Source organism: Bufo bufo, chromosome 3, assembly GCF_905171765.1.
Source record: "Bufo bufo chromosome 3, aBufBuf1.1, whole genome shotgun sequence".
Classification (NCBI taxonomy): Eukaryota; Metazoa; Chordata; class Amphibia; order Anura; family Bufonidae; genus Bufo; species Bufo bufo.
In genome coordinates, this window is record NC_053391.1 from 131,554,009 (window position 1) to 131,698,187 (window position 144,179).

The following is a 144,179-nucleotide window of genomic DNA, read 5'->3' on the forward strand; positions in this document are numbered from 1 at the left end:
TGCGCTGTTTCAGTTTTCACCTCAGGCAGCAGAAAGGCTAGGTGCACCCCTGATCGGCCCACTGGGAAATTTCCCTGTAGGGTCTATGGCCAATCCGCCCCTGGTTTCTCTAGACTCTCAAAAGATCCCACATTATACCGCAGACTCTTACCTGGCTGGCATGATGGCAACACGGCTGCTTACACCTGTCCATGGGTTCTGCCGGTTATTGCAGCTCAGCTCCACTGAAGTGAATGGTGCTGAGCTGCAATACTGTACACGCTCCGAGGGCAGGTGTTTAGAAGAAAGTTATGTTATCCTTATCTTGAACAACCCTTTTGGGTGACAGATTCCCTTTAACCCCTTTAGGACTGGGCCACTTTCCATTTTTCACTCCCAGCCTTCCCAGAGCCATAACGTTTTTATTTTTCCATTAACATAGCCGTATGAGGGCTTGTTTTTTGCGGGACATGTACTTTCTAATGGCACCAAGGCTGCATAAAATATAGTGGGAAGCGGGAAAAAAATTTCAAATGGGGAGGAATTATAAAAAAGGACAATTCTGCCTCATTCTGTTTTGTTTTTACAACTGACCTGTTACTTTTATTCTCCGGGTCAGTATGATTACGACACTGCCACATTGATATAGTGTTTCTTGTGCATTAATACTAAAAAATAAATAAAAAAAGTTTGGTAAAAAGTACCGTAATTTTTTTCTTTAATAATAATCATATTAAGACCCCCATAACTTTTTATTATAATGTTTATGGAGTGGTGTGAGGGCTCATTTTTTGTGGGACAATCTGTAGTTTTTTGTGATACAATTTTAGGGTGTGTACAACTTTTTGTTCAATTTTTTTGGGGCGGTGAAGTAACAAAAAAAGTCAAATTGGCGATTTTGATGATGCCATATGGCAGGGATGGCAAACCTGCGGCTCTCCAGATGTTGCAAAACTACAACTCCCAGCATGCAAAGACTGCCTACAGCTATCAGCCTACAGCAGGGCATTGTGGGAATTGTAGTTTTACAACAGCTGGAGAGCCGCAGGTTGACCAGCCCTGCCATATGGGATAAATATTTTTATATTTTAATAGTACGGGCGTTTTCACACGTGGTGATGCCTATGAACTTTATTTTTTTATTGTTTATTTTAATTTTGGGAAAAGGGGTGGTGATTTGAATATATATATACCGTATATATTATTTTTTTACATTTTTTTCTTTTACACTTTTTAATAGTTCCCCTAGGGAACTTGAACAAGCAATCATTAGATTTCTTCTCTTACAGACTCCAATGCATTAGTATTGGAGTCAATGAGAATTTCGCTATTGGGGTCATTTATCAAACTGGTATAAAGTAGAACTGGTTTAGTTGCCCATAGCAACCAATCAGATTCCTCCTTTCATTTTGTCAGCTCCTTTGGAAAATGAAAGGTGGAATCTCATTGGTTGCTATGGGCAACTAAGCCAGTTCTACTTTACACCAGTTTGATAAATGACCCTATATGTTCCTATGGAGCCCTGTCACAGCAGGGTCTTCATAGGTAGATAGCTGCAGTGACATTATTCAGGACTGAGACTGCCACACACACCATGCGGCTCCCCTGATCCCTACTAGGGTGAGCTATTGCACAGCTGGGAGCATGCACTCCCGCTTTTTGAGCTCACAGATGCCGTGGTCACATTTGACCACAGCATTTGAAGGGTTAAATGTGTTGCTATCGACATTATCATCAATTGCATGCATTAGCCCCGGGTCTCTGCTGTCTAAAGCAGCAGGCACCTGGCGGCTATGGCGCCTGCTGGGCTTGTAAACGGGCTTCATCTTTAAATACCCGACTCCCGAAGTGTATTTACGCTGGGTGGCCGGGAAAGGGTTAAAGGTAACTGTACAGGTTGCAGATTACACAAGTTTCTTCTCCAGGAAAATAAGTTGTGGTCAGGAGACGTGATCTGTGCAGGACTCCATCCAGAGGAGACATCACCTGTACATCACTGAGTGGGGGCCTAAACAGGATTGTTAATGACAATGTTGGCCATATTGTATTTTATGTGCGTGATTGACCTCCAGCGGGTCTGCAGTATACGGGCACCGGCTGTGTGCGCACAGTATCATGGATGCGGACCCATTCACTTGAATAGGTCAGCAATCCAAAATATAGCGTGCAGAACGGAGGCACGGATTGCATGCACTACTTTTTTGTGGTGCAGACCGTCACATGCAGATCGCGGACCCCAAATTGCAGTCTGCAGCACGGGCACCACTGGGTCGTGTGCATGAGGCCTTATGGTTGAATTTTCTCCCTCACTTGGAGGCCTAATTTAAAAGGGGTCTAATCCGGCTCATGCACATGAACATTTTTTTTTTATGTGTCCATTCTGTATTTAAATTTTTTTATGGGGGGGGGGGGGGGGCGTATGCAGAACCATTCACTTCAATGGGGCCCCAAAAAAACGGAAATGAATGTGTCCGTTCCGCCAAAAAAATAGAACATGTCCTATTATTGTCCACATTACGGACAGGAATAGGACTGTTCTATTAGGGGCCAGCTGTTCCGTTCTGCAAAATACGGAATGTACACGGCTATCCATGTTTTGCGGATCCGCAATTTACGGACCACAAAACATCCAACAGTCGTGTGCATGAGCCCAAATGGAAAATAATTTGGCTCGGGCATTAGTTTTCCTCCTTTACATTATTTAAATTGGGAGGTATGCCTGTGATAGGTGACCACTATAGGGTTCTGTCTCATTACCACGTGATATTAAGCAAACATAATTTTATATTATAGTTTTATCTATAAAACGGCCGCTAAACTGCGCCCTGTGGAGCTCCCGCCATTAGAACCCCTACACATAAGAAGAACTCCTCGGGAGTCCTCGGCCTGACTGACACATCACCTTCCTCAGATCCACAAGGCACGAAGACCCTCCTCCTGATTGGCTAAGCAGTTGCCAGCGCTGATTGGCTGATACTATACACTGACGCACTAGAGAACGCTGGCTCGCCTACCCGGGGGCCTTAGTGAAGTCACGTGGTGGCGGGAAAGCTGTGATGGACGCTGAAGCCGAAGGAAGCTCTCCCAAAGTAATGCAGAGTCATGCTGGCGCTCCGCGGGGCCGATGCGGCCGTGGGCTGGTGAGAGCAGTGCGCATGGGCGTCAGCTCATTAGTCTTCCTCTGCTAAGCGTCACAAGATGGCAGCCATTGCTCTCCACTGCTGGACTCGCAGCACCCGACATGCTCCTGGAGTCATTGCTATTTTAAGGGAGAGCCACAGCTGAGGGGGATAGTTGCTATAGCAACCAGTAAAAGTTTGCAATATTACTATATTCTGGTAGCTATGGCGAATGACCCTGCTCGGCTTGCACTAGTTTTCCTAGACTGGCTCTCAGCATGGCAGCCAGATACCGTGGCGGCTTTTATTTTTTAAATATTATTGGACCTCTGTGCCCCAGATTTAAAAACACAGGGGGGAATTATAACAGCCGTGTAAGGGCTCTTTCACACTTGCGTTATTGTCTTCCGGCATAGAGTTCCGTCGTCGGGACTCTATGCCGGAAGAATCCTGATCAGGATTATCCTAATGCATTCTGAATGGAGAGTAATCCGTTCAGGATGCATCAGGATGTCTTCAGTTCCGGTACGGAACGTTTTTTGGCCGGAGAAAATACCGCAGCATGCTGCGCTTTTTGCTCCGGCCAAAAATCCTGAAGACTTGCCGCAAGGCCGGATCCGGGATCAATGCCCATTGAAAGGCATTGATCCGGATCCGGCCTTAAGCTAAACGTCGTTTCGGCGCATTGCCGCATCCGACGTTTAGCTTTTTCTGAATAGTTACCATGGCTGCCGGGACGCTAAAGTCCTGACAGCCATGGTAAGTGTAGCGGGGAGCAGGGGAGCAGCATACTTACCGTCCGTGCGGCTCCCCGGGCGCTCCAGAGTGACGTCAGGGCGCCCCAAGCGCATGGATCACGTGATCACATGGATCACGTCATCCATGCGCATGGGGCGCTCTGACGTCATTCTGGAGCGCCCGGGGAGCCGCACGGACTGTAAGTATACTGCTCCCCCGCTCCCCGCTCCTACTATGGCAACCAGGACTTTAATAGCGTCCTGGGTGCCATAGTAACACTGAAAGCATTTGGAAGACGGTTCCGTCTTCAAATGCTTTCAGTACACTTGCGTTGTTACGGATCCGGCAGGCACCTCCGGCAACGGAAGTGCATGCCGGATCCCAACAACGCAAGTGTGAAAGAGGCCTTAGGGTACTTTCACACTAGCGTTTTTCTTTTCCGGCGTTGAGTTCCGTCCTAGGGGCTCAAATCCGGAAAAGAACTGATCAGTTTTATCCCCATGCATTCTGAATGGAGAGTCAGTCCTTCAGGATGCATCAGGATGTCTTCAGTTCAGTCTTTTTGACTGATCAGGCTTTTCAGAAAAACGTAGCATGCAGTATTTTTACCTCCGGCCAAAAAGCCTGAACACTTTGACTGAACGCCGGATCAGGCCTTTTTCCCATTGACTTGCATTAACGCCGGATCTGGCACTGTGTGTTCAGTCAAAACGGATCAGGCTTTTGCATGTTAAACCCGAAAAATGTGAAAAAAAAGTTAAAGTCCATAAATGGCGGATCCGTTTTTTCCAATGCATTTTTTCATTGTGATCAAAATCCTGATCAGGATTCAAATGTAATCCGTTTTCACACGTTTTTCCGGATCCGGCGGGCAGTTCCGGTGTCGGAATTGAACGCCGGATTAAAACAACGCTAGTGTGAAAGTAGCCTAAGGCTACTTTTACACATGCGGCAGTGTGATCCGGCGGGAAGTTCCGTCGTCGGAACTGCCCGCCGATCTGCCGCTGACTGAAAGCATTTGTGAGACGGATCCGGGTGCGGATCAGTCTCACAAATGCATTGCAAGGACGGATCCGTCTCTCCGCTTGTCATGCGGACAGACGGATCCGTCTTGTACATTTTTTCACATTTTTACAGGTCTGCGCAGGCCGAAAGGACGAATCCGGCATTCCGGTATTTTGAATGCCGGATCCGGTGCTAATACATTCCTATGGGAAAAAATGCCGGATCCGGCATTCAGGCAAGTCTTCAGTTTTTTTCGCCGAAGAGAACCGTAGCATGCTGCGGTTTTCTCTTTTGCCTGATCAGTCAAAACGACTGAACTGAAGACATCCTGATGCATCCTGAACGGTCTCCATTCAGAATGCATGGGGATAAAACTGATCAGTTCTTTTCCGGTATAGAGCCCCTGTGACGGAACTCTATGCTGGAAAAGAAAAAACGCAAGTGTGAAAGTACCAAGGGTACTTTCACATTTTGGTTGACTGATCAGGCATTTTTCAGACTGATCAGGATCCTGATCAGTCTGAAAAATGTCTGATCAGTCAGAAAAATGCATTGCAATACCGGATCCGTTTTTCCGGTGTCATCGGGCAAAACGGATCCGGTATAACTTTTTTTCTCATTTTTAACCACCTCAGCTCCCCTAGCTTAAAGAGGACCTTTCACTAGTTTAAAAACTAACTATATCAGTGGGCAGAGCGGCGCCCAGGGGTCCCCCTGCACTTACTAGTATGTCTGGGCACCGCTCCGTTCGCCCGGTATAGGCTCCGGTGTCTGCAGCTCCCTCTTTTGTACTGGGTGGAGTTTTTGTATTAGGGTTGACCCTTGCTGCAGCGCTGGCCAATCGTAGCGCACAGCTCATAGCCTGGGAGTCCCAGACAGAGCGGCGCCCAGACATACTAGTAAGTGCAGGGGGACCCCTGGGCGCCGCTCTGCCCACTTATATAGTTAGTTTTTAAACTAGTGAAAGGTCCTCTTTAAACCCTCTTAATGACCAGACCACTTTTTACACTTCTGACCTACACTACTGTCACCATTTATTGCGCGGTCATACAACTTACCACCCAAATGAATTTTACCTCCTTTTCTTCTCACTAATAGAGCTTTCATTTGGTGGTATTTCATTGCTGCTGACATTTTTAATTTTTTTGTTATTAATTTTTCAAAAAAAATGACATTTTTCACTTTCAGTTGTAAAATTTTTCTAAAAAAACTACATTTCTATATAAAAAAATTTCAAAATTTATTGTTCTACATGTCTTTAATATAAAAAAAATGCAATAAGTGTATATTTATTGGTTTGGGTAAAAGTTATAGCGTTTACAAACTATGGTACAAAAATGTGAATTTCCGCATTTTGAAGCAGCTCTGACTTTCTGAGCACCTGTCATGTTTCTTGAGGTTCTACAATGCCCAGACAGTAGAAAAACCCCACAAATGACCCCATTTCGGAAAGTAGACACCCTAAGGTATTCGCTGATGGGCATAGTGAGTTCATAGAACTTTTTATTTTTTGTCACAAGTTAGTGGAAAATGATGATTTATTTATTTTTTCTTACAAAGTCTCATATTCCACTAACTTGTGACAAAAAATAAAAACTTCCATGAACTCACTATGCCCATCACGAAATACCTTGGGGTGTCTTCTTTCCAAAATGGGGTCACTTGTGGGGTAGTTATACTGCCCTGGCATTTTAGGGGCCCTAATGCGTGAGAAGTAGTTTGAAATTCAAATGTGTTAAAAATGCCCTGTGAAATCGTAAAGATGCTCTTTAGAATTTGGGCCCCTTTACGTACCTAGGCTGCAAAAAAGTGTCACACGTGGTATCGCCGTACTCAGGAGAAGTTGGGCAATGTGTTTTGGGGTGTCTTTTTACATATACCCATGCTGGGTGAGAGAAATATCTCTCTAAAAGACAACTTTTCCCATTTTTTTTATACAAAGTTGTCATTTTAGAGAGATATTTCTCTCACCCAGCATGGGTATATGAAAAAAAGACACCCCAAAACGCATTGCCCTACTTCTCCTGAGTACGACGATACCACATGTGTGACACTTTTTTGCAACCTAGGTGCGCAAAGGGGCCCAAATTCCTTTTAGGAGGGCATTTTTAGACATTTGGATTCCAGACTTCTTCTCACGCTTTAGGGCCCCTAAAATGCCAGGGCAGTATAAATACCCCACATGTGACCCCATTTTGGAAAGAAGACACCCCAAGGTATTCCGTGAGGGGCATGGCGAGTTCATAGAATTTTTTTATTTTTTTTTGGCACAAGTTAGCGGAAATTGATTATTTTTTTGTTTTTTCTCACAGTCTCCCTTTCCGCTAACTTGTGACAAAAAGTTCAATCTTTCATGGACTCAATATGCCCCTCAGCGAATACCTTGGGGTGTCTTCTTTCCGAAATGGGGTCACTTGTGGGGTATTTATATTGCCCTGGCATTTTAGGGGCCCTAAAGCGTGAGAAGAAGTCTGGAATATAAATGTCTAAACAATTTTCCGCATTTGGATTCCGTGAGGGGTGTTGTGAGTTCATGTGAGATTTTATTTTTTGTCACAAGTTAGTGGAATATGAGACTTTGTAAGAAAAAAAAAAAAAAAATTTCCGCTAACTTGTGACAAAAAAAAAACTTCTATGGACTCGCCATGCCCCTCAAAAGTGATCTTTTTATAGCGCCGCAGCGATTTTACGGTGTTTTTGCAGTGATCAGAATTTTTTTTTATGTCACTGCGGTGGGGCGGACTGAACGCAAGTGTGCGCACAAGATCAGGCCTGATCGGGCGAACACTGCGTTTTTTGTAGAGCCTATAGAACATGTCCTATTCTTGTCCGCAATTGCGGACAAGATAAGGCTTTTTCTATATAGTTCTGGCAATGTGCGGATCCGCAAAATGCGGAAAGCACATTGCCGGTGTCCGTGTTTTGCGGATCCGCAAAACACATACTGACGTCTGAATGGAGCCTTACAGGGGGGTGATCAGGGAGTCTATATGGAGTGATCAGGGGTTTATAAGGGGTTAATAAGTGACAGGGGGGGTGTAGTGTAGTGGTGTTTGGTGCTACTTTACAGAGCTGCCTGTGTCCTCTGGTGGTCAATCCAAGCAAAAGGGACCACCAGAGGACCAGGTAGCAGGTATATTAGATCAAAACAGCGTCTAATATACCTTTAAGGGGTTAAAAAAAAAATCGGATCTACAGCCTGCCAGCGAATGATCGCCGCTGGCAGGCTGCAGATCCACTCGATTACCTGCAGTTCCTGTGAACGCGCGCGCCTGTGTGGACGCGTTCACAGGAAATCTCGCCTCTCGCGAGATGACGCGTATATGTGTGACTGTGCCTAAGTGAGCCGCCTCCGGAACGCGATCCTGCGTTAGGCGGTCCGGAGGCGGTTAAAGGTCTGCACATGCGCAGACCAGAAGGACGGATCCGGCATTCCGGCATTCAGGCTAGTCTTCAATCTTTTTGGCCAGAGATAAAACTGTAGCATTCTGCGGTTTTCGCTTTTGCCTGATCAGTTAAAATGACTGAACTGAAGACATCCTGATGCATCCTGAACGGATTACTCTCCATTCAGAATGCATGGGGATATGCCTGATCAGTTCTTTTCCGGTATAGAGCCCTTGTGACGGAACTCAGTGCCGGAAAAGAAAAACGCTAATGTGAAAGTAGCCTAAACCAATCAGATTCCACTTTTTATTTTTCAGTGTTCCTTTTGAAAATGAAAGGATCAATCTGATTGGTTGCTCTGGCTAGTTCCCTTTACACGAGTTTTGATAAATCTCCTCCACAGTTTGAACCCTGTTTATTCCCCTGGATGATTAGCAGTACGTCGCCATCGCTGAATTACGGCAGGATGTAAACGCAAAAAACGGACGCTGTTTTGGAGATGGTGGGTGCATGGAAGTGCTTGTAACTGGGGATGAACTTGTGGTTTGCAATTTCGAGGTTCGGCTTTTATTACAATTCCATGATGGATTCCGTTACCACGGGCCATAACGGAATTCTATGACGGAAGACATAATGGAAAGCCTCTTTAAGGCATTCCGTTACTCATTCGGAATCCATCATGGAATTGTAATAAAACCCGAATCTCGAACTTGTAAAACACAAGTTCACTCATCCCTACTTGTAACCAGTCACCCTCCATAGCCAAGGACTAGCTGTAATACCGCCCAGTGTTCCATACCATTGTGTACTAAGGGTTCATACACACCACCATTGCCCATTTTGTGGATCTGCAAAACACAGATACTGGCCATGTGCGTTCTGCATTTCGCAGAACGAAACATCGGGGCCATAATAGAACAGTTTTATCCTTGTCCGTAATGAAGAGAATAATAGGACATGTATATTTTTGTGGATGGAACAGACGTATGGATGTGGACGGCACACAGTGTGTTGTTCGCATCCTTTGTGGCCCCATTGAATTGAATGGGTCCGCATCCCACCTGCAAAAAATGTGGATCAGGGCTTATGCACACAAAGTATTTTCTTTCCGCGCCCGTTCCGTTGTTTTGCGGACCGTATGTGGAACCATTCCTTTCGATGGGTCTGCAAAAAAACAAACAAACGGAAGTTACTATGTGTGCATTCAGTTTCCGTATGTCAGTTCCGCAAAGAGATAGAACATGTTATTGTCCGCATTACGGACAAGGATAGCACTGTTCTATTAGCGGCCAGCTGTTCCGTTCCTCAAAATGCAGAATGCACACAGACGTCATCCGTATTTTTTGCGGATCCGTTTTTTGCAGAGCGCAAACTACATACCGTTGTGTGCATGAGGTCTAACAGTGTGATGATCACCAGGATCCCAGACTGTGCGCTAGAGATGTTAGACCACTTTCAACCATTTTCTGCCATATGTTGGCACCTATTTCTAATGTGAAGGGAAGTGACAGACACCAATATTCACCCGAGGGTGTCCTTGATTAAAGGGGTTCTGCAGTTTGTTTAAACTGATGATTAGTGTTGAGCGAACTTGTGTTTTAAGTTCGGCGTCTAAAGTTCGGGTTATCGAAGAATCGCGTTATGGATTCTAAATTCCGTTATGGTCCGTGGTAGTGGGATCCATAACGCGATTCTTCGATAACCCGAACTTTAGACGCCAAACTTAAAACACAAGTTCGCTCAACACTACTGATGATCTATCCTCTGCATAGATCATTAGCATCTGACCGGCACCCGGGACCCCCGCCGATCAGCTGTTTAAGAAGGCAGCGGCGCTCCAGGAGTGCCGCGACCTTCTCACTGTTTACTGCTGGCCCAGTGACATCACAACTAATATCAAAGGCCTGGGCGCGGCTAAGCTCCATTCAAGTGAACAGAGCTTATTCGCGCCCAGGGAAGTTGATACTAGTCATGACGTCACTGGGCCTGCGGTAAATAGTGAGAAGGCCGCTGCGCTACTGCCAGCGCCGCTGCCTTCTCAAACAACTGTTCGGCAGGGGTCCCGGGTGTCAGATTCCCGCCGATCAGATGCTGATGATCTATCCAGAGGATAGATCATCAGTTTAAACTGCAGAACTTCTTTAAGTCTTTACGCATTTCAAGTCAGGGGTGGATTGGAAAGTAAAAGTGGCCCCATGCTGTGGGTAGGTCCAAACTGACAGAAGGTAGGGCCAACATAATTAGGCAAGGCCAGCAATAACCTAGTTCAGAGCAATATACTGCCCCATCTGAACCAAATACCACAGTGCAGCGCAGAATACTGCCACCTGTTGTACAGTATTCAACTGAATCACTTACCTGTAAGCTGTATGGCCAATCCGCCCCTGTTTGAAGTAGATTTAAAGGGGTTGTCCCATTAAACGTATTTCCTATGCGTGGGAGAGGGGATAAGTGTCTGATTGATGGGGGTCTGACTACTGGGGTCCCTGCTGATCACTGGGTCAGGAGCCCATGCTCCCGTTTGAAAAGAGCTGCATACACGTATTTGTGACTGCTGCTCCATCCAAAAAGTTGGACCCCTGTTGGTCAGACACTTATCAGGATAAGGGAATAAATGGTCTTAGGCCGCCTGCACACGTTGCGGAATCCACACGTTTTCATTGTACGAAAAACTTTAGTTTAGTACAGAACCAGCAAAGTGTATGAGATGACGCTGATCCCATGTACACTTTGTGGATTGTGCGGATTTCCAAATCTGCAGCATGTCAGCTATGTTTGTGGATTTCACCTTTCTTCGGTGAAGGGTGAGGTGAGATCAGCGGCAAAACCGCATCAAATCCGTACTGAAAACCGCAATTGCAAATTGCGGATTTTGGTGCAGATATGTTGCAGAAACGCACATAAATTCGCCCAAAATTTGGATCTTTGTGCGATCACCTGCATCGTGTGCAGGAAGCCTTAAAGGGGTTATCCCATGACTAAAGTAAAAAATGAAAATCAGACATGATATAGTACATGGCAATCTATTTCTAACAAAGCCAGAACCAGCCCTGTACCTCACATGGATCCAGAGATCTCCCATTCATTGCTCTGCTAGATTTATATCAAGCTGACAGCTCAAGGGGAGTGTCCTTTCTGCTGCAGCTCAGGGGGCGTGTCCATGCTCTCCCTATCACAGCTCAGGAGGGAGATGAAGGATGAAACTGAGCATGTGCGGCCTTCTCAGTGAGCAGGACAAAGAAATAAGAAAAAGCAAACAGCAGGTGGCGCTATACAGATACACTTTATTGAATAGCTCAGTGGCTATGGTACATATTTAATTACTCGCAATTACAAAATTATTCGGATGCAAGTGCTGGTTTGAAAACTGTAGAATATTTTTTTGTGGGACAACCCCTTTAAATCCATATCAGATGTGTCAAGATTTCATCAGTAGCAAAATCACCATATGTGCTGGCCTAATATTTGATTAAAGGGGTTTACGCATCGCGACATTGATGGCATATTGCTAGGATGTGCCATCAATGTCAGATGGGTGCAGCACCCACCTTTTGTGACCTGACTGCCTCCAGAATGGGCCCCCGAAAGTAAAGGAGAGCACATGCACAATGTGCTCTCCATTCTTTTATATGGGAGTGAGTGCGCAAAAGTCCCATAAAAATGAATGTACAGTGGCTGTGCATGTGCAGCCACTCGCTTTTAGGGATCTTGTTCTGCAGATAGGTGTGGGTCTCAGAGGCCGGACCTCCACCTGTCTGACACTGGTGGTATATCCTAGCGATATTCCACTAATGTCTCAGATGAGACAGCCCCATCAATCAGAAGTAAGGCAGAGCTGTACTGAAGGAAAGGCGACTCTGTTGTTTGAAAAGAACGCTCCTGACATATTTGTTCCAGGAAATTACGTTATGAAATTATGTTTTCTTACAAATCTGCTATGTGCTGTTACTCTGTTATTCCTCCTGGAAATGTATCAATAAATTGACAGCTGGGTATTCTGATTCCTTTTGCGTCCCCACACAAAATGAAAGTGTCAGCAGCACTGATGGCACAGCGTCAGAATATGTAGGGATCTGCTCAACTGAAAAAGGGAATGGCACCCAGTTGTTAAAGGGGTTGTCTGAGTTATTAAAAATAGTAAATGCAGCATTTGTGATACAAGAACATATACTGACCTATTTTATCCCCTGCCTCTTCCAGCACTGCCACTACGCCCTACCCACCGGGCTGACTTTTTTTTTTTTTTTTACTTTGACAACGCCTTTACTTTATTTATACCTTTCCAGGAGGAACAACAGAGACACAACGGAAAGCTCTTGCTGTGATATTTCAGTTTACTAAAGCAGACATGTCAGGAGAGCCGGGCTTCACATCTTCTGTTGTTAGTTTGGTGGTGTAAAGTGATTGCACCCTGACGTTCACCTTGGCATTGCTTTGCATGTCTTCCAGTCTGTATATGAGAAGCTGGCACAGACTATGCAGGATGTAACGGGAGACAGAGGCGTTTTAAAGGAGGTTATACGAGCCGGAGGCGGTGACAAGGTTGTTGCTGATGCTACAGTCATTTGTAAGTGCTTAAAACCTATTGAGGTGTCTGAAAGAATAAACATTCTGGCCCTGATTTATCATGCCTTCACTCCAGAATTCTGGCTTCAAAAAGCTGCAAAATAGGGTTTTTACGACTTTAAACATAGAATGTGTCGGCAGATAAGAACCATTCGGCCCATCTAGTCTGCCCAATATCTTTTGCACTCACTTGCTCAAAATTTAGCAACATTTTTACACCTGGCAGATTAGCAAGCACAGTTCCGTACATGGTATCGCCGCTCAGGCCCATTCACTTCTATGGGGCTGAGTGCGATACCAAGCACAGCCACTATATATTGTATAATAGTTCTGTACTTGGTAACCACAGAGAAGGCAGAGGCGCTCACAGGAACGCCAGTGCCTTCTTAAACAACTGATCGGCAGAGCCCCACCGATCAGATACTGATGATCTATCCTATTTTTATTTTTCTAATATAAATAGTGACATGGAAATTAAAAAAATGAATTACAAAATCTAAAAAATGGGGGAGATTTATTAACCACCTCCCGACCGCCTAACGCACGGATGCGTCCTGGAGGCGGTCGATTCATTCCTCCTGAACGCATCCGTGCGTCATCTCGCGAGACGCGAGATTTCCTGTGAACGCGCGCACGCAGGTGCACGCGTTCACAGGATCGGAATGTAAGCGGCGATCGTTCGCTGGCAGGCTGGAGATGCGATTTTTTTTTTTTTAACCCCTAACAGGTTTATTAGACGCTGTTTTGATAACAGCGTCTAATATACCTGGTCCTCTGGTGGTCCCTTTTGCTTGGATCGACCACCAGAGGACACAGGCAGCTCAGTAATAAGTAGCACCAAACACCACTACACTACACCCCCCCCCCCCCCCATGTCACTTATTAACCCCTGATCACTCCATATAGACTCCCTGATCACCCCCCTGTCATTGATCACCCCCTTGTAAGGCTCCATTCAGACGTCCGTATGTTTTTAACGGATCCACTGATACATGGATCGGATCCGCAAAACACATACGGACGTCTGAATAGAGCCTTACAGGGGGGTGATCAATGACGGGGGTGATCACCCCATATACACTCCCTGATCACCCCCGTCATTGATCACCCCCCTGTCATTGATCACCCCCCTGTAAGGCTCCATTCAGACGTCCGTATGTTTTTTATGGATCCACGGATACATGGATCGGATCCGCAAAACACATACAGACGTCTGACTGGAGCCTTACAGGGGGGTGATCACCCCATATAGACTCCCTGATCACCCCCCTGTCATTGATCACCCCCCTGTAAGGCTCCATTCAGACGTCCGTATGTTTTTTACGGATACATGGATCGGATCCGCAAAACACATACGGACGGGGGGGTGATCAATGACAGGGGGGTGATAACCCCATATACACTCCCTGATCACCCCCCTGTAAGGCTCCATTCAGACGTCCGTATGTTTTTAACGGATACATGGATCGGATCCGCAAAACACATACGGACGGGGGGGTGATCAATGACAGGGGGGTGATAACCCCATATACACTCCCTGATCACCCCCCTGTCATTGATCACCCCCCTGTAAGGCTCCATTCAGACATTTTTTTTGGCCCAAGTTAGCGGAAATTTGTTATTTTTATTTTTTCTTACAAAGTCTCATATTCCACTAACTTGTGTCAAAAAATAAAATCTCACATGAACTCACCATACCCCTCACGGAATCCAAATGCGTAAATTTTTTTAGACATTTATATTCCAGACTTCTTCTCACGCTTTAGGGCCCCTAAAATGCCAGGGCAGTATAAATACCCCACATGTGACCCCATTTCGGAAAGAAGACACCCCAAGGTATTCGTTGAGGGGCATATTGAGTCCATGAAAGATTGAAATTTTTGTCCCAAGTTAGCGGAAAGGGAGACTTTGTGAGAAAAAACAAAAAAAAATCAATTTCCGCTAACTTGTGGCAAAAAAAATAAAATCTATGAACTCGCCATGCCCCTCATTGAATACCTTGGGGTGTCTTCTTTCCAAAATGGGGTCACATGTGGGGTATTTATACTGCCCTGGCATTTTAGGGGCCATAAAGCGTGAGAAGAAGTCTGGGATCCAAATGTCAAAAAATGCCCTCCTAAAAGGAATGTGGGCCCCTTTGCGCATCTAGGCTGCAAAACAGTGTCATACATGTGGTATTGCCGTACTCAGGAGAAGTTGGGGAATGTGTTTTGGGGTGTCATTTTACATATACCCATGCTGGGTGAGAGAAATATCTTGGCAAAAGACAACTTTTCCCATTTTTTTTATACAAAGTTGGCAATTGACCAAGATATTTATCTCACCCAGCATGGGTATATGTAAAATGACACCCCAAAACACATTGCCCAACTTCTGCTGAGTACGGCAATACCACATGTGTGACACTTTTGCAGCCTAGGTGGGCAAAGGGGCCCACATTCCAAAGAGTACCTTTAGGATTTCACAGGTCATTTTTTACACATTTTGATTTCAAACTACTTACCACACATTAGGGCCCCTAGAATGCCAGGGCAGTATAACTACCCCACAAGTGACCCCATTTTGGAAAGAAGACTCCCCAAGGCATAGTGAGTTCATGGAAGTTTTTATTTTTTGTCACAAGTTAGTGGAATAGGAGACTTTGTAAGAAAAAGAAATCATCATTTTCCGCTAAGGGCTATTTCACACCTGCGTTCTTGTCTTCCGGCATAGAGTTCCGTCGTCGGGGCTCTATGCCGGAAGAATCCTGATCAGGATTATCCCAATGCATTCTGAATGGAGTGAAATCCGTTCAGGATGCATCAGGATGTCTTCAGTTCCGGAACGGAACGTTTTTTGGCCGGAGAAAATACTGCAGCATGCTGCGCTTTTTGCTCCGGCCAAAAATCCGGAACACTTGCCGCAAGGCCGGATCTGGAATTAATGCCCATTGAAAGGCATTGATCCGGATCCGGCCTTAAGCTAAACGTCGTTTCGGCGCATTGCCGGAGCCGACATTTAGCTTTTTCTGAATAGCGTCCCGGAAGCCATGGTAAAGGGGAGCGGGGGAGCAGCATACTTACCGTCCGTGCGGCTCCCGGGGCGCTCCAGAGTGACGTCAGGGCGCCCCAAGCGCATGGATCATGTGATCGCATTGGACACGTCATCCATGCGCATGGGGCGCTCTGACGTCACTCTGGAGCGCCCCGGGAGCCGCACGGACTGTAAGTATACCGCTCCCCGCTCCTACTATGGCAACCAGGACTTTAATAGCGTCCTGGGTGCCATAGTAACACTGAAAGCATTTTGAAGACGGTTCCGTCTTCAAATGCTTTCAGTACACTTGCGTTTTTCCGGATCCGGAGTGTAATTCCGGCAAGGGGAGTGCACGCCGGTTTCGGACAATGCAAGTGTGAAAGAGGCCTCACTTGTGACAAAAAATAAAAAATTCTAGGAACTCGCCATGCCCCTCACGGAATACCTTGGGGTGTCTTCTTTCCAAAATGGGGTCACTTGTGGGGTAGTTATACTGCCCTGGCATTCCATATCTCTAGCTGGTACCAAACTAGAGATATGAGCAGCTAAAGCAGCCCCCCCCCCCCTCCTCTTCCCTGTCAGTCTGGAGGAGAATGAGGGAGCAGCTGCAGAGCTGACAGCCTGCAGGAGGAAAGGAAAAATGGTAAAAATATATAGAAATATGTGGCATTATCATCAGCGTACTGATCCACATAATAAAATGATGTTATTTATACCACACAGTGAAAATTCCACAAAATAATGTAAAATTTGCTAAAAATAAAATAATAAAAGTCATTAAATACACAATACAACTAATCCTGCAAAATGAAAAAAAAAATAAAGAAGAAATAATTAAAAAGTTATAACTGCTAAAACACAGAGGGGGGAAAATATTGTTTGGTCCTTAAAGGGTTTCTGTCACCCCACAAAACTCATTTTTTTTTTTTTGGGATAGTTAGATTCCTTATAGGGCAATATAGGAGAATATAATAGTCTTACTTACTTTCATGCGGCCGATTCTTTATAAAACGAAGTTTTATAATATGTAAATGAGGGCTCTACCAGCAAGTAGGGCGTCTACTTGCTGGTAGCCGCAGCAGCAATCCGCCCCCTCGCCGTGTTGATTGACAGGGCCAGCCGTGATCTCCTCCTCCGGCCGGCCCTGTCAGTAATTCAAAAATCGCGCGCCTCTGGTCATTCGGCGCAGGCGCTCTGAGATGAGGAGGCTCGTCTCCTCAGTGCGCCTGCGCCGATGACATCACCGAAAGAGAAGACGTCATCGGCGCAGGCACACTGAGGGAGTGCTGAGGAGACGAGCCTCCTCATCTCAGAGCGCCTGCGCCGAATGACCAGAGGCGCGCTATTTTTGAATTACTGACAGGGCCGGCCGGAGGAGGAGATCCCGGCTGGCCCTGTCAATCAACACGGCGAGGGGGCGGATTGCTGCTGCGGCTACCAGCAAGTAGACGCCCTACTTGCTGGTAGAGCCCTCATTTACATATTATAAAACTTCGTTTCATAAAGAATCGGCCGCATGAAAGTAAGTAAGACTATTATATTCTCCTATATCGCCCTATAAGGAATCTAACTATCCCAAAAAAAAAATATGAGTTTTGTGGGGTGACAGAAACCCTTTAAGGCTAAAATGTATTATGTCACTAAGGGGTTAAAAATGCAATTGTGTCACCCTGAGTTGTACGCCAACAAGATTTACTGCAGACACACATTAAAAATCTACAATAAAAAAATTAATTGGCATTTCTCGCCCTTATTCATTGGGGGATACAGAGACCGTGGGTATAGCTATGTCCTCTAGGAGGCGTGGACACTAGTAAAAGCTGTTAGCTCCTCCCCTGGCAGCTATACCCCCTCTAGCCTGGAGAGAGCTTCAGGTTTTTTTTTTGCTCTGCAGGGATCTCCTGAAGATTTTTTTATTTTAGTTTATTTTTTTCCTTCTTTTTCAGTTGGGAAAACAGTGGATGCCTCACCTGCCTGTTCTCCCGGGGTCGAGTTGCGTTAGTGCCGGTTATCCGCACTGCTGCCTCCCCCACAGAAGACAAGGTGGACCAGGGCAGCCTCGCTCCCTTGCATCCCGCCAGCCAAGGGGTCACCTAGGTCCGCCAAAGAGAAGACCCTCCCGCCATACCAGACTCCTGCCACTCCGGTGCCAGCTGCTGAGGAGGTGACCCTGCTGGAGAAGGTACCATTATGGGCCCACGTAGGGAGGGTGAAAAGAAGAGGATGAGAGAGGTGAGTACACTGGACTAGGTAAGTATCCCTCCCTCCCCCTTGGTGACAATTGTCCTAGGATTTGGGCACCAGGAAACAGGCACCAGCCTTATTATGGTTCACCAGGATTTCCTCTCACTCCCCCCTAGGCAGAGCAGGCACTGGCTATCGCGGGCACTAGGGGGTTAATAACGCCAAGGCAGGTTCTGCTGCACTGCGGGAGGCCCTGCGCAGGAACCAGTGCTTCCCTTGCTGTCCGGGTGCTGGGGTCAGATGAGAGCGCTGTCCTCTCAGCCCCAGACCGGTCCAATTCCGCAGCCACCAGATTCCACTCTTTCGGGAGCGGGCACCTGTAGAGCCGCTCCGGAAGGGGTTAACCCCAGGATCAATGTCGGCCGCCGCAGCATTCCGGTCAGCGCGCACCCAGTCCGGGGTGAACTCCTCCGGCGGGGGGGGGGAATCGGTGACGGATTATATTTTTAGCGGCAGGAGAGCTCTTGCGCTCTAACTCACGTCCCTCTGCGCCCCGGCCGACCGACAGCTTCGGTCCGCCGTGCGCTACTGCATAGACCCGATCGCCCCCGCTGCAGACCGGGAACATGCACCGGCGGACACATAGGGAAGGGAGCGAAGGCGGCTCTCCCCTATCTGTGATCCGCTGGTGTCAGGGCTCTTAGTGGGTTAATGACTTCCCTGACAGGAGTGGGGGGTGCGCCCTCCCCCAGAAGCCGCTGGGCCCCGCCCTCTCCAGGACACCTTAACCCTTTCTGGCCAGCCACTGACGGCCAGCACCAGATATTCTGAGGATTCTATCTCAGTACAGGTGCCTCCAAGTTATACAGTTAACCCCTTCCTGTCTCTCTGCCCACTTGATGTTGGGCATCCAAGTTTTATAAAAAAAAAAAGAAGAAATATGCGCGTTCATACGGGCCCCCCTCAGCCTCATCACCGCAAGACCACCCTGTCTGTGTGGTACCAGGCTGGGCCCGTGTCCTATAGTGGACAAATGAGGACATCTCATAGTTCCAAATCCCCCTCCTGGGTCGTTGGTTTATATTCCTCCACCTGCGCAGATCCAGGGAGGACAGCTGAAGTATTTCCAATCCATCCTCTGGGTCGTGTGGTTGATAGTTCTCCATCACACTCTAGTACAGGACCTCTGGATTCCCAATCCGTCCTCCAGGGCCGTTTGGTTGATAATTCTCCAGGTCACTCCAGTACAGGACCTCTGGATTCCCAATCCATCCTCTGGGGCCGTTTGGTTGATAATTCGCCACCAGCGCGATCCGGTGCAGAACCTCTGAAAATTCCCGTTCCACCATCCGGGGTTGTCTGGTTGATAAATTCCACCTGCGCCATCCAGCGCAGACCCTCTGAAAGTTCCCATTCCATCCTCCGGGGTCGTCTGGTTGATAATCCTCCACCTGCACGATCCAATGATGGACCTCTGGATCTTCCCAATCACCCTCCGGGGTCGTCTGGTTGATAATCCTCCACCTGCACGATCCAATGATGGACCTCTGGATCTTCCCAATCACCCTCCGGGGTCGTTTGGTTGATAAGCACCGCCTGCGCACTCCAATGGTGGATCTCTGGACTTCCCAATCTCCCTCTGGGGTCGTTTGGTTGATAAGCACTGCCTGCGCACTCCAATGGTGGATCTCTGGACTTCCCAATCTCCCTCCGGGGTCGTTTGGTTGATATGCACTGCCTGCGCACTCCAATGGTGGATCTCCGGACTTCCCAATCTCCCTCCGGGGTCGTTTGGTTGATAAAGCACCGCCTGCGCAATCCGGTGAGTGAACCTCTAGAGTTCCCATTTCACCCCCGGGTTGATAACTCCCACCGGCGAGCCTGTGACTGCCATGGACAAGATTCTGAGAGTTAAAGGGCTTCTGTCACCCCCCCAAATTTTATTTTTTATTTTTAGGCTAATCAAAATCCTTATAGTGCGATTATTCAATATATAGTGCTCCTACCTTTTTCTGTGCCTTGGCCCTGTCAATCAACAGGAGGAGGGGGCGTTTTTTTGAAAGGAGGATGCGGTGGCTACCAGCAAGTAACCGCCCTACTTGCTGGTAGCGAGCTAATTAACATATTATAAAAGTGCGGTTTTTAAAGAAACTAAGGCACAGAAAAAGGTAGGAGCACTATATATTGAATAATCGCACTATAAGGATTTTGATTAGCCTAAAAATGAAAAATGACTTTTGGGGGGGTGACAGAAGCCCTTTAAGACTGCACACAACGGGCCAGAGCAGGATATTTTCCTCCTCGGTCACCTCCACACCCCCACCCTTCCTCCCTAGGGTCATGCTCAGTCGCACTCTCCTCTCCCTGGAGAGGTTCGGTCTGAAGGGGGGGGGGGGGGTGAAGGGGGGGGGGGGGAGGATCAGTGGTTCGGTCTCTGCCGTGATTCCGATGCGATCTTCCAAGATGGCGTCCGAGGTGGACAGCAGTACTTGTCGTATGGATTACCCCCTTCCTTAGGCGGAGTATTTGCACTACTACTGGATGCAGTACTCCCTTGGATATTACCTCCCTCCAATGGGGTCTAACCGCACTAGATATGTTTCAGTGCCGGCAGTAGGCGTTCCCCCTTTTGGTAGGTGGTAGGGTCAGTACTTACTGTATGCATTAGCCTCTTCCATAGGTGGCGCTATGGCATTATCCCTGGTTCAGTGTTTACTGTATGTCTTACCCCCTTACGTACGTGGGGTATGGATATGGGACTCTCCATATGCCTTGCCCTTTCCGAAAGAGGCGTACTCTCTCTGCTTGGATTCGGTTCCTGCTAGATGCATTACTGCATTGCCACCCTTCATGGTGGAGTACTTGCATTACCACTGAGTGCAGTGCTTGCCGCAAGCATTACCCCCTTTCATTGGTGGGATAATTGCAACATTGCCCCTTCCACAAGTGATCCACTACCGTGGGGAATGAGTACACATCTTGGATGTTGCACTTCAACTACGCCACGGCTATAGATGCCTTAGCTTCTTCTACAAGTGGAGCGTAGCCAGTATCGTTACACGCTGGTGCCCTGTACTCTTCTTCTAATGGTATTTCGGTGCCGCCAGTGGATAATGTGGCGGTTTCCACGTTGTGTCCTTTTCCTTCGGTGCCGGTTTGGGGCATTAATATGACAACCTCTCTCCTCACGGGGTTGCCCAGCGTCACTCATGTGTCCTAGCGTCCCCTATATCCATGGTCCTCCACTGTTCCAATATGTGTCTTCAACAATATGTAGTGCGTACACCATGGCACGTAATATTGTGATTACGTTCCAGCAAGTCGAGTGTTACACTGACTCTATATTCTCTATCCACCATTCCTGATGTGGGAAGGGGTTGTGCTGGCACTCTGGTTTGACTTTGCAGCGTGTTCTCCTCCGCTGGTGCGGTTTTTTCGCTGGTACTAGCGTTTGCAGTCGCTGCAGTGGGGCATCCCCTCAGGTAGGGGTTCCACCCGGACGCTGGCTTGGCGGTTGTTCCTGTTCAACGCCCTTCCCTGAGGCAGTGTGGTAACATGGCTTCTATCGGATTCCTCTAGTCTGCCCCTCAGTTTGTGCTGGCGGGGCATGCTGCGGCTCCTACGGTATGGGGTTCCTGGAGTAGCCATTACATACTCTGGCTCCTTCGTCAGGTGACGGATTCTTCTAACGCCGAATTCGGTGGCGTACGCTGCATGGCCTCCTCCTTAGGCGGAGTATGGCGCCACCACTATCATCCGGTGGATACTTCTGTGTAGTGCCAGTCTCAGATGGGGAATGGGCTTCGCCCTGCCCCCTTTTCCTTCCGTTTTTTTTTTTCTCTGGCTCAGGGTTCACGGTCACTCCGCAAACCTTGGTAGCTCCTACGTTACTACTTCCCCTCATCTACGTTGATGCAGGGTATTGGTTCTGTGTTTTTTTTCTTCCAGTCTCGTTCCGGACCGACTGTTGGGCTGTGACGTTTTCCATATTCTCCTTCTACAGGTGAATCCTACCGGTTGGTCCTGAGACTTGACTACTGACTGCCACGTCAATCCGATGGTAGTCATGCCTTTTCACTGCACATTCCGTGGCTAGACTACAAGACTCGCCACGCGGAGCGGGGGTGCTGTCACGACTTGCCACCATTGATGGAGTTTCGTTCTTTGAACGGAACACCCCTTCCTTCTATTCTTCCTCCTCGAGGCAGGAGCTTTTCTCTCATCTTGGTCTGGCTGAAATTTCCGTCGAGCAGCGTTGCTACACCGTCAATACACGGTCGCTGACGGAACTCCTCACCGCCGGTGATTCTCATATCGTCTCTACTTCTACCTATCCAATGTATTGATTCCTTGGCTTGCGGTTGGACAGGCCTCATTAAGGCGTTTTTTTTTTTTTTTGGTAGTTTATCAGCCGGCTTCTGAGTCTCCCCCCAAGCCTCTTCGGCTCGAGGAACTTCGGTGGACCAATTACCGTTTCCGTGGAGCGCTTCCCTTTAGCAGGGGTGGATCCTGCAGTCCTGGGTTTTTTGGTTTAGCCCTTGGTTTCTTGATGGGTCAGGTTCGGCGCTTTCTATCCTTTTCCAGCGTCCTCTGACCCACCCCGGGCCCATAATAACCTTCCTTCAGGGAATGGCACCTACGGTTCCTCTGTACCGTCCTCCCTTACTACCTTGGGATCTGAACTTAGTCTTTTCAGTGCTCCGGAATTCCCCCCTTGAACCCTTGCGGGAGATGTCTCTCCGACTCCGGTCCTGGAATGTAGTTTTTTCTTGTGTTCTTGTGGCTATCACATCCATCAGACAGGTGTCCGGGTTGGGGCGCTCTCTTGGAGAGAACCTTCCTGGTTCTTCACAGTGATAAGCAGTTCTCCTGCCCGTTCATTCCTTCTCCCGACGGTGGTCTCCTTTCATCACCGTGTACCTCACCTTCACACCCTAGGGAAAGGGAGTTACACCATTTGGACGTTGTCGGGGCTCTGACTATTTATTGCCAGCCTCGAGTTCATTCCGGCATACGGACTCCTCTTTTTTGTCATCCCGGAGGGTCCTTGCAAGGCATTGGCGGCCTCCAGGGTGGCAATTGCACGTCTGCCATTGCTGAAGCATTCTGCACCCGGGGCAGGGTTCCGCCCTTTGGTGTCACGGCTCAATCCACCAGAGCGGTGGGCGCTCTTGGGCTTGGAGGATTCAAGGTTCGGCCGTGCAGTTGTGCAAGGCGGCTACTGTCCTTACGCACATTCACAAAATGTTGCCAGGTGCATACTTATGCATCGGCGGGCGCTGCCTTGGGCTGCATGGTCTTGCAGGTGGCAGTTCTTAGTTGCCTGCAGGGGCGCTTGCTCCATGGGTCTGTGGTTTTCCCTCACTGTGGACTGCTCTCGGACGTCCCATGGTCTCTGTGTCCCCCAATGAATATGGGCGAGAAAACAAGATTTTTGTAAAACCAGTAAAATCTCTTTCTCGCTCTTCATTGGGGGACATAGCACCCACCCAGTATTGTTGTTCGGCCACAGTTGTGGCTGTTGCTGGTTAGAACCTGGTTCGGTTCTCGGCATTGTTGCTGTTCTGCGTTTTTTCGTTGGTTTACTTGCTTCTCCTACTGCTTCTCACAAACTGAAGCTCTCTCCAGGCTGGAGGGGGTATAGCTGCCAGGGGAGGAGCTAACAGCTTTTACTAGTGTCAACGCCTCCTAGAGGACATAGCTATACCCACGGTTCCTGTGTCCCCCAATGAAGAGCGAGAAAGAGATTTTACTGGTAAGTTTTACAAAAATCTCGTTTTTTGGGAGGGTTTTTCCAATTTTAACAGGATTGTTAGGAGGTTGAGCAGTTTTACTGAACGCTGCTCCCACCTCTGGAGGATGACTGTCCACGCTCAGCGCTAGTGTGCAGTGCTGAGTGCGGTGGCTCAGTTCTATAATACTGCCTTAGGCTACTTTCACACTTGCGGCAGAGGGATTCGGCAAGCAGTTCCGTCGCCGGCAAAACGTATGCCAACTGATGGCATTTGTAAGACTGATTAGGATCCTGATAAGTCTTAAAAATGCCTGATCAGTCAGAAAAATGCATTGAAATGTCGATCCGTCTTTCCGGTGTCATCCGGCAACACAGATCCGGAATTTATTCATTTTTTCACCTTTTTTCCGGTCTGCGCAGACCGGAAGGACGGATCTGGCATTCCGGTATTTTGAATGCCGCATCCGGCACTAATACATTCCTATGGAAAAAAAATGCCGGATCCGGCATTCAGGCAAGTCTTCAATTTTTTGGGCTGGAGATAAAACTGTAGAATGCTGCGGTTTTATCTTTTGCCTGATCAGTCAAAATGACTGAATTGAAGATATCCTGATGCATCCTGAACGGATTACTCTCCATTCAGAATGCATGGGGATATGCCTGATCAGTTCTTTTCCGGTATAGAGCCCTTTTGACGGAACTCTGTGCCGGAAAAGAAAACCGCTAGTGTGAAAGTACCCTTAATGTCACAGCAGACTGCTGATATCATCACAATACACTTATGCCAGGGTCGCTGTCAGCCTGACTTGGCTATGTTCATTTGTGGCAAAACACAGCAAAAATGAATGTACGGTTAAAGGGGTTGTACGGCCATACATATTGATATCTTATCGGCAGGGGTCCAACAGCCTGCACCACTGTCAATCGGCTGTTTGACCAGGAGGTGGCGCCCCATGCAAGTACTGCTTCCTGGTCTTTACACTATGCCTCGTCTCCTGTGGAGCGGTGGTGTAGTGTAATTACATTCACTCAAATCTGAGACGAAGTGCAGTATAATGAGCAGCAAGCCACGCTCGCATGGACAACTGCCCTGCCTCCTCTTCAAACAGCTGATCGGTGGGGATGCTGGGGGGTCCTGAGGATAGGTCATTAATATATATGTCAGGACAACCCCTTCAAGTCTGTTTCTGGCAAGGGAATAAGTACAATAAGTTGCTGTTTTACGTTCACGGTTCCTTGTTCTTACCTCTGCAGTGAAGCTAACTGGATATTTGGAACATTCTGACGTACCATTTGAAAATAATAGCTTTCGACGTAACCCCCCACTAATGAAGCTTGGTCAAGGTGAGCCCAGGATGTACTGTATAAGTCACAAGTATATCTGTGTAAAAACTCTTTTATATTTTATGTAGTAACACCGGATGTTACTTGTGTAGGGCAGCCATACACATACAGAAGCCATCAGCCGCTTATTTGGCCATAAGCTGTTGCTCTCATTAGGTAGATGGGAGGAGGCCGCTGGCAGTCTCCTGTGATAATGGCTTATCTCTCCAAAAACAAAAGGATCAGGCAATTGAAATCCAACTTGCTCAATCCTTACATCCTCTCATAACTATCTTTGTGAGGCCCCCATGCACATTAGATGATAGCCAGGTTTAGCTAAATTGCATGTAATATGTATGGAGGGCTTCTGTCACCCCACTAAACTCATTTATTTTTATTTTTATGTACTTATAATCCCTATCCTGCCATATTGCCATACATTATGTTATTAATAATTTTCGTTCAGTAGATTTAGCAAAAAACATACTTTTATGATATGCTAATTACCTTTCTACCAGCAAGTAGGGCGTCTACTTGCCGGTAGCAGCCGCAGAAAACCGCCCCCTCCTTCTGTTGATTGACAGGGCCAGCCGTGAGCTCCTCCTCCGGTGGCCCTGTCAGCATTTAAAAAATTGCTCTGAGATAAGGAGGCTCGCCTCCTCAGCACTCCCTCAGAGCGCCTGCGCCGATGACGTCTTCTCTTTCGGTGACGTCATCGGCGCAGGCGCACTGAGGGAGTGCTGAGGAGGCGAGCCTCCTTATCTCAGAGCGCCTGCGCCGAATCAACACAGGCACGCGATTTTTTTAAATGCTGACAGGGCCACCGGAGGAGGAGCTCACGGCTGGCCCTGTCAATCAACAGAAGGAGGGGGCGGTTTTCTGCGGCTGCTACCGGCAAGTAGACGCCCTACTTGCTGGTAGAAAGGTAATTAGCATATCATAAAAGTATGTTTTTTGCTAAATCTACTGAACGAAAATTATTAATAACATAATGTATGGCAATATGGCAGGATAGGGATTATAAGTACATAAAAATAAAAATAAATGAGTTTAGTGGGGTGACAGAAGCCCTCCATACATATTACATGCAATTTAGCTAAACCTGGCTATCATCTAATGTGCATGGGGGCCTCACAAAGATAGTTATGAGAGGATGTAAGGATTGAGCAAGTTGGATTTCAATTGCCTGATCCTTTTGTTTTTGGAGAGATAAGCCATTGTCACAGGAGACTGCCAGCGGCCTCCTCCCATCTACCTAATGAGAGCAACAGCTTATGGCCAAATAAGCGGCTGATGGCTTATTAAAAGTTTTTTGCTAAATCTACTGAATGAAAATTATTATTAACATAATGTATGGCAATATGGCAGGATAGGGATTATAAGTACACAAAAAAAAAAATATGAGTTTAGTGGGGTGACAGAAGCCCTTTAAAGGGGTTCTCTGGGTTCTACCTAAATTCTTTCAGCTAACCTGTGGAAGGAAGAGTTTCAGCAGTACTTACCTTTCAGTCATGCTGCCCAACTGGATGTCTGCTCTTCCCCTAAAGTCCCGACAGGATATGTTCCTTTTCTTCCCGTTCAGCTGCACATACAATATGCAGCTGAATAGGAGGACACAGGAGCACATTTATTAGGACTTCAGTGAAAGAGCCTGCAGCTAGCCGAGTGGTCACATGATCACAACCAGAATCACTGAATCGGCTGAGAGACTGAGGGGTAAGGCTACTTTCACACTAGTAGCAGGACGGATCCGACGGGCTGTTCAGCCTGTCGGATCCGTCCTGCCGCTATTTCGCTGTGCCGCTGGACTGCCGCTCCGTCTCCATTGACCATAATGGGGACGGGGGGCGGAGCTGCAGTGCAGCACGGCGTGCACAGCGAGAGGCTGCTGGACTAAAAGTACTGCATGTCCGACTTTTTGTCCTGCGGCCTCTCTCCGCGCACTGCCGTGCTGCGCAGGAGCTCTCCCCCCCCCCATTGTCCCCATTATAGTCAATGGGGACGGAGCGACAGTCCGGCGGCACGGCGAAATAGCGGCAGAACGGATCCGGTAGGGGTGAACAGCCTGTCTGATCCGTCCTGCTGCTAGTGTGAAAGTACCCTTAGTACAACTGAAACTCTCTTCCTTCCACAGGTTAGGCTTGTTTCACATTTGAGGTAAGCTGATCCTGCAGGCTGTTCTGGCCAGGAACAGCCTGCTGGATCCGTGAATACCGGGCGCTACCAAGATACCGTCTGGGGCCATTCACTAAAATGGGGACAGGCGGAGATTTGACCCAGCAAATATGCAGAGAAGCGGCTGGACAAAAACCGCTGCATGCAGTGGTATTTGTACGGCCAATCCTCTGCATATTTGCTGGGCTGCGGCCGGATCTTCGCCGGTCCTCATCATAGTGAATGGGCCAGACAGTATCTTGGTAGCGCCCGGTATTCACGGATCCAGCAGCTGTTCCTGTCCAGAACAGCCTGCAGGATCTGCTTACCTCAAATGTGAAACAAGCTTAACCTGTGGAAGGAAGAGAGTTTCAGCAGTACTAAGGGTACTTTCACACTAGCGGCCGGACGGATCAGACAGGCTGTTCACCCTGCCCGATCCGTCCTGCCGCTATTTCGCCGTGCAGCCGGACTGTCGCTCCATCCCCATTGACTATAATGGGGACAATGGGGGGAGGGGGAGAGCTCCTGCGCAGCACGGCAGTGTGTGGAGAGAGGCCGCAGGACAAAAAAGTCGGACATGCAGTACTTTTAGTCCGGCAGCCTCTTGCTCCGCCCCCGTCCCCATTATAGCCATTACCACAAATGTAAAACAGACCTAAGCTGAAAGAGAGAATTTAGGAAATTTAGGACTAATTTCTAGAGAGAAGTGATGTCACTTATACACTTATATTGCAGGACTCATTCGGAAAATATTCTGCATAGGAAACTATGACTTTCAGTAGTAAAAATGAGCTTGTATCTAACTATGCTTCTGTGGACAGTGTGATTTTTACTAGTATATAGAGACAAGCAAATTGACTCTGAAAAGTCTTAATGCATCTAATTAGGGGTGGGCGATATATAGACGATATGCGATATAAACGATATAAATTTGGCTAAGAATAGAGATTTTGTTTTATATCGCCATATCGCGGTAGAACATGGCATGCACCGCTCTCGGCGCGCACCATGTGATCCTGAGTCGGCACAGTGGAGAAGGAGGGAGTCCCTCCCTCCCCACTGTGTGCGGCTGCCGCTGACCACCAATGAGAACCGAGTAGGAGGAGAGGAGAGACTGTGGCCACTCCACCACCAATGAGAACAGAGAGTAGGAGGAGGGGAGGGACTGTGGCCACTCGGCCACCAATTAATATAGTTAATATGCTTGAATACAAACTTAGGCCTCATGCACACGACCGTTGTGTGCATCCGTGGCCGTTGTTCCGTTTTCCGTGATTTTGTGCGGACCCATTGACGGAAAATGCACCGTTGTTCATCCGCGGCCGTGATCCATGTTTCCTGTCCGTCAAAAAAATAGGACCTGTCCTATTTTTTTTGACGGAAAACCGTTCACGGACCCATTCAAGTCAATGGGTCCGTGAAAAAACACGGATGCACACAAGATTGGCGTCCGTGGCCGTAGGCTACTTTCATACAGACGGGTCCGCAGATCCGTCTGCATAAAAGCTTTTTCAGAGCTGAGTTTTCACTTCGTGAAAACTTATATCCGACAGTATATTCTAACACAGAGGCGTTCCCATAGTGATGGGGACGCTTCAAGTTAGAATATACTACGAACTGTGTACATGACTGCCCCCTGCTGCCTGGCAGCACCCGATCTCTTACAGGGGGCTGTGATCCGCACAATTAACCCCTCAGGTGCCACACCTGAGGGGTTAATTGTGCGTATCATAGCCCCCTGTAAGAGATCAGGCGCTGCCAGGCAGGAGGGGGCAGACCCCCCTCCCCTGTATTTATTTAACTCATTGGTGGCCAGTGCGGCCCCCCTCCCTCCCCAGTATTATATTCATTGGTGGCCAGTGCGGCCTCCCCTCCACCCCCCCCCCCCTCTCTAATTAAAATCACCCCCCCAACATTGGTGGCCAGTGCAGCCTCCCCCCCCCCCCCCCCCCCCTCTAATTAAAATCAGGTGCGGCACCTAAGGGGTTAATTGTGCGGATCACAGCCCCCTGTAAGAGATCGGGTGCTGCCAGGCAGCAGTCATGTACAAAGTTCTTAGTATATTCTGACTTGAAGCGTCCCCATCACTATGGGAACGCCTCTGTGTTAGAATATACTGTCGGATATGAGTTTTCACGATCTAACTCAAATCCGATGGTATATTCTAATATAGAGGCGTTCCCATGGTGATGGGGACGCTTCAAGGTAAAATATACCATCGGATTGGAGAAAACTCTGATCCTATGGTATATTAACTCCTGACTTTACATTGAAAGTCAATGGGGGACGGATCAGTTTGCAATTGCACCATATTGTGTCAACGTCAAACGGATCCGTCCCCATTGACTTGCATTGTAAGTCAGGACGGATCCGTTTGGCTCCGCACGGCCAGGCGGACACCAAAATGACTTTTTTTTCATGTCGGTGGATCCTCCAAAAATCAAGGAAGACCCACGGAAGAAAAAACGGTCACGGATCACTGAACAACGGAAATCCGTTTTGCGGACCGCAAAAAAAACGTCCGTGTGCATGAGGCCTTAGCCTGCATACACCCACTGAAGCCATATCCTGACTAAATGAGACCAACCATAAGTATGGATGAAAATAGCATGGACTCACCAAAAGTAACAGAGACCTGAATGCCTGGGATGGCTTTACCCCGACGCACATTTCGGCGTACCTTCGTCAGGTATGAAACGCACGTCGGGGTAACGCCATCCCAGGCATTCCGGTCTGTTACTTTTGGTCAGTCTGTGCTATTTTCATCCATACTTATGGTTGGTCTCATTTAGTCAGGATATAGCTTCAGTGGGTGTATACAGCAGTCAATTGCTGCGTTACACGGTACAATACCTTCTGGGGATACCACCTGCTGTAGCTCCATGTTCAGTAATTTTGCTGTGACGTTTTTTGTACTAGGACTCTCTTTTTATCAAATCATTGTGTATGTCATTGTGACGTTCATATATTTAGATTCTGTATTGCTGGGATGGTGTTCTTGCTCCTTATCCCCCTTTTTATGGTATTAATTGATTTTGTAACGAATAAAGTATACTATTTTTCATTATTAGACGTTTATGAGCTTTAGTTCTCTTGTATTTTATTTTTTTTATATTCATTGATGCCGCAGTGGCCACAGCCCCTCCCTTCTACTCCCCCTCTTCTAAGTATTATATTAATTGCGGGCCCCTTCCTCCACACGATTAAATCATTGGAGGCAGTGGCCCCAGGTTGGCAGCTTCTGATCGGAGACCCAGCAGTGTAATCGCGGGGCTCCGATCGGTTACCATAGCAGCCTGGACGCTACTCAAGCCCCGCCTGCCATAGTCAGCTCCCTGCTGCTGTGTGCACTATGCACAGGGCAGCAGGGAGAGTGCGAAGTCCTATTCACCATAATAGAGCTCTATTAGGGTGAATAGGACAAGGGTTCTAGCCCCTAAGGAGGCTAATAGTTATTAAATAAAAAGTTTAAAATATAGAATATATCGCATATCGCACATGCTTACATTTATATCGCACTATAGATTTTAGGCCATATCGCCCACCCCTACATCTAATATATCATAAAGCGTAATGTTATCCTTTCAGGGATTGGGGACCCCAGTGATCACAAGAACAGAGGTGCCCAATTCCCTCTGTGAATGGAGCTCTTGTGTACATGTGTGCTCACCTCTCCATTCACTTCTGTTGGACTGCCAGAGATGGAGGTCTCCCCATTTGAATGGAGAGATAGCGCACATGTGTGATCACCTCCTTATTCACTTCTATGAGAAAAGCTCTGTATCTAAAACTGAACCTCTCAAAAACTGAACTTCTTGTCTTTCCCCCCCATCTACTAACTCGCCTAAACTCGATATTTCAATTTCGGTCTGCAGCACTATCATAACTCCTGTGCAGGGCCGATCCTACACGGGGTGCAGTGGGTGCCCCGCACCCCAGCGCTGTCACCCGAAAGGCGCCGAGCGCAGGGCCGGACTGGCCTGCCGGGATAGCGGGAAATTTCCCGGTGGGCCGGCAAGCCTGAAGGCCGCGGCCCTGGTGACAAGTGGGGGCGGCCGCGGCCGGCGGCAGGGCAGAGCAGGAGATGAGCGCCTCCATTGCGGAAGCGCTCATCTCCATAGTCATCTGTATTGCCGTCCTCAGGACGGCAATACAGATGCCTGTGCTGCGGCAGAGGAGGGAGAGGTGTGTCCCCTCCTGTTCCTCTGATAGGCTGCCGGCTTAGTGCTGGCAGCCTATCAGAGGCCGGTGCAGGCGGCGCGATGACGTCATCGCGTCGCCTGAGCCGTATAGCGAGGGACACAGACGGAAGAGGCGGCCTGCATCGCATCGCATTGCTGGAGGTAAGTATAAGTGTATTTTTTTTTTTTTTTTTTTTATATAGGTACAATACTGGGCTGGCACATGATAAGGGGGGCTACTGGGCTGGCACATAAGGGGGGCTACTGGGCTGGCACATAAGGGGGGACTACTGGGCTGGGCTGGCACATGATAAGGGGGGCTACTGGGCTGGCACATGATAAGGGGGGACTACTGGGCTGGCACATGATAAGGGGGGACTACTGGGCTGGCACATGATAAGGGGGGACTACTGGGCTGGCACATAAGGGGGGACTACTGGGCTGGCACATGATAAGGGGGGACTACTGGGCTGGCACATGATAAGGGGGGACTACTGGGCTGGCACATGATAAGGGGGGACTACTGGGCTGGCACATGATATGGGGGGCTACTGGCACATGATATGGGGGGCTACTGGCACATGATATGGGGGCACTCTGGCTACTGGCACATGATAATGGGGGGGATCTGGCTACTGGCACATGATATGGGGGGGGGCTCTGGCTACTGGCACATGATAAGGGGGGGGCTCTGGCTACTGGCACATGATATGGGGGGCTACTGGCACATAAGGGGGGCTACTGGCACATGATAAGGGGGTCTACTGGCACATGATAAGGGGGGCTACTGGCACATAGGGGGGCTACTGGCACATAAGGGGGGCTACTGGCACATGATATGGGGGGCTCTGGCTACTGGCACATGATATGGGGGGGCTCTGGCTACTGGCACATGACATTTATTTTGACTTGTCAAAGCCGTTGACTAAGTTATTGTCAAAGCAAATTGGTGGGGCTGAAGTTGGGGGCTGAAGTTGTTGCCATAGAAACATTGTAAAGGGGAGGAGTTAGTAAGATAACCACGCCCATGTGGGGGCGCCAGAAATATTTCTGCACCCAGGCGCCTGTGACCCTAGGATCGGCCCTGCTCCTGTGCAACATGCCCGCTGTCTTGGGGCCACATTTGACTCTGATCTTTCCTTTGTTCCCCATATTTAATCACTTACACGCTTTTGTCGTCTGCACCTCAAGAATATCGCCAGAATCCGCCCTTTTCTTACGGTGGAAACCGCAAAAACTCTTGTTGTTGCCTTGATTCATTCTCGTCTTGACCACTGCAACGCATTACTAATCGGTCTCCCTCTCACTAAACTTTTCCCCCTTCAGTCTGTTCTAAATGCAGCAGCCAGGCTCCTCTATCCATCTAACCGCTACACTGATGCTACTAGTCTGTTCCAGTCACTTCACTGGTTGCCCATCCACCACAGAATACAGTTCAAACTTCTCACCCTCACCCACAAAGCTCTCCACAGTGCTGCACCTCCATATATCTCCTCCCTCATCTCCATCTACCACCCTGCTCGTGCTCTCCGTTCTGTTAGCGACCTAAGATTAATAGCCTCCATAATTCGTACCTCTCACTCCTGTCTTCAAGACTTTTCTCGAGCTGCACCTACGCTTTGGAATACTGTGCCCCGGAATACTAGGTCAATCCACAACTTCTCCACCTTTTAAACGTGCCTTAAAAACACATCTTTTCCCTTATGCCCATGACAGCACCCTTGAGAGAGCCCACCTCCAATCAGGACAGGAAACAGGAACTTCCGTGGAGAGCTTCTTAAGGAGGGACCCGGCCTCTATCCACCAGTTTCTGTTTCCTGTCCTATGGATAGGACACATTTCTGTGGAGCGCTACAAAGGCTGCAGGGCCCGTCTGTGTTTGTCTTATATCCATTCCATAGGAGTTACCTGGTACAGCATAAGTCTTCCACTAGGAGCCGCCTGAAGTCTGGAATTCCACCCTTCCTGATCCTGAGTTGTGATTTGCACGCAGTACCAGTTGTACCGGGAGGTACCGCTGTCACGCCGGAACCTCCTGGCTGTGTTCAGGAGGTCCGGGGCCTCTTCCTCTCGCAGGCCGCATCCCCTATTGGCATTACAGAGGCAGGGGGCGGAGCGGGGCTCTTGTTATCGTATTAAGCCCAGACCAGAAGTGACGTATGGCCGCTTCCGGTATTTGGCACACACGGCGTTCCGGAAGTAAAGAGCGGCAGGCGGATTTTTCAACAGGACCATACCTGGGGTATTTAACCCCGTTCAGTGCGCAGGTGGAAGGGTGCCAGCCAGCCAAAGAAAGACGTCTGCAGACCTCGTCTATGGAAGACCCTCCATCCCTGGACTGTACCATGGAAGAAGAGTGGTCAGCGCACTGGTGACCATGACAACCACGATACACGAGCGGTACTCCTGGTGGGGTAAGGGGGTTAATCCCCAGCATTCTCCTTAAAAAATTCTTATTCTAAGAGGGCCATTCTGTTTTTTTGTTCCTAGAATATCAAAAAGAGCCCTAGGAAGGCGACTTCTAAAACACGTGGGAAGGAGTGCGCAACTTGTAGGAAAAAGTTGCTTTTCCAGCACTGTATTAATAAGATGGTAGAAGAAGAGTCCCCATCGTTTATGCAAAGTATCAAGAACATGATGAAATCCGAAATCGTGGATTCTATGAAAGAATTTAAGTAATTCCTTCCATCCCCCACTGTGGGAGGGCTGGTGCAGGGGACGGGTTTTCCGGGGAAGTGTGTTCCTCCCTTTCCCGTCGCTCAGAGTAAGACCTGCGTGCAGGCATCCCTGGGCTCGCGATTTTCCCATGAGAAGAGGGAAATCGCGCAGGATCTATGATGTAATCAGCCGAGATTCTCCTTGGGCAAGAGAATCTAGCGATATTTTGGCGTACTTCCGGGATAAGAGCAGGGCTGAGATGCCTGCATTTGCGATGAAGCCGGCCATCCAGCCCACGCTCACCGCTTGCCAGGAAACGGATCTGCCATGCTCGCCCCAGTGGAGGACGCCGCTAGGAAGCCTGGTGATCCCGCTGCCTCTGCCCTCAGCCCAGTAAGCCTCCTCCCCTGGAGGATGATTATGCTACCTCCTATTGTGTAAACTAACCCTGTTGAATCACTATTGGGGAAGTATGGTTATGGGAAAATGTTTTCACTCTGGTGAGGTGGTGGCCCTAAGTACAAGTATCGGGTCATGGTCCTACTGCCCTTTATTTTTCTCTTTTAGGGCACTGAGACCATGACTCCCAAGCCAGCCAGTGAGGAAGCAGGACGGAGAAAATGCGCTATTTGCAAGAAATCCTTTACCTTAAAAAATAGAAAACCCTTGTACCAGAAATGCACAGAAAAGGTTGTTTCTGAGGAGTCGCCCTCCCTCCTAGAGTCCCTGAGAGCGATTATTGAGGAGGTTAATACGGCTGTGGACTTAAAAATTGCGTCTCAATCTCCACGACCATCCACATTCCAGAGATCCCATACCTCTGAATTGCCTTTTGATCTTGATGAGGGAGAATTGGTTTCTGAATCCGATTCGGCCTCTTCTGAGGATGGCTCAGGCAGGCCCTTATTTCTCCCAGAAGAAACTGACGGTCTCCTAAAAACCATCCATGCTACTATGCACATAGAAGATGTTAAAGAGTCACATTCAATTCAAGACCATATGTTTCAGGGTCTGGGAAAAAGACGTAGAAGGGTATTCCCAATCCATAACAACATAAAATCTCTGATATCAAAAGAGTGGAAAGACCCGGAAAAAAGAACGACGGTCACAAAGTCTTTTAAAAGGAAATACCCCTATGAAGAGTCCGAAACTAATTTATGGAACAAAACGCCTAAAATAGATGCACTGGTTGCCCGCATCTCCAAAAAATCTTCTCTCCCGTTTGAAGATATGGGCCTTCTACGGGATCCCATAGATAAAAAAATCAGAGTGTGTTCTAAAAAAGGCTTGGGAAACTAACACGGCCATGCTACGCCCTAGCATTGCCTCTACTTGTACGGCCACAGAACTCTATCGATCTGGCTTAATCAGTTAGAAGAAGACATTGCTGCGGGTACCCCTAGGGAAGAAATCCTTGCATCCCTACCCATGTTAAAAAAATCCAACTTTCTGGCGGACGCCTCTGCTGACTTAGTCAAACTTTGCGCTAGATCAGCTGCTCTTTCAAACGCGGCCCGAAGAACAATTTGGCTTCGATCCTGGTCAGGGGACTCAGGCTCAAAAAGTCGCCTGTGTTCCATCCCCTGTGAGGGGGACAGATTATTTTGGTTCTGGATTAGATGACATCCTTGAAAAAGCGTCTGATAAAAAGAAAGGATTCCCCCTGGAAAATAGGTACTTTCATCAGAGACGTTCCTTTCAGAACCAAAGAAAGGCCAGAGTGGACCCCAAAAAGAAAGAGGGCAATCTTCAAAAGGCAGGGGTAGAGGGTTCCTACTTAACCCCGAAAGTTCTTCTTGCCCCACCCAATGATGCCAGAAGTCGGGTAGGAGGCAGGTTAACGGGCTTCATTCCTGTGTGGGAACAAATCCATGCCTCCCCGTGGGTGATAAACACTCTAAAGGAAGGATTAAATCTGGAGTTTTTATCCCATCCGTTAAATCAGTTCACAATAAACAAAAAGCTGTCTCCTCTTATGTACTATGTTACTCTACAAAAACAACTTGGTCTAGAGTCATAAATCTCCTCCTTAATAGAAAAGAAGGTACTCCTTCCGGTCCCAAAAGATCAATACGGAAAGGGGTTCTATCCTCCAGTCTTTTTTAGTACCAAAACCAAACTGGTCATTTCGGTTGATAATAAATCTAAAATCCCTAAACAGGTCGATTTATATACAAAAAGTTCAAGATGGAAACCATAAAATCTACCATAAATCTGCTCCCTCAAGATTGTTTCATGGCAACAATAGATTTACAGGATGCCTACTACCATGTTCCAATATATCCACCCCATCAAAAATATTTACAAATCGTTGTTTTCATGGGAGAAAATTTGTGCCACTTCCAATTCAGAGCCCTTCCGTTCAGTCTCTCTTCAGCCCCAAGAGTGTTTTCAAAAATCATGTCCGACGTCATAAAACACCTACATATCCAAAAAATTCTAATAACACCATATCTGGACGACTTCTTAATAGCATCTGGCTCAGAAGAACTCCTCAGACTCCATCTCTCCCTGGTTCAGGACTGTTTCACCACCCTGGGGTGGGTCATAAATTTCTAAAAATCAAATCTGTCCCCAGACAGAAGAAAGTTCTTCCTTGGGTTTCTATTGGACTCTCATCTACTAATGTCCTTCTCCATCAGGGTCCGATTTATCATCCAGGACTAAAACAGCTCAACCTGACGGCCTGGAAGTTGAACGGTCAGTCTTAAAAAAGAAAGGGTTGTCAGATGAGGTCATTTCCACTCTTATGCTGAGTCGTAAACCAATTACCTAAAAAATGTATTTAAGAACCTGGAAAGCCTTTCTGTCCTTCCTTAAAAATTCTCTTTTTCCCGACATACCTCAAATACTTGAATTCTTACAATCGGGTTTGAACAAAGGTCTTCGACCCGCCACTCTAAAAGTGCAAATATCCGCCCTCAGCGCCTTCTTAGATAAAAATAAATTAGCTGACTCACCCCTTATTAAGCGCTTCATTAGGGGGGCCACAAAAATGTTACCAACTGTCTGTTCTCTAATCCCACTATGGGATCTAAACTTAGTCCTCTCCGTATTGATGGAGCATCCGTTCGAACCAGTGGACAAAATTTCCTTGAAGCTACTAACCTACAAAACTGTATTTTTAGTGGCAATAACCACCACGAGAAGGATTGGGGAAATACAAGCATTTTCCTGTAGACCACCTTACCTAACTATACTGACAACCGTATAATCCTAAGGCATTACCCTTCGTTCCTTCCCAAAGTGGTCTCTAGATTTCACTGTGATCAGGAAGTCTCGTTGCCTTCATTTTGTCCACAACCGACTACCGAAAAAGAGAAGAACTTCCACAACCTGGATGTTAGGAGGACTGTGTTGGCTTACCTAAAAGCCACAGTCCTTCAGACTCTCAGATCAACTTTTCCTTCAATATCAAGGTGCCAACAGGGGAAACGGGGCCAGCAAGTCATCTATATCAAGATGGACTAGAGAGGTCATTGCAACAACTTATATTAAAAAGGATCTCCTTCCTCCTACAGGAATAAGAGCTACCCTCTACAAGGGCTGTGTCATGCTTTTGGGCAGAGTTGGCCTCGGTCTCCTTAGACCAGATCTGAAAAGCGGCCATGTGGGCCATGTGACCTTCTACAACCATTATAGACTTGATGTTCAAAAAAATCAAGACTTATCCTTTGGTCGTAGAATTCTTGCTGCTGTTGCTGCTGCTGCGTTCCCCTACCCACCTACAATTATCGGCGCCCCTCTCATGGCGCTTCTCATATTAATTCAGGCCCATGGCCGCTGCGCTCTCCGCAGCACCCGCCGGTGGACCGCTCCTCCCTCAATCTATTAACCCCCGCTGCGCCGCGTTGGGCGAAGGGGTGTACTTATGATTAATTGTTTCGCGCCGCGATGGCGCGTTCGGGGGGGCGGAGCCTCGGCGTCCCGCTCTGACTCTCCCTACGCCGGAGACTCTGCTGGATTACGGCCGTGCAGCTCCTCGCTTCGTGTGTCTCTCCCCTGCTTCTCTACGCCGGAGACTTCTGCTGTTGCCTGGGTGGTAGGACTTTCAGCTCTCCTTGCAGCAACTGGTAGGAGATCTTTTACTCTTTGGATATCATCATGCCTAAACCTGGGGCCCTTAAGTCTGCCAAAGCCTCCTCTCAGGCTCCACTGGGGTCATGTAAGGTGTGCCTTCTGCCTTTTTCTGTCACTGGTACCTGTGACTCGTGCCCTGCTCCTGGACAGGATCAGCCTCCTTCTCTTGCTCAGCCCAGTCCCCCCTCTGCCCCTGCGGAACCAGCGGTACCCGCCTGGGCTTCCGCCATGTCTAGTGCGGCCGCGGATCTGGCCTTAGTTGCCAAGGCAGCCATGTCCTTTTATGGAGCGTATGACAGCTACTACTCCAGTAGCATCCACCACTCCATCTCCTCTCAATGATTCTCACAGGGGGCGCCTGACATCTAAGAGGCAGCGTGAGCGGCAGCATTCCTCCTCGGATGACTCCGCTTCTCTCCCCCCCCCGCCTTGAGGCATGCCCGGTTGACTCTAAATCCGAAGGGGAATTGTCTGGATCGGACGAAGTCATGGAGTGGGAACCCCTGCCTAAGCTTTCCATCATGGTAACCGAATTGGTGGCGGCTGTCCGTGACACCTTTTAATATCCAAGGGGATTCTCCTCCCTCCACTAGTCGGGAGTTCTCCCTTTTTCCGCCCAAAAAACCGGAGTCAGCTGTGTTCCCCGTTCATGAGGAATTCACCGCGGTCATATCAAAGGCTTGGGGCCGCCCTAATCAAAAATTTTCGGCCACCAAGCGCATGGATACGCTTTACCCTTTTCCCTCTGACACAGTGGAAAAGTGGACTTCTTCCCCTAAGGTAGATCCTCCGGTGGCCAGGTTAGCCAAGAACACGGCCCTTCCCGTCCTAGACGGTTCCTCTCTGCAGGATGCGGTGGACAGGCGTCTGGATTCGCTTTCCAAGTCCATCTTCTCCCTGGCAGGCGCTTCCCTGCAATCGGCCTTTGCATCGGCTTGGGTCGCCAGAGCCCTTACGGCGTGGTTGCAGCGCCACCACCAGGATCTAGCGGAGCAGAACGCCCCTGCAGACACTCTGGATTTTATCCTCCAAATGTCTCAGGCTTCTAAATATCTCTGTGAGGCTTCGATGGACATCGGCTCCCTCTTTCTCGTATTTCGGCCCTCTCGGTCATTCAGCGCAGGGAGGTCTGGTTGAAGGTGTGGGATGCTGATGCTTCATCCAAGCGTTCCCTCGCTAACCTTCCCTTTGAAGGGTCCAGGCTCTTTGGGGCCCAGTTGGACGAGTTCATTTCTTCCGCAACGGGGGGCAACAGTACTCATCTGCCTCAACCCAGGACCAAGCGCCCTTTTCGATCTTGGGCTTCAGGTTTCCGGGTCCAGTCCTTTCGTCGCTTCTCCACTGCCAGGACGTCGACGTCCTCGTCAGCCGGGGGATCCCAGGACTCCCGCAAAAAGCCCTTCTTCAAGCCCCAGCCCTCTTAGCGACCACGGGTGCAGTCAGCCTGTCCTCCTGCTCCCAAGCAGCCCTCCGCATGAAGGGGTGCCCCCACCCCTCGTGGTGGGGGGCCGCCTGCTCTCCTTTCAACAGGTTTGGAAGGCTCACGTTCAAGACGCCTGGGCTCTGGAAATTGTGACGTACGGTTACAAGTTGGAGTTCGCGTCCAGTCCACCGGAACGTTTTTTCCCTTCTCGCGTTCCGGGGGATCCGGCCAGGGCCTCGGACCTCCTTTTGCCGGTCTCCTCTCTTCTGGACCGTGGTGTCATTTCCCCCGTTCCCCCGAAAGAACAAGGGACAGGTTTCTACTCAAACCTGTTCGTTGTTCCAAAGAAGGAGGGGTCGGTGCGTCCGATCCTGGATCTGAAACTTCTCAACAAGTTTCTACGGGTGCGGAAGTTTTGCATGGAGTCCCTCCGCTCCGTTATTGTTTCTCTGCTTCCAGGAGAATTTCTCGCGTCTGTGGACATTCAAGACGCCTACTTGCTCGTCCCTATTGCAGTCTCACCATCGTTTTCTGCGTTTTGTCGTCTGGGGTCGTCATTACCAGTTCGTCGCCTTGCCTTTTGGGTTGGCAACCGCCCCTCGAGTTTTTACCAAGGTTCTGGCGCCTCTCATGGCGCTTCTTCGCACCAGGGGTATCTCTTTGTTGCCCTACCTGGACGACATCTTGATAAAAGCCCCGTCTCTTCCACAGGCCGAGGACAGCGTCCGAATCACTGTTCAATCCCTAGAACGGTTCGGTTGGCTGATCAATCTCCCCAAGTCCTCTCTGCGCCCCTCCCAGAGACTCTCTTTCCTGGGGATGGTCTTGGACTCCTCGGTTTCTCGGGTGTTTCTTCCGGATTCCAAGTCCTCCCAGATTCGGCTGGCAGTGTCGCTCTTTCTACGATCTCCGCGTTCCACCATTCGGGAGTGCATGCGGGTTCTGGGCCTTATGGTCGCCGTATGCCCAATTCCACACTCGACCGCTACAACAGATGATCCTTGCCCTCTGGGACAAGACCTCTCGGGGTCTGGACGCTCCCGTCCGCCTGTCCCGGCAAGTTTGGGCGTCTCTCCCTTGGTGGCAGTCCCCCCTGAACCTATCGTCAGGGAGGTCCTTCCTTCCATTCTCCTGGACGATAGTCACCACCGATGCCAGCCTCATCGGTTGGGGAGGGGTTCTCCGGAACCTCACAGTTCAAGGGGTCTGGTCGACGGAGGAATCCCGTCTACCGATAAACGTTTTGGAGCTGAGGGCGATTTTCCACTCCCTCTCCCACTGGACTCCTCTCCTTGCAACTCGTCCGGTGCGTGTTCAGTCGGACAATGCCACGGCTGTGGCTTACGTCAATCATCAGGGCGGAACCCGCAGTCGGGCAGTGATGCGGGAAGTGGCGAGCATCCTCCTATGGGCGGAGTCTCATGTTCCAGTGTTGTCGGCGGTGTACATTCCAGGAGTCGACAACTGGACGGCGGATTTTCTGAGTCGCACCAAGGTGGATCCGGGAGAGTGGTCTCTACATCCGGAGGTGTTCGAGGACATCTGCCACCGATGGGGCCGTCCAGACGTGGATTTGATGGCGTCCCGGCTCAACAACAAGGTGCCGGTGTTTCTGGCCCGCGCTCGGGACTGCAGGCGTACGGGATGGACGCGCTGGTGTCTCCATGGCAGCGATTCAGCCTCCTCCATGTCTTCCCTCCACTTCCTCTATTGCCGAAGGTGCTGCGCAAGATCGAGGCGGAGGGGATACCGACCATTCTCATCGCCCCGGATTGGCCTCGCCGGGCCTGGTTCTCCAACGTCGCTCGAATGCTGGCGGACGTTCCGTGGCCTCTTCCCGACAGAGAGGATCTCCTGTCTCAGGGACCGCTCTTCCACCAGAATTCACGGCAGCTGCGTTTAACGGCGTGGCTATTGAGACCTCCATCCTGAGGAAGAGGGGGTTCTCTGATGCGGTGGTGAGAACCATGATCAGGGCTCGGAAACCGGCTTCTTCACGGATCTATTATCGCACCTGGAGGGCCTATCTGACCTTTTGTGAGAAATCGGGTTTTCCGCCCCTTCGTTTCTCTGTCCCAGTGGTGCTGTCTTTTCTCCAGTCCGGCCTCGAGGTGGGGCTGTCGCTCAGTTCTTTGAAGGGTCAGGTTTCGGCCCTGGCTGTCTTTTTTCAAAGGTCCATTGCCTTTTTGGGACCTGTGAGAACCTTCCTGCAGGGGGTGGCGCATTCGGTTCCTCTGTATGTTCCTCCCTTGCCCCCCTGGGATCTCAACTTGGTCCTGCGCGCCCTTCAGGCGGCGCCTTTTGAGGGAGGTCTCGCTGGTGTTACTCACCTGGAAGGTAGTTTTTCTGGTGGCCATAACCTCCATCAGGCGGGTTTCGGAGCTGGCCGCCTTTTCCTGCCAGGAGCCTTTTCTGATTTTTTTACCAGGATAAAGTGGTGCTCCGGCCGGTTCCTTCATTTTTGCCCAAGGTGGTTTCTCCCTTCCACCTTAACGAGGATCTTGTCCTGCCCTCTTTTTGTCCTTCTCCGGCAAACCCCAAGGAACGTGCTCTCCACTCCTGGACGACGTCAGGGCCCTGAAGGTGTATCTGGGGGCTACCGCCTCCTTCCGTCGTTCGGACTCCCTCTTTGTGATTCCCGAGGGGCCTCGTAAGGGTCTGGCGGCTTCCAAAGTCACTGTGGCGCGGTGGATCCGTTCCGCTATTGCTGCGGCTTATCGCGCTCGTGGCCAGGTTCCCTGTCTCGGATTACCGCTCACTCCACAAGGGCAGTGGAAGCTTCCTGGGCTAGACGCAATCACGCCTCCGCGTCCCAGTTGTGTAAGGCTGCCACTTGGTCGTCCTTACATACTTTCACGAAGTTCTATCAGTTGCACTCGCTGGCCTCGGCTGATGCTGTCCTTGGGCGCAGGGTATTGCAGGCTGTGGTTCCTGTTTGACTGCTGGACGTTTCTTCTCCTGGCGGTGTTGGGTTTTTTCTGTTTTCCCACCCCATGGACTGCTTTTGGACGTCCCATGGTCTGTGTCCCCCAATGGAATGTACGAGAAAAGGAGATTTTTTGTGAAACTCACCTGTAAAATCTTTTTCTCGTCTTTTCCATTGGGGGACACAGCTCCCGCCCCTTTTTTCATTTACGCCTCATGGTGTGCTGTGTGATGGTTTCCATTTTGTTTTTCCATTCTCCTTCTCCTACTGCTTTTGCAACGACTGAAGTCCTCCTGGAGGAGCCTGGGGGTATAGCCCGAGGAGGAGGAGCTTCTTTTTTTGCATAGTTTCCCTCCTAGTAATACCTCTAAGCTAAACCCATGGTCTGTGTCCCCCAATGGAAAAGACGAGAAAAAGATTTTACAGGTGAGTTTCACAAAAAATCTCCTTTTTGACTTTACCTTAGCCAACCATCCTTGGGTGAGGAGATTTTTTAAAGCTGTCAGTCATACCAGACCAATATCCAGAATGTCTGCTCCTCCGTGGGACCTCAACTTAGTGTTGTCCAGTATGATGGAGCCTCCGTTTGAACCTCTACAGGATCTGCCGATAAAGTTACTATACTTTTAAGACTGTGGCCATCACCTCTGCCAGACTTGTAAGTGAAATTTCTTCCCTTTCCACCTCTCCTCCTTATACTAAGATCCTGGAGGACAGAGTAATAATCAAACCGGACCCTTCTTTTCTCCCCAAAGTAGTTTCCTTTTTTCACAGATCTCAAGACATATCCTACCTTCATTATGCCAAACTCCGAATAATGAAAAAGAAAGGAAGTTACACTGTCTTGATGTCAGGAGATGTCTCCTAAAGTATCTGGAGATGACTGAACCCTGGAGGAAGTCCTCTAGACTTTTTGTACAGTTTGCCGGAAAGAACAGAGGTGATAGAGTTACATCCAGAACACTATCTAGATGGATTGTTGCAGCCATTTCTTTGGCCTATTCCTCGGCAGGGGAACCTTGCCCCTTGGGATTCGGGGCACATTCAAGCAGGTCCATTTTTACCTCCTGGGCAGAAGGAGCTAAAGCTTCCCTAGAGCAGATCTGTAGGGCCGCTACTTGGAAATCCCGTTGTACTTTCTTCCGCCATTACAAGCTAGATCTAGACTCCAAGGATCAACTATCCTTTGGTAGGAAAGTTTTACAGGCGGTTATCCCTCCCTATTCTGGTTCTATTCTAGTCTTCTCTCAAGGGTGCTGTCATGGGCATAAGGGAAATATAAGATTACACTCACCGGTAATCACTTTTCCATGAGCCCATGACAGCACCCGCTACTTATTCCCTCCCCCAAAAAAAAGAAATAAAAAAAATCATAATTCAAAAAGAGTTTTTGGATGTTGTATATGTTTTGGGACAGGTTCTCACAAATAACTGGTGGATAGAGGCCGGGTCCCTCCTTAAGAAGCTCTCCACGGAAGTTCCTGTTTGCTGTCCTGGATGGAGGCGGGCTCTCAGGGGTGCTGTCATGGGCTCATGGAAAAGTGATTATCTGTGAGTGTAATCTTCTATTTCAGGCAGGCTTATCAAGCTACCTAAAATGATTTTTCCCAGAGTAAACCTTCCCCCACCAACTCCTCTGGGCTAAACTTTATCCTCTAGTAGTCCCAAGCAGATCAGTCGGCACCACTCCTATCTGTTCAATAATGGCTGAAATCCTACTTATCACAATCAACTACCTTATGTGTCACCCCCAATTCCTCATTGATTGTAAGCTCTTCCGAGCAGGGCCCTGACTCCTCGTGCTTCAGTTGCATACTATCCATTTTTTTGTTTGTTTAGTATATGAACCCTATGAACTTGTAAAGCGCTGCGGAATATGGTGGCGCTATATAAGTACATTTTTTTATTATTATTATTATTATTATTATTACAAGCTGGTGCAGCATGCAGTGCTATTTTTTTTCTGGTAAAATGACCGGCAGCATAATGAAAACCCCTCAGACTGCATAGCAGTCCATCATCTGATGTATTGGGCACCCTTTAATAAAATGATTAGCGGTGTGATTAATAGAAGTTTTATATTTCATTGTTTCCATTTGTTTCACTTCTTGCAGACATCACCCTCTTGGGTTTGGAGATCAGTCTGCTGACCATGCAGCGTGGAGAACTGTCTCGGTTCCTTTTTTCTCCAAAATATGCGTATGGGGAAATGGGATGTCCTCCTCTTATACCGTCCACTGCCACCGTTCTTTTTGAAATAGAGTTATTGGACTTCCTGGATACAGCAGAATCTGATGAATTTTGTAATTTACCTCTGGTATGCCTCATAGGTAATCACTATATTATTTTTGGATTTTTTATTAAAAGCAGTGTAAGTAGGAAAAATTCTTTGTTGCAGCTCCTACAGTCAGCATTCCCCATCGAAAAGGTCCTGAAAACGGCTACTACGGAAAGGCAGTTTGGAAACTACCTCTTCAAACGGACCAGGTTTTATGATGCTAAAGATAGATATAAACGGGTAAGTTGCACTGCAGGGGTAGTAAGTACATTCGGCAGGATGGTTTGCAAAGGCATACAGCAGTGATGACAGTCCTGATACGGCAATGGCAAAAAAAAATTACTAATATTTTCCTGTAGACCCATACCATTTTAAGTTGACAAAATAAAAAAACTCATTTGGACACTGCAGAAAATGTCCACGACAGAATCCACACAACGTGCCGATTTTAAATCTGCAGATTGTCAATTCATGTTGTAGGTTTTCACTGCTTTGTCAATTTCAAGCCATTGCAGTGCTGAGGGTGAAATCCGCAGCAAACCTGCAGCATTTATGTTCTGAATGCCGCATCATTCCACAGTGGACCTGTCTCATGTACATTTACCTGGGATATGACTAAGGCCTAAGTGTCTGAAACGCATAAACTGGTGTTGGAGTGTGAGGTTTGATCCACATGCTGTAATTTTGCTACCACGAAAAAAGAGACAAGCGACACAACAATTATTTTGCAGTGCTGGAACTTCATTCATCATTGTTTCTCTACCAAAGGACTTGCTTATCTGTTCCGTGCACCAGGGACTGCTTAAATCTACTAAAGGTGAGCTGGAATTTTTCTATGGACCTTATGCACACAACCGTATGTTGGCCGCATCTCCGTTGGCCAGCTGTGGCTTCCGTGACCCAAACTGACTTTATCATAGTAATTTATGATACAGTCACACACTATCTGATCGCGGGGGTATTCCTGTGTACTCACATGATGATTTGAACACTCTGCAATTGCACCGTGACCAGATAGGGTCAGGGGAGCCGCGGTTGGCCTGGGAGATGCAGGCGACAAACATACTGTGTTTCCCAGGCCGATCACGGTCGTGTGCATGAACCATAATGCAGGCAGAGCAGTGCTGGAAGGATACTTCATCAAGCTAGGAGATTCAACTGGTTAACAGATTTGAAAACCTTGTTGATGTAATTTGCAGATTTTCACTGTGGAATCCACTTCGAAAATCTGCTTCCAAAGTACAGCACAGTGAATGATGTTTAGTAAAACTCTGTGGATTTAACCCGTTCAGTAACCATTTACTCCCCTCTTTCCAAGATTTATAACCTTTTTACTTTTCTATTCTCAGAGCCAGATCAGGGCTTGTTTGTTTTTTTTTTGTTTTTTGCAGAAGTTTTATTTTTTTGGTAACACAAAGTTATTTGGCTTGTAATAATTTTGGATAAACTAGCCGAACAAAATATCTCAAAAAACGCTATATTAAAAGTTTTCTGTAAAAGAAATCAATTTTGTACAGGGGAGCTCAGGTCATTAGAAATGTGTGTTTGTATAATCCATATGTGATGTAATTTAACACTTGCTGTACCCCCAGAACAAGTGGATGATCTGCGCTGGAGCCCAGTAGTACGTATCGGAAGGTGGAATACATGATGTCATGCTTAGGTGTGGGAGGGAAACCCACACTGAATGTAGGAGGGCAAGGGGTGAGAGGGAACAGGCCTGGAAACTAATGAAAGGAGCAGGTCACCTCCTAGAAAACCCTAATCAAAGTCCTGACTGACTGCAAATATGAACTGACCCCAGAGGTGGGTGAGTTCATACACAGGAATCTAAGGTCCTAACTCGCCCTGTAGGACCTTGGAACTAATGGCAGGACAAGAGACAACCTGTTCCTCCAAACGGTAGGATGAACAGGAGTCTCCTTCAGGCCAAAACAAATGACAGGAAAAAGAGCAACACAAGGAAACCCAAACAATTACCAAAAGGGGAAGAAGACACTTAACTTCAAATGGCTAAGGAAACACAGGAACTCCACAGAGATCCAAACACCAGCAATCCAAAACAAGACTGAAGCTATAGACCGCACAGCATGGTGGAAGAAGCCACAATAAATAGAGAAGGCAAAATGACCACATACAGTCGGGTCCATAAATATTGGGACATCAACACAATTCTAACATTTTTGGCTCTATACATCACCACAATGCATTTGAAATAAAACGAACAAGATGTGCTTTAACTGCCAACTGTCAGCTTTAAGTTGAGAGTATTTACATCCAAATCAGGTGAACGGTGTAGGAATTAAAACAGTTTGCATATGTGCCTCCCACTTGTTAAGGGGCCAAAAGTAATGGGACAATTGGCTTCTCAGCTGTTCCATGGACAGGTGTGTGTTATTCCCTCATTATCCCAATTACAATGAGCAGATAAAAGGCCCAGAGTTCATTTTAAGTGTGTTATTTGCATTTGGAATCTGTTGCTGTAAACTCTTAAGAGGAGATCCAAAGAGCTGTCAAAGCAAGCCATCATTAGGCTGAAAAAACAAAACAAACTCATCAGAGAGATGGCAAAAACATTAGGCGTGGCCAAAACAACTGTTTGAAACATCCTTAAAAAGAAGGAAAGCACCGGTGAGCTCAGCAACACCGGAAGACCACGGAAAACAACTGTGGTGGATGACCGAAGAATTCTTTCCCTGGTGAAGAAAACATCCTTCACAACAGTTGGCCAGATCAAGAACACTCTCCAGGAGGTAGGTGTATGTGTGTCAAAGTCAGCAATCAAGAGAAGACTTCACCAGAGTGAATACAGAGGGTTCACCACAAGATGTAAACCATTGGTGAGCCTCAAAAACAGGAAGGCCAGATTAGAGTTTGCCAAACGACATCTAAAAAAGCCTTCACAGTTCTGGAACAACATCCTATGGACAGATGAGACCAAGATCATCTTGTACCAGAGTAATGGGAAGAGAAGAGTTTGGAGAAGGAAAGCAACTGCTCATGATCCTAAGCATACCACCTCATCAGTGAAGCATGGTGGTGGTAGTGTCATGGCGTGGGCATGTATGGCTGCCAATGGAATTGGTTCTTTTGTATTTATTGATGATGTGACTGCTGACAAAAGCAGCAGGATGAATTCTGAAGTGTTTCGGGCAATATTATCTGCTCATATTCTTTTTTTTCTTTTTTTTTTTTTATCAGATCTTTTTTTATTGAACGTTTTGATAAACATTACATTATTAAATTTTCAATTTACAATTAAGGCAATCCACATATTAATTGCATAGATCATCCCTTGCTGTTCTATATCACTAATACACAAATTTACAATATAACTGTTCAACCCCCCCCCCCCCCCCTTCCTATTCCAGTGTCGGTTGTTCTATCTATCATTCCTTGTAGAAGTCACGTATTCCCTTCAAGGTTATTACAATTTATCAAATTTGGCGGACAACCTCTTCTCTGGAAGATAATCCTTTCATATGAGAGCATGGTATTAACCTTGGTTATATATTCATTAAACCTCGGCGGCTCAGCTTGTATCCAATGCTGCGCCACCAACTTTCTCGCCACATATAAAAGACGCCCTATCGCTATCTTAATTACATTATCAGTGGTCAGTTCTGTAGTATACCCCAAGATACAGACCTTGGGGTCCTTTTGGTATTTGTACCCTGTACGCATTTTGTACGCTTTCCAACACTTTTTCCCAGAACCGTGATAATGCTATACATTGCCATAACATATGTAAGAGATCTGCAGAGTCCACTGAACACCTTGGGCACTTAGCATCCGATCTATACCCCAGACGGTATAAAAATATTGGCGTCTTGTACACTCTGTGGAATATGAATAATTGCGATAGTTTCCCTCCCTCACTTAAAGGGCTTCTGTCACCCCCCTACAGTCATTTTTTGGCTACTTAAAATCCTTATACTGCGATGTATCAATAAATAGTTCTCTTACTCTTTTTCGTTCAGTAGTTTCTTCAAAAAATGGACTTTTATAATATGTAAATTACCTATCTACCAGCAAGTAGGGCGGCTACTTGCTGGTAGCAGCCGCAACCTCCTTTCATAAAGACGCCCCCTCCTAATGTTGATTGACAGGGCCAGCGAGCACTCTCGTCCTTTGGCTGGCCCTGTCTGCGTTCTAAATCTCTCGCCTGCGCCGTACCGGTCTTCAGTCGGCGCAGGCGCACTGAGAGGAGGACGCTTGCTCGGCCGCACCTTCCTCAATGCGCCGATGATGTCACATCTACACCAGGCGCACTGAGGAAGGAGCGGCCGAGCGAGCGTCCTCCTATCAGTGCGCCGACTGAAGACCGGTACGGCGAAGGCGCGAGATTTAAAACGCAGACAGGGCCAGCCAGAGGACGAGAGCGCTCGCTGGCCCTGTCAATCAACATGAGGAGGGGGCGTCTTTATGAAAGGAGGATGCGGCTGCTACCAGCAAGTAGCCGCCCTACTTGCTGGTAGAGAGATAATTTACATATTATAAAAGTCTGTTTTATGAAGAAACTACTGAGCGAAAAAGAGTAAGAGCACTATATATTGATAAATCGCCGAAAAATGACTGTAGGGGAGTGACAGAAGCCCTTTAAAGATGATAAAGGTATTGCTTCCAGTATGTCTTCCCATTAATCTTTTGAGATTTCACCTATATCTCGCTCCCATCTACGCATTCTGGATAGCGGGTGGAATTCTAGTTGTTCATCCGACAGAAGTCCATAGAGTGCGGAAATAAACCCTTTCTTCTCTCCTCTAGAGAGAGTAAGTTGAAGCGCCAAATCACGTTGTGGTATCATGGAGCCATTCTTAATCGTAGTGTCATTTGCATGTCTTATTTGCAAATACTTATAAAAGTGTGCTTTGGGAATATTGAATACTTCTTGCAAAGTATTAAATGTTCGAAAAACTCCCCCTTCTAATAAATGTTCCACCCGCAACACCCCCTTTCTCCTCCAAATCTCAAACCCGTCCAGGGAACTAAATTCTGGCATCATCGGATTTCCCCATAGAGGGGTATACAACGTAAGTCCACTGATCCCCCTAAGTTGTTTTACCTTGTTCCATACTGTATACATTGCACGTCGCAGGGATCTAGTCAGCCGTTCAGTTCTTATGTCCGCTCCCTCCAGTAATAACATAATATCTTGTCCTTGCAACTGTGACCTCAAAATCTGGCTAGTCATGTCCGTAGACTCAAGGTCTAGCCAGCCCTTGAAGTGTTGACACTGAGCAGCTAAATAATATATCCAGGGATTCGGTATCGCCAAGCCCCCTTCCGTTTTAGAATACTGCAATGTTTCTAATTTTATTCTGGGTTGACCCCTACGCCAAATTAATTCTCTGAATATTGTATTAATTTTCCCAAATTTGTCCCTAGGTAACCAAACTGGAGAATTATGCAGAATATATAAGAGCTGCGGCATCATTATCATTTTTATCAAATTCGCCCTCCCCACTACAGATAGATGTAATTTGCACCAGGCTTTAGATTTGTCCCTAAATTTATTCAACAGTGGGACTAGATTCATATCTTCAAAATCTCTAATGTCAGGTGAGATATGTATACCCAGGTATTTAATCCTCTCCTCACAGGGAATCTGACTCTCTACCAACACTTGCGATTTGGGTTGATTATCTATCAGCATTAATACCGATTTATGCCAGTTAATTGTCAAGCCGGAAAGTTGTCCAAACTTATCAATGACCTTCATCGCTGCGGACAAAGATCGTTCAGTGTCTCCCAAAAACAGCAGTGTGTCATCTACATACAGAGCTACTTTGTTATGTACTCCACCATATCTGAATCTCTGTATGTCATGGGCTTTACATATTGTGGCCGCAAGTGGTTCTATCGCCAACGCGAACAGCATCGGCGATAGGGGGCATCCTTGACGGGTGCCCCTTCGGAGTTGGAATTTCGCAGACACACCTCCATTCGCCCTGATACACGCTTTAGGGCTAGAGTAAAGAACCTCTACCCACGAGATAAAAGTCTGTCCAAATCCCATACGATCCAGTGTACTCCACAGAAATCTCCACTGTATGCTTATCTGCTCATATTCAGCCAAATGCTTCAGAACTCATTGGACGGCACTTCACAGTGCAGATGGACAATGACCCAAAGCATACTGCAAAAGCAACCAAAGAATGTTTTTAAGGGAAAGAAGTGGAATGTTATGCAATGGCCAAGACAATCACCTGACCTAAATCCGATTGAGCATGCATTTCACTTGCTGAAGACAAAACTGAAGGGAAAATGCCCCAAGAACAAGCAGGAACTGAAGACAGTTGCAGTAGAGGCCTGGCAGAGCATCACCAGGGATGAAACCCAGCGTCTGGTGATGTCTATGCTTTCCAGACTTCAGGCTGTAATTGACTGCAAAGGATTTGCAACCAAGTATTAAAAAGTGAAAGTTTGATTTATAATTATTATTCTGTCCCATAACTTTTGGTCCCTTAACCAGTGGGAGGCACATATGCAAACTGTTGTAATTCCTACACCGTTCACCTGATTTGGATGTAAATACTCTCAAATTAAAGCTGACAATCTGTTAAAGCACACCTTGTTCGTTTAATTTCAAATCCATTGTGGTGGTGTATAGAGCCAAAAATGTTAGAATTGTGTCGATGTCCCAATATTTATGGACCTGACTGTAAGCGACACCTGAGGCAAAGGGGTGTGGCCATTACCACAAACAACACAGACAGGAATTGATCCACAAGGAATCTGTCAGATCAAACTACGTGTTGCCAGTCTCACTGATCTCCTGGTACCTGTCACAGGAACGTCCGTGACAGCTTTAACCAAACGACTGGCATTCACGTTGGATGCTGGTACCCACATCCTCTCCTTTTGGTCCATAACCCTTCCAGTGAACCAGATACTGAAGGGATCTACGGAGAACTCGAGAGTCAATTATCTTAGTGATCTGAAATTCCAAACTCCTGTCCACCATGACAGGAGCGGGTGGCAAGGAAGACCGTTCCAAAGGTTCAACATATCTCTTCAACAAAGTACAGAGCTTGAAGAAGTTCAAGACGAAAGGCTACAGGATTAATAAATGGCAGTGATCTTTTACAGACCAATAAACCTTGGACCCAACTTCCAAGAAAGTACCTTCAACTTAATGTTTCTTGTGAACAGCCACACAGAATTACCCACTCTTAGGTCCGGACCATTCATACTTTTCCTGTCAGCCATACGTTTATACTTGTTGCCCAACTTATTTTGGATTTTCCGCCATAGAGATGACAATGGTGACGAAAAACATTACTCCTCAGGAATACCAGAATAATCAGAACCAGAAAATGTGCCAAACTGCGGGTGAAACCCATATGCCCCAAAAAACTGCGACTTATCAGTGGACTCCTGTCTACGATTGTTTATGGCAAACTGTGCTAAAGACAAAAATGAAGGCAACTCCTCCTGGTTCTCAAAGACAAAACATCTCAAGTAAGTCTCCATACTGATTAGTGCGTTCCGTCTGTCTGTTCAACTGAGGATAAAAAGCCAAAGAAAAGGACAGTTGTACCCCCAGTCTAGTACAGAACGCCTTCCAGAATTTGGAAACAAACTGAGTCCCACTATCCGAGACCACGTCAGAGGGAATGTCATGTAGTTTCACAGTGTTATCAATAAACACTTGTGCAAGAGTTTTAGCATTAGGTAGGCCCAGCAATGCTATAAAGTGCGCCATTTTACTAAAACGATCAACTATCACCAGAATAACTGTCTTTCCTATAGAATTAGGCAGATCAGTGATAAAATCCATGGATAAATGAGTCCATGGTCTGGACGGGGTGGGCAACAGAAGTAGAGATCTGGAAGGCCGCGTATGTGTCACCTTAGCTCGTGCACAAGTACTACAGGCTGACATATAGTCGTCAACACACTTACGCAACCCCGGCCACCAAAATCTATGAGAAATGAGCTCAGCAGTGGCTCTGTTGCCAGGGTGTCCCGTAAGAACCGTACAGTGATGTTCCTCAAACACCTTGTGATGCAATTCAGATGGAACAATTTTCCAGAGGGACAAGAATCTGGTGCGTCTCACTGAGCCTCTAACACCTTCACCTCTAGGTCAGGGTATAGAGCGGATATCACCACCCCCTCTGACAGTATCTGACTTGGATTTTCAAAATCACCCCCAAGGCATCTGCCTTGACGTCCTTAACCCCAGGATGATAAGTGACAATGAAATTTGAATCTGGTGAAAAACAAAGATCATCTGGCTTGTCTTGGGTTCAGTCGTTTAGCCAACTCCAGGTAAGCCAGGTTTTTGTGATCTTATCATCGTGATCGATGAATCGCCCCTTCCAACCAATGACGCCATTCCTCAAAAGCTAACTTGATGGCAAGCAACTCTGTTACCCACATCGTATTTTCTCTCTGCGGCAGAGTTTTTTTTTTTAGAGAAAAATGCACATGGGCGCCATTTGCCGGTTGACGGGCCCTGCGGTAAAACTGCTACCCCCACCTCGGACGCGTCAACCTCCACAATGAATGGCTGTGACATATCCGGCTGCACCAATAATAGGGGCAGCAGCGAAACACTCCTTAACCGCAGAAAAGGCTCGCAATGCCAAATTGGACCACACTGAGACATCAATCCCTTTCTTAGTCATGTCAGTTAAGGGTCTCGCCACTCTCGAATAGTTCTTATTACATTTTCAATAATAGTTGGTGAACCCCAAAAACTGCATAAGAGCCTTCAGATTTTCAGGTCGGTCCCAGTACAATACAGTACGGACTTTCTCTGGATCAATTCGAAAACCCGAGGATGACAACAGGTAGCCCAAGAACGGCACCTCCTGTACAGCAAAACACTTGATCCTGACCAGATTATATGCCCCCCTTAAATCCAACTTGGAGAACACCTTGGTACCAACAATCTTGTTAAACAAATCAGGAATCAAAGGAAGAGGGTAAGGATCACCGACAGTAATCCGATTAAGCTCACGGAAATCCAGACATGGCCTAAGGGCTCTGTCCTTTTTTTTTAACAAAGAAAAACCCTGCTGCCACAGGAGATTTGGAAGGTCTTATGTGTCCTTTAGCCAAACTCTCGGTAATATACTCTCTCTCTCTCATGGCCATTATTTCGGGTTCAATAAGGTTATACAACCTAGATTTGGGCAATTTAGCTCCGGGAATAAGGTTGATAGGACAATTATATTCCCAATGCGGAGGTAAATCCTGGCATCCACTTTCAGACAATGCATCGGAAAAATCTGATATAAACGAGGGTAATGTTTTAGTGGTTAAAGCAGAAAAAGACGTATTCAGACAATTATCAATGCAACAATCACCCCAATCCTGAATCTGTCTAGCTTGCCATATGATGATTGGATTATGCTTGCTTAACCACGGTAAACCCAGAACCAACGGAGAAGGGAGACCTTCCATCACAAAACACGAGATGAACTCCTGATGAAAGTCACCCACTCTTAATCGGATGTCATGCACCACCTGAGACAAACACTTCTGATTTAGAGGTGCAGAATCAATGACAAAAACAAAAATGTCTTTCTTTAATGCACTCTGTGACAACCCGTGCATACGGACGAACTGACCATCAATCAGATTCACCCCTGCCCCACTGTCGATAAACACCTCAATCCCCACAGTCTTGGACTCTAGGGCCACCTTGGCAATCAGGAGAAATCGGGTACTACCAGTCAAAGATAAATGCACGTTCTGAACTAGACGTCCCCTTTTCTTTTTGACGCTGAATGCATGGACATACATTGATAAAATGTCCCATTTGTCCGCAGAAAAAACACACACCTTTCCTACTACTACTGTATTTTTCGCTTAGGGGGGAAAATGGCAGTGCGTCTTATAAAGTGATGGTGTCATTTTTACATGGCTAAAAAGGGAAATATGAGATCTGCACACCCTAAGGGGTGGGTGCTCGTAGAGGACATGCGTCAATTGATTCTCCTAGGAATTTTTACATGGCTGACACTGATGTTTCGCAGGTCGGTATGCTGCACAGTGCTTCATTAATGAAGTGGGAGGAGCGTGACTGACTGAGTGACGTCACATGCCGGCCGGACCACTGCATTCATAGAGTGAGTACTGTTTCAGGCGATTAGGCTAGTTTATCAAAGGAGAGCAATTACAGTGACTGCAACGGGCCCCGCCGTTCGTTGCCAGCGCCCAGCCCCTCCTCACACCCCGCATAACTGTAACTGCTGTGCGCAGAGTGTAATGGGACACATATTAATAATGTAATGCTGTGAAACATAGGGCAATGAGGGGGATCAGCATAAGATGCTATATGTGTGTCATCCTCACATATAGCATCTTATGCTGGTCCCCCTCATGGCTCTATGTATCACAGCACACATCCCCCATAACAGTGCGTCATCCACAGATTCCCCCATAACAGTGCGTCATCCACAGATTCCCCCATAACAGTGCGTCATCCAGATTCCCCCATAACAGTGCGTCATCCACAGATTCCCCCATAACAATGTAATCCCCAGACCACCATTAGTTCAAAAGCACACCTTTTAGTTCAAAAAATTTTTTTTGCTCATTTTCCTCCTCAAAAACCTACGTGCATCTTATAATCAGGTGCGTCTTATAAAGCGAAAAATACGGTAATACTCTTGAAAGCGGATCCAGAAATAGCTCCCCCTAATTGCATGGGTTTGTCTCCAGACCTAAATTCAGAAGTATCTTCACCCAAATTGTCAGAGGAAGACGATACGTTATGTGATAGTACGTCCTGAGATTTGGGGCCCCTAGATCTCTCTCTCTCTCGGGCGTCTATCAATGCGTACAGAAAGAGACATAGCAGCTTCCAAAGACTCAGGATTCTCATGAAAGGCCAAAGCGTCCTTCAGCCTCTCTGATAATCCCTCACAGAACTGACTATGGAGAGCCCGATCGTTCCACTCAGTATCCATAGCCCACCTCCGAAACTCAGAGAAATAGATCTCGGCTCTCCCTGACGAAGCCCACATAACTTGGTCTCAGCCTGGGAGGTCTGGTCCAGGTCATCATATATGCGACCCAGAGCTCTGAAAAATGAATCTACCGACCGGAGAGACTGCGATCCGGTCAGCAGAGAAAAAGCCCAAGATCGAGCATCCCCTTTAAGCAATGAAATAACCACACCAACTCTCTGACTCTCATCCCCAGATGAGTGTGGACTTAGCTTAAAATACAATTTGCACACCTCTGAACAAATTGAAACTATCACTTCCCCCAGAGAATCTGTCCGGAAGGGCCACTTTTGGTTTCCGGACAGGCCTGGTAGCCACCACTAGGACCAGCAGCCTGTGGTCTCTGGATCTGCAAGATGGTCGTGCGGAGGTCAGCTACCTCCAAAGACAGCCCCGGCCAGTGCAGCAATAGGATCCATGGCTGTACTGACACATGCAAAACAATAACGGTTTGGTGGTTTATAATGCCATGCTCCGGTGTGGGAGGGAAACCCACACCGAACGTAGGAGGGAAAGGGGTGAGGGGGAACAGGCCTGGAAACTAGGGAAAGGAGCAGGTCACCTCCTAGAGAAACCCTAATCAAAGTCCTGACTGACTTTAGGTTCCTGTGTATGAACTCGCCCACCTCTGGGGTCAGTTCATACTTAAAGTGAAAACTCGCCCTGTAGGACCCTGGAACTAATCCTAGGACAAGAGACAACCTGGTGCTCCAAACGGTTGGACAAACAGGAGTCTCCCAAAACACAAATGACAGGGAAAAGAGCAACACAAGGAAACCCAAACAATTACCAAAAGGGGAAGAAGACACTTAACTTCAAATGGCTAAGGAAGCACAGGAACTCTGCCGAGATCCAAACACCAGCAATCCAAAACAAGACTGAAGCTATAAACTGCACAGCATGGTGGGAGAAGCCACAATTAATATAGAAGGTAAAATGACCACACAAGCAACACCTGAGGCAAAAGGGTGTGGCCATTACCAGAAACAACACAGACACGAATTGATCCACAAGGAACCTGTCAGATCAAACCACGTGTTGCCAGTCTCACTGATCTCCTGGTACCTGTGACAGGAACATCTGTGACACATGATCAGTGTAATCGTAGCAGGCGGTGTCGGTTGTAGCAACAGCCATCCGCGTTACCTGTTCAGAGCATTCACTCTCCTCGCATCAGTTGGAGCATGTGCAGTCCCACTAGTTTGGCTGGCTGGCTGATCTGCCGCACGTGGTGGACCCCTAAGGCTACTTTGACACTAGCGTTTTTACTGGATCCGGCAGGGTTCAGCAAAAACTTTTCCCTTACTGATAATACAACCATCTGCATCCGTTATGAACGGATCCAGTTGTATTATCCTTAACATAGCCAAGACAGATCCGTCATGAACTCCATTGAAAGTCAATGGAGGAAGGATCTGTTTTCTATTGTCAGAGAAAACGTCTTGCTCTGCATCCCTGGACGGAAAGCAAACTACCCCTGAGGATGCTAGCTCTGACTGGCGATACAAGTGGGGCGTTTTTACCTGACACCATGTCTGCTTGCTCTTTCACCTGATAAGTATCTTGCATTTTTTGATGCCTTATTTATTAATTTATATACTACTTTGGTGGCACATGTATGTGTCTATTTTGAACTTGGTGGATGCAGGTATGGGTGTTGGACATACCTTTAGTCCACACACAATGATGTAATTGTATACAATGTTTTTAAAATTTGCTTGCGCTTTTTGTGTTTTTTAATAAATTATATATTTTTAAATAATGGTGCAGCCTTGCATGTGGTTTTTCTTCTTCTTAGGCCTCATGCACACAACCGTTTTTTTTGCGGTCCGCAAAAACGGGTTCCGTGATCCGTGTCCGTTTTTTCTTCCGTGGGTCTTCCTTGATTTTTGGAGGATCCACGGACATAAAGGAAAGTAAATAAAAAGTCGTTTTGGTGTCCGCCTGGCCGTGCGGAGCCAAATGGATCCGTCCTGACTTACAATGCAAGTCAATGGGGACGGATCCGTTTGACGTTGACACAATATGGTGCATTTGCAAACGGATCCGTCCCCCATTGACTTGCAATGTAAAGTCAGGAGTCCCTATTATACCATCGGATCGGAGTTTTCTCCAATCCGATGGTATATTTTAACTTGAAGCGTCCCCATCACCATGGGAACGCCTCTATGTTAAAATATACCATCGGATTTGAGTTATATCGTGAAAACTCATATCCGACAGTATATTCTAACACAGAGGCGTTCCCATAGTGATGGGGACGCTTCAAGTTAGAATATACTAAGAACTGTGTACATGACTGCTGCCTGGCAGCACCCGATCTCTTACAGGGGGCTGTGATCAGCACAATTAACCCCTCAGGTGCCGCACCTGAGGGGTTAATTGTGCGTATCATAGCCCCCTGTAAGAGATCAGGTGCTGCCAGGCAGGAGGGGGCAGACCCACCTCCCTCCCCAGTTTTAAATTCATTGGTGGCCAGTGCGGCCCCCCTCCCCTGTATTACATTCATTGGTGGCCAGTGCGGCCCCCCCCTCCCTCCCCTGTATTTAATTCATTGGTGGCCAGTGCGGCCCCCCTCCCCAGTATTTAATTCATTGGTGGCCCTCCTAATTAAAATCCCCCCCCCATCATTGGCAGCGGAGAGTTCCGATCGGAGTCCCAGTTTAATCGCTTTGACTCCGATCGGTAACCATGGCAACCAGGACGCTACTGCAGTCCTGGCTGCCATGGTAACTTAGCAATTTTAGAAGCATTATACTTACCTGCGCTGTCTATGATCGGCTCCTCCTACTGGTAAGTGAAAGGTCTGTGCGGCGCATTACTTATAGCACAGACCTGTCACTTACCAGTAGGAGGAGCGCCCGGACGGTCACAGACAGTGCAGGTAAGTATAATGCTTCTAAAATTGCTAAGTAACCATGGCAGCCAGGACTGCAGTAGCGTCCTGGTTGCCATGGTTACCGATAGGAGTCCCAGCAATTAAACTGGGACTCCGATCGGAACTCTCCGCTGCCACCAATGATGGGGGGGCGGGATTTTAATTAGGAGGGGGGCAGAGGTGAGGCCGCACTGGCCACCAATTAATTAAATACTGGGGATGGAGGGGGGGCCGCACTGGCCACCAATAAATTAAATACAGGGGAGGGAGGAGGGGGCCGCACTGGCCACCAATGAATTAAATACAGTGGAGGGAGGGGGGGGCCGCACTGGCCACCAATGAATGTAATACAGGGGAGGGGGGCCGCACTGGCCACCAATGAATGTAATACAGGGGAGGGAGGGGGGTCCGCACTGGCCACCAATGAATGTAATACAGGGGAGGGAGGGGGGGCCGCACTGGCCACCAATGAATGTAATACAGGGGAGGGAGGGGGGTTCGCACTGGCCACTAATGAATGTAATACAGGGGAGGGAGGGGGGGCAGCACTGGCCACCAATGAATTTAAAACTGGGGAGGGAGGTGGGTCTGCCCCCTCCTGCCTGGCAGCACCTGATCTCTTACAGGGGGCTATGATACGCACAATTAACGCCTCTGTGTTAGAATATACTGTCGGATCAGATCTGAAAAAGCTTTTATGCAAACAGATCTGCGGATCCGTCTGTGTAAAGGAAACCTACGGATCACGGACGCGGATGACAATCTTGTGTGCATCTGTGTTTTTTCACGGACCCATTGACTTGAATGGGTCCGTGAACCGTTGTCCGTCAAGAAAATAGGACAGGTCATATTTTTTTGATGGAAAGGAAACACTGATCACGGACGCGGATGAAAAACTGTGCATTTTCCGAGTTTTCAACGGACCCATTGAAAGTCAATGGGTCCGCAGAAAATCACGGAAAACAACGGACACGGATGCACACAACGGTCGTGTGCATGAGGCCTTAGTGTGATTGGTCATATATTAATACTGTGATTTGCACTCTGTGACATTCATTTGGTGTGCCCCCCTGACTATAAATTCTAGGGCTGCAGCTAACGATTATTTGAATAATCGATTAGTTGTCGATAATTTCATCGATTTAAACACCAAAATGACAAAAAAAAGGAGTTATATGATTTTACTTGAAAAATTTGGTTCAAAAGCCATATTAAAACAAATTTAGGAGTTACATAATTATAAAAATTTTGCATTACAATGTAAAAAAGACAAGTTATGGGGTATCTGTGGATGACACTGTTATGTGGGGGATCTGTGGATCACACACTGTTATGTGGGGATCTGTGGATCACACACTGTTATGTGGGGGATCTGTGGATCACACACTGTTATGTAGGGGATCTGTGGATCACACAGTTATGGGGTGGATCTGTGGATAGCATTGTTATGGGGTGGATCTGTGGATAGCATTGTTATGGGGGATCTGTGGATGGCATTGTTATGGGGGGGATCTGTGGATGGCATTGTTATGGGGGGGGATCTGTGGATGACACACTATTATGGGGGATCTGTGGATGACTCTATATAGCATATTATGCTATATGTGTCATCCACAGATCTCCCCCATAACAGTGCCATCCACCGATCCCCCCTCCCCATAACAGTGCCATCCACCGATCCCCCTCCCCATAACAGTGCCATCCACCGATCCCCCTCCCCATAACAGTGCCATCCACCGATCCCCCTCCCATAACAGTGCCATCCACAGATCATCCTCCCCATAACAGTGCCATCCACAGATCCCCCTCCCCATAACAGCCCCGGCCCCGCCGCTCACAGCAGTAGACTATTCTGGCAGTAACTTTTACTTCAACTTTAAATCAGCACATCTTTATTACCTGACAATGAAGCTTCAGTAACAGGCAAAGCGGGCGGCGGCGTGACGTGCCTGCTCCACCCACTTTATGAATGAAGCAGGCGGAGCAGGCGCGTCACGTGAGTAAGTGACGTTAAAAGTGGTTGCTGAGAACCAGCATCATAAGCAATGCAGCCCAGGCGTTGAAAAGAGTCAAATCTACCTGAGAAGAGTCATGGTTATTCCTAATCTCCTGCTCTTTCGCCCATCTGCTGATGATTGGCAGTTCACTCCTAGAGAGAAAGGGAGAAAACTAGGTAGAAGACTGTCAGTCATCAGCAGGGAGAGCAGGAATTTCTGACTAACCATGACTCTTCTCAGGTCGCCGTGACTCTTTTCCAGGCCCAGTCTGTAAAGATTGTGATGTTTTCGGCAACCACTTACTTTTAACTTTTAAATGACAGACCGCTGAAATCAACTTGATGACAGGTTCCCTTTAAGGGCAAAATGTAGATTCACAAAACTGCAGGCATGTCCTTTCTGTTCTAGATTTTTTTCCAGATTTTCTGCAGATTGTACTTGTTGCTTTGCAAAAGTTGAAATGCGCTTTGAATTCTGCTTACAGTAGTTCTCAGGCCTTTACTAAGAGGATTACATCCGCTGTAGGGGCACGTGCCCTTAAAGTGCACCCAAGGCTTGCTTATGTGACAAATATGTTTTTTTTGTTTTTTCTGTTATGACGCTTCTTAGTGATTCTGCTCTCTGTTAGGAGCAATGTCAAACATTATTTAATTTTCCTGTACAAACAGGCCTTCTCATGTCTGTCCCGTAAAGCCACTTCAGAGGAAGAAAATGCACAGCTTGATGCTGCTCGTCTGCTTGTGGACTTGAATTTGGCACTTACTTATCTGAAGCTCGAGCGCCCCTCTACTGCTCTGAAGTGGGGAGAGAAGGCGTTAGCCATAGACAACAAAAATGTAAAAGCTTTGTTTCGCTGTGGCCAGGTGTGTATATTGGGGAAAACATTGCTCCTGTGCAAACTGTTTTAGGATTAAAGAGGTATTCCCTTGTAAACAAAATATCTGTATGCTGAGGACTCACTTCACGGGTCCTCTTCACTCCCGTACTGCCGCGGTCTGTTTCCTCCATCACTCTCTGCTTTTTGGTTTAACAATGACGATCCAACACAGGCATGTGACCACTGCAGCGAGTTACCGGCTGTAGCAGGTCCAATCTTGCCTCTGTGTCACAACATCATCACTGGACCAGTGGGGAACCAGGCAGCGGCAGTATTGAAGTAACAAAAGATCTGTTTTTATGCTTTCTATGTTTAATTAGCATATTAGAAGACTTTTTTTTATTTTAGTTTTTTATAACAGAATAACCCTTTAGCTTAAAGGGGTATTCCCATATTAGACATTGGGGGCACATCACTAGGATATGCCCCCAGTGTCTGATAGGTGCGGGTCTCTCCTCTGGGACCCCATACTTAGAACGGAGCCCATAAAGTGCCGGAGGGCGCACCGCTCATGCGCAGCCGCCCTCTATTCATCCCTATGGGAGCGCCGATGGCTATTTCTGTAAGCCTCATAGAAATGAATGGAGCATTGGCTGCTCCATTAATTCATTTCAGTGGGACTTCCAAAAACAAGCTTGGCTATTTTTGGCGCTCCCCTAGGAATGAATGGAGGGCAGCTGTGCATCCACAGTGCGTCCTCCGGGACTTTGCAGGCTCCATTCTAAGTATAGGTGCAGGTCCCAGAGGTTGGACCCGCACCTATCAGACATTGGGGGCATATCGCTAGGATGGGAATAACCCTTTAATTATTCCCATAAAAGGTCGGCATATCTTGCAGATGCAAAATGGTTCGTGTTTTTTTTAATTTTATTTAAGATAGAAAATTCCATTAACAGAAGAGATTTCTAACTGCAGTTATACAACTTGGCTCTTAATTTCTTTAAAATGTATATTGTCTAATGATTAATGTGTAGTTCAGGTGACTTGGCATTATTTTTCATCTCTGGTCCCAGGCTTGTCTTGAGCTGAAAGAGTATATGAAGGCTCGCACCTTCCTTCTGAGGGCTCAGAAGTTGGAACCATTCAATTTGGAAATTAACAGTGAGCTGAAGAGGTTGTCAAGGTATTACAGAACATGCACTCTAAGGGGGGAATTTATCATGAGGAGAATATTTGAAGTCCATTTTGCTTGAGTCTGAGTTGGAATTCTTTATGCCACATTTATCAAATGTCACAGGTTGTTTGATAAATGTGACTTGTCCTTAAACCTAACACTTCTGTTTAGAGAAGCTACTCCAGTTTTCCTACTCCACCCTCCTCCTGGAGGGAGATTGCGACTTTTAAAAAAAGTCTCAATGATGAATCTGGAATGAAACTCATTAACATAGCTAACCGCACCCACTTTTTCACCCATATTACAAAACTGAAGTGAGTGGTGTAAAAATGCTAAAAGTTTCAAAATTTTATGCAAGTGAGTGTAAAAAGTCAATCGCTTAAACTTTGCGCAAGTGCAAAAAAGTCGCTAAAGCCCTATTTTACGACTTTTTGATGCCAGAATTCTGGAGTGAAGGTATGATAAATTAGGGCCTAAGTATCTTATAAAATAAACACATTGCAGTTTATTAACCACCTAACTGTTTTGCACGAGTCCAGATTGGACAGTGGGAAAAGTAGTTAACTGTTCTGCCCAAGCTTAGCTCGGGAAGGAAGTGTATGGGGGAGGGCTGCTTTAGATGCCGCTATCTCCTGAATGGTAGCAGCTAGATGCAACTGGTCTTGTTTCCAGGCTTTCATACAAGCCAAACAGGAGATATCACTGTTAGAAATCGAGTCGGGAATAATCGCGGGTAAAACCTGCTTTTACTTTCACTTTCAGCAGTATTTACTGCATCCCGATATCTTCCCATGTACTGAACATATTGCTGTCATTCTGGTATTGTCTTGAAAGCTTTCAAACAATACAAAGCCCATATCTCTAGCTGGTACCAAAAAAGAGATATGAGCAACCCCCCCCCTTGTCAGTCTGGGGGAGAATGAGGGAGCAGTTGCAGAGCTGACAGGCTGAAGGAGGAAAGGAAAAATAGTAAAAAACAAAATATAGAAATGTGACATTATCATCACTGACCCACATAATAAAATTAAGTTCTTTTTACCACACCGTGAACACCGTAAATAAATTCCACAAAATAATGTAAAATTTGCTGTTTTTTAATCGTATCCTCTAAAAATAAAATAAAAAGTTATTTAATACACAATATATACCCCAAAATGGTTCCTTAAAAACCTACAACTAATCCTGCAAATTAAAAAAAAAAATTTGAAGAAAAAATGTAAAAGTTATGACTGCTAGAATACAAAGGGGGAAAATATTATTGGTTCTTAAGGCTAAAATGTATGATGTCATTAAGGGGTTAAAATGGACATGCACCTATGTCCAGGACGGTGGCTGCTGCATCCCGACTGCAAGAGGTTTACACTAGGGTTGAGCGATATACCGCGATATTAAAACGAGGCGATATGGCGATATCGCCGTTTCCGAAAAACCGTGGTATTTAATGACGTCATAGGAGTGGTCACATGTGTGCTGACCTACTTCTAAAATGTCCGATTCCACCTGCTTATGTTCCCCAGTCACTGGCCTCTGCCTCCTGCATTACTACTAGCACGCGGAGGGCTGAACCTGGCTGCAGGGACGAGCAGGCTTTTTTTTTTTTCTTCACTTTTATATAAACCTGTGATGGCAACTTTACCAAGACTTTGTACAAACATTAAAGAGGACCTTTCATGGGTCCAAAGAATATGAACTTAGTAGCAGGCTGCATAGAGCGGCGCCCAGGGATCTAAGTGCACTTACTATTATTTCTGGGCGCCGCTCCGTTCGTCCGCTGTGGCCCCCGGTAATTTCTCAACATTTGGTGCAAGTAGGAGGAGACGCCAGTGTCTCTCCTTCTCCCTGACAGCAGCGCTGTCCAATCACAGCGCAGAGCTCAGAGCCAGGGAGAAAAAAAACCTCCCTGGCTCTGAGCTCTGCGCTGTGATTGGACAGCGCTGCTGTCAGGGAGAAGGATATCGTTATCGTGATAAATTTCTTAATATCGTTATCGTGGGAATAAACCCTAGTTTACACAAACGGTCAAGCTCACTGTGCTATGCTGTTTTCAAAATGTGATTGGGAGTTAGGGAAGCAGCATAGCACAGTTGGATCCATGAGACGCCGCGATTCAAAGTTTTTGGGCGCGCGTCCTGCCTCTGCACGCCTGCGCAGTCACAGGGGACACAGACATGCCGCTTAATATATTATAAACATATTCCGATCATATACCCCCACCAGCAGTCCACCAGGGTTTCCAAAGTAAGTGATGATTATTATTTATATATGTTTACAAATCTTGGAATGATGCTTAGCCTTACAGTTGTAAGAGTGTCCATGATGTATTATTGTTTTTGACATGTGTGTTAGCTCCTCCTAGTAGGAGGGTATTTAAGCCTGGTAATGATGTATTGTCAGTTGCTTGAAAAAGACCGTCCAGGTCGAAACGTCGCATGAATTTGATGGAATAAAGGAATTAATGAGACAAGAGTGCTGCGGTTTTACTACTTTTGGATGAGGCCAGCAGGATGGAATAAGGCGGGACTCGGGTCAGCTGACCTGTATTCTAGAGAGCGGTGGGAGTCCCAGTGGCAAATATGTCTTAAATTTGTGAGATGAAAATACCCCATACACATTAGTATGCCCTCAGTCTGATGTTTGTGGGGAGCTCCTGACTCTCCCCCGACAGATTATGTCAGAGGAGAGAAGGATCAGGGGAAGTGAATATTTTTGCCCTCTCCTTTTGTTCTCCCTGGAGAAGACGCCTTCAGAAGTATCTGCCAGTGGCTTTCTCCCTGTGTACAACAGCAATGGTGATGCCCTTATTGCACCACAGGCCTAATTTTCATATTAAGCAGCCCCATAGAGCTGAATGGAGAGGCCAACACGCATGCATGTTCGCTGCTCTGTTTAAACAGGGAGCACAAGCCCCCGTTCTTGTGATTGTTGGGGGACTCAGCGGTCAGAATAAGGGTATAGATGGCTTTTCACCCTGGGAGCGCAAAGGAGTGAGATATTTATGTCAACTACAGAGTGACAATGTTTTTAAGTCCTTTGAACAGTTGAGAACTGAATTTGGTCTCCCACACACGGCATTCTATCAATTTCTGCAACTTCGGCATGCCTTTCAGACACAGGCTAAATCCATGTCGTTGAAATGCACTATGGTCCCGTTGTTTCAGCAACTTCTCACAAACAGCTCCTCGAATGGTCTGATATCATCTACCTACAGGAACTTGTACAGGTTCTTCTCAAAAAATTAGCATATTGTGATAAAGTTCATTATTTCCTGTAATGTACTGATAAACATTAGACTTTCATATATTTTAGATTCATTACACACAACTGAAGTAGTTCAAGCCTTTTCTTGTTTTAATATTGATGATTTTGGCATACAGCTCATGAAAACCAAAAATTCCTATCAAAAAATTAGCATATCATGAAAAGGTTCTCTAAACAAGCTATTAACCTAATCATCTGAATCAACTAATTAACTCTAAACACCTGCAAAAGATTCCTGAGGCTTTTAAAAACTCCCAGCCTGGTTCATTACTCAAAACCGCAATCATGGGTAAGACTGCCGACCTGACTGCTGTCCAGAAGGCCATCATTGACACCCTCAAGCAAGAGGGTAAGACACAGAAAGAAATTTCTGAACGAATAGGCTGTTCCCAGAGTGCTGTATCAAGGCACCTCTGTGGGAAGGAAAAAGTGTGGCAGAAAACGCTGCACAACGAGAAGAGGTGACCGGACCTTGAGGAAGATTGTGGAGAAGGACTGATTCCAGACCTTGGGGGACCTGCGGAAGCAGTGGACTGAGTCTGGAGTAGAAACATCCAGAGCCACCGTGTACAGGCGTGTGCAGGAAATGGGCTACAGGTGCCGCATTCCCCAGGTCAAGCCACTTTTGAACCAGAAACAGCGGCAGAAGCGCCTGACCTGGGCTACAGAGAAGCAGCACTGGACTGTTGCTCAGTGGTCCAAAGTACTTTTTTCGGATGAAAGCAAATTTTGCATGTCATTCGGAAATCAAGGTGCCAGAGTCTGGAGGAAGACTGGGGAGAGGGAAATGCCAAAATGCCTGAAGTCCAGTGTCAAGTACCCACAGTCAGTGATGGTCTGGGGTGCCATGTCAGCTGCTGGTGTTGGTCCACTGTCTTTTATAAAGGGCAGGGTCAATGCAGCTAGCTATCAGGAGATTTTGGAGCACTTCATGCTTCCATCTGCTGAAAAGCTTTATGGAGATGAAGATTTTATTTTTCAGCACGACCTGGCACCTGCTCACAGTGCCAAAACCACTGGTAAATGGTTTACTGACCATGGTATTACTGTGCTCAATTGGCCTGCCAACTCTCCTGACCTGAACCCCATAGAGAATCTGTGGGATATTGGGAAGAGAAAGTGGAGAGACGGAAGACCCAACACTCTGGATGAGCTTAACCTCCTCAGGACCGCCGTACGCAGGATTGCGTCTTTGCGGCGGTCCTGTTGTTCTGGGTGGACGCGCCGGTGCGTCCTCTCGCGAGACGCGAGATTTCCTGTGAACGCGCGCACACAGGCGCGCGCGTTCACAGGATCGGAAGGTAAGCGAGTGGATCTCCAGCCTGCCAGCGGCGATCGTTCGCTGGCAGGCTGGAGATGTGATTTTTTTAACCCCTAACAGGTATATTAGACGCTGTTTTGATAACAGAGTCTAATATACCTGGTCCTCTGGTGGTCCCCTTTGTTTGGATCGACCACCAGAGGACACAGGCAGCTCAGTAATATGTTGCACCAAGCACCACTACACTACACCCCCCCCCCCCCCCCCCCCGTCACTTATTAACCCCTTATTAGCCCTTGATCACCCCTGATCACCCCATATAGACTCCCTGATCACCCCCCTGTCATTGATTACCCCCCTGTCATTGATCACCCCCCTGTAAAGCTCCATTCAGATGTCCGCATGATTTTTACGGATCCACTGATAGACTGATCGGATCCGTAAAAATCATACGGACGTCTGAATGCAGCCTTACAGGGGAGTGATCAATGACTGTGGTGATCACCCCATATAGACTCCCTGATCACCCCCCTGTCATTGATTACCCCTCTGTCATTGATCACCCCCCTGTAAAGCTCCATTCAGATGTCCTCATGATTTTTACGGATCCACTGATAGACTGATCGGATCCGTAAAAATCATACGGACGTCTGAATGCAGCCTTACAGGGGCGTGATCAATGACTGTGGTGATCACCCCATATAGACTCCCTGATCACCCCCCTGTCATTGATTACCCCTCTGTCATTGATCACCCCCCTGTAAAGCTCCATTCAGATGTCCGCATGATTTTTACGGATCCACTGATAGACTGATCGGATCCGTAAAAATCATACGGACGTCTGAATGCAGCCTTACAGGGGAGTGATCAATGACGGAGGTGATCACCCCATATAGACTCCCTGATCACCCCCCTGTCATTGATTACCCCTCTGTCATTGATCACCCCCCTGTAAAGCTCCATTCAGATGTCCGCATGATTTTTACGGATCCACTGATAGACTGATCGGATCCGTAAAAATCATACGGACGTCTGAATGCAGCCTTACAGGGGAATGATCAATGACGGAGGTGATCACCCCATATAGACTCCCTGATCACCCCCCTGTCATTGATTACCCCTCTGTCATTGATCACCCCCCTGTAAAGCTCCATTCAGATGTCCGCATGATTTTTACGGATCCACTGATAGACTAATCGGATCCGTAAAAATCATACGGACGTCTGAATGCAGCCTTACAGGGGAGTGATCAATGACTGTGGTGATCACCCCATATAGACTCCCTGATCACCCCCCTGTCATTGATTACCCCTCTGTCATTGATCAACCCCCTGTAAAGCTCCATTCAGATGTCCGCATGATTTTTACGGATCCACTGATAGACTGATCGGATCCGTAAAAATCATACGGACGTCTGAATGCAGCCTTACAGGGGGGTGATCAATGACAGTTGGGTGATCACCCCATATAGACTCCCTGATCACCCCCCTGTCATTGATCACCCCCCTGTCATTGATTCCCCCCCCCCCCTGTAAGGCTGCATTCAGTCTTTTTTTTGGCCCAAGTTAGCGGAATTTTTTTTTTTTTCTTACAAAGTCTCATATTCCACTAACTTGTGACAAAAAATAAAATCTCACATGAACTCACCATACCCCTCACGGAATCCAAATGCGTAAAATTTTTTAGACATTTATATTCCAGACTTCTTCTCACGCTTTAGGGCCCCTAGAATGCCAGGGCAGTATAAATACCCCACATGTGACCCCATTTCGGAAAGAAGACACCCCCAGGTATTCCGTGAGGGGCATATTGAGTCCATGAAAGATTGAAATTTTTGTCCCAAGTTAGCGGAACGGGAGACTTTGTGAGAAAAAAATAAAAAATATCAATTTCCGCTAACTTGTGCCAAAAAAAAAAAAATTCTATGAACTCGCCATGCCCCTCATTGAATACCTTGGGGTGTCTTCTTTCCAAAATGGGGTCACATGTGGGGTATTTATACTGCCCTGGCATTCTAGGGGCCCCAAAGCGTGAGAAGAAGTCTGGTATCCAAATGTCTAAAAATGCCCTCCTAAAAGGAATTTGGGCCCCTTTGCGCATCTAGGCTGCAAAAAAGTGTCACACATCTGGTATCGCCGTACTCAGGAGAAGTTGGGCAATGTGTTTTGGGGTGTCATTTTACATATACCCATGCTGGGTGAGATAAATATCTTGGTCAAATGCCAACTTTGTATAAAAAAATGGAAAAAGTTGTCTTTTGCCAAGATATTTCTCTCACCCAGCATGGGTATATGTAAAAAGACACCCCAAAACACATTCCCCAACGTCTCCTGAATACGGCGATACCAGATGTGTGACACTTTTTTGCAGCCTAGGTGGGCAAAGGGGCCCACATTCCAAAGAGCACCTTTCGGATTTCACTGGTCATTTACCTACTTACCACACATTAGGGCCCCTGGAAAATGCCAGGGCAGTATAACTACCCCACAAGTGACCCCATTTTGGAAAGAAGACACCCCAAGGTATTCCGTGAGGGGCATGGCGAGTTCCTAGAATTTTTTATTTTTTGTCACAAGTTAGTGGAAAATGATGATTTTTTTTTTTATTTTTTTTTTCATACAAAGTCTCATATTCCACTAACTTGTGACAAAAAATAAAAACTTCCATGAACTCACTATGCCCATCAGCGAATACCTTGGGGTCTCTTCTTTCCAAAATGGGGTCACTTGTGGGGTAGTTATACTGCCCTGGCATTCTAGGGGCCCAAATGTGTGGTAAGGAGTTTGAAATCAAATTCTGTAAAAAATGACGAGTGAAATCCGAAAGGTGCTCTTTGGAATATGGGCCCCTTTGCCCACCTAGGCTGCAAAAAAGTGTCACACATCTGGTATCTCCGTACTCAGGAGAAGGTGGGGAATGTGTTTTGGGGTGTCATTTTACATATACCCATGCTGGGTGAGAGAAATATCTTGGCAAAAGACAACTTTTCCCATTTTTTTATACAAAGTTGGCATTTGACCAAGATATTTATCTCACCCAGCATGGGTATATGTAAAAAGACACCCCAAAACACATTCCCCAACTTCTACTGAATACGGAGATACCAGATGTGTGACACTTTTTTGCAGCCTAGGTGGGCAAAGGGGCCCACATTCCAAAGAGCACCTTTCGGATTTCACTCGTCATTTTTTACAGAATTTGATTTCAAACTCCTTACCACACATTTGGGCCCCTAGAATACCAGGGCAGTATAACTACCCCACAAGTGACCCCATTTTGGAAAGAAACGACCCCAAGGTATTCGCTGATGGGCATAGTGAGTTCATGGAAGTTTTTATTTTTTGTCATAAGTTAGTGGAATATGAGACTTTGTATGAAAAAAAAAAAATCAGCATTTTCCACTAACTTGCGACAAAAAATAAAAAATTCTAGGAACTCGCCATGCCCCTCACGGAATACCTTGGGGTGTCTTCTTTCCAAAATGGGGTCACTTGTGGGGTAGTTATACTGCCCTGGCATTCTAGGGGCCCAAATGTGTGGTAAGGAGTTTGAAATCAAATTCTGTAAAAAATGACCTGTGAAATCCGAAAGGTGCTGTTTGGAATATGGGCCCCTTTGCCCACCTAGGCTGCAAAAAAGTGTCACACATCTGGTATCTCTGTATTCAGGAGAAGTTGAGGAATGTGTTTTGGGGTGTCTTTTTACATATACCCATGCTGGGTGAGATAAATATCTTGGTCAAATGCCAACTTTGTATAAAAAAATGGGAAAAGTTGTATTTTGCCAAGATATTTCTCTCACCCAGCATGGGTATATGTAAAATGACACCCCAAAACACATTCCCCACCTTCTCCTGAGTACAGAGATACCAGATGTGTGACACTTTTTTGCAGCCTAGGTGGGCAAAGGGGCCCATATTCCAAAGAGCACCTTTCGGATTTCACAGGTCATTTTTTACAGAATTTGATTTCAAACTCCTTACCACACATTTGGGCCCCTAGAATGCCAGGGCAGTATAACTACCCCACAAGTGACCCCATTTTGAAAAGAAGAGACCCCAAGGTATTTCGTGATGGGCATAGTGAGTTCATGGAAGTTTTTATTTTTTGTCACAAGTTAGTGGAATATGAGACTTTGTAAGAAAAAAAAAAAAAAAGAAAAAAATCATCATTTTCCGCTAACTTGTGACAAAAAATAAAAAGTTCTATGAACTCATTATGCCCATCAGCGAATACCTTAGGGTGTGTACTTTCCGAAATGGGGTCATTTGTGGGGTGTTTGTACTGTCTGGCCATTGTAGAACCTCAGGAAACATGACAGGTGCTCAGAAAGTCAGAGCTGCTTCAAAAAGCGGAAATTCACATTTTTGTACCATAGTTTGTAAACGCTATAACTTTTACCCAAACCATTTTTTTTTTACCCAAACATTTTTTTTTATCAAAGACATGTAGAACAATAAATTTAGAGCAAAATTTATATATGGATGTCGTTTTTTTTGCAAAATTTTACAACTGAAAGTGAAAAATGTCATTTTTTTGCAAAAAAATCGTTAAATTTCGATTAATAACAAAAAAAGTAAAAATGTCAGCAGCAATGAAATACCACCAAATGAAAGCTCTATTAGTGAGAAGAAAAGGAGGTAAAATTCATTTGGGTGGTAAGTTGCATGACCGAGCAATAAACGGTGAAAGTAGTGTAGGTCAGAAGTGTAAAAAGTGGCCTGGTCTTTCAGGGTGTTTAAGCACTGGGGGCTGAGGTGGTTAAGGCCGCTATCGAAGCATCCTGGGCCTCCATAACACCTCAGCAGTGCCACAGGCTGATTGCCTCCATGCCACGCCGCATTGAAGCAGTCATTTCTGCAAAAGGAATCCCGACCAAGTATTGAGTGCATAACTGAACTTAATTATTTGAAGGTTGACTTTTTTTATATTAAAAACACTTTTCTTTTATTGGTCGGATGAAATATGCTAATTTTTTTAGATAGGAATTTTGGGTTTTCATGAGCTGTATGCCAAAATCATCAATATTAAAACAAGAAAAGGCTTGAACTACTTCAGTTGTGTGTAATGAATCTAAAATATATGAAAGTCTAATGTTTATCAGTACATTACAGAAAATAATGAACTTTATCACAATATGCTAATTTTTTGAGAAGAACCTGTATGTGAAATCACTGAAACAAGAGGTTTTAGCAGTCAAATCTAAATGGGAGAGTGAGGTCGGGCCGATCTCAGAAGAGCAATGGAAGTCGCTCTTAGCGCTCACTCCACAATTGTCAGTTTGTGAGGGGCAGCGTATGTCCCAGCTGTTTTTAATACATCGGGTGTATAGGACTCCAGAGTTTTTATGCCGGATAGGAGTTCGGGAAGATGCGGATTGTCCTAGATGTGGCATGGGCCCTGCATCCTTGTTACACATGTTCTGGGATTGTGCGGAGCTCCTGAACTTTTGGTCCGCGGTTCTGGCCCTAATAAAAGACGCATTTAATATCACGGTGCCGCCTGGACCGAGAGCATGTGTGGTCGGGATATTAGACAGAAAAAATCGTCATCACCGTCTGGGAGTACAGAGTCTGCTATTTCAAGCTAGGAAACTAATAGCCAGATTTTGGCTCAGACCTCAATCTCCGACTAGGGGAGAATGTCAGATATAATACGCTTAGAGAAAGGTGTGTATGTTAAAAGAAAATGTGTATCGAAGTTTAACAAAATATGGGATAATTGGGAGAAATTTAGGATACAGTGTCCGGATTAGCCTCTCTTCTTGGTTGGACTATGGGGTAGGTAGAGGCACAGTTCTTATTTATGTATGCTTTCTTTCTCCTCTATCCTATTTAGTTCTGGATGTATGCTGTATGAAGGTGTTTGGTACTATGTGGGTCGGGTGTGAAGAGGTCTGCTACACAGATAGGAGAAGTACACCAATGGCCATGTTTTTGATATATTAATAAGCTAACCGATTTTGGAGTTCGGATCCGTTCCATCGCTCGGGGAGGGGGGAATTGGTCTTTAGTTGGGTTGGGAGGGATGATCTTATGTTTATAAATTGTAATGGATGGGAAATGCGGTTCTATACCAGGTATACTTTGTAACTAGGTTACTTGATCTTATGTACTTTTTGTACTATGTTTGATGTTCCATGGGGTACCCATGAAAGTAACTGTTTGTCCGATCTTGTAATGCTATGGTATTTTTGTCATCAACTGTTACATGTATACTGTGCAGACTGTTTTCCTTCTTTGTATTTTTGTGATTTTCAAAAAAAAGTCAAATAAAAATTATCAGACGCTCCCGCAGGTCAGCTGTTTGAAAAGGCTGTTCCGCTCACCAGAGCACTCACTAGTATGGGACTGAGCTATGCCTAGATCATGTGACCACTGTATGGTGACGTCACTGAGCGTTTAGGCCTCTTCCGAGGTCAAAGTGCCTCTGCCTCTTCAGAAAGCTGATTAGCAGGGGGCGTTGGATCCCCGCCAATCTGATAATGGTGACTTATCCTGAGTATAGACCATCAATATCAAATTCCCAGATAACCCCTGTGGGATTTTACCTAGGAATGGTGTTATGTACATATTATCTTGGGGGAGGGGGTTGCAGTAATCAAGCCTAAAAATTGTCTGTAATTTTTTTGCAGTTTGTACAAAGAGTACATGGATTGCCAGAGGGAGATGTGTGGTCGTATGTTTGCTTCTCCTTCATCTACCACCGTGCAGCATTAATGGAGAAGTTCATTTTATGATGCCACTGAATTCTCGGCTTCTCTCGTTTCCAGCTCAGCAGTGGTCTGAAAAGACTTATTTGCTCGGTCTTTATAAGCACTTGTATTACGTACTCTTTGTTCTGTTTTGTGGAGTTAATCCTCCCCAAAAATGTAATATTGTTGGATGCTTTATGAAAGTAATAAAGTACACTGTTCTTGTCTGGCCATTATCTGCTCTACAAGTTTGTAGTATTGGTCCTTTATTTGTGAGTGCTCCCATGGAGAGGTCCTCCCTCCGCTGGGCAGGGAACCTGGAAAAAAAGAGGAACACAGCTTTCCACACCTCAGTTCAGGATGCCTGTCCAGCTGGATGGGTCAGCCTCGTTGGGGACTGAAGATTGCAGCCCAATGAATCTTTTTATTCTCTACTTGTAAGAAAATGTCTTATTCATTGTCTAGATTCTGCTAGAGCTAGGAGACGGGCTGAAAATATATTTTTTCTATTTCAAGGGGATAATAAGAGATGCTATTTAGTAATGAATGGATTCACCATTTAGATTGCAAGGTCCTACAAATGAACAATCCTTTGCAGTATATATGTGCTTGTAACAATTTAGCTTTTTTTAGCACTGCTCAAAGCTAAGGCTACTTTGTGCGGATCCATCATGGACGGATCAGTTCAGATAATACGGCCGTCTGCATCCGTTCAGAACGGATCCGTTTGTATTATCTTGAACACTATTGAAAGTCAATAGGGACGGATCCGTTTTCTATTGTGTCAGTGAAAACGGATCTGTCCCCATTGACTTACATTGTGTTCCAGGACGGATCCATTTGTCTCAGTTACATCAGACGGACAAAGCGGAATGGAGACTGACCTGATGCAAACTGATGCATTCTGAGCGGATCCTTTTTCCATTTAGAATGCAAATTGATCCGTTTGGACCACTTGTGAGAGCCCTGAATGGATCTCACAAACGGAAAGCCAAAACAAAACGCGTGTGAAAGTAGACCAAGCTGTCTGGCTGCTGATGCCACAGTCTCAGGCTACATGCACACGAACGTTGTTTGTTTCCTTTTTTTTTTTGTGTATAGGATGCGGACCCATTCATTTCAATGGGTCCCCAAAAAATGCGGATAGCACACCGTGTGCTGTCCGCATCAATATGTCCGTTCCGTAGCCCCGCAAAAAAAAATTAAAATAGAACATGTCCTATTCTTGTCCATTTTAGGCATTGTTACAATGGATCCACAAAAAAAAAAGGATGGATGTGGTCTGTTTTTTTTTTTTGTTTTTTTTTTGCGGATCCACAATTTGCAGACCGCAAAACACATACGGTTGTGTGCATGTAGCCTCAAGATGTAAAATTCTCTTCCCTGTCCTATCTGAAACGATTGATTCCTCTGGTTCTGATACTACAGGGGTTGACACATACATATTCCTGTTAGAGAGGTTACCTGTGCTAGAAGATGAAGATGACGAGAAGCTGACATCAGTGGTGTCCCTAGCATGTAGTACCCAGCTGAAAACACTGTACGGTCTTGTGATTATGATAATGCGTACCTTCGAAGGTGTGGCCAGTGTAATAAGGGTCATAGTGGGACTTGCGATATAAGCTGCAAATTTCTCAAGTATGATTGTTGACCACCCCTGATATACAGTATATTCATATTTGATTTCATGTTTAAATTCCGTTACTAGTGGTCCCCAGAGGTAGTCACCAGGGCATACACATCCTGATTTACACCTATTGTACCTACCCATGTGCAAGTTCACCCTACTTGTACGTAGTGGTTAACTTGTGGTCCACCACCAAACCACTCTCAGTAGGAATGCAGTGTTGCAATCCACCATAAAAAGGCTCCCCCTCTGCTGACATTTCTTCACCCTCTTTAAGATAAAGAATGCCCAACCACTTACCAGGGCTTCCATCAAAGGTGTTGTCCAGCTTTTTAAGCAGAAACTGGACAGCTCAGGAGATCAGCCTGTAGTAAAGAATAGATGGTTAGATACCTGCCTGACATCCTGCACCACTGTTTTGGTTCTCCTGGCAGGGCTCTGTTTTCTCCGCTGCACCACTGATGTCACATCAACAGCATGCGACCGCTGCAGCCAGTCTCTTGCCTTGTCTTTGCACTGCCGAGGCCAGTGGTTGGCTGCATCGGTCACGTGCTGGCGATCTGATATCACTGCTGCAGCCAGAAGAACTGAAGCAGAGACACTGGATCTGTCAGGTAAGAATTAATTTGTTCTTTATTATAGGTCGATCCCCTAATTGTTCAGTACCCTCTTGAAGCCCAGACAACCCCTTTAAGACTACCAATCACTGCCTTCTTAACCACTTGCCATCTGGGCCATTTGCCCCTTCCTGACCAGGCCAAATTTTGCAAAACTGACATATCTCACTTTATGTGGTAATAACTTTGGAACGCCTTTATTTATCCAAGTCATTCAGAGATTGTTTTCTCGTGACACATTGTACTTCATGATAATCATAAATTTGAGTCAAAATATTTCACCTTTATTTATGAAAAAATCCCAAATTTACCCAAAAATTTGAAAAATTCGCAATTTTCTAAATTTCAATTTCTCTGCTTTTAAAACAGAAAGTGATACCTCATAAAATATTTATTATTTAACATTCCCCATATGTCTACTTTATGTTGGCATCATTTTGGAAATGTCATTTTATTTTTTTAGGACGTTAGAAGGCTTAGAAGTTTAGAAGCAATTCTTCAAATTTATACGAAAATTGCCAAAACCCACTTTATAAGGATCAGTTCAGGTCTGAAGTCACTTTGTGAGGCCTACATAGTGGATACCCCCATAAATGACCCCATTGTAGAAACTACACCCCTCAAGGTATTCAAAACCGATTTTACAAACTTTGTTAACCCTTTAGGCGTTCCACAAGAATTAAAGGAAAATGGAGATCAAATTTTTAAATTTCACTTTTTTGGCAGATTTTCCATTTTAATCAATTTTTTTCTTCAACACATCGATGGTTAACAGCCAAACAAAACTCAATATTTATTACCCAGATTCTGCGGTTTACAGAAACACTCCACATGTGGTCATAAACTGCTGTATGGGCACACGGCAGGGCGCAGAAGAAAAGGAACTCCACATTGTTTTTAGATGCCATGTCCCATTTGAAGCCCCCTGATGCACCCTTACAGTAGAAACTCCCAAGAAGTGACCCCATTTTGGAAACTAGGGGATAAGGTGCCAGTTTTATTAGTACTATTTTTGGGTACATATGATTTTTTGATCATTCATTATAACACTTTATGGGGCACGGTGACCAAAAAATTGGTTGTTTTAGCACAGTTTCTATTTATTTATTTTTACAGCGTTCACCTGAGGGGTTCAGTCAAGTGACATTTTTATAGAGCAGATCGTTACGGACGTGGCGATACCTAATATGTATACTTTTTCTCATTTATTAAAGTTTTACACAATAATAGCATTTTTGAAACAAAAAAATTATGTTTTAATGTGTCCATGTTCTGAGAGCTATTTTTTGAGAGATTTTCTTATGTAGGGGCTCATTTTTTGCGGGATGAGGTGACTGTTTTATTGGTACTATTTTGTGGGACATACGCGTTTTTGATCACTTGGTGTTGCACCTTTTGTGATGCAAGGTGACAAAAATTGCTTGTTTTGACAGGTTTTTTTTTAGGTGTTCACCCGAGGGGTTAGGTCATGTGATATTTTTATAGAGCTGGTTTTTACGGACGCGGCAATACCTTATATGTATACTTTTTTTTTTCTTTTTTCTATTTTTAACTTATTTTTTTCATTCCTTACTTGGGGACTTTTTTTTTTTTTTTACATGTGAAACTTTTTTTTATTTTTTTATTTTCAACCGGTCACGGCGGTCACATGACCGCCCGGCCGGAACAGGAAGCGCATAGCGCTTCCTGCTCTGCATACACAGCGCTCGGTGAGCGCTGTGTCTGCAGCGATCTAGAAGGCAGGGACACCTGGGCACTGTCCCTGCCTTGTCTTAGGGTTGCCCTGCTGTCACTGACAGCGGGCAACCCGATCAGCAGCTGCACGATTAGCGTGCAGCTGCTATTTCTGAAAGGACGTTCTAAAACGTGCTTTCAGAAATAGACGTCCACCCATAGGACATTTATATCCTATGGGCGGACGTGAAGCGGTTAAACCTTCCACCATTCCACCCATTTTCACACTTCTCCAAGGTGAGACAAAAGCTCACCTCTTCTCCCTCAAGACTTGCTGGAACAAATGGGCACATGGCCAATGCCATTTAGGAACGTTGTTTGTTTCCGTTTTTTTTTTTTTTTTGCAGACCCATTTATTTCAATGGGTCTGCAAAAAACGCGGATAGCACACCGTGTGCTGTCCGCATCAGTATGTCCGTTCCATTGCCCCGCAAAAAAAATAGAGCATGTCCTATTTTTTTTCTAGTTTGCGGACAAGGATAGGCATTATTACAATGGATCCGCAAAAAAAACGGATGCCATACGGCAATTTGCAGACCGCAAAACACATACGGTCGTGTGCATGTAGCCTTAGGGCTCATGCACACAAACGTTTTTGTCCGCATCCGAGCTGCAATTTTTGCGGCTCGGATGCGGACCCATTCACTTCAATGGGGCTGCAAAAGATGCGGACAGCACTCCGTGTGCTGTCCGCATCCGTTGCTCCGTTCCGTAGCCCTGCAAAAAAAAATATAACATATCCTATTCTTGTCCATTTTGCGGACAAGAATAGGCATTTCTACAATGGACCTTCCGTTCTGCAAATTGCGGAAGGCACGCGGGCGGCTTCTGTTTTTTGCGGACCACAAAAAAACGGAACGGTCGTGTGCATGTAGCCTTACTTTAATGTATATCACTACTACCCCGTCCTGCCCCCCCATCATAGGGTCTTAATACTGGAAAATAACGCTTCAGTTTTGTCCCCATTCATTGTCAATGGGGACAAAATGTAAATGAACAGAACGGACTGCTCCAAAATGCATTTAGTTCTGTTCTCATACCAGAGAGCGGTTTGCTTTCCGACCTGGGATGCGGAGTAAGACGGATCCGGCATGACCCTTAATGCAAGTCAATGGATCCGTTTTGTCTGACACAATAGAAAACGGATCCGTCTTGGGTATGTTAAAGATAATACAACCGGATCCGTTCAATGGATGCAGATGGTTGTGTTATCAGTAAGGCTACTTTCACACTAGCATTTTTGCTGGACCTGCAAATGGATTCGGTTGTATTATCTTTAACATAGCCAAGACGGATCCGACATTAACTCCATTGAAAGTCCATGGGGGACAGATCTGTTTTCGATTGTGTCAGAGAAAACGGATCTGTCCCCATTGACTTAATGTCCAACCAGGGGCATAGCTATAGGCACATGGGCCCTGGTGTAAGAGTTCAGTTTGGGCCCCCCCTACCCTCAATACCGTTTCCTAACACCACCAGACACCTGCACGCCCACCAAGCCCAATGGCAGAACTAAAATCTCACAGAGAAAATACATTTTAATCCAATAAGTGCATAATAATAAGGATGCCATTTATATACTATCATACCCATCAATATAGACACAAGCACAGAGAGGGAGAGTGTCAGCTCCGCAGCCAAGGGAAGGCTATATACTATCATTCTCATCAATATAGGCACAGACATGGAGAGGGAGAGTCAGCTCTGCAGCCAAGGGAGGGCATAGACCTATGCACTATATCCCATCAGTAAAGCTGTAAACATGTCAGCTCTGCAGCCAAGATTATCCCAGCTCATGCCCATCAGCACTGGCACAAGCAGGAACAGGACTGTCAGCTCTGCAGACAAGAGGACAGAACTAGTATGTTATTAACCTTTCTCTGCCCATCATAATAGTATGAGCATAAGACCCTTTGCCCCAGTAGATGGTGCTACCCCTTCACAGCAGAGTGTGCCAAACGATCAGCTCAGCAGCTGGGCAATGCCTGCCGTACCATGCCAATAAACACAGCCACCAGCCTGCTGACAGATCCAGGTCAGCCCTCAGCTCTGAAGCCTGGGCACTGAGGACTGGCATGTCAGCCACCCATCAACAAAGGCGCCAGCCTGCTGCCAGATCTGGATCAACTGCCAGGCACCAGCTCCTACCCTCTGAGGTGGGCACCGATCACCTGATCTGTGCCCACCCACAGCTAGCCCTGCAGTATGCACAGCAGTACAGAGGCTGGCCTGGTACCCACCAGCAGAGAGGGTAAGGGAGCAGCTGGGCACCTTGAACACTATAGAGAGATCGCGCCGGTGCCGCCTCACTTCACTCACTCCAGCGCGCGGCACACAGCTTCACCTCCTCCACGTCCGGCAGCTCATACAACTCTGCCAGACGGGAGCGGGACCACTCCTTCTCCTGGCTGCACCTGCACGCACACACGCTCTGCCTCCGCCCCCACCCTATGTGAACTTACTTAGCTGCCCGCAGTCTGTATTGTAAATCACTCAGGCTTTACACCGACGCCCCGGGGGCTCCCCTGACTTAGGGGCCCGGTCGCAATTGCGACCGCTGCAACCCCTATAAGCTACGCCACTGTGTCCAACTCTTCTGTCTCTTCCTTTCCTAGGATTGCTGTTGGATTACATCAGAATTACATGATTACGTGCATCTCTTTGTTAAACTACATAAAAGGAGAGTAAATGTATAGGAATGTTTGCAATTGATGGTAAAGACAAGTTCTTTTCTATATTGAAAGTGCATGCACTAAGCCTCAGTTACGCCAGTATTTCAGCGTTCCCATAGTACTTTATTAGGAACAGATCTTCAGCTATGTTGGCAGTTGCATCTGGCATCTTTTATATGTATTTAATTGGTTAGAACAGTAAGCGCCAAATACACTCAGTTCCACTACTGGTTCGGGGCAGCAACCTACACATACAAGCTGAGGGCTCATGCGCACGAACATATGTTCAGTCCGCATCCGATCCACATTTTTTGGGGATTGAATGCGGACCCATTCTATTTTTTCCAGTAACAAAGCAAGGGTTAACAGCCAAACAAAACTCAATATTTATTGCCCCGATTCTGTAGTTTGCAGAAACACCCCATATGTGGCCGTAAACTACTGTACGGGCACACAGTAGGGCGTAGAGGGAAAGGTGCGCCATATGGTTTTTGGAAGGCAGATTTTGCTGGACTGGTTTATTTACACCATGTCCCATTTGAAGCCCCCCTGATGCACCCCTAGAGTAGAAACTCCATGAAAGTGACCCCATCTAAGAAACTGCACCCATCAAGGTATTCAAAACTGATTTTACAAACTTTGTTAACCCTTCAGGTGTTGCACAAGAGTTATTGGCAAATGGGGATGAAATTTGAGAATTACATTTTTTTGCAAAATTTTCAATTTTAACCCATTTTTTCCACTAACAAAGCAAGGGTTAGCAGCCAAACAATACTGTATCTTTATTGCTCCGACTCTGTCGTTTACAGAAACACCCCATATGTGGCCGTACACTACTGTACGGCCACACGGCGGGGCGTAGAGGTAAAGGAGCGCCGTGTGGTTTTTGGAGGGCTGATTTTTATGGACTGGTTTATTTACACCGTGTCCTGTTTCAACCCCCCTGATGCACCCCTGGAGTAGAAACTCCCTAAAAGTGACCCCACTATACCTTGAGGCGTGTAGTTTCTTAGATGGGGTCACTTTTAGGGAGTTTCTACTCTAGGGGTGCATCAGGGGGGCTTCAAAAGGGACATGGTGTCAATAATAAAAGGCCATCAAAATCGGCCTTCCAGAAACCATGTCGGTCCTTTCCTTTTGCGCCCTGCCTTTTAGTGATACAGCAGTTTACGACCACAGTATCATGGTAATAAATATTACGTTTTGTTTGGTTGTTAACCCTTGCTTTGTTACCAGAAAAAACGGATTGAAATGGAAAAGTGCCAAAAATAGCCGTTTTTTAATGTGTTAATCTGGGGGGTTAGGTCATGAGGTATTTTTATAGAGGAGATTCTTACGGATGCGGGGATAACTAATAAGTCTACTTTTTTACAATTATTTAGGTTTTAGAAAAAAAATATTTGGATCTCTAAAGTCTAAGAGTCATTTTTTTGTTTGTTTTTTAGCCGATTATCTTATGTAGGGGCTAATTTTTTGCGGGATGAGAGGACGGTTTTATTGGCACTATTTTGGGGGCTATATGACTTTTTGATCGCTTGCTATTAAACTTTTTGTTATGTAAGGTGACAAAAAAAGTAATTTTTTTTGACCTTTTTTTTTTTTTGGACCGTGTTAATCTGGGGGGTTAGGTCATGGGGTATTTTTATAGAGGAGATTATTACCGACGCGGCGATACCTAATTTGTATACTTTTTTTAAATTATTTTAGTTTTTACAAGTCTGAGAACCAGTTTTTTTATCCGATAGTCAGTGGCTAAATTGGGATATAAATATAGTACTCCATGGAAGTGTGGTACTCCCTGAAGCAACCGTCAATGCAGAGGCCCGGATGATCGGGGCACGTGTTGCACTGAGTAGTGGTGTCCTTCCGTATCCCCCTCCTGCGACACACTCTGCACTTTTTTTGGGGTTTGTCCCTTCTTTCCAGTATGGGGGACCACACCTGGAAAGTGTTGGCCAGGGACGATCCGGGCGCCTACAGTTCCCGAGGTACTCTGGCCTGCTCTTTCCCAGTCCGAAAATATCAGGGCCTTGAGGACTGCCTCATAGAACTGAAGGAATGTCCCTGTGTTGCCAGCGCTCCGGGACAGCACAAAAGAGTTGTACAAGGCAACCTGCACCAAGTAGACCGCAACTTTTTTGTACCATGCCCGGGTTTTGCGCATGGCGTTATATGGCTTGAGGACTTGATCAGAGAGATCAACTCCTCCCATATACCGATTGTAGTCGATGATTCAATCGGGCTTGAGGACCGTTGCCGTGGTATCTGACCAGCAACAGGTTTTCACTGGTAAGGGCACGGGTCTCACCCCTGGGGATAGGCACCTGAAGGGGGTGGGCAGGGAGGCCGCGTTGATTTTTCCGCACGGTCCCACAAGCGGACGTGGATCTGGCGGCGAGGGACTGGAACAAGGGGATACTAGTATAAAAGTTATCCACGTACAGGTGATAACCTTTATCTAGCAGTGGGTGCATAAGGTCCCACACAAGTTTACCGCTAACACCCAGAGTGGGGGGACATTCTGGGGGTTGAATACGGGAATCTCAACCCTCGTACACACGAAACTTGTAAGTGTACCCTGAGGTACTCTCACAAAGTTTGTACAGCTTCACGCCATACCTCGCCCGCTTTGAGGGAACATACTGGCGGTAAATGAGTCTCCCCTTGAACGCAATGAGAGACTCATCAACCGCGACCTTCCTTCCAGGTACATAGGCCTGTACAAATTTGGCCCCAAAGTGATCGATGACCGGCCGTATCTTATACAGACGGTCATAGGCAGGATCACCTTGGGGGGGACATGCTGCATTATCTGAATAATGCAGGCATTTCCGGATGGCCTTAAACCGGGTACGTGTCATGGCCGTACTGTAAAGTGGGGTCTGGTAGAGGACGTCCCCACTCCAGTAATGCCTGACACTAGGTTTCTTGACTAGGCCCATGTGCAGCACGAGGCCCCAAAATGTCCTCATCTCGGCTGCACTGACCGGGGTCCAGCCACCGGGCCTAGCCAAAAAGGAGCCCGGATTTTGAGCAACGAACTGTTGGGCGTACAGGTTCGTCTGCTCCACCATTAGATTTACGAGTTGGTCACTGAAAAAAAGACTAAAAAAGTCATATTCAGTGAAGCCCACTGTGGAAATCTGGATTCCTGATTGGCCTACAAAATCAGGAATCACGGGCTCAAATCGCTGTGGGTTACACCAGACAAGTTCACCGGCAGGGGGCCCGGTAGATTTAACTGGTGGGCTGCTCGTACTAGGGTGGGCCACAGGGTCCCTAGCATGGCGGTTCTCTTGCTCCGCCTGGCGGCGTCTCCGCTGCCTTGGGGGCTCATCATCATTGCTAGATGATGAGGACGCGGATGACAACAGGAAAGTGGGGTCATCCTCAACCTCACTGGGACTCTCGGACTCAGAGGCAAGCAGGGCGTATGCGAACAGAGAAAAAAAAAAAAAGACTAACTAAAAAAGGGGAAAAATGTGAAAAAAATAATTCTAAACCGCTGATCAACCGTCCGAAGTTGATCAGCGGTGGGGTGTGCGATGCGCTAACAGTGGCCGGACGCTAAGAGTGCCGGCCACAGTCAGCGTACGCACACAAAAAGCTGTGATGTGGACCCCAGACACCCTACTTAGGGTGATGCAATAAAACTTTTTTTTCACACTAACTTTCCCTTTATTATCCCTGCCTAGCCCAACCTTTCCCTATACTTTCCCTAATTAACTGCTGATCAGATGGGGGGTGCTGTGGCACAGATCGGGTCCTGGGGGCAAGGATGGGTGCTGGGGCACAGATGGGGTGATGCTCCACACGTTGCAGGCAGCGCTCCTCTCTCCTCGGGCTCCGGACACAAAAAGAGGAGGAGAGGAGCGCTGCTATGATTTGAATCTCCCGCCGCCCTTTACGCCCTGTGTCCGGAAGAGGTTAAAGGGTCTGTATGCTTAAAGGGGCTTTACCTAAATTCTCTCTTTCAGCCAACCTGTGGAAGGAAGAGAGATAATCCATTTATCAGCTTAAGGCCTAGTTCACACGAACGTATGGCTTTTATTGTTTTTTGCGGTCCGTTTTTCACGGATCCGTTGTTCCGTTTTTGAGTTCCGCTGTGTTTCCGTTTCCTTTCCGTTTTTCCGTTCCGTTTTTCCGTATGCCATGTACAGTATACAGTAATTACATAGAAAAAATTGGGCTGGCCATAACATTTTCAATAGATGGTTCAGAAAAAAACGGAACGGAAACGGAAGACATACGGATGCATTTCCATATGTGTTCCGTTTTTTTTGCGGACCCATTGACTTGAATGGAGGCATGACCCGTGATTTACTGCCAAATATAGGACAAGCTCTATCTTTCAATGGAACGAAAAAACGGAAATACGGAAACGGAATGCATACGAAACACATTCAGTTTTTTTTTTGCGGAACCATTGAAATGAATGGTTCCGTATACGGACCGTATACGGACCACAAAAAAACGGCCCGTACACTCGCAAAAAAAACGTTTGTGTGAACTAGGCCTAAAGCGAACCTTTCACCTGGATTTCACTTACTAAACTATCAAAAGTACCTTATAGATCATCCTCATTGTGTTAGCACATGGTCTTGTCCCGCTTTTCTGTGATGTATATGCATGGAAAAATCGCTTTATAAAGTACTCTTCTCCCGCTCCACAAGTCACGTTAGAAGTCAAGGGGGTAGCCCTTCCCTCACTCCAGGCTGTAACTCCTCTGCCCTAACTCCGCCTCTCTGCAGTCTAACTGACACCCGGCTCAGTCGCCGGGACCACGCTTGTACAGGCGGCGCATGCGCCGTCGGACTCAAGCGCGATCCTGTAACTGAATCGCGCATGCGCCGTCCCCGATGCCTGCCTGTCTTCTCTTCCTCGCGCGCGATTCAGTTACAGGATCGCGCTTGAGTCCGACGGCGCATGCGCCGCCTGTACAAGCGTGGTCCCGGCGACTGAGCCGGGTGTCAGTTAGACTGCAGAGAGGCGGGGTTAGGGCAGGGGAGTTACAGCCTGGAGTGAGGGAAGAGCTACCCCCTTGACTTCTAACGTGACTGCAGGAGCTGGAGAAGAGTACTTTATAAAGCGATTTTTCCATGCATATACATCACAGAAAAGCGGGACAAGACCGTGTGCTAACACAATGAGGATGATCTATAACAGGGATCAGCAACCTTCGGCACTCCAGCTGTGGTGAAACTACAACTCCCAGCATGCAAACTTGCTTGTCTGCTCTTGGAACTCCCATAGAAGTCAATGGAGCATGCTGGGAGTTGTAGTTTCACCACAGCTGGAGTGCCGGAGGTTGCTGATCTCTGATCTATAAGGTACTTTTGATAGTTTAGTAAGTGAAATCCAGGTGAAAGGTTCGCTTTAAGGCTACATGTACACGGCAGTTGTTTTTTGCGGTCCGCAAATAGCAGATCTGAGTTCCTGTTTTTTTTACATCCACATCCGTTCCGTTTGTCCGCAAATTTTGTAGGTTGTGTTTCCGTGTGTCTTCAGGTTTTTTTTGCGGTCCGCAAAAAAACCCTGAAGGCTGTAATTGTTATAATTTAATATATACAGGTTTCCCAGCAACCATCCGCAAAAAAAAAAAAAACTGATGCAGATAACATACGTATGGCTTCCGTTGTTCATCCGCAATTTTGTGCGGACCCATTAACTTCAATGGGTCCGCAAAACGTTTATTGCGGACAAGAATAGGACATGCAATACTTTTTTTGCGGACGGGAAACACGGACAGCGGACGCGGAAAAGAAATGTCCACCGCATTTTTAAAGGATCCATAGAAATTAATGGGAAACCATCCGATCCGCAAAAAAAAAACGGAACGGAGGCCGCAAAAAAACACTGCCGTGGGCCTCATGCAAACCACGGATCCGCAAAAAAACGGAAGCCGCCCGTGTGCCTTCCGCAATTTGTGGAACGGAACGGGCGGCCCATTGTAGAAATGCCTATTCTTGTCCGCAAAACGGACAAGAATAGGACATGTTCTATTTTTTTTGCCGGGGCCACGTAACTGAGCAACGGATGTGGACAGCACACAGAGTGCTGTCCGCATCTTTTGCGGCCCCATTGAAGTGAATGGGTCCGCATCCGAGCCGCAAAAACGGCGGCTCGGATGCAGACCCAAACAACGGCCGTGTGCATGAGGCCTAAAGGGAATGTGTCACTCCGATTTTGGACCATTATCTACTGTAATACCTGAATAGTTCTATTGAAAAGGAGTCCACATCACTAGTTTTTATTCTTCTCCTACCGCCGTTCCACCGATGTCCTCGATCAGAACTGCATTGAAATACATTGTCAGGACTGCCCTGCGTGTGCACAGGAGTCCTCTCCATTATGTTAGAAGAGCAGAGCAATCCGGACTATGTATTTCAGCGGAGCTTTTAGAGCTGATAACGAGGCTACAGGGGGCAGTCGGAAAATAGAAAATAGAGACCTGGACTCCTTATCTTCATTACTACTGATGTATTATTGTAGATTATAGTCCAAAATAGGGACGATACCATCCCTTTAAGACCTCATGCACACAACCGTATTTTGTATCCATGTCCAATCTGCAATTCTTGCAGATTGTGCATGGACCAATTCAATTCTATGGGTCCGACAAGTCCCCCCTTCCCCTCTCCTCGTGTGTCTCTTGTACCGTATACGTGTCTTATTGCACTCTGTTGGGGAATCTTTCTTCATATATATTTAATGCTGCTTATTTTATATACACTCACCTAAAGAATTATTAGGAACACCATACTAATACGGTGTTGGACCCCCTTTTGCCTTCAGAACTGCCTTAATTCTACGTGGCATTGATTCCACAAGGTGCTGATAGCATTCTTTAGAAATGTTGGCCCATATTGATAGGATAGCATCTTGCAGTTGATGGAGATTTGAGGGATGCACATCCAGGGCACGAAGCTCCCGTTCCACCACATCCCAAAGATGCTCTATTGCAGGGATGGCCAACCTGAGGCTCTCCAGATGTTGAAAAACTACAACTCCCAGCATGCCCAGACTGCCAACAGCTATCAGCCTACAGCAGGGCATGGTGGGAATTGTAGTTTTACAACAGCTGGAGAGCCACAGGTTGGCCATGCCTGCTCTATTGGGTTGAGATCTGGTGACTGTGGGGGCCATTTTAGTACAGTGAACTCATTGTCATGTTCAAGAAACCAATTTGAAATGATTCGAGCTTTGTGACATGGTGCATTATCCTGCTGGAAGTAGCCATCAGAGGATGGATACATGTTCTCATTCTGTTTACGACAAATTCGGACTCTACCATTTGAATGTCTCAACAGAAATCGAGACTCATCAGACCAGGCAACATTTTTCCAGTCTTCAACAGTCCAATTTTGGTGAGCTCGTGCAAATTGTAGCCTCTTTTTCCTATTTGTAGTGGAGATGAGTGGTACCCGGTGGGGTCTTCTGCTGTTGTAGCCCATCCGCCTCAAGGTTGTGCGTGTTGTGGCTTCACAAATGCTTTGCTGCATACCTCGGTTGTAACGAGTGGTTATTTCAGTCAACGTTGCTCTTCTATCAGCTTGAATCAGTCGGCCCATTCTCCTCTGACCTCTAGCATCCACAAGGCATTTTCGCCCACAGGACTGCCGCATACTGGATGTTTTTCCCTTTTCACACCATTCTTTGTAAACCCTAGAAATGGTTGTGTGTGAAAATCCCAGTAACTGAGCAGATTGTGAAATACTCAGACCGGCCCGTCTGGCACCAACAACCATGCCACGCTCAAAATTGCTTAAATCACTTTTCTTTCCCATTCTGACATTCAGTTTGGAGTTCAGGAGATTGTCTTGACCAGGACCACACCCCTAAATGCATTGAAGCAACTGCCATGTGATTGGTTGACTAGATAATTGCATTAATGAGAAATAGAACAGGTGTTCCTAATAATTCTTTAGGTGAGTATATGTCCAACATCTCAACAGTGTCTATTACTTTTCAAATGTACTATTCTTATGCTTGTCTTTTCATTCATGTACTCAGCCTTGATTTGCGATTGAGGCCTGATGTTGTATCACATCTTTTTCTCTGGTCTTATTAATAAAAGTAATTGAACAACAATTCTATGGGTCCGGGAAAAAAAAAGGGCTGCACACAGATGTCATGTGTCCGTTCCGCAAAAAGATAGAACATTTCCTATTCTTAGCCACAAAATGCAGACCAAGTACCCACTGAACTAAATGAGTCTGCAAAAAACAAATGCACACATCACGGACGTCAAACAGATGTCATCTAATAATAATCTTTATTTATATAGCACCAACATATTCCACAGCGCTTTACAGTTCAGGGGTTCATGTACAAACGGTCATAAATAACATAGCAACAGACAAGTCAACAATTACAACAAGAGGAATGAGCACCCTGCTCGCAAGAGCTTACAATCTATGAGGAGATAGGGGTGACCCAAAAGGTAAAAGTGCTTGTTTTGTACAATGGTCCAGCCATCTTGGTGTTTTGCAGACCACAAAACGGATATGGTCATGTGCATGAGGCCTTACAGGGATCTCTAGGGCTTTACCTAAATTCTTTCAGCTATCCTGTGGAAGGAAGAGAGTTCCAGCATTACTGACCCTTCTGTCACACCGCCGATTCCACAATCTCTGCTGTGATCACGTGAACACTCGATTGGCCGTGGGCTCTTCTGTTGAAGTCCCGACAGGATCTGTTATGTTATTATGTACTTGCAGGAGCACATCCAATTGGGGCTTCAGCAGAGACCCAGCCAGTTGGGCGATCATGTGATCAAAGCCATCGACGGCATGATGGAAGTGTAAGTAATTCTAAAACCCTCTTCCTTCTATAGGTTAGCTAAAAGAATTTAGATAGAGCCCTAGAGATCCCCTTTAAGCTGATAAATGGATATCTCCTAAGGGGCAGTCTGCGGAATGTAAAAATCACTTCTAGGGACACAATGGCTCACAATTACTAATGTGACTGCACTTAGATTTTGCTGCAAATTGCCTCATGCACATGAACGTATTTACTTTCCGTGTCCGTTCCGGATTTTTTGCGTATATGGAACCATTCATTTCAATGGGTCCGCAAAAAAAAAACGGAAGTTACTCCTCTCCGTGTGCATTCCGTTTCCGTATGTCCGTATTTCCGTTCCGCAAAAAAAAAAACATGTTCTATTATTGTTCGCATTACGGACAAAGATAATACTGTTTTTTTAGGGGCCAGCTGTTCCGTTCCGTAAAATACGGAATGCACACAGACGTCATCCGTATTTTTTGCGGACTGCAAAATACATACGGTCGTGTGCATGAGGCCTTAATGTAAGGCCCCTTTCACACGGGCGAGTATTCCGCGCGGATGCAATGCGTGAGTCTAACGCATTGCACCCGCACTGAATCCTGACCCATTCATTTCTATGGGGCTGTGCACACGAGCGGTGATTTTCACGCATCACTTGTGCGTTGCGTGAAAATCACAGTATGTTCTATATTCTGCGTTTTTCATGCAATGCAGGCCCCATAGAAGTGAATGGGGCTGCGTGAAAATCACAAGCAAGTGCGGATGCGGTGCGATTTTCACGCACGGTTGCTAGGAGACGATCGGGATGGGGACCCGATCATCATTATTTTCCCTTATAACGTGGTTATAAGGGAAAATAATAGCATTCTGAATACAGAATGCATAGTACAATAGCGCTGGAGGGGTTACATTTTTTTTTAATAATAATTTAACTCACCTTAATCCACTCGCTCGCGCAGCCCGGCTTCTCTTCTGTCTTTATCTTAGCTGTCTGCAGGAAAAGGACCTGTGGTGACGTCACTCCGGTCATCACATGATCCATCACCATGGTAAAAGATCATGTGACGGACCATGTGATGACCGGAGTGACATCACCACAGGTCCTTTTCCTGCACACAGCTAAGATGAAGACAGAAGAGATGCCGGGCTGCGCGAGCAAGTGAATTAAGGTGTGTTAAATTATTTTATTTTTTTTTTAACCCCTCCAGCGCTATTTTACTATGCATTCTGTATTCAGAATGCTATTATTTCCCCTTATAACCATGTTATAAGTGAAAATAATACAATCTACAGAACACCGATCCCAAGCCCGAACTTCTGTGAAGAAGTTCGGGTTTGGGTAACAAACATGCACGATTTACATTACAATGTTTTGCAAAATTGTGTATGTTCCCGCAACACACCCGCACCTTTTCCCGCAACGCCCGTGTGAAAGAGGCCTAAGGCTGCTCAGTGATTTTCATCAGTAATTGTGAGCCAAAACCAGGAGGAAGACTACACAGAGATAAGGTATAAATGAAAGACTTCCTCCTGTTCTGTGTTTTTGACAATCACCTGGTTTTGGCTCATAATCACTGATGGAAATCACTGACCAAACACTGACCTAGTGAAAGCGGCCTTAGACAAAAGTGTCCTTCACTACGTTTGTAATCAAGTCTGAGCCACTGTGATAAATGTGTTACCGGTCTAGACAGACTGTCAGCCCCTTTGAATTTTTTACCGCTTCAGTCCATTAACTTGCGTTTTTCTGATTGTTGACATAGAAATTTAGATTTTTGAGGTAATTCTTTACTTTTGCCACAAGGGAGCAACATCCGCCTTATGTCTACTAGATAGTTTCCTGGGTGAAGAGCTGAATGTAGCCGCTAGTGTAGGTAGTATGATCACCAGCTTTGCTCTGAAACACGTGAGGGCCATTTGTGAAGGTAAATCAATGCTTGTAGCAATGTATGTCTGGCACACTTCTAATAGCAGCGATCTGAAGACAAGGTATGGAAATCTAGAAGACAAGATGATGGTTCTAGTGACAGGTCAGAAGATGTGTAAGGTCCCTTTCACACGAACGAGTTTTCCGCGCGGGTGCAATGCGTGACGTGAACGCATAGCACCCGCACTGAATCCTGACCCATTCATTTCAATGGGTCTATGTACATGAGCGTTGGTTTTTCACGCATCAGTTCTGCGTTGCGTGAAAATCGCAGCATGTTCTATATTCTGCATTTGTCACACAGCCCTGGCCCCATAGAAGTGAATGGGGCTTCAGTAAAAACGCATTGCATCCGGAAGCAAGTGCGGATGCGATGGATTTTTCACTGATGGTTGCTAGGAGATGTTGTTTGTAAACCTTCAGTTTTTTTATCACGTGCGTTAAAAACGCATCAAAATGCATTGCACCCGCGCAGAAAAAACTGAACGCAATCGCAGACAAAACTGAATGAACTTGCTTGTAAAATGGTGCGAGTTTCACTGAACGCACCCTGAACACATCTGGAGCCAATCCGTCACGCTCGTGTGAAAGAGGCCCAAAGGCGCATTCACACATATTTTTTTTTTTTCTGCACTTCTGTGTTTTTGGTGCATTTTATTTGCTTTAAAAACAACCAGCTCCAGAAGTTAGCTGAAGGTCTATAGGAAATATGAAACTCAGGGCGCACAAGTTTTTTTTTTATACTGGTATTTTTTTCATTTAGGTGGTTTCTTCATGGCATTTTCCCCTATAGAGAAGGTGATGTGAAACTCTGACCTTTGGTGCACTGAAGCCCTTATTTGCACAAAAATAAAAAACGTAACCGATTTTCACAAGACATGTATCATTTTAATCAGCAGGACCAGTCCTATGCTTGGTTTAATAGGGGATGATCCTGCTGCAAGGTGCTCTTTAACCACCTCAGCCCCCAGTGCTTAAACACCCTGAAAGACCAGGCCACTTTTTACACTTCTGACCTACACTACTTTCACCGTTTATTGCTCGGTCATGCAACTTACCACCCAAATGAATTTTACCTCCTTTTCTTCTCACTAATAGAGCTTTCATTTGGTGGTATTTCATTGCTGCTGACATTTTTACTTTTTTTGTTATTAATCGAAATTTAATGATTTTTTTGCAAAAAAATGAAATTTTTCACTTCCAGTTGTAAAATTTTGCAAAAAAAACGAGATCCATATATAAATTTTGCTCTAAATTTATTGTTCTACATGTCTTTGATAAAAAAAAAATGTTTGGGTAAAAAAAAAAAATGCTTTGGGTAAAAGTTATAGCGTTTACAAACTATGGTACAAAAATGTGAATTTCCGCTTTTTGAAGCAGCTCTGACTTTCTGAGCACCTGTCATGTTTCCTGAGGTTCTACAATGGCCAGACAGTACAAACACCCCACAAATGACCCCATTTCGGAAAGTACACACCCTAAGGTATTCGCTGATGGGCATAGTGAGTTAATAGAACTGTTTATTTTTTGTCACAAGTTAGCGGAAAAGGAGTTTGAAATCAAATTCTGTAAAAAATGACCTGTGAAATCCGAAAGGTGCTCTTTGGAATATGGGCCCCTTTGCCCACCTAGGCTGCAAAAAAGTGTCACACATCTGGTATCTCTGTATTCAGGAGAAGTTGAGGAATGTGTTTTGGGGTGTCATTTTACATATACCCATGCTGGGTGAGATAAATATCTTGGTCAAATGCCAACTTTGTATAAAAAAATGGGAAAAGTTGTCTTTTGCCAAGATATTTATCTCACCCAGCATGGGTATATGTAAAAAGACACCCCAAAACACATTCCTCAACTTCTCCTGAATACAGAGATACCAGATGTGTGACACTTTTTTGCAGCCTAGGTGGGCAAAGGGGCCCATATTCCAAAGAGCACCTTTCGGATTTCACTGGTCATTTTTTACAGAATTTGATTTCAAACTCCTTACCACACATTTGGGCCCCTAGAATGCCAGGGCAGTATAACTACCCCACAAGTGACCCCATTTTGGAAAGAAGAGACCCCAAGGTATTCGCTGATGGGCATAGTGAGTTCATGGAAGTTTTTATTTTTTGTCACAAGTTAGTGGAATATAAGACTTTGTATGAAAAAAAAAAAAAAAATCAGCATTTTCCACTAACTTGTGACAAAAAATAAAAAATTCTAGGAACTCGCCATGCCCCTCACGGAATACCTTGGGGTGTCTTCTTTCCAAAATGGGGTCACTTGTGGGGTAGTTATACTGCCCTGGCATTTTCCAGGGGCCCTAATGTGTGGTAAGTAGGTAAATGACCTGTGAAATCCTAAAGGTGCTCTTTGGAATATGGGCCCCTTTGCCCACCTAGGCTGCAAAAAAGTGTCACACATGTGGTATCGCCGTATTCAGGAGAAGTTGGGGAATGTGTTTTGGGGTGTCATTTTACATATACCCTTGCTGGGTGAGAGAAATATCTTGGCAAAAGACAACTTTTCCCATTTTTTTATACAAAGTTGGAATTTGACCAAGATATTTCTCTCACCCAGCATGGGTATATGTAAAATGACACCCCAAAACACATTGCCCAACTTCTCCTGAGTACGGCGATACCAGATGTGTGACACTTTTTTGCAGCCTAGATGCGCAAAGGTGCCCAAATTCCTTTTAGGAGGGCATTTTTAGACATTTGGATACCAGACTTCTTCTCACGCTTTGGGGCCCCTAGAATGCCAGGGCAGTATAAATACCCCACATGTGACCCCATTTTGGAAAGAAGACACCCCAAGGTATTCAATGAGGGGCATGGCGAGTTCATAGAAATTTTTTTTTTGGGCACAAGTTAGCGGAAATTGATTGTTTTTTCTCACAAAGTCTCCCTTTCCGCTAACTTGGGACAAAAATTTCAATCTTTCATGGACTCAATATGCCCCTCACGGAATACCTGGGGGTGTCTTCTTTCCGAAATGGGGTCACATGTGGGGTATTTATACTGCCCTGGCATTCTAGGGGCCCTAAAGCGTGAGAAGAAGTCTGGAATATAAATGTCTAAAAAATTTTACGCATTTGGATTCCGTGAGGGGTATGGTGAGTTCATGTATGATTTTATTTTTTGACACAAGTTAGTGGAATATGAGACTTTGTAAGAAAAAAAAATAATAATTCCGCTAACTTGGGCCAAAAAAATGTCTGAATGGAGCCTTACAGAGGGGTGATCAATGACAGGGGGGTGATCAATGACAGAGGGTGATCAATAACAGGGGGGTGATCAATGACAGGGGGAGTGATCAATGACAGGGGGGTGATCAGGGAGTCTATATGGGGTGATCACCACAGTCATTGATCACCCCCCCTGGAAGGCTTCATTCAGACGTCCAGATGTGTTTTGCGGATCCGATCCATCTATCAGTGGATCCGTAAAAATCATGCAAACATCTGAATGGAGCTTTACAGGGGGTTGATCAATGACAGGGGTGTAATCAATGACAGGGGGGTGATCAGGGAGTCTATATGGGGTGATAACCACAGTCATTGATCACGCCCCTGTAAGGCTTCATTCAGACGTCCGGATGCGTTTTGCGGATCCGATCCATCTATCAGTGGATCCGTAAAAATCATGCGGACATCTGAATGGAGCTTTACAGGGGGTTGATCAATGACAGGGGTGTAATCAATGACAGGGGGGTGATCAGGGAGTCTATATGGGGTGATAACCACAGTCATTGATCACGCCCCTGTAAGGCTTCATTCAGACGTCCGTATGCGTTTTGCGGATCCGATCCATCTATCAGTGCATCCGTAAAAATCATTCGGACATCTGAATGGAGCTTTACAGGGGGGTAATCAATGACAGGGGGGTGATCAGGGAGTCTATATGGGGTGATAACCACAGTCATTGATCATGCCCCTGTAAGGCTTCATTCAGACGTCCGGATGCGTTTTGCGGATCCGATCCATCTATCAGTGCATCCGTAAAAATCATGCGGACATCTGAATGGAGCTTTACAGGGGGGTAATCAATGACAGGGGGGTGATCAGGGAGTCTATATGGGGTGATAATCACAGTCATTGATCACGCCCCTGTAAGGCTTCATTCAGACGTCCGGATGCGTTTTGCGGATCCGATCCATCTATCAGTGGATCCGTAAAAATCATGCGGACATCTGAATGGAGCTTTACAGGGGGTTGATCAATGACAGGGGTGTAATCAATGACAGGGGGGTGATCAGGGAGTCTATATGGGGTGATAACCACAGTCATTGATCACGCCCCTGTAAGGCTTCATTCAGACGTCCGTATGCGTTTTGCGGATCCGATCCATCTATCAGTGCATCCGTAAAAATCATGCGGACATCTGAATGGAGCTTTACAGGGGGGTAATCAATGACAGGGGGGTGATCAGGGAGTCTATATGGGGTGATAACAACAGTCATTGATCATGCCCCTGTAAGGCTTCATTCAGACGTCCGGATGCGTTTTGCGGATCCGATCCATCTATCAGTGGATCCGTAAAAATCATGCGGACGTCTGAATGGAGCTTTACAGGGGGGTAATCAATGACAGGGGGGTAATCAATGACAGGGGGGTGATCAGGGAGTCTATATGGGGTGATCACCACAGTCATTGATCACGCCCCTGTAAGGCTTCATTCAGACGTCCGGATGCGTTTTGCGGATCCGATCCATCTATCAGTGGATCCGTAAAAATCATGCGGACGTCTGAATGGAGCTTTACAGGGGGTTGATCAATGACAGGGGGGTAATCAATGACAGGGGGGTGATCAGGGAGTCTATATGGGGTGATCAGGGGTGATCAGGGGCTAATAAGGGGTTAATAAGTGACGGGGGGGGGGGGGGTGTAGTGTAGTGTAGTGGTGCTTGGTGCTACTTTACTGAGCTACCTGTGTCCTCTGGTGGTCGATCCAAACAAAGGGGACCACCAGAGGACCAGGTAGCAGGTATATTAGACGCTGTTATCAAAACAGCGTCTAATATACCTGTTAGGGGTTAAAAAAAACACATCTCCAGCCTGCCAGCGAACGATCGCCGCTGGCAGGCTGGAGATCAACTCTCTTACCTTCCGTTCCTGTGAGCGCGCGCGCCTGTGTGCGCGCGTTCACAGGAAGTCTCGCGTCTCGCGAGATGACGCATATATGCGTGACTGTGCGCAGCGCTGCCACCTCCGGAACGCGATCCTGCGTTAGGCGGTCCGGAGGTGGTTAAAGAAATTCATTACAATAGATTCCTTTACCTGTTGCTTATTTAAAGAGCATATGTCAGCAGATTGGTACATATGAAACTGGCTGACCTGTTACATGTGCACTTGGCAGCTGAAGGCATCTGTGTTGGTCCCATGTTAATATGAGTCCACATTGCTGGGAAAAATAATGTTTTAATATATGCAAATGAGTCTCTAGGAGCAACGGGGGCGTTACCATTACACCTAGAGGCTCAGCTCTCTCTGCAACTGCCGCACCCTCTGCTCTTTGATTGACAGGACCAAGCAGTGTAAACGTCATCATGCCTGGTCCTGACTTCTTCTAAAGTCAAAGTGCAGAGGGTGTGGCAGTTGCAGAAAGAGCTGAGCCTCTAAGTGTAACAACAACGCCCCCGTTGCTCCTAGAGACTCATTTGCATATATTAAAACCTTATTTTTCTCAGCGATGCAGACACATATGAACATGGGACCCACACAGATTCCTTCAGCTGCCAAGTTCACATGTAACAGGTCAGCTGGTTTCATAGGTACAAATCTGCTGACAGTTGCCCTTTAATGCTAACATAATTCTAACCTCCTCAGCTTTGCACAATTGCTCCTCTTCTACTTAGGCCCCATTCACACGAGCGAGTTTTCTGCGCAGGTGCAATGTGTGAGGTGAACGCATTGCACCCGCACTGAATCCGGACCCATTCATTTCTATGGAGCTGTGCACACAAGCAGTGATTTTCACGCATCACTTGTGCGTTGCGTGAAAATCACAGCATGTTCTATATTCTGCGTTTTTCACGCAATGCAGGCCCCATTGAAGTGAATGGGGCTGCGTGAAAATCGCAAGCAAGTGCGGATGCGGTACGATTTTCACGCACGGTTGCTAGGAGACGATCGGGATGGGGACCCGATCATTATTATTTTCCCTTATAACATGGTTATAAGGGAAAATAATAGCATTCTTAATACAGAATGCATAGTACAATAGGGCTGGAGGGGTTAAAATAATAATAATAATAATATAACTCACCTTAATCCACTTGATCGCGCAGCCCGGCTTCTCTTCTGTCTTCTTTTTTGCTGTGCACAGGAATAGGACCTTTGATGACGTCACTGCGCTCATCACATGGTCCATCACATGATCTTTTACCATGGTGATGGATCTTGTGACGGACCATGTGATGAGCGCAGTGACGTCATCAAAGGTCCTTTTCCTGTGCACAGCAAAGATGAAGACAGAAGAGAAGCCGAGCTGCGCGATCAAGTGGATTAAGGCGAGTTATATTATTTTATTTATTTTTTTAACCCCTCCAGCCCTATTGTTCTATGCATTCTGTATTAAGAATGCTATTATTTTCCCTTATAACCATGTTATAAGGGAAAATAATAAAATCTACACAACACCTAACCCAAACCCGAACTTCTGTGAAGAAGTCCGGGTTTGAGTATGGGTACCAAACATGCCGATTTTTCTCACGCGCGTGCAAAACGCATTACAATGTTTTGCACCCGCGCGGGAAAAAAAGCAAACATGGAACGCAATCGCAGTGAAAACTGACTTGTTTTAGTGTCAAAATCGCATCTTTTTCCCTGAACACACCCTAAACGCATCCGGCCCCAATCCGCAACGCCCGTGTGAAAGGGGCCTTAGTGTTTTGTACAGTTTTTTCTGTCATCTAGAAAATGTCCCCAAAATTTTGATTTCCTTGGACCCCTGCTGGTTAACTGTGGATATTGCAGCTTCTGGGGAAAGGTTACCCTGGGGCTTTTTCAGGATGCAAAGAGTAGACTATTAATGAATTGTAGAAAATTATTCATGTCGTTTTTCAAATAAAACATTTAAAAAATTGATGGGAAAAAAAATAAGACAAAATTCAAGAAATAAAATCCATAACCAGTTTGGTGTGCAACATTGGAATATTAATCACAAAAAAAATTACTCAAAGTCAAATAAACTTGCTGTGCATGTCACTAAACATTAATTTATTCTGCTTTAATTAAATTTTAAAGCTCTGTCAGGACGTGAATCTCTCATAGCACTGGGCAAAGCAGGCGTAAAACATTTTAATATTCTTCGGAGGTGTCTGATTTTGATACCAGATTTCCGTCAGACAGAAGAGATTTGTATAATTTATTCCAATATATCCACTTTGATCTTTGGGCGAACGCTAACCTTTGAAAGAAAACTAGTAAATCTATAAATTGCAATGCATTAAACATTGACAAGATCGGGTTTAAATCTTAATGTGATTTACTTGGTTTGCCATCTCTCTCAATCCTTTACGTGATGCTGACCAGTCTACTTAGATACACTTAGCTTGAATCTTCCGTATAAAATTTCTAAAATATGTGACATAAATGCCTAGCGATGATTGACAACAGGACGAAACAGGTTAGGCTACTTTGACATATGCGTTCCCCTTTCAGGTTTTGAGATCCGGCAGAGGATCCCAAAACCGGAGGAAAACTCTTCAGTTCGATTTAATACAACCGGCTGCGTCTGTTCCGTTCGGATGCAGTTGTATTAAATCGAAAATGAACAAACAGGCATTAACACCATTGTAAGTCAATGGGCGCCGGATACGGTTAATTTCTGTCTAAAAAAAACTGATCCGGCACCATTGACTTACGTTGTTTTTAGTGCCGTTCAGTTGTTCAGTTTCGCAAACCGGACACAAAACCACAGTTTGCAGCGATTTTGTGTCCGGCATGGGAATGCAACAAACCGGAACGGAATGCATTCTGGTGCACTCTGTTCCGGTTTGTTCAGCTTTGTCCCCATTGACAATGAATGGGGACGAATCGGAAGAGTTTTCCTCCGGTTTTGCTTGTGGCAGGCACAAGCAACAAGAGTTAAAGGGGTTGTGCAGGCAGTATATATTGATTACCTAGCTTCAGGATAGGTCATTAATATCTGATCGGCGGGGTCCGATACCCGTAAACCCTGCCTATCAGCTGTTTGAAGAGGAGGCAGTGCTCCATGCGAGCACTACTTCCACTTCATTACACTGCCCGTCATCTCAAAAGTCTTGGCAGCGCAGTGTAATTACAAGTACTCGCTCCATTCACTTTACTGGAGCTATGGCTTGTAATTACAATGCACTGCTGCTTCTGCAAGGGAGACGATGTGCAGTGTAATGAAGAGGAAGTAGCGCTCACATAAAGCTCTGCCTCCTCTTCAAACAGCTGATCGGAGGTGGTGCCGATCAGATATTGATGATGAATCCTGAGGGATTCTCCAGGATTTTCATAATTTGGCCTATCCTCATGAGAGGTCAGCAACATCAGATCGTCAGCCTGTTAGCCGGCACCCCCGCCGATCAACTGTATGAAGAGGCATCGGTGCTCCATGAGCATCACGGCCTCTTTCTAGGCCATGTGACGTCACGTTCATCGGTGTGAGGGATGAGAATCGATTTTGTATAAACATGTCCTCCATCTTGTGCATATGTGGAAAATTACTGAGCCAGCTGTAAATAAGGGTCCATTCACACATCCGCAATTCCATTCCGCATTTTGCGGAACGGAATTGCCGACCCGATCGGAATTGTGGACGTAAGGCCCCGATCGGAATTGCGGACCTGCACTTCCGGGTCCGCAATTCCGATCCTGAAAAAATTAGAACATGTCCTATTCTTGTCCGCAATAGCGGACAAGAATAGGCATATTCTCTTAGTGCTGGCAATGTGCGGTCCGCAAAATACAGAACGCACATTGCCGCTGTCCGTGTTTTGCGGATCCGTGGATCCGCAAAACACACACGGATGTGTGAATGGACCCTAAACCAAATGTTCCAAGCTACAAGGCCAAGATAAGCAGCTCCCTTGCTCCCCTTATCAAAGTTTAATGTCCAAGAAAGTTATGTTTTGTTTTCTCTGTTTCAGGATGTACTGCTGAAGAATGTCAACTTTGAGATAAGATGCTGCAGAAACTTTTTAATTATTAGAATTCTGCTAGTATAGTGCGGAAGTATTGCCTTTTATGAAAAACGAATCAAATCATTAGTTTCGATTTCCACCCCCTTGGTGGTGGGCCAGATTTGTCTATGATTATCTGTAGTGTTATAAAGATGTACAGTCAGGTCCATAAATATTGGGACATCAACACAATTCTAACATTTTTGGCTCTATACACCACCACAATGGATTTGAAATGAAACAAACAAGATGTGCTTTAACTGCAGACTACTTTAATTTGAGGGTATTTACATCCAAATCAGGTGAACAGTGTAGGAATTACAACAGTTTGCATATGTGCCTCCCACTTGTTAAGGGACCAAAAGTAATGGGACAGAATAATAATCATAAATCTAATTTTCACTTTTTAATACTTGGTTGCAAATCCTTTGCTGTCAATTACAGCCTGAAGTCTGGAACGTATAGACATCACCAGATTCTGGGTTTCATCCCGGGTGATGCTCTGCCAGGCCTCTACTGCAACTGTCTTCAGTTCCTGCTTGTTCTTGGGGCATTTTCCCTTCAGTTTTGTCTTCAGCAAGTTAAATGCATGCTCAATCGGATTCAGGTCAGGTGATTGACTTGGCCATTGCATAACATTCCACTTTTTTTCCTTAAAAAACTCTTTGGTTGCTTTTGCAGTATGCTTTGGGTCATTGTCCATCTGCACTGTGAAGCGCCGGCCAATGAGTTCGGAAGCATTTGGCTGAATATGAGCAGATAATATTGCCCGAAACACTTTAGAATTCATCCTGCTGCTTTTGTCACATCATCAATAAATACAAGAGAACCAGTTCCATTGGTAGCCATACATGCTCACCCCATGACACTACCACCACCATGCTTCACTGATGAGGTGGTATGCTTAGGATCATGAGCAGTTCCTTTCCTTCTCCATACTCTTCTCTTCCCATCACTCTGGTACAAGTTGATCTTGGTCTCATCTGTCCATAGGATGTTGTTCCAGAACTATGAAGGCTTTTTTAGATGTCGTTTGACAAACTCTAATCTGGCCTTCCTGTTTTTGAGGCTCACCAATGGTTTACATCTTGTGGTGAACCCTCTGTATTCACTCTGATGAAGTCTTCTCTTGATTGTTGACTTTGACACACATACACCTACCTCCTGGAGAGTGTACTTGATCTGGCCAACTGTTGTGAAGGGCGTTTTCTTCACCAGGGAAAGAATTCTTCGGTCATCCACCACAGTTGTTTTCCGTGGTCGTCCGGGTCTTTTGGTGTTGCTGAGATCACTAGTGCATTCCTTCTTTTTAAGAATGTTCCAAACTGTTGTTTTGGCTACGCCTAATGTTTTTGCTATCTCTCTGATGCGTTTGTTTTGTTTTTCCAGCCTAATGATGGCTTGTTCCACTGATAGTGACAGCTCTTTGGATCTCATCTTGAGAGTTGACAGCAACAGATTCCAAATGCAAATAGCACACTTGAATGAACTCTGGGCCTTTTATCTGCTCATTGTAATTGGGATAATGAGGGAATAACACTCACCTGGCCATGGAACAGCAGAGAAGCCAATTGTCCCATTACTTTTGGTCCTTTAACAAGTGGGAGGCACATATGCAAACTGTTGTAACTGACAGTCTGCAGTTAAAGCACATTTGTTCATTTCATTTCAAATCCATTGTGGTGGTGTATAGAGCCAAAAATGTAAGAATTGTGTCGATGTCCCAATATTTATTGACCTGACTGTATGCTTGTGTGCAATAAAGGAGAGAATCTGATTCAGCAGTGTGTCTGTGTCAGCCCTCTGAGCTCTCATAAGGACACTTCAGTTAGGACCCCGACAATTATAGAAGAAGGGGGTTTTGCCCCAATATCGGTCACATGGCCTAGGCACAGCTCAGTCCCATTCAAGTGAATGGAACTAAGCTGCAATACCAAGCACGGTTGCTATCCTGTGTACGTACTGTGCTTGATAAGGTGCCAGGAGGCTGCAGTGCTCACCACAGCCCTGCAGCCACTTCCTTAAACAGCTGTTTCTTTAAACAGCTGACCAGAGTTGGACCCTCAAACAATCTCACGTTGATGACCTGAGGAGAGGCCATCTATATGAAAATCCTAGAAAACCTCTTTAAGTTTCCCATACACATAAGATTATCATTGGCCAAACTTTCCGATGGGGTTGGCCTACTATCTAATGCATACGGGGGGCCTCCTGACTATCCTTCCACAGATGATGTTGGGGAAAGAAGAATCAGACAAATTGAATTTCAACGCCCAATTCTTTTGTTCTGACTTGAGATAAACTTCCACCAGAAGTATCTGGCAGCAGCTTTTCCCTCTATTGGCCTTAGCTGAACTGAGCGTGCGCGTGTATGGGGGAGTCGGGTGGAATAGTTCTCCATTGAATGAGCTTTTGGTTAAAAGCTATTAAACTTGTATGGCCACTTTTAATAATAAAGTTTGAATGATAGTGAGGGTATACTGTATACTATTTTGGCAGAAGAGAACAGGGCCACCGTCCAGGAAGAGTGAAGCAGGACAAGCTAATGACTGAGCTTCCAAGCTACAAATTCATGTATATACATTATCATACCCCTCTCCGTTTCTCACCAAACAAAATATTTTTTCTGGGTCAAAGAAAGCCTAGCTTTTTCCTTGGTTTGACTAGGGGCATGGTCTAGTCCCCTGGTGCACCTCAGCTCCTCAGCTTTTCAGTGCTAGATAACTCCTCGGTACACTGAGACCCTGACTTGCAAAAAGTCCCTCAGGAACACTGCAACCTGCAGCCAGTGTGTCTGGTTTGATAGGGTTAATCCTGCTGATGAGTGTTCTTTAAACATGAATCCCATTCACTTAAATACATAGGTGTCTACAGAGCTTTTTCCAGAAAACACCCAATTTAAACCACTTCCAGACCGGGCCATTTGCCCCCTTCCTGACAGGCCTAATTTAGCAAATCTGACATGTGTCACTTTATGTGGTAATAACTTTGGAATGCTTTTACTTATCCAAGCCATTCAGAGACTGTTTTCTTGTGACACATTGTACTTCATGTTAATGGTAAATTTGAGTCAATATGTCTTAACTTTGGTATTTTTTTATAAATAAAGGTAACTGTCACGGACGGGGGTAGGGAAGCGTGCACCCCTGACTTCCACCCACACCTCTGCCCCTACCTACTTGCACGATCCGTCCTAGGTAACGGGGCGCAACTGGACGGCAGTCCCTAACTTAAGTAAGTGCAGGGGAAAAACAAAAGACAGGACAAACAGAACACAAGCAAGTCAAACTAGCCGAAGTCAAATACCAGGAAGTGAAATCAGTACAAGGGAGCAACAAGAGCGAGTCCAAACACAAGCCGGAAGTCAGTACCAGGAGATCACGACAAGCAACAGGGGATGAGCAGAAGTGAGGTCAAACGAGCAGAGCCGAGGTCAGGATTCAGGAACACAATGCTAGGAATACAGAAGTGTATAAAGACCTTAATCACAGGCAATCTGTGGCCAGCAGGCTGCCTGTTTAAATAGGACTGGCTGGCGAGTCACATGATGTGGCCAGCGTCACGTGACTCACAGCAGCCCAACTCAGCCGAGCACCGATCATCATTATCGGCGCTCGGCTCCCCTGCTGCTCACCCGATGCATTGGAGACGAGTACGCAGGCTACGTCCTTTGCTCTCTCCTTGCGCAGGTTGCCGGAGGTGCTGCGAAGGAAGCACGCGCCGCATGCCCATTGTTACATCAACGAAAATTTGAAAAAAAAAAATGTACATTTCTAAATTTGAATCTCTCTGCTTTTAAGACAGATAGTGATACCTCATAAAATGTTCATTAATTAACATTACCCATATGTCTACTTTATGTTGGCATAATTTTGGTAATGTAATTTTTTTTTTTAAGACGTTAGAAGGTTTGGAATTTTAAAAGCAATTTTTGAAATTTTTAAGAAAATTTCCAAAAGTCAGCTTTTTTAACCTCTTACGGACACAGGGCGTACCTGTACGCCCTGATGTCCTGGTACATAAGGACACAGGGTGTACAGGTACGCCCTGTGTAGTTCCGATCACCGCTGTGCGGCTGGCGGTGATCGGAACAAGGTGCCTGGTCAAATCATTGAGCAGGCACCTTGGTACAATGTCCAGGGGGGTCCTGTGTGTAATTTTTTCTGTTAGGTGTAGGGCAAAGTACGCGAACACCCGTCCCCCACACACACGCACACTGAATAAAGTTTTCCACGCACGCACACTGAATAAAGTTTTCCACGCACACACAATCCCTTATGGCCCGCCGGACGTTCTTGGCTGATGAGGCATACGCCATATGACTATTTTAGTCTTTTTTCAGTGACCACTTTGTGAATCTGATGGTGGAGCAAATGAACTTGTACGCCCAACAGTTCATTGCTCAACACCCAGGCTCCTTGGCTAGGTCCGGTGCCTGGACTCCGGTCAGTGCAGCCGAGATGAGGACGTTTTGGGGCCTCGTGCTGCACATGAGCCTAGTCAAAAAACCCAGTGTCAGGCATTACTGGAGTGGGGACGTCCTCTACCAGACCCCACTTTACAGTACGGCCATGACACGTACCCGATTTGATGCCATTCGGAAATGCCTGCATTATGCAGATAATGCAGCATGTCCCCCCCGAGGTGATCCTGCCTTTGACCACCTGTACAAAATCAGGCTGGTCATCGATCACTTCGGGGGCCACATTTTTGGAGGCCTATGTACCTGGAAGGGAGGTCGCGGTTGATGAGTGTCTCATTGGTTTCAAGGGGAGACTCATTTTCCGCCAGTATGTTCCCTCTAAGCGGGTGAGGTAAGGCATGAAGCTGTACAAACTTTGTTAGAGTACCTCAGGGTACACTTACAGGTTTCATGTGTACGAGGGGCGAGATTCCCGTATTGAACCCCCCAAAATGTCCCCCCACTCTGGGTGTTAGCGGGAAACTTGTGTGGGACCTTATGCACCCACTGCTAGATAAAGGTTACCACCTGTACATGGATAACTTTCATACTAGTATCCCCTTGTTCCCCTTGCCGCCAGATCCACGTCCACTTGTGGGACCGTGCGGAAAAATCAATGCGGCCTTCCTACCCACCCCCTCCAGGTACCTATCCCCAGGGGTGAGACCCGTGCCCTTACCAGTGGAAACCTGTTGCTGGTCAGATATAAGGACAAGAGGGATGTCCTTGTACTGTCCAAAATTCACGGTAACGGCATCACCCCTGTCTCTGTGCGAGGTACCGCAGCAACAGTCCTCAAGCCCGATTTTATCGTCGTCTACAATCGGTATATGGGAGGAGTTGATCTCTCTGATCAAGTCCTCAAGCCATATAACGCCATGCGCAAAACCTGAGCATGGTACAAAAAAGTTGCGGTCTACTTGGTACAGGTTGCCTTGTACAACTCTTTTGTGCTGTCCCGGAGCGCTGGCAACACAGGGAAATTCCTCCAGTTCTATGAGGCAGTCCTCAAGGCCCTGATCTTTTCTGGAGGCGCCCGGATCATCCCTGGCCAACACTTTCCAGGTGTGGTTCCCCATACTGGAAAGAAGGGACGGTCCCCAAAAAAGTGCAGAGTGTGTCACAGGAGGGGGATACGGAAGGACACAACCACTCAGTGTGACACGTGCCCCGATCATCCGGGCCTCTGCATTGCCGGTTGCTTCAGGGAGTACCACATTTCCATGGTGTACTACATTTATAATCCCCTTCCCCAATTTTAATTCCATTTAGCCACTGACAATCGAAAATAATAATAATGTATCAAATCGGTTTTTTTACACAATAAAAGCACACAGAGCTATGGGGACTGGGTATTGCAGATGTGCTAGTGACCATCTAACAACCCATGTCCTCAGCTATATACCCAAAATCCCGGTGACAGGTTCCCTTTAAGGACCAGTTCAGCTCTGAAGTCACTTTTTGGGGCTTACATAATAGAACCAACCTATAAATGACCCCATTTTAGAAACGGCACCCCTCAAACTAGTCAAAACTGGTTTTAGAAATGTTAACCCTTTAGGTATTCCATAGGAATTAAAGCAAAATAGAGGTGAAATTTCAAAATGTAATTTATTTATTTTTTTACAGATTTTCCATTTTAATCAATTTTTTCCTGGAACACATCAAGGGTTAACAACAAAACAAACCTCAATATTTATTACTGTCACGGTTCCTCCTATGACAGAGGTTAGAAGATCTGAGAGACTGGCTGCACGTGAGGTTATCTGACAGCCTCTCTGTTTTCACTTGTTGCAGTGTTGTTGTTGGTCATGACCACACCTCTTGTCTCAGGTGCAGCTTGTAGTCATTATTGCTCCTCTATTTATTCTGGACTCACACTTCATACCATGTGGTTGATATTTTCTGCCTGGAGTTGGAAAAGGTGGTGTGTGGTCCTCATCTGAGTTCCTGCCTATCCATTTTCTATTGAAGATAAGTGTACTTCTCTTTGTAATTTGTTGTTCCCATTTGCTCGTTGTTTACTAGGCCTCAGGGAGACGCTGGTTCGTTCATCTGGGAAGGAACCAGTAGTCTCAGACCCTGTCACTACTCCTAGGGATATTCAGGGTTATTAGGGCCTAGGTTTCTGGTATATTAATATATTCCCACCTTCTGGGTCTATTCATACTGACAGGGCTAGGTTTAGGGTTTTCTAGGTGGTTACCGTTTACCATTCCCTAGCCTTGAGGCCTAGTTCCTGCTCATTTTCCTCCTGTTGTCTTTCTTTTGTTCCTCCCCTTACACCGTGACATTATCAACCGCCGAAAAACCGCCGTTTTGTTTGTGTCAGTGCAGCGATGGAAACTATTTCTGCACTGGTCGGACAACTGCAGGGGCTGTCTTTGGAGGTAGCTGACCTCTGCATGACCGTCTCACAGATCCAGAGAGCACAGGCGGCTGGTTCCGGCAGTGGGAATCAGGCCTGTCCTGAACCTAAGGTCGCTCTCCTGGATAATCTAAGTGACAATCCCGTGACAACTTTATTCGGTTCATGAAGTTGTGCAAATTATATTTTAGATTACGTCCTAACTCTTCTGGGGACGAAAGTCAAGGAGTGGGTATGATCATTTCATTACTTAAAGGTGACGCTCAGTCTTCGTTGCCGACCGGATCTCCCTTGCCGAGACTAAGTTGCTTTGCTTACGGCAGGGAGAGCGTTCTGCGAAGACCTATTGCTCTGAATTTAGGAGATGGGCTACGGATACAGAGTGTAATGACCCAGCTCTCTGTAGTCAATTCTGTCAAGGGTTATCCGAGAGCCTAAAGGACGATATTGGCGTTTCACGAATATCCTGAGTCATTGGAGGCGGCCATGTTTTTTTCTGTACGTATTGATAGACGCCTGAGGGAGAGATCGAAGGTTCCTCACACTCAAGAAGTACTGTCATATGGGGTGGCGGTCTCCCCCAACACTTTGGGTAGAGAAACACTTGAGTTCCTGTCTGTTGACGAGCAAATGCAGCTGGGGGAGCTACCCCTTGACCTGGTGATAAGAACTTTAGGCTTAAGATACTCTGCTTTTTCTGTGGAAAAAGGGGACATTTTGCTAACGTATGTCTTTATGTTCAGTGTAAAGGTAAAAAAATAAAATAAATTATGTTTAGTCCTCATCTCACTCTTGGTGGTGTGGGTGGGGAATCTGAGAATTTACTTTTGTCATTTGCCGGTAGCACTCGATTTCTCCTGTCTGTCAAGGTGGCGCTAGATTCCAAAACTATGGGAATTGAAGTGTTTATTGACAGTGGGGCAGGGGTTAACCTAGTTTATGGTCAGTTTATCTGTATGCATGGGTTGACAACAAGTGCATTAGGCAAAAATATTTTGGTGTTTGCAATTGATTCCGCTCCACTCACACAGAAATGTTTGTCACAAACGGTGCAGGAAATCCGTTTAAAGGTGGGTGATTTTCATGAAGAATCCATTTCGTGTTTTGTGCTAGAGGGTCTGCCTGCTCCCTTGGTGCTAGGTTTACCATGGGTAAGCAAACATAATCCTACCATCGATTGGCAAGCTAGACAGATTCTTGATTGGAGTAATTATTGCATAGACAACTGTCATAGCACATCGCTTTCTGTTGTAACCACTAAAGTTGTACCTTCGTTTATTTTAGATTTTTCTGATGTATTCTCTGAAAGTGGAGACCAGGAGTTACCTCCACATCGGGAGTATGATTGCCCCGTCAACCTTGTTCCCGGGGCTTGGTTGCCCAAGTCTCGGTTGTATAATCTTTCTGAACCTGAAGGAGCAGCCATGCGAGAGTATATCACCGAGAGTTTGACTAAAGGTCATTTTAAACCATCCAAATCCCCAGTGGATGCAGGGTTCTTCGCCGTGACAATTACCCTGATTCTGCAGTTTACAAAAACACCCCATATATGGTCGTATACCGCTGTATGTGCACACAGCAGGGCACAAAAGGCAAGGAGCGCCATATGGTTTTTGGAGGGCAGATTTAGCTGGAATGGTCTTTAGGCACCATGTTGCATTTGAAGAGACCCTGAGGTACCCCCACAGTGAAAACCGTTAAAAAGTGACCACATTTTGTAAACTACACCACCCAAGGAATTTTTAAGGGGGTGTAGCGAGCACTTAACTCAACATTTGTTTAATCAAATTTTTAATACTTGGGTGTGAAAATGAAAAATTCTTCTTCTTTTTTTTTTTATACAAGAAAATGGTGCTTTAGCCCAAACTTTCTTTTTCACAAAAGATAACAGGAGAATATCCACCCACAATTTGCTGCCCATTTTCTCCTGAATACAGTAAGACCCCAATTGTGGTCGTAAACTGTTATTTGGGTATACGCCGAGCTCAGAAGGGAAGTAGCGGCATCTGGAATTTCTAAGGCCTCATACACACTGTCGTTGTTTTGGTCCACATCAGAGCCGCCGTTTTGGCGGTTCGGATGCTGACCCATAGGGCCGGCGCCACCTGTAAGGCGACCTAGGCAGCTGCTTAGGGCGCAATTTAGCAGGGGGCGCCGTGCGGTTTAAAAAAAAAAGCGTTGGTTAAGTGACGGCCGGGCCCTCCCCCGCACCGGGCGGCTGCCGCACTGCCTGGGCTGGCGCGTCTATGATTATGCACAGCCTGAAGAGAGGGACTGACAGGAGGGAAGCGCCTCTAATGTAGCGTGGCCGAGCTCTGTTCAGTCCGCGGTACAGGAGCTTTTGTTTCCAGTACCCGGCCGGACTGACAGGAAGTGCTCACTTAGTGTGCACTTCCTTTCAGTCCGGCCGGGTAAAGGAAACAAATGCTCCTGTACCGCAGACCGAACAGAGCTTGGCCACGCTACACTAGAGGTGGGGGTGGGGGGAATGAGAGTGACAAGGGAGTGGGGGGGGGGAATGAGAGTGACAAGGGAGTGGGGGGGAAATGAGAGTGACAAGGGGGGGGAATGAGAGTGACAAGGGGGGGAAATGACAGTGACAAGGGAGGGGGGGGAAATGAGAGTGACAAGGGAGTGGGGGGGAATAAGAGTGACGAGGGAGGGAGGGGGGAATCAGAGAGTGACGAGGGGGGGGAGAGAGTGACGAGGAGGGGGGGGAGAAGAGAGTGACGAGGAGGGGGGGAGAAGAGAGTGACGAGGAGGGGGGGAGAAGAGAGTGACGAGGAGGGGGGGAGAAGAGAGTGACGAGGAGGGGGGGAGAAGAGAGTGACGAGGAGGGGGGAGAAGAGAGTGACGAGGAGGGGGAGAGAAGAGAGTGACAAGGAGGGGGGAGAAGAGAGTGACAAGGAGGGGGGAGAAGAGAGTGACAAGGAGGGGGGAGAAGAGAGTGACAAGGGAGGGGGGAATCAGAGAGAGACGAGGGGGGGGGGAGAGAGTGACGAGGAGGGGGGGAGAAGAGAGTGACTAGGAGGGGGGGGAGAAGAGAATGACAAGGGAGGGAGGGGGGGAGAAGAGAATGACGAGAAGGGGGGGAGAAGAGAGTGACGAGGAGGGGGGGGAGAAGAGAGTGACAAGGAGGGGGGGAGAAGAGAGTGACAAGGGAGGGAGGGGGGAGAAGAGAGTGACGAGGGGGGGGGAGAAGAGAGTGACGAGGAGGGGGGGGGGAGAAGAGAGTGACGAGGAGGGGGGGAGAAGAGAGTGACGAGGAGGGGGGGAGAAGAGAGTGACGAGGAGGGGGGGAGAAGAGAGTGACGAGGAGGGGGGAGAAGAGAGTGACGAGGAGGGGGAGAGAAGAGAGTGACAAGGAGGGGGGAGAAGAGAGTGACAAGGAGGGGGGAGAAGAGAGTGACAAGGAGGGGGGAGAAGAGAGTGACAAGGGAGGGGGGAATCAGAGAGAGACGAGGGGGGGGAGAGAGTGACGAGGAGGGGGGGAGAAGAGAGTGACGAGGAGGGGGGGAGAAGAGAGTGACAAGGGAGGGAGGGGGGGAGAAGAGAATGACAAGGGAGGGAGGGGGGGAGAAGAGAATGACGAGAAGGGGGGGAGAAGAGAGTGACGAGGAGGGGGGGAGAAGAGAGTGACAAGGAGGGGGGGAGAAGAGAGTGACAAGGGAGGGAGGGGGGAGAAGAGAGTGACGAGGGGGGGGGAGAAGAGAGTGACGAGGAGGGGGGGGGGAGAAGAGAGTGACGAGGAGGGGGGGGGGAGAAGAGAGTGACGAGGAGGGGGGAGAAGAGAGTGACGAGGAGGGGGGAGAAGAGAGTGACAAAGGGGGGGGGAGAAGAGAGTGACAAGGGAGGGGGGGGAAAAGAGAGTGACGAGGGAGGGGGGGAAAAAGAGAGTGACGAGGAGGGGGGGGAGAGAGTGACAAGGGAGGGGGGGGAGAAGAGAGTGACGAGGAGGGGGGGGAGAAGAGAGTGACGAGGAGGGGGGGGAGAAGAGAGTGACGAGGAGGGGGGAGAAGAGAGTGACGAGGAGGGGGGAGAAGAGAGTGACGAGGAGGGGGGAGAAGAGAGTGACGAGGAGGGGGGAGAAGAGAGTGACAACGGGGGGAGAAGAGAGTGACAAGGGAGGGGGGGGAAGAGAGTGACGAGGAGGGGGGGCGAGAGTGACAAGGGAGGGAGGGGGGAGAAGAGAGTGACGAGGAGGGGGGAGAAGAGAGTGACAAGGGAGGGAGGGGGGACAAGAGAGTGACAAGGGGGGGAGGGGGGACAAGAGAGTGACAAGGGAGGGAGAGGGGAGAAGAGAGTGACGAGGAGGGGGGGGGGGAGAAGAGAGTTACAAGGGAGGGAGGGGGGGAGAAGAGAGTGACGAGAAGGGGGGAGAAGAGAGTGACAAGGGAGTCCCCAGAGCTAGACCAAGAGCCAGACTGCAGCCAGAAACCAGATCATCTTATTGTCCTGGTGGTAAGAAGACAATGCAATATGTTTATTATTTAATTGTTTAGTTATTAATACTACATTGGAAACTAATTTACCTCACATTAAAAGGACACTATAGTCCGAGAACCAGTACAGTTTAATGTAGTGGTACTGGTGTCTATAGCCTGTTCCTGCAGAGAAAAGACACTGTGCAGTACTGGTGTTAAAGGAGCACTATAGTGCCAGGAAAACAAACTCATTTTCCTGGCACTATATAGTTGTTAGGAGTGGGGCATCCTCGTGTCCCCCTCCCACTGGGCTGCCACTTACCTTTCTCCAGTGCATAGCAGGGAAACATAGCAGTTCTTTTAATTTAAATGCTGAGAAAGGGGTAGAACATATGTGATGTCATGATATGGGCAGATCATCTGATAAGGGGGGGGGGGGCGGCAATTTTTATCTTGCCTAGGGCGCCAAAAATCCTTGCACCGGCCCTGCTGACCCATTCACTTCAATGGGGCCGCAAAAGATGTCCGCATCCGTTGCTCCGTTCCGTGGCCCAGCTAAAAAAATCTAACATGTCCTATTCTTGTCCGCGCTTTGCAGACAAGAATAGGCATTTATATTAAAGGCTGTCCGTGCCGTTCTGCAAATTGCGGAACGCGCACGGACGCCATCCGTGTTTTGCGGATCTGCGATTTGCGGACCCCAAAACACACCACGGTGGTGTGCATGAGGTCTAACATGGAATTTTCTGTAATGGTTTTTAAGAGAGATAACTTTTTTTATTTTTTGTTGAATGAGCTGCATGAGGGCTTATTTTGTGCGGGAAAAGCTGTAGTTTTTATTGGCACCATTTCAGGGTACATTTGGCTTTCTGGTTGCTTTTTATCTCATTTTTTGGGAGGTGAAGTTACAAAAAAAAGCAGTTTGGTGTCATTTTTCTATATTTTTAACTTGATGGGGTAGATCATGTGATAAATTATGATCACATTGTGATATTTTTATAGATCCTGTCATTACGGATGCAAGGATACTAAATATGTCTCAGTTTTTTTTGTTTTTTTTAAATTTTACACAATAAGAGCATTTTTAGAAAAAAAAAATGTTTGTGTTGCAATTTTCATACAGCAATTAAAAAAATAATAATTCTGGCTCTGGTCTTGTGTGGTGGCTCATTTTTTGCGGGATGAGGTGATGCTGTTATTGCTACCATTTTGGGGTACATATTTTTAACTTGATGGGGTAGATCATGTGATAAATTATGATCACATTGTGATATTTTTATAGATCCTGTCATTACGGATGCAAGGATACTAAATATGTCTCATTTTTTTTATTTATTTTTTAAATTTTACACAATAAGAGCATTTTTAGAAAAAAAAAATGTTTGTGTTGCAATTTTCATACAGCAATTAAAAAAATAATAATTCTGGCTTTGGTCTTGTGTGGTGGCTCATTTTTTGCGGGATGAGGTGATGCTTTTATTGCTACCATTTTGGGGTACATATGACTTTTTGATTGATTAACATTATGTTTTTTGGGAGGTGAGCTCACAAAAAAAAAAATCTGTTTTGGTACAATGTTGATTTATTTTTTTACGCCGTAAAAAATCATATTATCATATGATATTATTTTAGAGCCGTTCATTGTGGACGCGATGATAGCAAATATTTCTCTTTTATTTTTTTTCTTCAATTTTTTACATTTTTTAAATAACGGATTTGGGGTGAAACTTTATTTATTTATTTTTTTAGATATTTTTTTTCAAAACACTTTATTTTTATTTTATTTTACACTTTGTGTCCCCCATAAGGTCATACAAGACCTCTGGGGGACATTTAACTTCATTTATTTATTTTTTTAACTATTGATTTCTCCTGTAACTGGGGCTGACATAGTAGCCCCAGTTACAGGGGAAATACACCCCCCAGAGAGTCTGTACAGCATAATACTGTGCTGTACAGCCTCAGTGCACGGCTGATGGAGGTCTATGGAAGACCCAATAGCTCCTGCACTCCCCCGGCGGTCACATGATCACCGGGCCTGGACAGGAAGTGGCAGATCACTTCCTGATCTGTATACATAGCGCTCCTTCAGTAAAATATACTCTGGGGAACACTCAAGGCAGGCCTGGGGCCTTTACTAGGTCCCGGCTTGTGTATACACACATTGACAACCAGCAATCTCATTTGGAACAGTCTGCTCCCTCTGTAACAGCTTACATGCAGCGGGCACCATTTCCCGCGGCATGTAAGGGGTTAAATAGCCCGGACCGCCACTCCTGCTGGGCCAGAATGTTAGACCGGGAGTGCGGCTCTCATGTGAGAGCCAAGCTCCCACTCTTCTGCTGAATGGGAGACCTGTGCAGCGTTTAGACTGGGCCGCCCAGCCTAAGGACCCTTAGTGACCAATGTAAAAAGGCGTATTGGTGGTTAATAAGGGATTAACCTTACTGTATTATATAAGTCAGATGATAAAGTTCTGAATGCATTTTGACTCCTTCAGTGTAATTTCGATCAGTGATCCACGGCCTTTGTGTACATCCTGACGCAAGACTCACAGGGAGTGTCTCTAGCATCAGGTCCCTGCCTCTCCTTCCCCTCCAAGCTCAAATATCACAGATTAAAGCCTGCTTGAAGTCCTGCTGGAGAAACTAATACAGGCGTAAGGCTCTGTATTGTACACACAGCATCACAGGAGATGCTAGGAAGGCTCGTCCTCCTCGCGGCCTGCCATTAGCTGCTCCCCATCGCCGGGTGTTTTGATCCGCGCAACGCAGTGGCGGCAGTACAGGGGTCTGGAGTGACGCGGGTGCCCGGGGAGCAGGTAAGTATAATATTTATTGGGGGGTCATTATAAGGGTTGGATAACTCCTTTAAGCCTGTAGTAGACAGGTAGATCAGCAAGCCTCCCAGCAATCTCTTGCTAGCTAGCAGAGGACACCGCTGCTGTTACATGCAGCGATTTCCGCCACAGCATGGGGAGGAGCGATTCATACTGTCTAGCTAGTGGTTTGTTGGCCGCAGATTGCTATTAGACAGCATGATCTGCTGCCGGCAAGTAAAATGAACAAGAATAGGACATGTTCTATTTTTTTTGCGGGTGCTGCGGAACGGACATATGGATGCGGACAGCACACGGTTGGGCTGTCAGCATCTTTTGCGGCCCCATTGAAGTGAATAGGTCTGCATCCAACCCGCAAAAAATGGAATCTGACAAAAACCACGGTCATGTGCATGTTTCCTGTCAAATGATGCTGAAAATTGCAAAACCGGAATACCTCTTTAACCACTTTCACCAGTGGCGGATTACAATAGGGACGTTCGGGTCGGCAGCCCCGGGGGCCTAACGCCGACCCGAACGCCCACATACTGCGGTGGGGCACGGGAGCGCATAGCTCCCTGTCCCGTCGCCGATCACCGCCATAGGCTTCAGGCCTATGCGGTAGTGAAATCCCGGCGCAGGCCTCATCCCGCCTTCCTCTGCGAGCAAATTACTATATGGGGGCAGTGTGGGGGCAAATTACTATGTGGGGGCAAATTATTATGGGAGGGACTACTATGTGGGGGCAAATGACTATTGGGGGCAGTGTGGGGGCAAATTACTATGTGGGGGCAGTGTGGGGGCAAATTATTATGGGAGGGACTACTATGTGGGGGCAAATTACTATTGGGGGCAGTGTTGGGGCAAATTACTATGTGGAGGCAGTGTGGGGGCAAATTACTATATGGGGCAGTGTGGGGGCAAATTGCAGCGTACTCAAGTTAGGTGTAGAAATGTTCCTGGGTGTTGTAGTGCAATTGTGACACTAACCTGAGACAGCTGACTCTCTGCAAGGGCAGGTGATGATAAGTAATGTTCGTGACGCCAGTGCCAATTAAACGGTGGCACGCCGTTTGCTGATAGCAGGAATAACTGAGGAACCACGTGATGTTAAAACAGAACTCAAACTTTAGTAGTCATCATACATGGACATAGATGGAAGCGCAGTTCCTTTGCAGACAGTTGGTTGCAGTACATTTGATGCAGGCAATATATATAGCAAGGTGACTTCAGAGTGTTAAACACAGGACTTGCAGTACAGGCGGCTTGCACTCTATTCCTGACTGATCCTGGAACATAGAAACTCTTCTCCAAGGCCCGATGCCCTAGCTCTGGCGTATATCCTTGGTTTTATAATTATCAAGTACCTCCTCTGTTGTCTTTAGTACCTCTTGCTTTTCTGGACTTGCCTCTGTCTCTCTCAGCACTGACTCTAGAAACTTCTGAACTTCCTAGGCTAGGCCCTAGCCTATTTATATTGAACTGGGGGCTCCCTCTGCTGGCTGGAATAAAGATTGCCTGCACCAGGCCTAACTGGCTTAAAGGGAAATACACAGTACAAACTAGCAGTGTCGGGTAACCTACCCGTATGCTGCAAAATTACTATATGGGGCAGTGTGGGAGAAATTACTATGTGGGGGCAGTGTAGGGGCAAATTATTATGGGAGGGACTACTATTTTTTTTTGTCTGAAGATGTCATATGGCCTAGGAAGAGACTGTGGCGCTCATGAAGCACCGCAGCCTCTTCATACAAAAAAAAACTAAACTAAAATGGAGGGAGGGGCCCAAGTTGGGTAGACAGCCCCGGGCCTATCATGCACTTAATCCGCCCCTGACTTTCAGTAGTCTTTTCCATTATATCATTGAGGAGACTGAGGTCCTTTGGAGTGCAGGGGACACTCCTAAAGACCTTCTTTGACTCTATGGTGTGGTTTGTTGGGGGAGCAGCTCATCTGTGGCTAAGAGGCAGAGATTAGATAAGCTCATTAAAGGGGTTCTGCAGTTTGTTTAAACTGATGATCTATCCTTTGGATAGATCATCAGCATCTGACCGGTGGGGACACCCGGGACCCCTGCCGATCAGCTGTTTGAGAAGGCAGCTTCTCACTGTTTACCGCAGGCCCAGTGACGTCATGACTAGTATAAACTGGCCTGGGCGGGGCTAAGCTCCATTCAAGTGAACAGAGCTTAGCCGTGCCCAGGCCAGTTGATACTAGTCGTGACATCACTTGGCCAGCGGTAAACAGTGAGAAGGCCGCGGCGCTCCTGCCTTCTCAAACAGCTGATCGGTGGGGGTCCTGGGTGTCGGACCTCCACCGGTCAAATGCTGATGATCTATCCAGAGGATAGATCAATAGTTTAAACAAACTGCAGAACCCCTTTAAGAAGGCCAGCTCTGTCCTAGGTTGTCCCCTTGATCCAGTGCAGGCGGTGGGTGACCGAAGAACTCTAGCAAAATTAACATCACTATTAGGGCTCATGCACACGACCGTATGGCTTTTTCAGTATTTTGTGGTCTGCAAAAAACGGATCCGCAAAAAATACGGATGAAATCCGTGTGCATTCGGTTTTTAACGGAACATCTGACCCCTAATAGAACAGCACTATCCTTGTTCGTTATGCAGACAATAATAGGACATGTTCCATCTTTGAACAGAACGGAAATATGGAAACAGAAGGCATACGGAATACCTTCCGTTTTTTTTTTGCGGATCCATTGAAATGAATGGTTCCGTATACGGTCCTTATACGGAACTCAAAAAACGGAATGAGCCCTTAGAAAATGTCTCCCACCCCATGCACGAAGCTGTTGTGGAGCTGGAGAGCTCCTTCAGTGACAGACTGCTGCATCCTAGGTGCACGAAGGAACGTTATCGGAGGTCCTTCCTTACAGCAGCGGTTAGGATTTATAACCACCACTGTTCCCAGAAACCCAGTAGTGAATTTTTTAAGTAAATTCTATGTTATGTTTTTCTTGTATTTTTACTTTTTCTAATTACTCTTATTTTTGCTCCTGTTGTGAATCTGATTGCTGCTGTTATGCCAAAATTTCCCCACTGAGGGACAATAAAGGGATTTTCTTCTTCTTCTTCATGTATTTTAATTGTAACATTTTCTCCATCCAAGACCACCATGGATGTTGGCTTTAATCACTTCATTACGCTATACCACCATGAATTTTGACTGTTACATGTGCACCTGGCAGCTGAAGGCATCTGTGTTGGTTCCATGTTCACATGTGCCCGCATCGCTGAGAAAAATGTTTTTTATATATGCAAATGAGCCTCGGGGAGTAACAGGGGTGTTTCCATTACTCGTAAGGCTCATGTACACGAATGTATTTCTTTCCGTGTCCGTTTAGTTTTTTTGCGGCCTGTATGCGGAGCCATTCACTTCAATGGGACTGCAAAAAACGATAATGACTCAGTGTGCATTCCGCATGACGTTCCGCAAAAAAATAGAACTTCCTGTTATTGTCTGCATTGTGGACAAGGATAGGACTGTTCCATTAGGGGCCGGCCGTTCCACAAAATGCGGAATACACACGGACAGTATCCGTGTTTTGCGGATCCTCAATTTGCGAACTGCAAAACATCCAAAGATTGTGCATGAGCCTTTAGAGGTTCTGCTCTCTCTGCAAGTGCCACACCATCTGCACTTTCATTGAGAAGACCAGGCAGTGTAAACGTCATCATGCCTGACACCGTCAATCAAAGTGGAGAAAGCACAGCAGTTGCAAAGAGAGCCGAGCCTCTAGGTGTAACAGCAATGACCCCATTGCTCCTAGAGGCTCATTTGCATACATTAAAACATAATTTTCCTCAGCAATGAGGGTACATATGAACATGGAACCAACACAGATGCCTTCAGCACCAAGAGCACATGTAACAGGTCAGCCAGTTTAATAGATACAAATCTGACAGATGCACTTTAACGACTATTAACATCTTCAGGGCCATTTTATTATAGTTTCATTTTACTCATTTTGGGCTAAGAAATCATTTTAATTGGTCTTTATTAAAAAAAAAGTCTATTTGCAGACTGTCCCTTTGTTTATGAGGTCAGGAGATCAGAGATAAAGCTTCACATGAGCCTTCAGCTGATGGAATGCAGGAGGAACAGTCTGATTTTAACCACCTGTATCAAAAAGCCATCAACATCTATAATCTGGGCAAACCCTTTAAGCTAGCCGTAGAAATAATATACAGTATCTGTTAGTTGAATGACATCTTCCTCAATGCTTTCATTAATATGATCATTCACACAAAATCCCTTTGGGTTGGAAACATTCAACATGTTCATTCCCTGTTTCCCTTAAGGGGAGATATCAGGGATCCGTAGTAGATTTCCACTGTCAGAACCTCCAGGCTGTGAGCAGAATTTATGCAGGGTTGTATTGAACCTAATAGATTTTGATTAACTGTTCTTCCCATTCCTCTGAAGCATTCATTAATGTATACGTTGGCGGTTTTTATGCCATTCTTGTTTTTTTCACTGGAGATCACTTGACGCTCCTGAATGAGAACACCTCTGCTCCTGCTGCAGGCACAAAGACATTTCTAGATTTCACCGCCTTTCTTGAGTAAAGCGTGACATACGTTCCCTTTGGTTTCTCTGGCTGTGCCGATGGATGTGTAAGCCAAGAGAGCAATCCTCCTAGATGCCACTTCCTGCCAGCAGCTGTATTCCCGTATAACCTGGTGCTTGAGGAGTTGTGTGTGGAGTCTCTGCTCTTGTCTTCTCAGTCTGTAATGTCAACCCTGCCAGCTCCAGCTTACAAGCTCAGGTTGTTACTTTAACACCCCTTCCTTTATCTTCCCAGGCAGATTGTTGGTGCTGCTGAATCCTGGCGCCTGTGGGAAGAGAGCTGTGAAATCCTAGCACCTCCACCCCCTTACTTCCTTCCATCACCCCCCTGGTTTGTGTTGGCAGGTAACCTCAGGACTAGGATTTTACTGGCTCCCGGATTGTGGCCAAGGCGATGAAAAGCTGTTCTGTCCCAGGCGCTGGAAAAAGCCACATGCTGCCTTGTGAACAGAGACGGCTCTTCTTGTGCATCCTGAATGAAACGGTTCAGAGAGAGGGGGACTTACACCCCCCGATAAGGAACTGCCTAATAGAAAAGGGCAAAAGGGCACAACTATAAAATAAACACCCGTGCACGCATATTGTGGGGTTTCCATTCATGAAATAATAGAAACGCTGTTTGTTTGCTTCGCCTATACTGAGCTCATTGTTGGCTTTCCAGACTTACATGTTATAGGTTCATGGACGTTTGGGTACGGCACCATCAATGGCCATTTATAACATTTTTTGCGCATAAGCAGGATTTTTTTTCCTGTTTTGTCTGAAATGTAGATTACTAATGTCTGGTAGATTCACCTAATAATCGTAATACAGCAGACGGACGACTCTCTCACCAAGCAGCATACAGTTCAAATCTTTTCAGAGTATGTTCACACGGCTAAAATCTGCCACTGATTTAGCAGAGTTTTTCCTCTGCTAAATCCACATTCAAAACTCCACCAGCAGTTTTCTCAGTGGGGGGAGATTCATCAGTAAAACTGCCTTAGTTGCTCATAGCAACCAATCAGGTTTCACCTTTCATTTTTCAGATCTTCTTTTGAAAATGTAAGGTGGACTCTGATTGGTTGCTATGGGCAACTAAAGCTAAGTTCACATGGAAAAACCAGCGGCAGAAAAAACTGTAGCACATCAGTAGCTGAAAACAGGTCGTTTTTAGTAGCAAAGGTGGCGTTAAAGTCAATGAAAAAACTCTCGGCGAGCTTTTTAGCAGCTGAAAACGCCTGTTTTCCACTGCTCAATCAGTGGCAGATTTTAGCCGTGTGAACATATCCTAAGCCAGTTTTCCTTTACACCAGTTTTGATAAATCTCCCCCACTGACTTTAGTGTTATAAACTCCACCTTGTGCACACAGTGTAAGGGCTCATACACACAAATGTATTTTGTTTCTGTTTCCATTACGGTTTTTTACAGGTCCGTATGTGGAACCATTCACTTCAATGGGTCCGCATAAAAAAATAAAAGAAATGACTCCGTCCTATTCTTGTCAGTTTTTTGGAAAAGGACAGGCATTGTAAAGATGGATCCGCCAAAAAATGGATACAATACGGATGTGACACGGATGGCTAATGGGCCCTGGTGCAGGACTTCAGCTTGGGCCCCCCCTGGGAAGCTCATAGCCTTTATGCTGCCTGAGGCAAAAATTGAAACAGAACCCTCACATGCCAAATTCTTGACCTAACCCCTCCCCCCCCCCAGCCAGAGGTGTAACTTGACCATCAAGCACTTTCTATAATACTGGTGTCTTCTTATGTGGCACAAGGGTCTTTGGGCCCCCTCAGGCTCCTGGGCCCGGTAGCGTCTGCTACCTCTGCACCCCCTATAGCTACGACCCCGGTGACAGGTTACTTCTTGGAAGCAGATTTTATAAAGGATTTTATAGAAGCGGTTTCATAGAAACTGGAACCAAATACTCTTCTAAAGGTGCCTTCACACGCGGCAGATTTTGTGGCCGAAAATTCTGCAACTGAAAATCTGTTTCATTCACCTTAGGCCTCTTGCACACGAAGGGGACCGCAATTTGAATGGGACTTAATTCTATTTTTTTTTGCGGTGCAGGGTGCTTCCGTGGGGTTCCGATCCGTGCTTCCGTTCCGCATCTCCGTGATTGCGGACCCATTTTTTGTCTGCATCTGATCCACATTTTTGCGGGTCGAATGCGGACCTATTCACTTCAATAGGGCCACAAAAGATGCGGACAGCACACCGCGTGTAGGCAACCTTTGGCACTTGAGCTGTTATGAAACTACAACTCCCAGCATGCCCAGAATAGAGTCTGCAGGAAACTGTAGTTTCACAACAGCTGGATTGACGAAGGTTGCTGGCCCCTGATTAAGTACCGCACGTTCTCCGCTGCTGAATCAGTGGCAGATTAGTAGCAGATTTTAGCCGTGCGAGCATAGCCTCAGGGTGTTCATGTTGTCTATAATTAGGGACCTTGCTGGGTACAATAATAAAGGTGATACCAATGATGAAGTTACTAGTGCGTTCTGTAATTATAAGTGTCACTAATGGCAGGAAAAGTATCTATGACAATTATTTTCCCATATGCTATTTGCATGTGAGCCTTGTCCCATCTGTCTCAGTGACCTTCACAACTGTGGAAAAATGCCAGTCTTGAGTTCTCAGATGGATAAATGCAACAATAGTCTGGTACTTTCACATCATGAAGGGGTTAAAGGGTAAGTCCAAAGTTTTCACTATTAGCGTATGTTCACATGTTGTGGATATGCTGCCGATTTTTGTGCTGCAAATCCGCAGCATTGTATAGTACCATCAAAGTGCATACAATTTTAAGACATCCAGGGTTGAACTGGCCCACTAGGGTACCACAGGATCCTCCAGTGGACCCAAGCTCTGACAATAATGGCCCCTTAATAAAACAGGGCCCTTAAAGGGGTTGTCTCACTTCAGCAAATGGCATTTATCATAAAGACAAAGTTTAAAGGGGTTGTCTCATCTGAGACAATAGGGGCATATCAATAGGATATGCCCCCATTGTCTAAGTGCAGGTCCCACCGCTGGGGCCCACACCTATCTCCTAAACAGAGCACTGAAAGTGGTGGAGGGCACCCTCCATTCATTTCAATGGGTCCGCCAAAAATAGTCGCGCGCTGGCTCGGCTATTTCCGTCGGGCCCATAGTGAATGGGAGCAGTGGCCGGTGCGCTCCCATTCAATTCTGTGGGGAGAGCGCTTGGTGGTGGCCGGACTGGAGTCCTCCAGCCACCACTTTTGCCCGCATACCCTAGCGTTATGTCCCCATTGTCGCAGATGAGACAACCCCTTTAATACAAGGCACTTACAAGTATATTTTTATTGTCCATATTGCTTCCTTTGCTGGCTGGATTCATTTTTCCATTACATTATACACTGCTCGTTTACATGGTTATGACCACCCTGCAATCATCAATGGTGGTCGTGCTTGCTCATTATAGAAAAAGCACCGGCCTACTATTTGCTGGCCGGGACCATGGGAGCTCACGTAGGCTGGTGCTTTTTCCTATAGTGTGCAAGCACGACCACCACTGATGGATTGCAGTGTGGTCGTAACCATGGAAACGAGCAGTGTATAATGTAATGGAAAAATGAATCCAGCCAGCAAAGGAAGCAATATGGACAATCACAGTACATTAGTAAGTGCGTTGTGTTAACATTCTCTACATCAGGGATCAGCAACCTTCGTCACTCCAGCTGCTATGAAACTACAACTCCCAGCATGCAAACATGCTCGGTTGCTCTTCTAACTCCCATGGAAGTGAATGAAGCATTCTGGGAGTAGTAGTTTCTGAACAGCTGGAGTGCGGAAGGTTGCTGATCCCTGCTCTACATAATAAATGCTATTTGCTGAAGTGAGACAACCCCTTTAAGGTCCTATATACACAGAGGGTGGGCCCTCAGAATAAATTCCTCTGGTGAGCTCAAGGGATGCTGAACACATCTCATCCACACATTGGGACACATTTATTATAGTGTCTGCGCCTGTTTTTGGTCAAGAAAATGCTGTTTAAGGCTACATTCACACAAACATATTTTATATATATATTTTTTTTTTTCGGATAGGATGCAGACCCATTCATTTCAATAGGTCCGCAAAAAATGCAGACAGCACACCATGTGCTATCCGCATACCCATATGTCCGTCCCATAGCCCCGCAAAAAAAATAGAACATGTCCTATTCTTGTCCGTTTTGCAGACAAGGATAAGCTTGTTACAATGAATCCGCAAAAAAAACTGTTGCCGTATAGACGTGATCCTTTTTTTTTGCAAATCCGCAATTTGTGGACCGAAAAATACATGCGGTCGTGTGCATGAGCCCATAGACAGTTGTCTTTCACTAGTCACATTTACTACTGAAATTGCACCTGTTTTGGAGGCTTTTGCCTTGTTCGACTCTTTTGCAGTTTTAGACTAAGGCCTCATGCACACGGCCGTTGTGCGGCCGTTCCGTGCATTGGGGACCGCAATTGCGGTCCCTAATGCATGGGCAACATCCGTGCAGCGGGCCGGACCCATTCAACTTGAATGGGTTCGTGGTCTGTCCGCACCGCAAAAAAAAATGACAGGTCATATTTATTTGCAGTGCGGAACAACAGAAAGAAACACCACGGAAGCACTTCGTAGTGCTTCCGGTGTTCCGTTCCATGACTCCGTTCCGCATCTCCGGAATTGCGTACCCATTCAAGTGACGTTCAAGTGATGCTGTTTGCGGGCTGCCCAACGGCCGTGTGCATCAGGCCTAATTCAGGAGTTGTCTATTTTTCACAACTTTTTTTTCGATCTACTTATGTAGGGACACCTTTTTTTTTTTTTTTTACAGGGATTATGCTAAAAAACTGTCAAATTTTTACTCCACTGCAGGGACTTTTCTGCATTAAAAGTCACACTTTCGGGGAGACATACAACTTTTCTTTTTCATGCACAAATACATTACACCAGTCTGAACGAATATGAACCTGTCTAACCGGAAAATAACCACCAGAGGTCAGACTAATAACAATACGCCTAGTCTAATTAATCATCAACTGCTGTGTGACTTAATAAATACTAGGCAAAAGACTGACAGCCGAATATATTACTCCAGTCTCATTTTATGCCTAAAAACAGGCGAGCTTGATAAATGTGCCCCATTGTGTAAAAGATCCACGTACGTTGACCTGCAGTGCAGATTTGAAACCTACAGCATGTCAATATACGCTGCAGATCTTCACCGCGCATTCCACCCCTTCAATGTAGAGGATGAAATTTCTGGAGCAAAAAAATCAGGTAATTCAAGCGGTATTTAGTGTTTTTTGCTGCAGATTCATGGCAAAACTCGCACTTTTCCTCTGTACTTTATGTCCTATGTGGAAATACGGTACCTAATGGACCCCTCTCTGGTGTAAATGCGTTCTGCCTCCATTTTTGGGCCAGTGTAATAAATTAGGCTTTTGTTTTTATGCAGTCTTTTTTTGTGTTGTTGGACAAGAGGCTGACAGCAGAACAGTGTTGGTAATGGCGTGGATGGCGATAATTATTACCAATGGGGGTCCTACAGCTGGGACCCCCAGGAATCATGAGAAGAGGGACCCCGCACCTTTTGGGTCTCCCAAAATGAAAAGAGCGACAGATCAGACATGCACACTGCTGCTCCTGCCACTGTACTAAATTCTTCGGGAGCTTCAGAGACAGCCGAGCACAACGCTCGGCTATTTCCGAAACTCCCCTATAGAGTTATAGAGCAGCAGTGTACATGCCTGACTTGCTACTCTGTTAATTTTGAGGGGCCCTGAGGGGTATGGAGTCCCTGTTCTTGTGATCGGTTGGAGTTCCGGTGGTAGGACCCCCACTGATCTAATGTTATCCCCTACCCTGTGAGTAGGGAATAACTTCTGACATCCAGAATACCCCTTTTAGGCTCCATTCAGACGTCCGTAGTGCATTGCAACCGGCGCAATACACCCGGCCGGCACCCCCGTAAAACTGCCTATTCTTGTCCGCAAGACATGTTCTATTTTTTCCGGAGCTGCGGACCGGAAGATCGGGGGTGCGCTCCAGAAATGCGGATGCGGAGAGCACATAGTGTGCTCTCCGCATCCATTCTGTCCCCATAGAGAATTAATGGGTCTGCACCCGTTCCGCAATTTGCGGAACGGATGTGGACCCATTATACGGGCGTGTGAATGAAGCCTAAATGTCACAGGACCTGTACTCTCTCCGTGCTTGTCTGTTTTAGTAACTACTTGCGCAGTATCTCAGTACAGTGGGTATTTGTAAGTTATAAATGAATTACTAATAGTTTGCAATGATTGGTCAGACTGTGCATTCACTGCTTACTGCTAGTAATTCATTCATAACTTAGGAATAATAAATGAATAGCACAACACAGAGTCATAGGAAAAGATGCTCCAAAATTATTGCATGTAGTCACTACAACAGATGCAACGGACGGGTACAGCGTTTGGGGTATCCCTCGCCCCTTAGGAGGTTTCTACTAGATATGTCCCTCTTATAGAGCAAGTAAACATGACACTAGTTGCAGTTAAGCAACGAGGACATGGAGTCCCCTTTGTAGATGGTAATGTTGGTACCCAGGGTAGGATTGCCAGAGTGGTGTAGAGTGGCCTACAATGTCTATGTAGATGTTGTATACACGTGTCACGATGTTCCTACCTGGATATCGTTGGATCCCAGACGTGAAAAGGTCCGAAGCAGTGCAAAAAGGGTAGTTGAACTTGGGTGATGAATAAGTACAATGAATGGAGTCCAGACTTGTAGTAATGTTGAACACAGCTTTACTTGGCATAAACGGTAGTTCTCACAGTTTCCAAATCAGTGGCGTAGGGATCACCATAGCAATTGCTATGGGGCCCTACCCACTGGGGGCCTGGGCTGCCGGGTGAGGATTAAAAAAAAATAAAAAAATTAAATTCACGAGTGGTGGTGCGATAGGGCCCCCCCCCTTCATTGGTGGCAGCAGCAGTTCTGATCAGAGTCCCAGCAGTGTAATGCTGGGGCTCCGATCCGTTACCATGGCATCCAGGACACTACTGAAGTCCTGGCTGCCATGGCCAGTTACTCTGCAGCATACTTACATGCACTGTGGCCGCCGGGCGCTCCTCCTTCTTGTAACTTGTCACAGGACTGTGCGGCGCATTTCTATAAGCATAAGCATTGCGCCGCACAGACTGTGAGCTACAAGAAGAAGGAGCGCCGGGCGGCCACAGCGCACGTGAGTATGCTGCTGCAGAGTAACTGACCATGGCAGCCAGGACTTCAGTAGCGTCCTGGCTGCCATGGTAACGGATCGGAGCCCCAGCATTACACTGCTGGGACTCCGATCGGAACTGCCGGGGAGGGCGCACTGCCCACCAATGATTTTAATACAGGGGAGGGGGGGGCGCACTGCCCACCAATGATTTTAATACGGGGGGGGGGGGTACTGCACTGCCCTGCCCACCAATGGAGAGGCACTGGGGGCTGATGGAGAGGCACTGGGGGCTGATGGAGAGGCACTGGGGGCTGCTATGAGGCTACTGGGGGCTGCTATGAGGCTACTGGGGGCTGCTATGAGGCTACTGGGGGCTGCTATGAGGCATGGGGCTCTTATCTGAGGTCTGATTGGTGGTCGTTCATATTGGGGTCTGAGCTGAGGTGTTATCTGAGGTCTTATTAACATTGGGGATCTTATTGGGGCTGTTAGCTGAGGTCTGATTAACATTGGGGGTCTGATCTGAGGTGTAATGAAAAATATTTTTTTCCCGGAGCAGCTTGGAGAAAAAAGGCCTCACAGTGTCCCACACGCCTTCTGCCTGGCCAAGCAAGCCAGGACCCCTGAGGCCAAGCCAGCCAGCACCCCTGAGGCCAAGCCTGCCAGCACCCCTGAGTCTTCAGAACTTTAACTAAATTATATATAAGGGGAGCTTATAATATGAAAGAGACAAATTATATCAGAGTGGCTCTTCACCTACACGTGTATCAGCACTAGATATATACCCCTTACTCTCCCTAATACCCAAACTACACAAGATACATATCCCTACCTTCTGTCTAATACACATACACACCCCACGATATGCACTTTCACCTTCTTGTGTTACAGACCCCTGTACAATTTAACAATCTTCTTTAATACACAGACATTTAGATTCATACATTTCCTACACTGGCACAAATGCGTTGCCAGTGACCAACTGTCTGTGCTCAGTCCTACGCGTAACCGTCTCAAGTGCATGAGGAGCTGCGGATGTGGCGGCGAGGTCCGAGAGGTATGTGGGGGTGGGAAATCCGGGAGGGGGGGGGCCCATAAAATATTTTTGCTATGGGGCCCAGTTATTTCTAGCTACGCCCTTGTTACAAATGGTATCTTGGTCATCAGCAGGTATTGGCTTAACTTTGGCAGGCAAATACTTCTCTGCAACAATCTCAGCTCTGCTATGCTAGCTGGAATAAACAGGAACTTTCCTCTTCTGCTGGAACTTAGTTTAGCTGTCTGTAGTCTGTCTCTTACTTTAATCCTAGGAACTTCTTGTCCTGGCTTTGGAGTACCTCAAGCTCTAGCTTTGATGAAGGCAATGCGAGCCTAAGAGGGGACAAGCAACCATGTAGACTTCAGAGGCAGGGCCTCTTGGCACAGCAGAGCAAGCAGTGCTCTGCTGGCTGACACACAACCTCTCCCTACGGAGGGTGGACTAGACTGCCCTTGCAGGCTCGTCCAAGAAGGATGAGCGCCTGCTGCATCCCCATACAGGGGCTACTCTGTACTGACTAACTAAACTCCTCCCTCTCTAAAGAGGGCTGAAATGGAACTAGAAGGTTCCTCTCTAGAGAAACTATCTCTGCAAATGCTGCCGCCATCTGCTGGTAGACCAGGCAATTCCATGAACATATCAGTTACAGGAATAAATATGAACATTATTAGGAGATGACAAGAGCTACATTAGGTAATATAAATTAGCACATAGGATACAGTAGCAAGGTGCCAAAAAGTAGTGGTAATGGCACTCCGGGACATTACACAGACATGTCAGGGGAGGTGAAAGGTCCTCTTTAAGGCATTAAGTGTCAGGTTAACATTTGCAACATCTGTACTGGCATTTCCACAGGATATTCTATAAATGTGTGATAGGTCTAGTTTCTAGAGGTGGGACCCAGATCTATCTCTAGAATGGTGGACCTCTGACCTCCGTCCCAACTAGTATGACGGCTGCTGGCAGCTACATCCAGATGAAGAATTAATTGAGAGTTGGCCTTGCATGTTTGCTTGGCTAACACCCTTAGAAAGGAATAGAGAGAGCTGTGCACATGCTGTGGATATGGTATAAATGTCTAAGATAGAGCACCCATTTTATGGAGCCACTGAGCTGAAAATCAGTGTAAGGGCTCATGCACACGAAAGTGCAGTGTTTTGCACAATGGAACGGGCGGCCCATTAAAGAAATGCCTATCCTTGTCCCCAAAATGGACAAGCATAGGACATGACCTATAGTTTTTGCGGGGCCACAGAACGGAGCAACGGATGCAGACAGCACAGAGTCCGCATCTTTTGCGGCCCCACTGAAGTGAATGCGGCTCGGATGCGGCACCAAACCACGTTCGTGTGCATGAGCCCTAAGTAAAAGTATTGTAAAAAAAAAGTGCTATAGTAATGGATACTGTTAATTGAATGCAGTCGTTTATTGCCATGAATTACATTGCGTAATCGCAAAATCCATCAGTCATCTGCTGGTGTCCATGCACATAGTTTACAAACCATTGCTACAAAGTCAATGTTGGGCATCATTTGGCTTCCTTTAATGAGGGACGATATTTCTTAAGCATTTGAGACTCGTGTGTAGGGAGCTAAGTATAGAAAGAGTCCAAAGTGTAAAGGACAGTTGGCTGTCGATCTCTCCTGCCGTATGCAATAAATGCACATAGCAGAATGCTCAGCACGCTTGTGCCCATGACAAACACTGTCCTTCTTTCATTTCCTATCCCAGATGTGTAAAGTTCATAAACTCCAAAACAGATTTATTGTAGCTGTACTGTACGCTTACAGTGTATAGTAGCACTTATAAAACCGCCATCAACAGTATGTAAATGCTTGTAAACTGGTTGACCTTTCATTTTTGAGGAAATCTTTATATAAAAGTATTTCAACTGCTAATTTCCTGTGCGAAACTAAAAAAACAAGGAGATATATATATTGAGGTCAGTATCCCTTTAATAATTTATTTCTCATCTCCTTCATATCTGTATATTCAAAGTTATAAAGCAGGCAACCCAATCAGCAGGGTATGTCAGGAACAGGATATGTAAATCCCCTGACTTGCATATGAGGAACCAATTAATTTGTGATTTTACAGGCAGTATTTAATTGTAAGTATGCACATTGTGAGGATTCGCTCTGGTAGGCAGGGTAAGCAGACGCAGAACAGAGGCAAAAGAAACAGTTTGTAAAACAAAACTTCAGTGTTTATTCACACAGGAGCAAAAACAAAGCAACAGTTTTTCAGTCTTAGTGTTCGTTCACACAAAGGAAAGTCCAAAGCACAAAACAGTCACCTTATTAGCAGGTATTTCCAGCGTCCACAGCAGGCTTTAGGGGGCCTGTTTCCCCGCATGCGGCTCTCAGCCCTCTAGCACGGCACCATGCCTCAGATCCCAAGACAGCTGCCTATTTAAAGGAAAGCCAGGTTCTGCCAAAACCCGGACCCGCACTTAAACTCCGGTCCGGTATTTGATCTCACCTGGCTGGAAATCAGCCCATCCGCCCATGTTGGGAGGAAAATACCTGCCTTCCCAAACAAAACCCCTTGCTATGTCACATACACCCCCCCCCCCCCCCCCCCCCCCTTTGTTCAACCCTGAGGGGGTGAACATGCCAGACAGTGTACGCTGGACAGGGCGTACGCGTTTCCCTGTAACTGGCCTGCCCTGTGTTCTACTGTAAACTTAAAGTTTTGCAAGGCAAGAACCATCTAGTGACCCGAGCATTCCTCTCTTTGGCCTGGCTCATCCACTTCAGAGGGGAGTGGTCAGTTACCAGACGGAATTTTCTTCCCAACAGATAATAGCGGAGAGACTCGAGTGCCCACTTGATGGCCAGGCACTCTCTCTCTCCACTATACTGTACTGGGTCTTGGCTGGAGTGAGCTTACGGCTGAGGAAGACAACAGGATGCTCCTCCCCGTTGACTTCCTAATACAGTACAACACGAGGCCCACTTGGGAGGCATTGGTTTGTACTATAAACTCCCTTTTAAAGTCGGGCGTCACCAAAACTGGGGACCCACACAGGGCCGACTTCAAAGCGGAAAAAGTCTCTTCTGCCTGGTCATTCCAGCGGACCATCACAGACTTCCGTCCCTTTAAGAGCTCTGTCAATGGAGCTGCTAAAGTGGCAAAATGGGGAACGAACCTCATAATAGCCCACAATTCCCAGGATTGACTTTATTAGCTTAGAGGTGACAGGTCGGGGCTAATTCCTTATCGCCTCTATTTTGTTTACTTGGGGTTTGATGACTCCACGCCCAATGACATACCCTAGGTACTTGGTCTCCGCTAACCCTATCGCACATTTTTTTTGGTTAGCTGTTAGACCAGCCTTTCGAAGGGAGTCTACTACAGCCTGTACTTTGGCAGGTGACTTTCCCAGTCGGTACTGTGAATGACAATATCATCCAGGTAAGCCGAGGCGTACCGCCGATGTGGACGAAGCACAATGTGTCACGACCATGGTTATGGTTGTGACTCCTGATCCGCATGCAGTTGCCTGAGGTTTGGTTTTTGTCAATCACATTGTGAGGGTGGCTGGATTGTTGCCTCACATGTGGTTGCCGCTGGCAACATGTTTATACTTGGCAGTATAGCAGCCTGAGCTGTTGCTAGGCAGCTTGCTGCAATCTGCATGCGGTTGCACTTGGCAACCTGTCTTTGTAGGTGTGCCTTTTTATATATTTGGTGTGCACAAAGTTTGGGTGTGTGCACTGTGATAGTTTCCCTTTACTTGTGGCTGCCCGAGGTAACGTGTTGTATTCTGTACATGTGGTGGCAGTGTCTCGGCCTTCTGGCTGACTCCCAGGACACGGTTGCCACGTATGTCGTTGCCTGCAGTAACAGCTGCAGTGTGATAAGGGTTTGTACACTTCCCCTGTATGTGGCTGTTGTCCCTTCCCTGGTGTGAGAAGGGTTAATTCCCTTCTGTGTGTGTGAACACTGGGTGTGTCTGTGTGGGTGTGGCCACTTTGGGCTATATAGCCTCAGTTGAGACTTGATTTCTGAGGGGTACTCCAGCCTTGTTTGTAAGCTGGAGGCACCCTCCTGGTCCCTTATACCATCTGCCAGTGAGGGCCACCCTTGTGGTCATAAATGTTATGTGATGTTAAGTTTATGTTTATGTGGTGTCTGTTATTATTGCAGCTATGGTTCTGGCTTCCTGTGTGTTTATGTGTGCTGTGTCCCTTTATGTCTGTGTGTGGACTTCAGCACTTGTGTCCAGGGATCCAGTCAGTGTGTCTGTGGCAGGTAGGGGTGGAAGTCTTTCACTCTCCTGCCATATCCATAGTCTGTTTATGTTTATATCCCCTTGCAGCTCGGCCAGTTTAGACTCCTGTTTCTCCGCATCCGGGAGGAACAGGTGGTCTACCCAGCTCCTAGTTCAGGGATCGGCGGAGGGTAAGTAGGGATCCGAGGTTCCGGAGCATGAGCCCTCCTACCATCAAGGTCGGCTCATGCAGCTAGGAGTCAGGGTCAGATTAGGGATGCTTTAGGAGGTGACCTGCTCCCTAATTCTGTTGTTTCTGGCCTAGTAGCTTCCAAACATCTTCTGGCATCGCACGGCTGAGGGTTTTCCCCATCCTCAGCCGTGACACAATGTCCATTAGATGTTGAAAAGTGTCAGGGGCGCCATGCAGACTAATGGGTAACACCTTATATTGGTACAGCCCATCTGGTATAATGAAGGCAGTTTTCTCCTTGACAGCCTCCATCAAGGGTACCTGCCAGTACTTTTTGGTGAGGTCCAAAACAGAAAAATACCGGGCTTGGCCTAACCTTTCAAAAGCTCATTCATTTAGTTCAGCTTACGAAGATAGTTACAAAACCGCAACGTCTCGTCTGGCTTGGGTATCAAGACTATAGGACTGGCCCACTCACTTCTAGACTCCTCGATGACGTCTAGCCGCAGCGCGAGCTGCACTTCCTCCGAGATGGCTTGTCGCCGAGCCTCGGTATGGCTTTAACCGGACTTTTGCCTGAGGCTCAGTGACAACGTCATGCTGGATTGCGGAAGTGCGTCCAGGGAGGTCCGAGAACACATCCGTGTTCCGACTAATGAACTCCCTGGTCTCCTGAGCCTAGAGGAGAGGCTGTCAGCAATTTTTACTGTGGCAACCACTTCCCTTGCCTGAGACATAGGAGCTGGAACCTCTTCCCCCTAGCAAACCCAGTCGTGGGCTGTCTTCCGTACAGGTTTCCCTATCTTTCCAAGGTCTAAGTAAATTAACATGGTAAACCTGCTCCAGCTTCCGCCGCCCTGGCTGGTGTACCTTGTAATTTACCTCTCCAACTTTCTTGAGTACCTCGTAGGGCCCCTGCCATCTAGCCAGGAACTTACTGTCCACGGTTGGTACCAGAACCAAAACCCGGTCACCAGGGTTAAAGATCCGGACCTGAGCCTGCCGATTATAGATCCGACTCTGGGCTCACTGAGCGGCCTCCATATGCTCCCTGACCAGATGTAAAAAGGTCTCTATCCGCTGTTGCATCTTAACAACATACTCCAGGACACTTTTACGCACTGCGAACATGAGATAGGACAGAAGATCCCAATCCTTCCCATCTTTAGACACCACCCTTTTTAACCAAGTTTTTAGAGTTTTGTTAAACCTTTCCACCAGACCGTCCGTTTGCGGATGGTAAACTGACGTCCGTAACTGTCTGATATGCAGCAACTTACAGAGTTCCCTCATGACCTTGGACATAAAAGGGGTCCCCTGGTCAGTCAGAACCTCTTTAGGTAGCCCCACTTGGGAGAACATCTCCATTAGTTCCTTAGCTATAAGCTTCGCCGATGTATGTCGCAGTGGCTCCGCCTCCGGGTACCGAGTGGCGTAGTCCAGGACGACCAAGATGTGTTGGTGTCCTCTAGCGGACTTCGGTACTGGGCCTACAAGGTCCATAGCGATTCGCTCAAACGGCACCTTGATGATCAGGAGAGGTACCAAGGGACTGCGAAAAAGGTGTTGGGGGCTAGTTGCCTGGCAAGATTTACAGAATTCCTTCACCTCCCTAAACACACTGGGCCAGTAAAACAGTTGTAGTATCCGGTCCTGTGTTTTCTGCATTCCCAGATGACCCCCGAGAACATGTTGGTGGGCTAACTCTAACTCAAGTTTGCGATAAGCCTGGGGCGCCGCCAACTGTTCAATGGATTCACCCAGTACAACATACCCTGATGAACCACAAAATGGGGTAACACCAACTCTGCCCCTGGTTCTTGTGGTTCACCATCTACTATTAATACATTTTCCTAGGCTCAGTATAAGGTTGGGTCCCGGTTTTGGGCGGTACCAAAATGATCGCGGAGACATTGAGGTCTGCCAGCTCAGGACCCGGCGGCAAGTCCTCCATGTCTCCCACCATCACACTTAGCGGGGTTGTCTCCCCCTCTTCCACCGAAGTGGCGGTCACTCCTACCGCTGGCCCTTCGGACTCAGGTTCCCAGGGTTCTGGTCTCCCCCCTGAGCCGGGCAGCTCTGCTAGGGTTACCCCTATCTCATGGGTATCAGTTACTCTCATAGCAGGCCACGGTGCTGGAAAGCCCGGGAAGTCTCTCTCTATTATAAGTTCGTAGTGTAGATTGATGGCGACAGCCACCTCTTGGGTCCACCTGCCAGCAACCGTGGATAGAGACACGATAGCAGTGGGGTAGTATTTTAAGTCTCCATGAATACACATGACCCCGAATTTATGGCCAGTATACTCAGTGGACCGTACCAGGGGAGCCCTTACCAGGGTCACCAGACTCCCTGAGTCCATTGGAGCCTCCGCTGGAGTGTCTCCCACCTCCACCTGGCACAGGTGATTCAGAGTCTCCGGGGCTCCCGCTGCACACAGCTTCCTAACATAACGACTGACGGAAGCCATAGTTTGTGTCCATGGGTTCCACCTGATGTGGACAGTCAGCTCGTACATGGCCAGGCTCCAGACACCGCCAACAGACTATCGGAGCTGGGTCCACAGGGGGTACATCTCGGGCGGGTTTGGTGGGCACAAACCGCCGGGTCTTGGGTGGAGAGTTACAGGATTTGACTACCCCCCTCCCAAAAGAACCCCCCTGTAGATTCCGGGTAGCCTCATAGCGCTCCACCAGGTCGACCATCTCGAGAGCATTACCTGGAGAGACCTGGCCGATCCATTGCTGGAGGGGGGTGGCAAAGCCCTCCAAAACATATCAGCCAACAATGTGATTAGTAGATCTACAAGTAACAGCACACTTCTAGTCAATTGCACAAAGATATAAGCAAATACTAAATGAAAAAAAAAGATTGTATATCTGTATTCTACTTTGCCCATATTGCAGGCTGACAGCCTGGGAGAGGCATGTGTAGGATATAGCTGGGTGCTACTTTGCCCAGATTGTAGGCTGTAAGCCCAGGAGAGGCATGTTAGAGTAGACCCACACCTTGTCGTTCGGTAGATGGGCCCGACATATTTTTGATCAACTATATGCGCAAAGAGCTTCTAACTGCCCTTGTAGTAAATATGGCCACCAAGCAGCTTATTTTTCATTTAGTATTTGCCTATATCTTTGTGCAATTGACTAGCAGTGTGCTGTTACTTGTAGTTCTACTATTCACATTGTGTTTCAGCCAAGGTAGCGTGCACTTCAAATTTACTTATTATGGAGGTGCTGGTTCGGTTGTTTTTCTTTCCATATCAGCCAACAGACGGTCTAGCATAGCAGTGGGGCTCAGCACGTCAGGCTGTAGCCACTTTTGCAAGATGTTAAGCAGGTTATAATACTGGGGTCTCACGGGCTCCGCCGGCTTAAACGCCCACTGATGCACCCGCTGGGCCTGGACCAACACATTCACCCCCAGTCTTGCCAGAATCTCATCCTTGACTTTCTGGTAGTGCAGAGTACTCAAGTTGTGTGTAGAAATGTGTTCCTGGGTGTAGTAGTGCAATAGACACTAACCTGAGACGGCTGACTCTCTGCATAGGCAGGTGATGGTAGGAAAATGTTCGTGACGCCAGTGCCAATTAAACGGTGGCACGCCGTTTGCTGATAGCAGGAATAAATGAGGAACACCGTGATGTTAAAACAGAACTCCAACTTTAGTAGTTTTCATAGAGACATTAACGGAAGCACAGTTCCTTTGCATACAGTTGATTTCTCAATACGGTCGATGCAGGCAATACAGATTAAGCAAGGTGACTTCAGAGTGTGACACACAGGACTTGCAGTACAGGAGCTTGCACTCTATTTCTGACTGATCCTGGGACATAGAAAATCTTCTCCAAGGCCCAATACCTTAACTCTGGCTTATATCCTTGGTTTTAGCTTTGTAAAGTACCTCCTCTGTTATCTTGAGTACCTCTTGCTTTCTTGAGTTTTGCCTCTGTCTCTCTCTCTGCTTTCTCCGGCTCTTCAACTAAGATATTCCTGTTTCTGCTTATGGGAATTCAGGAGGGGAACCTTCTCCTGGAACGCAGGCTTCAGGCCTGGACTTGTCTCTGACATTGTCTAGTCTCCAACCACAGACTCCCACTTAGACTAGACTCTAGAATCAACTCTAGACTGCCTTTTGCTTCCCTGACTGGGCCTTATATAAACTAGGGCTCTCTAGCTCCCTCAAGTGACTAGAAGCTGGAATGACACCCCTAGCAGGCCTGTACATGCAAGTTTCACAGTAACAGGGAAATACATAACATTACATTACATGACAATTTATAAAGATGACATATACCAACTTCCCCATAAATAAGGGGGGACGACAGCACACCAAGTGACACTTTTGTAGTGACGGGCATTACAGTCCCCGTACACTACAGTAGTCGAACGTTTGATCATCCGGCAAGTCGAAATACACCTGCTGGGAATCTGATGTCAGGAACGGAGCGACGACCTCAGCCCACTGATCTCAGGGTAGATTCTCCCTTGTGGCCACCTTCTCATACATCGCCAGGTAGGTTTCAACGTCATCTGCTGGTGTCATCTTGGGGATCGCTGCACGGACCGCTTTCCGGACATCATGGACACTCTGGGACGCTCCTGCTGCCAGTAAAGCCATCACGTGTTGTAACAGCAGCTGTTTTGTTTTATGCTGGTGTTAATTAGCCTCCACAAGAGCTTTCATTACAGCCTCCATTTTGTCACGTGACACAGGTTTAAATTTAGCTGGTTTAATCCAGGACATTCAGCCGTACCCGAAAAAAACATTTCGGCATTTACGCCAGCCTCACTGCGTGTGCCCGCTCCAGGCCACCAATTGTGGGGATTCACTCTGGTAGGCAGGGTAAGCGGACGCAGAAAAGAGGCAAAAGAAACAGTTTGTAAAACAAAACTTCAGTGTTTATTCACACAGGAGAAAAAACAAAGCAACAATTTTCAGTCTTAGTGTTCGTTCACACAAAGGAAAGTCCAAAGCACAAAACAGTCACCTTATAAGCAGGTTTTTCCAGCGTCCACAGCAGGCTTTAGGGGGCCTGTTTCCCCGCATGCGGCTCTCAGCCCTCTAGTACGGCACCATGCCTCAGATCCCAAAACAGAGACCTTGATTCTGAGCCCAGCTGCCTATTTAAAGGACAGCCAGGTTCTGCCAAAACCCGGATCGGCACATAAACTCCGGTCCGGTATTTGATCTCACCTGGCTGGAAATCAGCCCAGCCGCCCATGTTGGGAGGAAAATACCTGCCTTCCCAAACAAAACCCCTTGCTATGTCACAACCTTTACAGTATTACACTCCCTATGATCATCCAGTCAGATAATATTAATATTATAGAACATTAATAGAATGGCCATTGACAAATCTAGATGATTTTTTATCTAGTACAACTTTACTTCTCTCTTTAAAGCCTCATTCACAAGTCAGTGTTCCACGGATGTGTGCTGTACGTGTTCTCCACGGACAGCAGACGTCCCCATTCATTTTAATGTGTATATTCAGACATCAGTGTTTTAGCACGCTCCGTGTTTTCAGCACAAATGCCTGCTCTATTTTGTCTTTCTTCACGGATCCATCACGTCCATTATAGTCTATGGGTCCGTGAAAACCACGGATGCCATCATTAGGAAGAGATGCTTTGAAAATTATTTTTCAGCTGTTCAGTGTCAGTGAAATACGGATGCAACACGGACAGCAAAAAACGGACACTCGGACCCAACACGGATCCTTCACGGACAGCGTCACGGATGCATCACTGACCACCTGCTCATGGCTTTGAGCACGGACACGGACGTGTGGATGAGGCTTAACACTGAAGTGTAAATTGACTCTATGAAAACTAGTAATTGCTCCCTAAATGTCAAAGTAAAAGATTAAATAAAATAAAGCTGATAACTAATACAGATAAAGCACAAACTTTCATAAAAAAAAAGCTACAAGGGGTTTATATAAGCAGGTGAATCACTTTTATAAGGTCCGTTTCAGTATACTGTATTCAGTATAATGTGCAGTAAAAATATTGTGGGGCCACCCTGACCTGGTGACAAAAAGAGCAGGGATAGATAGAGAGTAATACAATATCCAGTATATAGTACAAGTAGAGAGCGGTATTGTACTGTATATGTAGTATAAGTAGAGAGTGGTACAGTGCATGTAGCAAAGCTAGTAAGCAGTACAGCTCATGTAGTACAGGCTCATGTAGTACAGTATATGTAATACTAGCATACAGCAGTACTGTAACGGTCACGTCCACACACACACACACAGGGGGGAGGATAGTGACCACTGCGCTCCACCCTCACCCCTGGCCCTGCCTACTTGCCACACGAGTCCTGATGACAGGGGACAACTGGACGGCAGTCCCTAACTTAGGATACGTGCGGGAAGGACAAACAAGACAAATAACGGATACTGAACGGACCGGGTCAAAACCAAGAGAGCAACGCAGTACAGAGGGATAAGCAAAGAATGGTCAGAAGAAGCCGGTGTCAAATACCAGGAGAGTAGAGAAGCACAACAGGAGTCCGCAAAGAATAGTCAGGTGGAAGCCGAGGTCAAAATACCAGGAGAGATGCGCAGTACTGGAGGAGCAGGCAAAGGATCGTCAGGGAACACAGGATCAGGTAAGTATGCAGGTATCTAACAAATCACCAGGAACCTAAAATTAACAGGCAACCTGTGACCAGCAGACTGCCTGTATTTATAGTGGAGTCTGAGGGTCATGTGACGTGGCCAGCGTCACATGACCGACAGACAGACAAGTCGAGCACCGAGTGATTAGCTCGGCGCTCAAGGCAGACCTAGGAGCAGGGAGCCTCCCAGCTAGCAAAGCTGCCCTGGGAACGAGGCCAAACACAGATCCTCGCTCTTGAAGCTAAGCAGCAGGTCTGCGGCTGATGGGAGACCGAGTGCGCCTTTGGCGCCCCGTGACAAGTACAGTACATGTAGAGTGAATTGCACACATGTCATGCATGTACAGGTGGCACAGGCAGAGAACAGCACAATACATATAGTACAAGTAGAGAGCATTACAATTCATGCAGTACAGGTAGAGAGCAGTAGAGTGCATGCAGTACAGCAAGCGTGCACAACAGACTGAAACAATAGCAAGGACCAAAAATAAAATTTACAGGGGTATTACCAACTTAAATACTGTATTTATGGCATTTTGTACATATAGTATATACCAAATGTCTGGTTACACTTCCAGGATCCCTGTCTACATGTAAAATGCTGTACAAGTGAGCAACCACAAGTCAAAGACATACATGTCTGTTACCAGATGGTTGGGGCCCGCACATAATGGTATAGAGGGTCGCAGGTTGTGCATCTGTGCAGTACAGGTAGAGAGCAGTACAGTACATGGGCAGCACAGTGGCTCAGTGGTTAGCACAGGTGCCTTGTAGTTCTAGGGTCTTAGGTTTGAATCTGCATGAAGTTTGTATGTTCTCCCCCTGTTTCTCTAAAGACATACTCATAAGGAAATTATGAGTTCTATTGGAGACAGCAAGTAATGATGATATCTGTAAAGCGGAATATGCCATAGTTATATGTTAGTAAAATGAATAAATACAAATAGTACAGATATAGAGCAAGACAGTACACATGGAACACCTAGGGAGCATTACAATGCATGTAGCAAATGTACAGGACAGTATGGTACAGATGTAGTGTAGTACAGTACATGTGACCCCAGTAAAGAGCAGTGTAGTATAGAACATGTGGCTGAGGTAGAGAGCAGTGTAGTACAGTACATGTGGCTGAGGTAGAGAGCAGTGTAGTACAGTACATGTGGCTGAGGTAGAGAGCAGTGTAGTACAGTACATGTGGCTCAGTTAGAGAGCATTGTAGTACAGTACATATGGCTGAGGTAGAGAGCAGTGTAGTACAGTACATGTGGCTCAGGTAGAGAGCAGTGTAGTACAGTACATGTGGCTCAGGTAGAGAGCAGTGTAGTACAGTACATGTGACTCGGGTAGAGAGCAGTGTAGTGCAGTACATGTGGCTCAGGTAGGGAGCAGTGTAGTACAGTACATGTGGCTCAGGTGGAGAGCAGTGTAGTACAGTACATGTGGCTCAGGTAGAGAGCAGTGTAGTACAGGTAGAGAGCAGTGTAGTACAGTACATGTGGCTCAGGTAGAGAGCAGTGTAGTGCAGTACATGTGGCTCAGGTGGAGAGCAGTGTAGTACAGTACATGTGGCTCAGGTAGAGAGCAGTATAGTACAGGTAGAGAGCAGTGTAGTACAGTACATGTGGCTCAGGTAGAGAGCAGTGTAGTGCAGTACATGTGGCTCAGGTAGGGAGCAGTGTAGTACAGTACATGTGGCTCAGGTGGAGAGCAGTGTAGTACAGTACATGTGGCTCAGGTAGAGAGCAGTGTAGTACAGGTAGAGAGCAGTGTAGTACAGTACATGTGGCTCAGGTAGAGAGCAGTGTAGTGCAGTACATGTGGCTCAGGTGGAGAGCAGTGTAGTACAGTACATGTGGCTCAGGTAGAGAGCAGTATAGTACAGGTAGAGAGCAGTGTAGTACAGTACATGTGGCTCAGGTAGAGAGCAGTGTAGTGCAGTACATGTGGCTCAGGTAGAGAGCAGTGTAGTACAGTACATGTGGCTCAGGTAGAGAGCAGTGTAGTGCAGTACATGTGGCTCAGGTAGAGAGCAGTGTAGTGCAGTACATGTGGCTCAGGTAGAGAGCAGTGTAGTACAGTACATATGGCTGTGGCTCAGGTGGAGAGCAGTACATGTACTATACTGTAGATCGAAAACATTACAGTACATGTCTAGAAGGACCTATGTAAATATTTTTTTCGTCAACCGTTGGGGTTAGGATGAGAAATAGTACAACCATGTCTTGATAGGCCAAGAGATGTGAGGATTGGAATGTCTATTATAAGCGGCAGACACAAATACAGTAAATAGTTTAGGATGAAATAAGAATCTAGTTGAGAAAAGTGCTGTTTTTCTTCACTTTCTGGGTTATGTTACGACGTTCAGTTATTACTGTTTTTGCGTGGAAGGTGATTCATTGCCCCAGTGCTATTTGGTTACTGAGTCCTAATGATCACTCAGAGCTGGAGGTCATGAAGGATGTTTTGCTGTGTATTCATTGGCTGTATTACAGATTTCCCTTTACTCTCTTCAGATTAACCTTCATATTTGAAGGCATTCCTTTCATAGAAGTAACTGAAAGGTGATGTTTTGGGATTTCTGAGCAGGCTGGGAATCCGGTAATTGACGAGACCAATGACTATCCATTACAGATTAATAATTGAAGTAAAGCCAGAATACATACATATGTATTTTGATTTAGCTCCGTAAAGGCTAGACTTGGCAGGACAGGCACTGGCACACTCTGTAATGTTCCCTCTATAAAAACCTAACAGTTGGGGTGTTGGATTAGTTTGGCCAGTCTTTTATACTTTACTAGGATAGCAGGTAAATACGTGCTTATCAGAAGATGGTTTTCATCTACTGACCATTTGTTATGGATCATGTCGATCTTATGAATTAATTTTATATTCACGTACTCTGCTCAGGACCACAAAGGTGGCAGATCATGGCCTATACAGGATTGGAAGATGTAAAAATGCTTATGTACATTATCACCTGATCCTGTCACGTCTAATTTTATTCAATTCTGACACATTTGTGAGTAGTCAGGTCCGCCATCAGGGTGCTACAGGTGGTACAGGAGACGGGGGCACAAGCTAAAGAGTGGTCTCTCAGCTGCCTCTACCCTAATAAGTCGGCTGTCAGCTGCCTTCTGCCACAGCGTCAAACTCATGCAGTTATATTAGCCAGTTATACTAAATGAATAATTTCAGCCCCTCCTAGGCTTTTCCATGCGCAAAGACACATGCAAACATTGAAAATGGATTAATCTGAACTGCATTACTGCTATACTTACTGGACAGAAAATATGAGCCGCTTTGCACACCTTTATCAAAATTATGTGGCTCCATCCACCAACGACAAGGTGACCTTTTTGGGTGGGGATCTAATGCTATCAGACGTGCCTCACCTGGACTTAGGTCTACAAAATGGATCCTACATTGCCTTGAATTTATTTTGCAGAGCTAAGCCTAGGAGAGGCAAGTCTGATAGTGTATGTTCTCATCCAAAGAGGCCACCTTGTCATTAGTGGATAGGCCCACGCAATGTTGATCAAAGATTTGAGCAAAGTGTCTCATATGTTCATGTATAGTAAGTATAGCAGTAACACCATTTATATTAATCCATATTTTCAATGACTGCATATATTTTTGCGCAGGGAGCAGTCTGCTGCTCCGTGTAGTGTTTGTTTGCCTTTAGAATGTGTATGTTTATACCAGCCATTAGTCGGCTTACTAGAATGTTCCCTTTCTGGTAGTCCACACCTCTTTACAACTAAACCACATTCCCTTTGCCTAAAACAAATGTGGTGCAAATCATATACACCAAAATCTGGAGCATTTTGAATAGTAAATCTTTCAATGTGTTGTGATGCAACTTTTCTCAACCGGTGTCTTTTTATTTCTATAGACTGTGACTAAATTGTTATGTTGTATTGCTACAGAGACTTAAAACTTGTGTAAACATACAATTGTCACCTGAGTTTTATGCAAATTTATTGGGAAAAAAGTTAAACACCACTATTGCGGTGTGGAGAATAAACTACTGGAGAATAAGCTACTAATGTGTTCTTATAGACTAAGGCAGGGGTGGCCAACCTGTGGCTCTTGAGCCACATGAGGCTCTTTGCTTCTTCAAGTGAGGCTCTAGCTGTGGAGCCGGGAAGCAGTCAGGCGGCTCACTCTCCACCCCATGCTCAGATCTCTTTTCCTGATCAGGCACTGTTAGTACTTTGCAGCTCCAGCTCACTCTTCACTATGTCCTGATGCACACAGTGTGAGAACATAGTATGTGGAGACACGCACTATGACCTGATGTTGTGCTCATCAGGTCACAGTGGAGAGCGTGTCAGACCCGCAGAATAGCAGGAGCCCAGTGCCTGATCAGGAGAGGGAAGATATATTTTTTTTAATTATAGAACTGAGCATGGGGGTCTAATCTTAGTATGTCACTTACCAGTAGGAGGAGCTTCCGGCCGGACACGGAGACATCGCAGCTCGCAGGTAAGTATAATTCTTCTACAAATTGCTAAGTAACCATGGCAACCGGGACTGCAGTAGCATCCTGGTTGCCATGGTTACCGATCGGAGCCCCAGCGATTAAACTGGGACTCCGATCGGTACTATCCGCTGCCACCAATGATAGGGGGGGAGATTTTAATTAGGAGGGGGAGGGAGGTGGGAGGGCCCACTGGCCACCAACGAGTTAACTACAGGGGAGGGAGGGGGGGCCGGCCGCACTGGACAACAAAGAGTTAACTACAGGGGAGGGAGGGGGGGCCCACTGGCCACCAACGAGTTAACTACAGGGGAGAGAGGGGGGCCCACTGGCCACCAACGAGTTAACTACAGGGGAGGGAGGGGGGGCCGGCCGCACTGGACAACAAAGAGTTAACTACAGGGGAGGGAGGGGGGGTCCACTGGCCACCAACGAGTTAACTACAGGGGAGGGAGGGGGGGCCCACTGGCCACCAACGAGTTAACTACAGGGGAGGGAGGGGGGGCCGGCCACGCTGGACAACAAAGAGTTAACTACAGGGGAGGGAGGGGGGGCCGGCCGCACTGGACAACAAAGAGTTAACTACAGGGGAGGGAGGGGGGGCCGGCCGCACTGGACAACAAAGAGTTAACTACAGGGGAGGGAGGGGGGGCCCACTGGCCACCAATGTGTTAACTACAGGGGGGGGGCTGCCCCCTGCTGCCTGGCAGCACCTGCCAGGCAGCAGGGGGCAGTCATGTACACAGTTCTTTTAGTATATTCTAACCTGAAGCGTCCCCATCACCATGGGAACGCCTCTGTGTTAGAATATACTGTCGGATTTGAGTTTTCACGAAGTGAAAACTCAGCTCTGAAAATGATTTTATGCAGACGGATCCGTCTGTATGAAAGTAACCTACGGCCACGGATCACGGACACGGATGCCAATCTTGTGTGCATCCGTGTTCTTTCACGAACCCATTGACTTGAATGGGTCCGTGAACCGTTGGCCGTGAAAAAAAATAGGACAGGTCATATTTTTTTCACGGCCAGGAAACACGGATCACGGATGCGGCTGCAAAACGGTGCATTTTCCGATTTTTCCACGGACCCATTGAAAGTCAATGGGTCCGCGAAAAAAAACAGAAAACGGCACAACGGCCACGGGTGCACACAACGGTCGTGTGCATGAGGCCTTAATCTCCCTTAGTGCCTCCACACATTAGTTATACCCCATAAGTATCCCCTCACAGTAAAAATGACCCCTTAGTGACTCCCTTACAATAGTGCTGCCCCTTACTGCCCCCTCTATTTCTTCCTTCTTAGTGCCCCCTCACAATAGGGCTATCCTCTTAGTGCCCCCCTTATAGTGGTACTGCCCCATTAGTGCCCCCCTTACAGTAGTGATGTCCCATTAGTGCCCCTCACAGTAAGATTGCCCTGTAGGTGTCCCCACACAGTAGTTATGCCCCCTTAGTGCCCCACTCAGTAGTTATGG

The 144,179-nt window shown here is 46.6% G+C and overlaps 1 protein-coding gene across 1 annotated transcript; it reads left to right on the forward strand.

Annotated features, from left to right (window-relative positions):
- Positions 1-3,036: 3,036 nt before the first annotated feature.
- FKBP6 (FKBP prolyl isomerase family member 6 (inactive)) lies at positions 3,037-73,922 on the forward strand. The gene is made up of 8 exons (XM_040423592.1): positions 3,037-3,119; positions 12,678-12,795; positions 24,982-25,071; positions 44,590-44,792; positions 44,874-44,993; positions 61,264-61,458; positions 62,486-62,595; positions 73,739-73,922. The coding sequence occupies exons 1-8, from the start codon at positions 3,072-3,074 to the stop codon at positions 73,821-73,823; spliced, it is 969 nt and encodes a 322-aa protein (XP_040279526.1). The 5' UTR covers positions 3,037-3,071; the 3' UTR covers positions 73,824-73,922.
- The last annotated feature ends 70,257 nt before the right edge of the window (positions 73,923-144,179 follow it).

Coding starts and splice junctions, on each gene's coding strand:
- FKBP6 (XM_040423592.1), top strand. CDS start 3,072: ATGCAGAGTCATGCTGGCGCTCCGCGGGGCCGATGCGGCCGTGGGCTG. Junction 25,072..44,589: donor ACTAATGAAGCTTGGTCAAG/GTGAGCCCAGGA, acceptor CACTTCTTGCAG/ACATCACCCTCTTGGGTTTG. Junction 44,793..44,873: donor AATTTTGTAATTTACCTCTG/GTATGCCTCATA, acceptor TCTTTGTTGCAG/CTCCTACAGTCAGCATTCCC.